This window comes from Caretta caretta, chromosome 1, assembly GCF_965140235.1.
Source record: "Caretta caretta isolate rCarCar2 chromosome 1, rCarCar1.hap1, whole genome shotgun sequence".
NCBI lineage: Eukaryota > Metazoa > Chordata > Testudines > Cheloniidae > Caretta > Caretta caretta.
In genome coordinates this window covers 288,826,465-288,959,059 of record NC_134206.1, presented here as the reverse complement: position 1 = coordinate 288,959,059, position 132,595 = coordinate 288,826,465, and the positions used below count along the sequence as shown (strand labels likewise).

The 132,595-nt window shown below is 42.7% G+C and overlaps 2 protein-coding genes across 9 annotated transcripts; both read left to right on the top strand.

The window, feature by feature from the left end:
- The first annotated feature begins 1,319 nt into the window (after window positions 1-1,319).
- Window positions 1,320-46,120, top strand: NUP107 (nucleoporin 107). 3 transcript variants are annotated; one of them, XM_048835838.2, is made up of 28 exons: window positions 1,320-1,603; window positions 6,183-6,268; window positions 8,019-8,108; window positions 8,521-8,636; window positions 10,695-10,830; window positions 11,517-11,620; window positions 15,239-15,366; window positions 15,683-15,731; window positions 17,959-18,030; window positions 18,581-18,669; window positions 19,860-19,938; window positions 23,309-23,422; window positions 27,087-27,177; window positions 29,124-29,200; window positions 29,770-29,829; window positions 32,818-32,963; window positions 33,072-33,120; window positions 34,366-34,435; window positions 34,948-35,066; window positions 38,813-38,851; window positions 39,549-39,699; window positions 40,996-41,102; window positions 42,072-42,174; window positions 42,433-42,593; window positions 42,920-43,045; window positions 43,870-43,983; window positions 44,720-44,887; window positions 45,778-46,120. In XM_048835838.2, exons 1-28 carry the CDS (start codon window positions 1,335-1,337, stop codon window positions 45,883-45,885), a joined length of 3,021 nt encoding a protein of 1,006 aa, XP_048691795.2. In that variant the 5' UTR covers window positions 1,320-1,334; the 3' UTR covers window positions 45,886-46,120. The 3 variants fall into 3 exon arrangements, with proteins under 3 accessions (XP_048691795.2, XP_048691796.2, XP_048691798.1); XM_048835839.2 differs by lacking the exon at window positions 43,870-43,983; XM_048835841.2 differs by lacking the exons at window positions 1,320-1,603; window positions 6,183-6,268; window positions 8,019-8,108 and having other exon boundaries at window positions 8,598-8,696.
- Window positions 46,121-51,268: 5,148 nt separating this feature from the next.
- LOC125630218 (solute carrier family 35 member E3) lies at window positions 51,269-130,212 on the top strand. Of its 6 annotated transcripts, XM_075124368.1 has the most exons (14): window positions 51,270-51,822; window positions 52,658-52,768; window positions 54,901-55,059; window positions 86,295-86,470; window positions 103,228-103,312; window positions 108,695-108,769; window positions 109,216-109,349; window positions 110,528-110,577; window positions 111,976-112,043; window positions 112,201-112,294; window positions 114,923-115,080; window positions 115,844-115,999; window positions 117,418-117,495; window positions 120,597-130,212. In XM_075124368.1, exons 1-14 carry the CDS (start codon window positions 51,427-51,429, stop codon window positions 121,167-121,169), a joined length of 2,313 nt encoding a protein of 770 aa, XP_074980469.1. In that variant the 5' UTR covers window positions 51,270-51,426; the 3' UTR covers window positions 121,170-130,212. The 6 variants fall into 6 exon arrangements, with proteins under 6 accessions (XP_074980470.1, XP_074980469.1, XP_048691819.1 ...); XM_075124369.1 differs by lacking the exon at window positions 54,901-55,059 and having other exon boundaries at window positions 51,269-51,822; XM_048835850.2 differs by lacking the exons at window positions 51,270-51,822; window positions 52,658-52,768; window positions 54,901-55,059; window positions 86,295-86,470 and adding an exon at window positions 102,301-102,322.
- Window positions 130,213-132,595: the final 2,383 nt, after the last annotated feature.

Genomic DNA, 132,595 nt, shown 5'->3' with positions numbered 1-132,595 from the left:
AATGGCCTTGAGGAGTAAAAAGAAAAGGGGTTTTAATCTGGACAAGATTTATAACTGGACCGAAGGGTGAACTGTCTCCAATTGTTTTTTAACTGGTGTTGATAATTGGCAATGACATCACTTGTTTGTTAAAAGGCGTTTAAAAGTAAACTCTTAAAGGATTCGTTGCCGATACCTGCCTGACCAAGCTGGAGCTGACCAATAAGTGTCTAAGAATCACTGGTCAGCCCATTTTTAAGTATCTTGATCAAATGCTTATAACTGTTTTGTTACTGTTTGGATGTAGTAAATTGGTTATTATTAAAGCATGTTTAGCACATTTGGCCTCTGGGTTTAATAAAGGAATTTATGGTTAAATTAGTGTCATAGTAAGACCCCTATATACATTATAATTCCAGCACTAGTTCATGGTTTTTCCACTTCTTTGTCCTAGCTGTGGGCAGAACCTGTCAGCCAGAATTACAGGAGGTATTGTTTCATATTCTCTGTGTATATATAAAGTCTGCTGCAGTTTCCACGGTATGCATCCGATGAAGTGAGCTGTAGCTCACGAAAGCTCATGCTCAAATAAATTGGTTAGTCTCTAAGGTGCCACAAGTACTCCTTTTCTTTTTGCGAATACAGACTAACACGGCTGTTACTCTGAAACCAATTAATTTCTGTTCAGCAGGGGAGTATTTTCCTTGAAGCAGCATTAATCTTCCATAAAGTAATCGAGGGCAAAGGCTGCTAACTCCCACTTGTGGGTGATGAGTAAGAGACTTTCCCTAACATAGGCTGGTGATAATTTTCTGAAACTTTTCTTTTTAATAGACGAAGTATTCCATGCCTTTAGGGTTGGAAAGAACCTTCCACCTGTGGAAAGGTAACGCCCTGCCGTCCTCGGCACGGCTCCAGCGCCTCTGCTCGTGCTCCCCCCAGGGTCAGGAAGCAGCAGCTGGGTGACATTAACGAGCCTCCGGTGGCTTTGGCGCCTGAAGCCGCCACTGCTGTCAGTCGCGCTCCGCAGGGAAGCGCCTAGCGGAGGCAGGCGCCGGACAGCCTGGCGAGCGAGCAGCTTGGATGCTGCGATGAGCGAAATGCCGGCAGGACGGAGAAGGCGGGCACACGCTTGTGCGCCAGCGGGCGAGCGGAGCTAACACCTCCCCGGGCAGGGGCTGGGCCGGGCGAGCAGGGGGCACCAGGGGGCGCGCAGGCGGCACCAGGGGGCGCGCAGGCTGCTCCGAGGGGCGGAATCCCGCGGCAGAGCCCGGCGCTGGGCGGCGCCGGCCCCAGCATCGGCCGCGCGCACCCGGGAGGGTCTGTGTGCAGCCCCCCCGACCGCGACGCGGGCGATGGAGGGGGAGGGGCGGACCCCCCCTCCCTCCGTCAGCGTGAGCGCGCAAGGCCGGGACGCTCGCGCCGCCTTCCTTGCTTCAGCGCAAAAGCGAGCGCACAGCCCCGCGCAGCCGCTACGCGCGTGCGCAATGCAGGCGCGACCTTTCCCTGACAAACCCGGTCTGGTTCAACTTCCGGCTCAAAGAACCCACGCGCTTCCGGAAAGCGCCCGGGCCGGCTGGAGACTCCGGAGCGAAGCGGCGGCCGGGGCCCCCGCCATGGAGAGGTGAGCGCGGCAGCCGAGCGGGGCCCGGGGCAAGGGAAGGCCCCAACCGGGCCGCGCTGCGCCCGCTGTCACGGGGGGCTCCGCGCCCTGGCGCTCCCCCCTCCCGCCTCCCCTGTGGGGTTGCAGCCCGTGAGAGCTGGCGAGCGGCAGGGAGCCCGGGGCGGGCGCGGCCCTTCCCCCTCGGCTGTTGGCTGGGAGCCGTCTGGGGAGCGGGGGGGGGGGGTCTGTCCCTCGAAACGTTGCGGGAACCGGCTCTCGGGGCCTCTTCACAGTCCCGCCCCCTGCAACGCAGGTTTCCCAGGGAGGCTCTCTGGCGTGATGGCAAACGCTGGGGGAGCAGCAAATAACGGTGGGGGGCAGATCAGTTAAATTGACCCCGGGGTGTCATGTGAACAGAACAGATTATACAGCCGGGAAGGGCTGTTGTGCTCTCTGGTCTGACCTCCTGCGTCACCTGGGCCGGGCCACAGGACTTCTCCCAAATAAAACTTGCTGCCTCAAGTCCAGTGGCTCCGGTTGAACTAGAGCATATCTTTTTGGGAAAATATCCAGTCTTCATTTTTAAATCTTCCAGTGGCGCAGATTCCACTGTAACCCTTGGGAAATTGTTCTAATGGTCAGTTACTGCGCACGTTTTTAACAATGGGGATATTTTTAGTCTGAATTTGTCTAGTTTCAACTTCAAGCCATTGGATCCCGTTTTATGCAACACCATACATTTAGGACCAAGAATTGAGGTCTGTATTGTGCAAATCAGGGACTCTGAAAGGAGCTACTAGAATAATTTGAGGCCTGGAAAATCTGCCTTGCAGTGAGATGCTAAAGAAGTTAAATCTAGTTTATCTAGGAGAGGGTAAAGAGGTGACTTGATCATGGCCTACAAATATCTATATAGGAAAGAATCATCTGATGATAGATGGGTCTTTAATCTGTCAGAAAAAGGTACAATATATCCAGGGGTTGGAAGTCTGAGTTTGTCTAGCTTCTGCAAAAAATAAGATAACTAATCAAAAGAACAATGTATCCATGGACATGCTGGATTCTGTATCTCTTGAAGTCTTTACATCAGAACTGGATATTTTTCTAAAATATGTACCGTAGCTCAAATAGAAGTTACGGGATGAGGTTCTTGGGCCTATGTTGTACGAGACCTCAGACTAAATGAGAGGTGGGCAAACTATGGCCCGTGGGCCACATCCGGTCCACAAGACTGTCCTGCCTGGCCCTTGAGCTCCTGGCTGGGGAGGCTAGCTCCCACCCCCTGCCCTGCTGTCTCCCCTCCCCCCACTCTCAGCTCACTACGCCGGCAGCGCTCTGGGTGGCGTGGCCGGCTCTGGCTGGGCCACGCGGCTGTGAGCTCCTGCCACTCTGAGTGGCATGGTAAGAGGGTGGGGAGTGAGGGGGTTGAATATGGGGCAGGAGGTTCCAGGGGGCAGTTGGTTGGGGAGGAGGTTCTGGGGTGGGCGATCAGGGGATGGGGATCGGGGGGGTTGGATAGATGTGGGAATCCCGGGGGGCCTGTCAGGGGGCGGGGCTGTGGATAGGGTTTGGGGCAGTCAGAGGACAGGGAACAGAGGGGTCAGATAGCGGGTGGGGTCCTGGGGGGGTGGTTAGGGGCATGGGGTCTTGGGGGGGGCAGTCAGGGGACAAGGAACGGGGGGTTGGATGGGTTGGGGGGTTTTGAGGGGGCAATTAGGGGGCGGGAAGTGCGATGGGGCAGATTGGGGAGGCACAACCTTCCCTACCTGGTCCTCCATACAGTTTCACAATCCTGATGTGGCTCTCGGGCCAAAAAGTTTGCCCTCCCCTGGACTAGATGGTAGTCTGTTCTGGATGTAAAATCTGTTAAACTCCATGCTACACAGTATATGTAAATTGACTTCTGGGGCTCTGTAGCCTTGGCAGATTTCCACATAGATTAGGAACCCCATGGACATGAGATATTTTGGAGCCTATGTACAGTTAAAAAGAAAACTTGGATTTAAACTTGGAGGGTGGTCAGTTTGGATGAGCTATTGCCAGCAGGAGAGTGAGTTTGTGTGTGTGTGTCCCCGGGGCGGGGGGGGGGGGGGGAGAGCCTGGATTTGTGCTGGACATGGCCCACCTTGATTACCATGCACATTGTAGGGAGAGTGGTCATTTTGGATGAGCTATTACCAGCAGGAGAGTGAGTTTGTGTGTGTGGTTTTTGGAGGGGGGTGAGGGGGTGAGAGAACCTGGATTTGTGCAGGAAATGGCCCACCTTGATTATCATGCACATTGTGAAGAGAGTTGTCACTTTGGATGGACTATTACCAGCAGGAGAGTGAGTTTGTGTGTAGGGGGGTGGAGGGTGAGAAAACCTGGATTTGTGCTGGAAATGGCCCAACTTGATCACTTTAGATAAGCTATTACCAGCAGGACAGTGGGGTGGGAGGAGGTATTGTTTCATGATCTCTGTGTGTATATAATATCTACTGCAGTTTCCACGGTATGCATCCGATGAAGTGAGCTGTAGCTCACGAAAGCTCATGCTCAAATAAATTGGTTAGTCTCTAAGGTGCCACAAGTACTCCTTTTCTTTTTGCGAATACAGACTAACACGGCTGTTACTCTGAAACATGTAGAGTTAAGCACTGTACAAGATTTCTACTGAAAGTGGAATCTAAATCATTCTCTCCCCAAAACACTGGTCAACTTCTTGGACGTATGCTGAACCAAAATATCTAGGAAAACATACCAGAAGTCAGATCACTTCACTATTTTTTTATTGTAAACTTCCTAGTTCTTGAACACATCTGATTTGCTTAAACTGACCCAGAAAAAACTGCTGTACTGTAAGATCAGCAAGATTTGTAAGCTCAGGCAAATTTGTTCAGTTTTGCTGAGGATAGCCAGTCTAATTTTGACTATAAAAGAGACTAACATCTGCCTATATTAGTATTAGAGAGAGGGTTCAGTGCAGCTTAGGGCAGGTCTACACTACAAATTTATAGCGACATGGCTGCTGCTCTCCCTTGGCTTAATAATTCCACCTCTTCGAGAGGTGGTAGTTATGTTGTTGTGAGAAGCTGTCCTGCTGACATAGTGCTGTGTACACCGGCCCTTAGGTTGATATAACTATGTTGCACAGCGGTGTAAATAATCCACACAAATAATTTCATAGTGCAGACCAGGTCTTAGTTTCAATTTCTGACTTGTAGAGTTTAAGAAAAAATTATATATTCATTTGAAGAGGAAACAGTCTAAAACAATTAAAGTTACTTTAGTATTCAATCTGTAGCTTCTCTATTATATAGAACATTTGCATAAGAAATAGATTTTAAAAATTCTTTGCATAAATGTGCCATGTTAAAGCTTTTTGCACAACTTTCTCAAAGTACTCTGGCTAATGGCTTAAACCAGGAGTGGCCAAACTGTGGCTCGCAAGCCCTATGCTGATCTTTTACAGTTAAAGTGTGACTTGTGGAACGCCCCCATTCTCTGCTTGCCCGACTGTGGGAGGGAGCTTGGGGCTTTTGTCCTACAGTGAAGTGGCAGGGCTAGGTGCTTGCCAGAGACGACTGGTGCCTGCTGAGAGTGGGGTATTGGCGGATTAAATACTGGGCCAATGGGGCCTGTGCTCAGGGGCCCTGGCTAATTGGGGGCCCTGTTTCCTGACCCGCTCCGCCCACCTGCGCGGTGCTCCTGCCAGGGAACGGGGTCGGGGCCCAGGGGAGCTTGACCTGCTCTGCCCGCCTGCCTGGTGCTGTTGTTGGGGCATGGGGGCTTCCCCTGTTCCCCAGCAGGAATGCTGGGTGGGGCAAACCCCTGTGCCTTGACCCTATTTCCCTGACAGGAGTACTGGAGGGGAGAGGCGGGTGGACTGTAGGTGGAAGGGGTGGGGAAGGGCCCCCACTTGCTCTGGCCCAGAGCCCCGTGAAAACTTAATCTGCCTCTGAAGTGGAGGGGCACAATTTAAAGGGTCAGCCCTCCCTACAGCTCCAGTCATGTCCCCCCCCAGGCATGCCCACTTCTTATCCTCATTGGCCCCTCCCTTTAGCTCCCAGGTGTTAGCTGTGTATAGAGAGCTCCGGCAGGCACCTCCCAGAGCTCAAGCCCTGAGACCTCCGTCCCCACAGGGCGGAAGCCCCACCACCCCACCGTGTGGCTGAAATGTTGTGCCCAAACAGGCGCCTCCCATCTGGCTGAAACCCCAAACCCTGACAAGCACCTCCTATGGGGCTGAAGCCCTGAGATCCCCTTGCCTGCAAGGCTGAACCCCTGAGCCCCAGCAGGTGTGCCTTGGCTCTCAGACTTATGAAGATTGTCCGAGCCGCATATGCCAGTCAGTAAGTTTGACCACCCTGGCTTTAACGCTGCAGCCTCCACAGCATTATGAGAACCAAGTGCTCCACTAGAATTTTTTAAGTAAAGTCTGTTGCTGGATAGATATCAGTATTTGGAGTTCCAGTTTTTAAGTTTCTTTTTTTGATATTAGTTTTTCTTTTTAATTGGATTTTTGAGTTAGTGCCATACAGTTACTGGCTACTCTTCTCAACCTTTTGGGAAATGTAATCTGAATGTGTTTGTTTATAGCAACTATATTCCTGTTTTGTAGGAATGAATTTGGAGAGATGTCATCCCCACAAGATGTAGATGTGATCAGGCCTACTCGGAAACAGAGCTCTAAAAAAAGAGTTTCTAGTATCCTTTTCCTGTCAAGGTTTTTTTCTGCCTGTTTTAAAGGGTATAAAAATTGTGATTGCTGAATGCAGCAGTTAACTTTTCATGGTTCTGAGTATAGTAAATGAAGGCTTTCCAAAAATTGAATTCTTGTCAGTTGAAGAGTGTTGTAAAACATATTCCTTTAATTTTATACACATTTGAAGTCACAAGTTACATTGAAGTGTACATTAAAAATCTAATTTCTGAGATCTTTATACCTACTGTTTTAAAAGTAACTTCTGTCTATAACTGAAAGAGTTTGGGGAAAACTTTTTTACTCTTTCAGTTAATTTGCTTGTGCACCTAACAGCAATTTGTGTTTCACTGTTTCCCCTTCAGTTTTTCCTATTTTTCGCCGGAGGTTTTCATAGAGGAAAAAGGAGATATTTTAAAAAATATAAAAATGTGATTGTTTTACAAGCACCAAGATTGGTTGGGTGGCTTGGGGTGTTTGAAGCTCCTGGAACATCTTGACTCCACGTTTTGTTTTATTTTTAATTTGACTTGGTTCTCAGTTAAGTCTCCCTTTTAAGAATTCTTAGTGAAACTAGAAAATCCAGGTTAGTTGCATTTGGAAAATGAATATTATTGTGTATTTAGCAGCATACTACACCACCTTGCCTGTTTAGCAGAACTTTTCCAAGTGATTCTTTAGGACTAAATTGAAAGACAATTGTATATTTATCGGAGTACAGTTTTGCAATAAGTTGTGTTTTGTCTTGTAGAGTTCCCCTAGCTCCTCTGTTAAGTTTGTTTTAAACTACAAAATATATTCTAGGTTATTTTCATAATATACTTAGATCAGTGATTGAATAATTAATTTATACATGATAGATGGGAAGCTTATGCAAGAGTGTATATGGGCATAAGATATCCTTTTCTGAAGAATGTAAGGGTTTGCTTTCAAAAATAGTTTTTATGGTTGAGAGAACAATTTTCTGTATGTGAATTAATGCAGTAATATTTTCCTGAAACTGAGAGCAAAGGAGTCCAGCATGTCTGCTGTTGCTGGTAGCTCTCCTAAGCAACTACAGAATAAAACTAACAAGATGCTGGCCCTTCTCAGAATTTTGAAGAACAACAGGGAAACCAGTAGGGAAATTGACAGGAATCATGTGAGTTTCATGCTGCTTGGCAAATCTAGAAGGAATCACACACTGGAGTTATGTATTGAGTAGGAGGAACCACAAAACAAATTGAGGAAAGGGTAGAGGAGTAGAGAATTCTTCTTCCCCACCTTCTCCAAAGCAACTAGCAGGCTTAGGTGACTAGAGAGCAGATGTAGAAAGCTCCTTTTTTTCTTTCTGTGGGGGGTGGAACTTCAGATTAAGCAGATACGTTCTAGCCAAAGGCTGATGTAATACTAATACCCTCCTTGATTCCAGCAGCAGTGGTTCTGGAATACTTCACAGAGGGTTTCTCCTAGACCCCTCACCATGAGTCTCCCTCCATCCGCACACTCATCTTCAGTATCTACCTCAGGTTAGTAGGCTTAACCGTAGTCCTCTAGTTATTAAGTCTGTGGTAAATATTTCAAGCTTATCTAACAGGGACTATCTCTTAGCCTTGTTAATTGTACTGGACTAGATGTACATTCCTTATGGTATCTTAAGGATTTCTAAAGATGCTATTAGCAGAGATGGTTCATTTATAATATAAATCACTCTCAGTAATTTTGTAGTGGACCTGAGATGAAGTTTAGGGCACATTTTCTTAACGTGTCCACCAGTTCTTGCATCCCTGGATGACAGTCTTGGTAATGGAATATCAAGAGGCCAGATAGTTCCCCGAACTCCAGGGTCATTGCTTCGCCAGTTTTGTAAGTTGTTTTTTGTTTTGTTTCTCCCCCCTCCCTGCTTTCCTTCTCCACTTCCATGTATAATAAATTGTAGTTCGTGATTACACAAACACTAAATGTTTTGTTTTCTATATTTTTATTTCTCACTATTCTATTTTACCTCAAACACTTTATTCTGTAATTGTCTTAAAGTTTGTTAGGGCTGAGACAATGTTTCTTTTTGTGTAGCAGCAGGCATGCTGATAAAGCCCAAATAATAATAGTAAAGATAATGTTACCTAAACTTTGAGAGAGAAACAGTTTAGCTCCTTCCTTAGTTAACTGAATGTAGGACTTCATAAGTATATTTACAATCTCGGTTACTGATTTTTTTGGTAACAGAGCTCCATAGCCTTAAACTTTCTTTGTAGAAAAATATTGTTTTGCTTTTCAGTTACTCCACAAACACGAGGTTCCACAAAGCAGCTAGATATGTCGACCATCCTGGGAACAGGAGGGAAATCGCCTCAATTTACGCATACTCCTGGATTCTTTGGCCATCTGTCTACGGTATGAAGATTATAGGGCATGTTGTTCTCCCTTCTTCGCTCATATGAATCTTATGAAAAGGTAGAAGTGCTTACTGTGTTCACATACGTTTTGAAGTAAGCAGGGTGGTTTGCTTTTAACCAGAGCTATTTAAATCACCAAGTTGAAAACCTCAATTTAAATCCTCAATTTTAATCAACTTTTCTATTTGTATTTGTTATATTCTAAAGAAAGGTGCTTTCTCAAAATGGTTAATGTAACCATTAAAACTTGTTGCTTTATAACTAAATAGAGCCTTTACACTGGAGTTGGTACATCTTTCTGCTATGTAGGAGCAAAATACCAATATACTGTACACATTTATTAAGCAATTATATTGCTTAATATTTTCAGATTCCTATTAATTGTACATTTTTAATGTTAGAAAATGGTAATATTGCTTATTTATTATTATCTTTTTGCTCATGATTTGTATCAAGCTGCATTAGGATGATTAGAATTTAATTAAACACACAACATATAAAGTTTTTTTTAAACAAAACAACCCTAAATGTTTTGGATACATAAACTTCTCTTGTCAAAACATGTTTCATATTTACAACTAAACTATTAAAGGAAGAGCGGGATTGCTGTAGTCAGTGAATTAAACTGATTATATCAGATCAGTCTGGGAAAACTTTCAGTACGCCCAACTGAAAGTGACTGAAGCATAAGTTCCCACTTGCCAAAGTCTCTTAAAAATGAGACAACAGTCTTCTAAATTATTTAGTCTGTCCTTCAAACTTAAAACTAGTAAGTCTCATCCTTCCCTCCGCATATGGCTAGAAGGCAAAAAGGCAAAGATAGAAGAGAAGCAGGAGGAATAATGTGGGAGTGGAATTTGAAAAACAGGTTGGAGAATAGCAAGGACCTATATTCACATTTCAGGAGGTGCTTAACATACTGCCATGAAGATGATGATGTCCGATTCCCTGTCCTCACTGGTTCAGTGAGAATATCCCTCAGGGTCAGGGAAAAAACCAAATGGCAAATCACTGGGACCTAGCATGTAGTGTTGGTGATGGTAGTCATGGTGATGATTATTAGGATGCTTGTCATTGTGGTGAGGTGGTGATAGCTCCAGTCTCTGTCACTCTCAGCCGGCTTGCTGCTGTGCTCATCTGGGTAAGTTACCACATGTTCCCCCAGAAATAACCAAAAGTCCCATCAAACTTAAGTATTTTCCTTAGTCCATGTTTGTACTGGGGCTGTCAAGCGATTAAAAAGATTAATCGTGATTAATTGCAGCCACTGTTGCAAAATATTATTTAAAAAACTATTTTTGTTTAACATTTTTACAGTGCAAATATTTGTAATAAAAATAATATAAAGTGAGCAATGTACACTTTGTATTCTGTTATAACTGAAATCAATATATTTGAAAATGTAGAAAAACATCCAACAATATGTAATAAATTTAAATTGGTATTCTATTTAAGTGTGATTAAAATGCAATTAATCATGATTAATTTTTTAATCGCAATTAATATTTTTTTAGTTAGTTGCGTGAATTAACTGATTAATCGGCACCCCTAGTTTGTACACTTTCTTTCATTTTGTTGCTGTTCTATCTTGTAACCTTACCTGAAGCTTTGAAAACTCCAATGAACAGTTTTAATTCAAACTGTTTTTTATGACACTTTTTGGCTCTGTTCTGTGACACACACCCACCCACCCACACAGCTGTCTTAAGTTGCTTGTAGGTTAAAATTATTCTGCTGCTTTTCACCCACTTCGGACAACTTAAAACTTCAGTCCAAGTTAGGGTTTGACATAATAAGGTTTAGGGAGAGAGTAGGATACGTATTTTAAGAGTGAGTGAAATTTTGCATCCTTCTCATTAGATTAGAAAATCATGTACATCCAGACTTCTACCTTTTTAGAGGCAAATCTGTCATATCTAAAAGCTGAGTCGTTTTTAATTTCTAGAGCTACTCTGTTTGTATCCATAAGAAATAATCATAGAATGAAGAAGCTTTAAAGCTCCTGACTGTAAAATTGCTTTTATTTTTCCCTGTGTTGTTCTGTGTTGTGTTTTAGTTGGATGACAGCAATTGGACAGCTGCACTCACACCTCAGCATACAGGAATGTTCACAAACCTAGACCTGTGCAGTGTGACAGAGGATGTCACCATGAGCGCTGTTCTGTTGCGTGAGGATGATCCTGGAGAAGCTGGTGAGATGACTTTGAGCTTTCAAAACAAAATTAAAATGAAACAATAATTATTTTGTGCAATTCTTAGATGTATGTTCCACTTCCCTATTGTAATGTTTTTCCAGAATATCCTTGCCTGACCTCCCCCTCCTCGCCCCCTTCATTCTACTTGCTGGCTGGAGACAATACTTTGTGAACTTTCTTGTGATTGAAGTTACCTTCAGGAAACCTGTTAATCATTACTGAGGGAAAGGAGTTCCTTAGAACATGGAGTCACAAATAGTCTGTCAGTTCTAGAGATGTAAGGTGTAAAATAGCTGCATCTTACGGCGCTAGGCTCTTTTGGTGTATCTTTAAAGCTTTCTCGTACGACCAGATCTATAGCAAAAGTTGTGGTATAATTGCTGTGTGACTTAAGATCTGTAACACTGAGAATCTATCTTTTATGTAGTTCACTTCCTTAGTTGCGATGGTAAATTTGCATGACATTCTGCAGGGTGCACATAGTTCATGTAAGTGTCCGCATTTTATTTTCATCATGACTGTACCAAAGAAGAGCTGCAAGTGAGATTTTATTGAAAAATAGAGCTTTGTGTAGTCCTTGAAAATGTCAAATACACATTTGTCATCAGGAGAATTTCTTTCTGTTTTCAGTTTTTCACAAAGTATGGCATGCTATCATGACATTCTTCTTTAATATGTTCTAGCTACTATGAGTATGTACTCAGATTTTCTGCATTCGTTTTTGAAGCACTCTTCAACTACTGTCTTTGAACTTGTAGAAGAGTATGAGAATACCTGTAATAACCAGGTAAATTATTGTAAGAATTTCAAGTTGTATTTCCTTTCGTAAGAGATTGTGTTGCTGAAACTATGTTTGTTTCTCGTTTCCGACCAGAACTGCTAATCAAATTTTGGGGCCCGTTGGATGTTACAGTTGGAAGGCGTTGGGCATTTTATTTATTTACAAGTAATGTACAAAGTCCTGCTAAATGAGGGTCAACAGTGTAACACTTACCTCCCCTCCCCCCACACCCCAAAAAAAAAAAGCAAACATTCTGGGATGTATCAGCAGGAGTATTGTGAGCAAGACACAAGAAGTAATTCTTTAGCTCTGCTCCACACTGATTAGGCCTCAACTGGAGTACTGTGTCCAGTTCTGGGCACCATATTTCAGGAAAGATGTGGACAAATTGGAGAAAGTCCAGAGAAGAGCATTCAATATGCCCTTCCAGCTTGACTGTGCATCACTCATAACTTCTCTGGGAATGGTTTTCCAACCAGTTATGTATCCACCTCATAGTAGGTCCATCTAGGTTGTGTTTCCCTGCGTCAGTGTTCATGGCTAGTGCTTGGCTTCCTTGCTTTTTTTGCCTTTGCGCCTCTCTGTTCTTGTCTGTTCTCACTTTCTGTGTTCTCACACACCTGTTCACAACACCTAGTGGAGTGCCCCCACTATCCACCTGGTGCTAGTTTCTGGGCGAATTCTATTCGGCCTTATTTTAGGTATGTCCCCATAAATGTTTCTGAGAGCTAGCTTAAGGGAAGGGTGCGTTAACACATCAGTTTGAATGAGGTTTTAACTCCATCTGTAACCAGGTTTCACCCAACTCCACTCCACCTCCCCCTACTTGCTGAGAGGGGGTTGTCACCGACAGTTTGGGAACCGCTGATACAGCTGTTAAAATGATTTTTACCCCCTAGAGGCAGGACAATTCAGTCACTGCAAAACAATTGCCTTACAAGCCTCTTGTCTGACCTGGGCCATATCGTGAAAGGGAATTTGTAAGACACCTTTCCTGGCATGATGACACAGTTACTGTTACTTGCCCTAATGAAATCCAAGCCAATTATTAGCTCATCCACTGTTTCTGCCACCAAGACTTCTTGTTCAAGTTCCAAAGTCCAGTTTTTGGATGGGTGCCCTTGCCCCCATCACTGTCTCCATTAAGACCAGTTAGGTGGTTCAGTGTTGGATCCCTGATTCCCTAGCCTTTTAAAAACGTCTGGTTTAATAACTTTGTTTTAGCCAGCATCAGTCACCGCTGTGCTTGATTTATGGATCCCATTATGCATGCTAGCCGGACTCCAGTTATTGTTTGTGTAACTGCCCATATCTAACCAAAAACTTGCCCTCCATGAAGGTTTATTCCCGTCAGCTTGGTGTTGACTCCTATTTCCTGAACAATGAGAGGCTTTCACTGGAAACTTCAACAGTCTGTCTTGCCCTGTGTTTAAATTTATAGCAAACCTTTTTTTTTTTTTTTTTTTTTGTGGCCAGTTTTAACACATTACCAGCATTTAACTGAACTGTTTCCTTTAATTTTTTTGTCATTGCCAGTTTACCTTCTTTTACAAATCAAATTTATCAGTGTTTGTAGTTGTTCACTAAGATCATGAACCAGATTAGAATCCCCTCTTTCACAGAACCATGATTACAAGACACATGGTGATCAGCTTCTATCTTCCTTGCTAGTGGTTGTTTCCTCTTATCATGCACTGCTGCAAGGAAAGATTCAAGTTCTGTGGCAATTTCACTTGATCCGCAAGTCCAAGTCCAGCTGCATCTATCAACTGGTCCATCCATCAACTTGTCCTGGAAGGCCTCATTGGTGTCTTGGTATGCCAAGATCACAAGTCCCTGCTGGTCCTCTTCTAGGTCAGGTGGGGTTTCTTCTTTCCCTGTCCTAGCTCTTATCTGTGCCCTGGCCTGCTCAGCTTGATGGCGAACTCCAAACTGCATGTCAAGGGCTTGTACCAGTTCTGGATAACTGTTTTCTGGGATTAAGTTCTGCACAATCAGAGCTTGAGCACTCAAGTTGGCTGCTAGTAATTCTCCTTTCTTTCCCTCTTACCAGCTATTCTTTTGATATATAATGTTGAAGTGAGCCACATAAGCCTCCCATGGAGTCATTCCCTCATGCTCCATCTTGGTTCAACAGGAAGACCAGCTCACAATTTCTTTTTGGAAACTGGTAGAACCCTGCATGGATACAAAATTCATATCTACGGATGTAAATCAGTATCTGTGAAGCTGCAGGGCTCTACCAGGAACTGCAGCAGTGAAAGCAGAAGCATGTCGGGACGCCACTCCGAGGAGCCAGCACCCTGCGCTGGCAGTTCCTCTGGCATTGCTGTACTGCCCCCACCCCACCCACTGGAGCAGGCACCAGGCTCTCCAGCATCTGTCCCTGGTCATTATAATGTGTGTGAGCGGCTCGTAAGCCCCAGACACAAGTCCCTTCCACGCAGTGGCCAGCGTCTCCTGTCCGGGGGCGTATGAGCTGCTCTCACACACTAGCATGACCAGGGACAGCTGCTAATGGGCAGAGCTGAGAGTGGTACAGCCATGCCAGAGTTGCTACCAGCATGGGGCACTAGCTCCTGGGAGCAGCGGCCTGACATGCTGCTGCTTTCACTGTTGCATTCCCAGTAGAGCCCTGAAGCTTTGAGGATACTGATTTTTATATCCTCATCCACGGATATAAATTTTGTATCCATGCAGGGCTTTAGAAACTGGATCCTGCTTTTGACACCAGTATTGCCCCTTTTCTACCCAAATGTGTAGTCAAATGTCAGGGCCCAGGGGTGGTCCAGGTGGAGGTAAAAATTGATGGAATCTGATATTCTCCATGATGCAGTTTTGTTTATTTACAAGGAGTATACAAAGTCTTGCTCCTATAAATACAGGATGAACCAAAAGCAAAAGAAGCAGTTTTTTAGCTTACAGCCCCAAACCTCTTTCTAGCGACCATGAGACCCAAAAATGCTCTTTAGCTTTTCCCGCAGTCACACTGTGCTCACGGGTTAGCACTTGGCTTCCTTGCTTTTTTTTTTTTTTTTGCCTCTGTTCTTGTCTACACGCACACGTTTCTAGGCAGATTCTATTAGGTCTTATTTTACGTGTGTCCCCATAAGTGTTTTACGCAGCTCATAAGAGGGACTTAATACGTTTCCCTTCAGTTAATGAGTTCTGATGCTTAGAACTGACAATTTTCAATTGTTCAGGCAGTTGGGGGTAGGCTTAGGCCATGTACACCCTACATCTTATCCCGACCCAAGATATGTTGCTCGGGTGTGACTAAGCCCTGTGATGTAAGTGATGTAAATTACACCGACCTTATCTCCAGTGTGGACAGTGCTATGTTGGTGGGAGAGCTTCTCCTGCCGATAATAACTGCCGCTGCTCACGGCGGGAGAGCTCTCTGCTGTCAGCCTAGAGCGTCTGCCCTACTAGTGCTACAGCAGCAAGCTCTACAGTGTAGCCGTAGCCTTAGTGTTTCTGCGCCCAACTAAAGAACTGAAAAGATCCTAGAACAAGCACCTGTCTTAGGTAACAGAGAGTACTCGGGGTAATGCAAACATTACCTTAATGGCTTGAAACGCAATAGAAAATGGATAATGTATTGTATATAATTACTTACATCAGGTGAATATACTGGGAAAAATAGTTTACCGAGCGACTCCTGGACAGCAGAAGTTTTCAAAGACTGCCAGTGTTCTGTGGCTTCTCAAGCAAGAGATGGTAACCTGGAGACTACTGTCCTCACTTTACAGGTAATTTTTTTGAAAAGTATGTCGGTTTTACTTTTGCAGTGAGTTAGTAACTTGGATGTATAGACTACCGGATTTATATTCTGCATGGAAAAATAGTTAAGCAGCTTTGTTTAGTGTAAACATGCTGCATAAATGTTCATAAGAGTCAAAATTGACTTGTCATTGCATAGGTATTAAACATGAATGCTAGACAGATCAGTGAGTGGCTTCTTCATTTCATTTGTATTTGTAGGGAAGACTTACAGTGGGAGACGCATAAAATTTCAATATTTTTTTCATATTAACTATTAATAAAACTTTGTACTTTTGTCTCTAGAGATAGAATACAGTCTGCCCTAGAAGATGAAACAATGTTTGAAATTGCGGTAAGCTTCATGCTATAGTGAGCCCTTTTATTTTGTTTAAGGGACAACTTTTAAATCTAAATACACTTGTCTTCATTGTTTGCAACCCAAATATTGTACCACTCAGAACTTGAAAGTAAAAATGAATGTAAACAAAAATTAAACTGATTCGATTTACATTGTCTAAGATGAGATAAATAAGACCTAACTGCATAAATTATTAAATTAATCAGATTAAATGTTCATTTCTGAATATTAGTAACACAGGAATTGGTTTAAAATATGATTAAATTGCATCTCTATAACCACTCCATATAAAGATGGGAAGTTTGTTCTAAGTGGTTATCTGTCCATTTCTCTTAAGCTCCAGGGTGTTTGCAGATAATGGTGTTTCTATTGGATAGTCAAGAGTTGAGAATTTTGTTCCATCTTCAAATAATTGAATGATATAGGAGGCCTTGGGATGTTTAGCATCTTGTCATCTTGATTTCTCTTATGAAGGCAGACTGAAGAGTTTTGAAAAGCTTTCTTGGTCTATGTCTCTCTTTGCTCTTTTTATTACAAAACAATGTTTGCAGCCTGTGCTGGTAAAGACTAAGGGGAGTAACTTTTCTTTTGTAAAATTCAAACTACATAATCTTTGTCATAAAATATCTTCAACTAATACTGCTTTAGTTAAGGAGGAGAGGCCTATCAATATTTCTAAATTTAACTTTACCAAAAATCAACCCCCTTCACCCTGCTCCACCCTCCCCCTTAAAAGTCCTCCAGGTTTTAGCAAGAGCCTCTTCTCCTGCTTTTGGTGAGGGTTTAATGGGAATTAGATCTGTCTGGGAAAGGGGAAATGTTGAGTTGTGCTGACCATTTTTTCATTTTGTAACTTGTGGCAAGGGCACTTAAAACCTTGAGTTAGTACCCATTTTTATTTTTGTATAAATCTAAAATAAATACTCGAATAACCTGACTGGGATCCAAAGTATACCAGTATCTTCTACTGTTATCTAATTTGTAACATGTCACCTATGGACTGATTCTGCAATCTCATGTTTAGGTGCAGTGGTGAGCTGGAGCCGGTTGGCACCAGTTCTCGTGAAAGGGTGGTTAAATTTTGAAGCAGTTTTAGAACTGGTTGTTAGCCCGCTTCCCTGCAGGGAGCGCTGAGGATTTGATGGGCTCTGGCCGGGAAGTGATGTAATTCCTCCTCTGGCCACTGGGGGCGCTGTGCTGCGGGAGCCACGTGAACTGCTGCCTGGCCCTGGGCACAAGCCCTGGTGCTGCTGCTGCTCCCCCGACCCCTGCCCCTGGGGCTCCCGCTGCTCCCTGATGGGTCCCTGGCTGCTCTGCTGGGCCTGGGCTGCCTTCTGCTGCTCGGACTGCTCCAAGCCGCTCTCCCCATGAGCACCCACCCTCCAGCCACCCCTGCACCTTCTGCCCGCGCCAGCCCCTGTCGCACCCCCTGCCCTGCCCGCAGCCAGCCCCACGCCCCTGTCTGCAGCTGGCCCCACATCCACTGGTGCCCTGCAGTTCCCAGGGCAGTAACCCTGCATGCCTGCTTCAATGAGGGGGGCATGAAGCAGCTGGGACCCACACATGTGCACACCCTAGGGTGACCAGACAGCAAGTGTGAAAAATCAGGACAGGGGGTGGGGGGGTAATAGGAGCCTATATAAGAAAAAGACCCCAAAATTGGGACTGTCCCTATAAAATCGGAACATCTGGTCACCCTAGCACACCCCCAGGGAGTGGCGGGGACCCACACATGTGAAACGGAGCTCATTTCTAGTTCAGGCCCATCTTTTTAAAAAAGAACTTTAGGAAGAGTTAACACACACCCGTATTTTCTCGGACAGGTCAGGCTTTTTGGTTCTTAAATCGCCGTCCGGGAGGAATTTTTAAATTTTAAAAATTCGTCCCGGGAAAATATGGATGTATGGTAACCCTGTTGGTACAAAAAGTACATACTGGGGCACATCCCTTAAATCAGAACTTTTTTATAGGGAACCGGTTGTTAAGATTTTGGCAGCTCATCGGTGGTTTAGATGTAATTTTATTTTACAGTATATGAAAGTATATCTTTTGTATCTTGATATAATGCATTATTTTTTTCTAAGCTACCAGTATAAAACTTGTAGAAGGTCAGTGGATATGATATTAATTTGTCTTCCCTGAATTCTCTTGTTTTTGCCATTTACATTCTGACACCTAAGTTTATTTTTTAATAAAAAAATAAAAGCTCTTTCTTAAATAGGTTCTAAATGCTAGCGAAAAGACGGCTGTAGGCATCTTGTTTCAGAAAGACTCATTGGTTCGACAAAGCCAGGTATGATTTAAAAATGGAGAAAGATTTGGGAGTAGATAAGCTAACAAGCTTTAAATATTTGTTTATACTCCATTATAAACTATAACAAATGCTATGTAGAGTATTAAACTGCTTCTAGCACTATATATTTCTCTAAAATGGGTTTCCTTGGTTATATAACCTCATTAGGGATTGTATGTATGGGTCTTTTTGTGACGGCAAAAGTTGCTTAGTTTCTGCACTGATGGAGGCCAGATACTTGAAGTTAATATGAAAAGGGCAGAGGATTAGGAATCTTGAGAGCTATCCTCATCTGGCATATCCTTTACTAGCCAACATATGGAGCAGAATAAGCTGCTAATCAGTACTGTAACAGGAATGGCTAACAAAAGCTGGGATTGAACATGCAGTCAGTCATGCTTGGTTACTTAGGAAATGAGGGTGCAGTGATCTGGACATATATGTACATCTTAGGATACACAGATAATGAATAGGCCAGAATTGGGCTGGGAGGCTGCTATTATATTTGTAACAGGCGTGTTTTAAAAAACAGCTTAATTTTATATTCCAGCTGGTGGTAGATTGGTTAGAGAGCATTGCCAAGGATGAAATTGGAGATTTCTCTGACAACATTGAGTTCTATGCAAAATCTGTATATTGGTGAGTAATTGAATCATCATTAAGGGTCATGCAGACGTTTTCTCTTGTATTATGTACACTGCATGCTTCCTACAAGTATTAAAGCAAACTGGTTGATAGAGCTGTTTTAAAAACTTAATGTTAGCTTTTAAAAAGCTGGCAACGCCTTTCATTCTTTTTTAATTCTTAGAGTTTTTTGGTCAACTGTTGACATGGTGACTTTCCAAAAGAAGAGAATTCAGTGCGTTTCTTTAGGGAAAACAAAAGTGGTATAATGTGAGTGGTTTTAATTTAACCTAGAGGCAAATCATTAACTTCACTTTTACTTATTTTTGTGAGTAATATATGTAACGGACCAGAATTGATTTGTCTACAGTGGCTAGGTTACTGACACCACTGTGCTTGCTAATTTATGCAAACACACCTGCCTTTATTGCTGCCTTGTTCTACCCCTTTTGTCTATTTATTCAATTGCCAAAATCCTAGATTGTAATTTTTCTCTGCCAAGGGACTGTTTGTGTAGTTTATTCAATGCCTAGAGTAATAGTACTGTAATCACTGTTTGAGGTCATTAGGTACCACCACAATAGAAATAATTAATAGTTAGCCACCTGGTAGTCATTTTATTATTTAAGATGGATGAATTAGATCACATTTGTGTGTGTTAATACAATGATCTGTCCCTTCACTTGCACCTTATTATTTCTTTGCTCAAGTCCTTGTCACTGTTACTGAGTCTGTAACACCTTGGCAACAATAGTTTTTGTCATATTCATTCTCAGCAATGGGTTCAGGTCAGAAAATACCAAATCCCACCATGGATTTTAAATCAGACTTGAAAGGCTAATGATAAGTTTGGGAATGCTGAAGTGAACTGAGTGTGCAAGCCTGACTTTAGAATTTAGAATTTTAAAATACAATCTAGTTTACCACACTGAAACGATTCCCTTATTTGAATGAATGAAACAACTCTCGGTGAATTTGATCATATATCAGTTGGTGGTCTACTTTCATGTTTTTAGCTGAATTGTATTTACACAACAGTATTATAGCTGGCAGGCCTCAGGGTAAACTGTAGAAATTGATACACTGAGATCCCATCTTGTGAAGAATCAAAGTACCCATCAGTTTGTTTTGATGTGCCATTTTGGAAAAAAAACATTTGATATCTTAAATGTCTCTTTAAAAAGAACATTTCTCATTGCTTTTAGGGAGAACACTCTACATATTTTGAAGCAGCGACAGTTCAGCACATACATTGGAAGTACTCGTCCCCTGGTAACTGAACTAGTAAGTATAATTTAAAATGAGGTTTGGCTTCATAGTAGGTGTAAATTGGATTTTTGGGGTAATTAGTATTTTTTTCCTACCCAGCACAACTTCCCCAAAAGTTCAGGAGTTCTGTCTTAAAAATGGAAAAACTCCTGTAGTAGATTTTTTTTCATTTTCATGATAGCAGCCCTGAACGTCTGGGGAAATTATGTACACTATCTTTATTGTTCTGGGCATCTGACTTTAGTCCATCATGGATTTTGTTTTTCTTTCCACCTTCCCCTTTTTTCAGCAGAAATACTTCTTAGCTATTCATTGAGGTGAGTGTCTTTATTGGTACTTTTTTTTTAAAGTGCCCAAAATGTTAGGTGCTTCAGAACAAACACTATCCCTATCTAGAAGAGCAAATAATCTTGATTTAACTTGACCCTACATGTGAAAATCATAAATCAATAAGGGTAAAAGAGGATGGGGTGGATTAAGGACAAGTGGCAATAAAATAACATGGTTACTCAAACTATCGTGTTGTGCAAGTGCCTTTCTCGTTCACTTTTTAAAATTCATTTTTTTATTTTAGTTACCTTTGCCCCTTCGCTTAAAACCTCACTTCCAAAAACCTTACAAGAATAATTTGTGTGACAAAGGTTAGCTTGATTAAACAGATTTGGGGAGGGCATGCCAAATGTAAGGGACAGATGCTCATGGAGCAAGGTAATAAACAGGGTACAGTAACTCCTCACTTAAAGTCGTCCTGGTTAACGTTGTTTCGTTGCTGATCAATTAGAGAACATGCTCGTATAAAGTTGTGCAAAGCTCCTGCTTTGTCCACTGCTTGCAGGAAGAGCAGCCCGTTGGAGCTAGCTGGTGGGGGCTTGGAACCAGAGTGGACTGGCAGCCCCCCTATCAGCTCCCCGCTCCCAAAAGTTCCCTGTTCGGCAGCCGTCCAGTAGGCTATCAAGTGCCAGCAGTTCAGCTGTCTCTCCCCCCGCTGCCATGTGCTGCTCCTGCCCTCTGCCTTGGAGCTGCTCCTAGGAGCCTCCCGCTTGCTATGCGTGGGGGGGAGAGAGGGGAGCCTAATGTCAGGGTGTCCCCCCTCCCCCCGCTCCTGCTCCCCGCTTATCACTTCTCCATAGAGTGGGGGTGGGACACGACAGGGCTCAGGACGGAGGGAGCTTGCTTGCCGCAGCTGCTGTCTGAACTTCCTGATCTAAACCTGCAGTGTACTTAAAGCTTCTCTCACCGCGTGTGTGTGTCTGTCTCTACCATTCCAGTCATGCTGCCTTGTAGAGTGTGAGGCTACATTAACAACAGTATGTTTTAACCCTTGAGGGCTCAGCCGAATGCTAGTTCATTTAGCAGTAGGGTGTTCCCTGGGAAATATCCTACTGTCTTCCACCCTCTAACTTCACCACCTCAGCCAAGCTTCACAATCATCATTGCTGTGTACAGTATTAAATTTTGTTTAAAACTTATACTTTGTGTGTGTGTGTGTATATGTATGTATATATAAAAATATATATAATAGTTTTTTGTCTGGTGAAAATTTTTTTCCTGGAACCTAACCCCCCCCATTTACATTAATTCTTATGGGGAAATTGGATTCGCTTAACATCATTTCGCTTAAAGTCGCATTTTTCAGGAACATAACTACAATGTTAAGGGAGGAGTCACTGTATCAAGGATGATGTGATTGGAAGTGTCATAAATATAAAGGGAAGGGTAAACACCTTTAAAATCCCTCCTGGCCAGAGGAAAAATCCTTTCACCTGTAAAGGGTTAAGAAGCTAGGATAATCTCGCTGGCACCTGACCAAAATGACCAATGAGGAGACAAGATACTTTCAAAAGCTGGGGGGAGGTAGAAAACAAATCTCTCTGTCTGTCTGTGTGATGCTTTTGCCGGGGACAGAACAGGAATGGAGTCGTAGAACTTAGTAAGTAATCTAGCTAGATATGCGTTAGATTATGATTTCTTTAAATGGCTGAGAAAATAAGCTGTGCTGAATAGACTGGATATTCCTGTCTGTGTGTCTTTTTGTAACTTAAGGTTTTGCCTAGAGGGAGTCTCTCTGTTTTGAATCTAATTACCCTGTAAAGTGTTTACCATCCTGATTTTACAGAGGTGATTCTTCTTATTGTTACTTCTATTAAAATTCTTCTTTTCAAGAACTGAATGTTTTTTTTCATTGTTCTTAAGATCCAAGAGTTTGGGTCTGTGGTCACGTATGCAAATTGGTGAGGATTTTTATCAAACCTTCCCCAGGAAGTGGGATGCAAGGGTTGGGAGGCTTTTGGGGGGGAAAGACGTTTCCAAACGGGCTCTTTCCTCATAAAATAAACCCGGTCAGATGTTTGGTGGTGGCAGTGGAAGTCCAAGGGCAAAGGGTAAAATAGTTTGTACCTTGGGGAAGTTTTCACCTAAGCTGGTAAAAGTAAGCTTAGGAGGTATTCATGCAGGTCCCCACATCTGTACCCTAGAGTTCAGAGTGGGGAAGGAATCTTGACAGGAAGAGTGGAGAAAAACAGTGGGGAATATGAAAGAAGGCCATGTCAGATTTAAATTTGGGCTGTGTGATGTAGAGACCTAAAAGTAAGGACAAAATGTTTGTTTGAATTGGATGTGCAGCACTATTTGTAAGCTCTCTAGGCCAGGGCACACTTTCACAAAAGCTTATGCTCAAATAAATTTGTTAGTCTCTCTAAGGTGCCACAAGTACTCCTTCACTTAGCACAATGAAACCCCAATTCTGTTTGGAGCTCTGGGTTCTACCATCCTCGTCTGGTTTCCTCCTATTATTATTTCTTGTATATTGAAAACCAAGGGAGGACTGTCCAGGAAGGAGGAGTAATCAGCTGTATCAAATGCAGAGGAAATCTCAAGAAAGATGAGCATAGGCTTTGAGAATTGGTCAGGAGGAGGTGGTTAGTGGCATTAAGAGCAGTTTAAATGTTTTGAAGAAAGCCGAAAATAGGCTGGAGTGGATCCACAAGAAAGTGAGAAGAGAGGAAGTCAATGTAACAGTTGTAAACGGCCTTCTCAAAGAACTCACAGGTAAAGGAAGGAAAGGAAAAAGTCTGCTGTCCGGAGAGGTAGATTACAAGGGGGAAATGTTTGTGGGGAAAGGAGCGAGAAGACAGGGCTTTTGGGAAGGCGAAAGGATTGAAATTGATGAACAGTAATCTCTCGGGCTCAGTGACTGGGGAGGTGAAGAGGAATGTAATGCCAGTTTTTAGGCAGACTAGTCAGACTGTTGTCAACATGAGAAAGTGAGTACAGATGGATTTACTATCATTGAGAACCTTTGAGACATGCATACAGAGGGAAATGTCTGCAGTGTAGGGGATGGAGGATTCATCGTCCCTTTTTTCTTTTTCTTTTTTTCTTGTAGGACCCAGATGCCCCCGTAAGACAGAAAATGCCACTCGATGATTTGGATCGAGAAGATGATGCCAGGTTACTCAAATACCTTTTTACTCTTATCAGAGCTGGGATGACGGATGAGGTAAGCCACAGAAACCTGTAGTGTCCTTCCCTTTCCTTCAGACTTGTTCAAACATTTTAAAAACTGATTTAGTTCAACCAGTACAAACTTCTGTATGGACACGCTTATATCAGTTTAGTTTTCATCTGATTACAAGTGCTGATGTCACATGTTAGCTAAACTGCTATAAAGCAGGTTTTAACTGATATGAGTGTCCACACACTGAATTTAAAATCATGCCTTTAGTTAAACTAGTGCAACTTTGAGTTGAGAGCAGGCATTATGGTAGATAAATTGGACTTAGGGTTGTCAGGCCAGCACATTAGTAGCACTGCTTGGTGCTAAAATGACTTAGTACTGACTGCTCAGTGCTGTATGATACAGTTAGAACATCTGAAAGAGTTTGTAAACTGGGCCTTTCAAAACCATTAAATTATCACGTGTACCTCCTTTTTCACGTATTAGTGCTGTACAAATTTGAAAAATAGCATAATTGATTCTTTCAGGTTTCTGTCTAGTAGTGAATTGCAAGGGTGCTTTTTCTCTTTGCTGATATAATCCTTTAAGAAAGGAAGCCATTCTTAATGTCTACCACAGCCAAAACCATCATTAATGATGACTCTGATTTGAAGCTATGAAAATAGCACCTGGATTTCAGGTTTACTAGGAAAAAGATGACTCTACTTCATTTCCTTTTTTCTTCTTTTTCTGTTGTCCCTGGCAAGCCATAAATGCTTCAATAGTCGAATCTCTCTGAAGAACTCATGGATGGGCATGAATAGGATATTAGGAGTTTGTGCTTTTGACCAGCACAAAAGAGGTTACTCTTCTCTTCCATTAATCCTTTGGCTGAATGTAGCTCTGCCTTTTTTTTTTTTTTTTTTTTTTTTTAATAATACCTTACGTAATTTGTGGTGTAAATTTACTATTGCCCACAAATTTGAGGGGAATTACAACACTGTCACTGTGAGGTCAGCCTGCCATGGGTATGTGCTATGCGCTCAATTCAACAGCATCCTTGCAGTTCCTATCCTGGGTCTCTCTTGGGGAGAGGCTCCCCATTGTGCCAGTGGTTTTCATGATCAATAATTAAATTAAATATTTGTATTAGGCAGCATATGAAGGCTTCCGTGGTGGGCTAGGGGCTGCCAGGATGCTAGGCACTGTACCCATGCATAATGAGGGGGGAAGAAGTTGCTGCTCCAAAGATCTTACAATCTTAGGAATGTAGGAATAGTCACTTGTTATAGATGAAAGTAATATCCCACTATCCCTAGCTATCAATTTTTTCAGTTTTCTTCTCTCTTCATCAACATTCCCAAAAGTGATCAGTTACTGCAGACTCTGCAGCTTGAAAACATGACCATTTAACAGTCTGCCTCACTATTCTGACAATTCTGTCAGTCATGGAATTGATACATCTGTTAGATAAGTAATTGGGTGTGAGATGAGTAACCTTCAACAGTGTGTGCTTACTTACAGTCCACAGAAGCCTATTTTTTTTCCTCCCTATTGCTTTTACTTCTGCTGTATATTCATATAGCTAGAGTAGGTCCCAAAATTGGCTTTGGGGGAAGCAGACTTCTGGAGTAAGACTATTCATGGCATTATGTAGCCTGATTTATGTTGTCAGCACAAAGGATTGAATTTTCCAAAGTACCTGAGAGTTGGGTACCCTCAATCACCTTGGAAAATTGCACCCAAAAAGATGGATTTTAGGCCTTTGCACCAAGGGGCATATTTTCATAAGCTATAAAAGACTTCATCTAAAGCAACTAGAGCTGTCAAGCGATTAAAAAGATAATAAAATACCATTTATTTAAATATTTTTGGATATTTTCTACATTTTCAAATATATTGATTTCAATTACAACACTGAATACAAAGTGTACAGTGCTCACTTTATATTTTTGATTACAAGTATTTGCATTGTAAAAAAAAATAGTATTTTTCAATTCACCTAGTACAAGTACTGTAGTGAAATCTCTATCATGAAAGTTGAATTTACAAATGTAGAATTATGTACAAAAAACAGCATTAAAAATAAAAAATGTAAAATTTTAGCACCTTGAAGTCCACTCAGTCCTACATCTTGTTCAGTCAATTCCTCAGACAAACAAGTTTGTTTACATTTGCAGGAGATAATGCTGCCCGCTTCTTGTTTACAATGTCACAAGAAAGTGAGAACAGACATTCCCATGGCACTGTTGTAGCTGGCATCGCAAGATATTTACATGCCAAATGCGCTAAAGATTCATATGTCCCTTCATGCTTCAACCACCATTCCAGGGGACATGCATCCATGTTGATGACTGGTTCTGCTCGATAACAGTCCAAAGCAATCCAGTCCAACGCATGTTCATTTTCATTATCTGAGTCAGATGCCGCCAGCAGATGGTTGGTTTTCTTTTTGTCATTCGGGTTCTGTAGTTTCCGTGTCGGAGTGTTGCTCTTCTAGGACTTTTCAAAGCATGCTCCACACCTCATCCCTCTAAGATTTTGGAAGGCACTTCAGATTCTTAAACCTTGGGTTGAATGCTGTAGCTCTCTTTAGAAATCTCACATTGGTACCTTCTTTGTGTTTTGTCAAATCTGCAGTGAAAGTGTTCTTAAAATGAACAACATATATGCTGGGTCATCATCCAAGACTGCTATAACATGAAATATATAGCAGAATGCAGGTAAAACAGAGCAGGGGACATACAGTTTTCTTGCAAGGAGCTCAGTCACAAATTTAATTAACATATTTATTTAACAAGCGTCATCAGCATGGAAATATGTCCTCTGGAATGGTGGCCGAAGCATGATGGGGCATACGAATGTTTTGTATATCTGGCACATAACTACCTTGCAATGTCTGTGACTTTGTAAATAAGAAGCGGGCAGCATTATCTCCTGTAAATTAAACAAACTTGTTTATCTTAGCAATTGGCTGAACAGGAAGGAGGACTGAGTGGACTTGTAGGCTCTGAAGTTTTACATTGTTTTGTTTTTGAGTGCAGTTATGTAGCAAAACAAATCTACGTTTGTAAGTTGCACTTTCACGACAGAGATTGCACTACGGTACTTCTATGAGATGAATTGAAAAAATACTATGTTTTGTTTATCATTTTTAAGGTGCAAATATTTGTAATAAAAATATTATACACTTTGATTTCAGTTACAACACAGACTATAGTATATATGAAAATGTAGAAAAACATCCAAAATATTTAATAAATTTCAATTGGTATTTTATTGTTTAACGGTGCGATTAAAACTGAGATGAATCGCGATTAATTTTTTTGAGTTAATCGCATGAGTTAACTGCGATTAATCGACAGCCCTAAAAACAAGTAGTTAGAAGTGAAGAATATACGACAATGGGTTAAGCCAGCAAAGCTCTTGATGAAAAAAATAGGTGGTTGTACTATGGTACTTCTCTTATGCTGTTGAAAATACCTACTGAAAAGTCCTATATACATTCCCTGGAAAATAAAACCAATGAAAAAAAATAACCTGGAATTTTTATTTTAAGATCCTTTTAGTTTGAGTTTAGACTTGCCAAAACATAAGCACATTAGTTTGTGCAAAGAAACACTTTTGTTGATTAACCATGTTCTAACATCTGTGCATCACTAGAGGAGAATATGTGCTTTTGCTGCCTTGAAAACTGTTGCTCAGAATGTCCTTTGTTGTTTTACAGGCACAACGCTTGTGCAAACGATGTGGTCAGGCCTGGAGAGCTGCAACTCTTGAAGGGTGGAAACTATATCATGATCCGAATGTAAATGGAGGTACCTAGATCAAAATTTATCTGAAGCAGACCCAGAAAGAAGGCATAGGATTTTCTTGTTGTCTGGATCTGTCTAAAGGAAGCACAGCTCTTTGCTGTCATTTTAAGGCCCTTTTGTGTTTTGAAAACACTTTCACAGGTGTATGGTGAGGAGGAACCTTTTTTGTCTTTATACCTGACACCTTATGAATACTTTAACATTGAAATTTCTTTAATAATGATTAAAGTTGAAAGTGTTTCAACCAAATCCTGCTAACGCACCAAAAATTACTTTATTGAGACACTCGCACACTCTCGCTCATTTCTTTAAATCTTCAAATCTTAATGACTGGGAAACAAATATTTAAGGTTTCCAGACAGCCCCTCACCACTGCCTTTTAATCTTTCATCACACACTTCTGTGCTATCTAACTTATCCCAGCAATCCAAGCATTGTGCTCTCCTGAGCTCACCAAAGCAGGACTCCATTCCTGCAGCTGTTAACAAGTCAATAAAAGGTTTTGATAGTCAGAATTTCCCCTTTTTGGTATAATGAGGATGGTGTACAACAGAGGGGAATGGAGGAAAGGGGATGTCTTTGAGCCACATGGAAAGCTTTAAGTTCCCTGCCTCCTCTTCTGTATGCTCAGTACCTTGCAGAATCGAGCCCTGTCTGGACCCAGTCCAGTTTAAAAAAAAAAAAAAAAGCATATGCTATAGGTGCTTTGCTGAATCAGAGCTAGAGTGCCCAATATCTCACAGGATCAAGTCCTCTGTATCTGGATTGCCTATACCTCCTTATTTCTCCTCCATGTCCCTCCAGTGTACTGCCTCTATCTATCTATTTCTTACCCCAGAGTCTCCCTCTCCTCTATCACCTTTCCAAGATGAATGAGCACAGATCCATATGCCAGTTGGCGCCTTGCCATATTTCCTTTTAGTTGGGTATCCCTCTGTTCATGTCCCTACCTCTGGGTCAGTCCAGCAGTGGGAGTGTAAAGGTCTGTTTATTGTTAATTAAGTTTTTGTTTAAGGACAAAACTGCAGCTAAACTTTTGAAGTACTGTCATTTTAAAACATGCTTACCACGCTTTGCAGAAAAACAACCTGGACTGAGAAGTAGTATGCAGAATTTCATGAGGATCTGAATTTTGGGGGAAGTTCCAAAGGGGTTGAAAATTGGGTTTATAAGGTGGAGTGGTCTTCAGCCTCAGTTAGTGATTACAACCACATATTTATGAGTGCAACTGGATCATGAGGTTGCTTGTGATGGTAGGGGGAAGGGCTCAACAGCCCCGGGGCTCACTTGTGGTTGATGTCATATGTTCCTAAAAGCTTACGCTTCTGGGTTTCAGCTGGCCACCTGCAGAGGTCAGGAAGGGATTTCACCCCAAATGTATTCTGGGAGGGTTTTTTAATCTCCTTCCGGATCATCAGGGATGGCCACAGCTGGAGATGGGGCATATGGGCCAGGGCTTTGAGATGGCACCAAGCATTCTCTCAGTCAGGTGCTTGTCTAGCTGGCCCTGGCTCACATGCTTAGGGTCTAACTGATTATCATAAATGGGATTGGGAAGGAATCCACCCCTCCCCTCCCCCCCCTGCCCCCATCAGATTGGCAGCAATCTTGGGCAGGAGGATTTCACCTTCCTCTGCTGCATGGAGTGAGAGTCACTTGCCAGGATTATCTGGGTATATCTCACTTAATAATTTCCTTGCCACTGCAGGGACCTTGGACATTGGTGCACCTCAGTCCCTCCTATTCGGCCTGTGGCACATAGTAGTCTAGTCCCCTGTGGGCTGGTCCAATTTCAGTTGTGTTTTAGTGTATGGCAACTGAGTGGTGTTTATGGCCTGTGATGTATACTGGAAGTCAGACTAATGATCTGGTAGTCCCTTCTGGTGTTGAACTCTGATTCTATGAAACTGCAAATACCCACTGCTTTTTGAATTATCCTTTACATATAGGAACAGAGCTGGAACCAGTGGAAGGGAATCCATATAGATGCATTTGGAAAATCAGTTGTTGGCGAATGGCAGAAGATGTAAGATAAATATTAAGTTGCTTGATATTGTTAATGGGTAAACTTTTTTCCCTGTAATCGAGGCTGACACTTACTCCCACACAGTTGAATCTACCCTTTGTGCTTACATCTCAGGGGGATTTGTTTTTCAATGTTTCTAAGAGGATTCCTCAAGTGTGTAGTATATTTGTGTATCCTAATTAATCTGTGAAACTGGCATCACGACTGAGGCAAATGGCTTAGGAAATGTCTAAAAAGGATTAGTTTTTTTTAGGCATAAGAGTGAAACTGTAGATATTAGCTAAGATATAATTACAGGGACTGCTGATCTTCATTCTTCTTGGCATAAGATGATGCACCGGGGTCAGGAAAAATCTCACCTTTCTCCCAACTCAATATAGTATTGTCTAATAAGGTATCTTGGGGGTTGGAGGTATATTTAGCCCTTCATTGAAACGGCAGTCATTAACTATTCTTGAAAGCTGCTGAATTGATCCTGTTATAATGGATTGGTGTCTGGTAAAATTTCAAGTGATTATGAGGTTAAACAAGAACTCTAATAGAGATTTTTTTTTAAATATATGTTTTAGGAGCAGTTTAATAGATATGAGAGAGCAATCTACGCAGCACTCAGTGGGAACCTCAAACAGGTATGTGATGCTTCATGTAAGATAAGTACTACTTCTGTGGTAAAAATGCATTTCTCTTTCTCATAGCTGAGAGCAGAATTTTAGATAGCTAGCACAGTCACTTGTGTAATGTTTGTAAAACCTTGTAAACAAGAAGATAGTAAACATGATAGACACCTTTACGTCATTATCATATCTGAATTAAGCTAGCACAATCAAACTTTATAGGCTGTTTTGTTTTTTTTGCTGGCTATCAATAGAACCAATTCAGATTTTCCTGTTTTGGTCAGTCCAGATTTCTAGTATTTTTTGATGGCTACATTAAACTAGCTTTCTTATGAGCTGGAAGAGGACCTAATGTGTTATTTAGACCACCTCCCTGCCGATGCAAGAGTATTTCCCATTTATCTTCAGTGTTTTGTGTGGTCTAGTTTTAAGTCTTAAGCAATAAACCCCTCACCGCCTGATGAGATTATTCTACAATCTAATCTTGCTGTCAGGCTTTTCCTGTATTCAGCCAAATTGTGTCTTTTTCAGTTGTTTCCCATTACTCCTTTTAACACCTTAAATTATCCTCCTTTTTTAACCTTGGTTTTAGACCTTTCACATATTTTTGGTGTGTCTTTCCCACTCCCATCTTTTTCATTTCCTCAGAATGTAATTCTTCCAATTCCTTAAGGAGGGCACTAAGTATGTTGGCTGAGTCACCTGGACCTGGGAAAAGACAGCTTTGTTCTAAATTTAACTGTAGAAACTCAAAGACCTGAGCATCATTGTTGACACATCAGCGAAAATCTCTGCTCAATGTGTAGCTGTAATAAAAACAAACAAGATGTTAGGATCCTCAAGGAAACAAATGGACAGTAGTACCGATAATATTTCTATTTATTCACATAATGGAATTATATGACCGTATCTGGGATATCATGTTCAGTTCTGGTCACTGTCTCAAAAAGATGTAGTAGAATACTTTTTCTGATCCTGCATGTGGGATTAGACTGGGCACATTCACCATCTGGGAGGGGAATGAGTGCTTGTTTTGAGGATTTTTGCATGTGCTATAACAGTTGAGATTGCAAGGGCATTTTGGAAGGGTGATTGAACTCCAGTTCAGCAACTGGGAAGGAAGAGCTGGGTCTGTGCACTTCTCAGTGGGGTTGTGGGCAGGCTCAGCAGCTGGGAAAGGGTGGATATCTTGTCGAGGGCTTGCTAGTAATATTGGTGCACCCATGACGACTGTTGTTCACATTTTTCTCATCAGCAATTTAAATAAAAATCCATGACTTAAATAGCAGCATGTCCATGATTGCTGCATGTCCCACGCACTCTTCCCTTTGATTCCTACAGTCCATCCTTTCCTTGGAGCCCAGAGGAAGCAAATGGGAGGCCGCCTTGGAGGTGGCTGAGCCCCTTTCCATGTAGGCATGAGATCCATGCAGGGAGTGCCCCCTGTGGCAGCCATGAGCACAGTCAAGCCCCAAGTCCAGGCCCCATTAACTAGTCTTGATTGTCCACTTCTGAATAATCTTTAGGTTGTTCTTTGCATCTGTTCCTACCTTTTGCTCTGAAACTTCGTAAGCTTTTGGTGGTTGAATATCAGGGATTCATTCTCTACTCAAGGGAGAGGAGTTAAGGGCCAATGTTGGCACAAGAACAAATGGATATAAACTGGCCATCAGTAAGTTTAGCCTTGAAATTAGATGAAGGTTTCTAACCATCAAAGGAGTTAAGTTCTGAAACAGCCTTCCACGGGGAATAGTGCAGGCAAAAAACCCAAAGTTTTAAGACTGAGCTTGCTAAGTTTATGAAGTTGATGCTATTGCAGGCAATCTCATAGGGCCTACCTGTGACTACTATTAGCACATATCTCCAGTGGCTGGTGATAGGCCACTGGATGGAGGCAGAAGGGAGCCCTCTGAGTTACTACAGAGGAATTTTTTCCCAGGTGTCTAGCTCAGGGGGTCTTCCCCACATTCTCAGGGTCTAGCTGATCGCCATATTTGGGGTCAGGAAGAAATTTCCCCCAGCTCAGATTGGCAGAGACCCTCAGGAGGGGTTTCACCTTCCTCTGCAGCATGGGGTATGAATCACTTGCTGGTCTAAACTAGAGTAAGTGGTGGATTCTCTATAACTTGAAGTCTTTAAATTAATATGTGAGGACTTCAGTAACTCTATTAGAGATTATGGCCCTGTTGCAGGAGTGGGTTGGTGAGGTTCTGTGGCCTGCAATGTGCAGGAGGTCAGACTAGATCATGATGGTCCCTTCCGGCCTTATAGTCTGAGTCTAAATAGAGGACATTCAGAAAGTGGAAAAGAATGAATAGAGGTATGGACTGGCAGTTGTTTATGTTAGAGAGGAGATGAAGAAAAGGGGATGTGATAAAAGTATTCAAAATAATGATGGCATAGAGGAGGTAGACTGGGCCCTGGTCTTCACTCTTTGTATAATAGAACAGGGGGATGTTCAATAAAATTGAAAAGCATCAAATTTAAAACTGATAAAAGGCGAAGCTTTTTAACACAATGTAGTAGTTGCTTGTGGAACTCATTGCCACAACATGTTGCTGATGCCAAGAGCTTAGCATGATTCAGGAAAGGATTAGGCATAAAGGCTGGAATTTTCAAATGAGCCTAAGGAATTTAGTGTACAAATCCCATTGACTCTGATTTGGATACCTTGCTCCTTTAGGTCCTTTTGAAAATCTGTGTAATATAGGTAGGAAGAACTTCCAGAAGTACAATACTAAGGATTAAAAATCTAAAAGAAACTAAGTGTTTTGGAAGATACAGAAACCCTCATGATTCTGGGCATAATAAAACCAGCATCTAACTAATGGGGTTGGGTTACAGCAGGATTTCTTGTGCCTTTCTTTGAAGCATCAGAGGCCATTATTTGAGAAAGGATACTGGACTATATGGACCTTAGATGGGATCCCATATGGCCATTACATCTTCTGACATTTCTCTAGATCTGTTAATGCAGACTTTTTATTTTATTTTAACATGAAGCTTCTTCCAGTTTGTGATACCTGGGAAGATACAGTCTGGGCATATTTCCGGGTCATGGTGGATTCGCTGGTGGAGCAGGAAATCCGTACATCAGTAATGACCACAGAGGAACTGGAAGAGCTCCCTAGAGAGTATTTAGAAACAAAGTAAGTCTTTAGTACTATTGTGCCCTTTAACTTCAATAAAGGTCATATGTGATCTGTAGTCATTCGAGTTAACTGTTGCTGTACCTTCATTTTTCTCTTCTTTTGAAGCTGGACTTTAGAAAAGGTTTTTGAAGAACTCCAGGCTACAGACAAAAAGGTAAATACTTAATACAGAACTTCCAGTCAACATTTTTGTGTGTTTATATTGTCCCAGGGAACTGCTTTTAATCCAGTATTTAACAGAACGATCTCAAATATGCACTGGACTGAAGAAATCAATGGCAAGCTCTTTTTTAAAAAAAGAAAGTCATTTGGTTTTAATCTCCTTCTGAAAGGGTCTATTATAGATTTCCAAGCATTTTCTTGCCTCCACAGTAGATATTTTTTTGAATGCAAATGAATTAAGTTGCAAAATTATTTCCTCCCCATCCCACCCCCCAGCCAGCCCCTTTGACAATGAAAGGAATACAGGCAACTTAAAAACCTGACCAATTCAAAAAATGAGGTACACTTGACCCCAACTTCCTCTGGCAAACTGGCTGACTATACTGAAGAAACAGTGAAGCTGACTATCAAGTGCTCTCAAATGTACGAAGTAGGAAACATGAAAAAAGAGAATTTTTTCCCAGATCTTGTTTCTTGTACCAATGTTAGATACAATTTTCATGTGTGATTTGGTTCAGTGTCCCTTTAAGAGGTTTCAGCTTTTGCATACTATTCATAGTATGAATCTGAACAATGTAAGTTTTTATTCACTTAAGTAGGTCACACATCCATAGTACCTTTAACATTCAGGGTATTAATTACCTTTTTTGCACAAGATTGGACTGAAGACCTATTTATTTATCCTCTGTTAAATATTCACTTGATAGCATGCATAGAAATATGATTTAACAAGCATACGCGTATATACACCCCTGCCTAGTTATCCCCACAATGTCACATTTGTGTTTTAAGACCTTTACAGTTGCTTCTCTAGTATGTTCCATGCATTAGTTCCTCAAGGCACACAGGCTTTTGTTTGTGTGTATATATGTCTGGGCTTCATTTTCTTGTCTGTCACTCTAGTAGTTTTGTGGAATCCGTTTTCTCTTACCTTTAGAATTGTATACATCTCCATCATGCTCTTTTATTCTCATTAAGAACACAAACATAGATTTTTTTTTCGAACAGCATTAATTTCTTAAACATCCTTTTCTTTCCCTTCCCCAATTCTTCCATTCTTTTCTTATGTGGCACCCATAGTATCTGACCGTACTCCAGGTGTATACTCTCCTGCACTTTACACAGTACGCTATTCTCAGCATAGTTCTTTGATTCAGGTTAGCCTTCACCCTATTCATTTATGGGTAATATTGTATGGTGTATATGATTTTCACAGGAAATGTGAACTGTTTTTCAGAGAGTTTTAGAGGAAAACCAAGAACACTATCATGTGATTCAAAAGTTCATTATTTTGGGAGATGTGGATGGTAAGCTTTGTTTTGTGACTTTTTTTCAAAGGTCAATTCCTTTTATTATTTATAGTTACTTCTATGGGAACTTACAAGTGAAAATGTTTCCTAACTTCTAACCATGCGAACTCAGTTTGAAAGTCAAGCTGATTTCTAATCTGGCTTACATGATGCGAACAATAAAGATTCTACAATCAGAACTTTAGCTCTGCCTCCTCGACTAGTATTGACCTCAGCCAGTCCAAGCAGTAAAAAGTAGTAAAATATAATTTAGTCAGAAAAGTATGTAGATTCATATGAATACATCTGGGAAGAAGACTGGTGGAATAAAAATGTTGTCATTGTTCAGACTAGAACAGCATGTTGAGAGCTATGCTTTAATAAGACTGATATAGTCCTGTTGGAACATTCTAGCTCTCACGCTTTTTTTATTTGCTATATTTTACAAATACATTGTTTTGAAATATTTCTCAGCTGTTGTCTTCTCCCCCACTGTAAAGCTAATGTAGACATGAACTTTGTGGCTACAGGTTTGATGGATGAATTTAACAAATGGCTTTCCAAAGACAGAAGTGTGCTCCCAGGGCACCTCCTTCGGTTCATGACGCATCTTATTCTGTTTTTCCGCACTCTGGGACTGCAGACAAAGGTACATTCCATTTGTTTTATTTAATTATATCCTGCCTCTTGTCATGGAACCTAGGCTCACTGAATTTAAAATCTATCTCTCACACACACTGTACACAAATTATGGCAAATTGCTAATAAACTGCCCTGAACAGACCAGTTGTTAATCCTAGAATCCCAAAGTAACAATCAAAATCAGACAAAAAGTAAAGCAGTACAAAAAGACAGCCAAATACTAAATAAAATTAAATCTTACAGTGCTTGCCAAATTTTTGTCCAAGGAGAACAAATGCCGATCATAGGAGCCATTTACTGATCAAGACCCTACTGCCAAACTCCCTGTTTAGGCATTGGCATTAAGAGCATCTCTGCTACTATGACTATGAGGCAAGAAGAGGTCTCTCGGATAACTGGGTATAAGACCATTCAGGGTTTTGAAGACAGTGAGTAACAGCTGGAATTGCACCTGGTGCTATGGGTTCATAAGCGCCTCTACTTAAATAGAAAGCTGCTTCATTCTGCACCAGCTGAAGCTTTCAGGTATTCTTCAAGCGTAGTCCTAAGTATAGCACATTTGTCACCTAGCCTCTAGTTGACAGATATGGACTGACTAAGAAAGGAGTCATTGTAGCCTCATAGAATCATAGAAATAAGGGCTGGGAGGGATTCAAAAGTCATCAAGTCCAACCCCCTGTTTTGAAGAAGGGCCAAGTAAACCTAGACCATTCCTGACGGGTGTTGGGCCATCCTGTTCTTAAAATCCTCTAATAATGGGGATTCCACAATGTCCCTTAGAAGCCTATTCCACAATTGAACTACCCTTCTAGTTAGAAAGTTTTTCCTAATACGTAACCTAAATCTCCCTTGCTGCAGATTAAGCCCATGACTTCTTGTCCTAACTTCAGTGAACACAGACATCTGTCGTTCTCTGACAGCCATATGCAGTCATAGATAATAAAAAGCACTGTGAACTGCTGCCTGCAAATTTAGAAACCCCACACTACAAACCATTTTGGCAAAAGACAGTCATGTATCCTTATTAACTGACGTTGATGCCATTTCATCCCATTCTTCTAGATGTTTTCTCATAACTACAATCATCCCTTTAATCTTGTCAGGATTTCAGTCAAAGCCAGTTTGCATTCAGCTAAGTCTTTCTCAGCCAGACACTGGGAAAGTAGTAAAAACAGATCTAAAGCTGCACTGAACTAGGTATCAACCTACTATAGTTACTGCAGGGGCAACTTCACAGTAGTAAGTTAGGAGGAAAAATGAGTAGTTGAATACTACACTCTGAGGGGAAAGAGTGAACTTGATTAAGGGCCACTCCAGCAACCCTCACTGAATCCCACAAAGAAGATGCAGTTTTGCAAACTCTTGTGATTTTTTTTTTTAAAGCTGCAGCTCCTGGAGGCATGTTTTTAGCACGAGATTCTCATTTTATGGTTTAGAGACAAGTTTGCAAATGTGATTTGAGTGTGTATCCCAAAAGGTCAAAATCCATAAAAACTCAATTTTTTAAATTTTTTAAAAAAAATCTTAAGACGTGGGGGGGGCATGACTCATAACTAGGCCCTACCAAATTCATGGTCCATTTTGGTCAATTTCTCAGTTGTGGGATTTTAAAAATCGTAAATTTCATGATTCTAGCCATTTGAATCTGAAATGTCAGGGTGTTGTGCTGTAGGGGTCCTGACCCAAAAAGGAGTTGAGGGGGTCGCAAGGTTATTGTATGGTAAGGTTGCAGTGCCACTACCCTTACTTCTGCGCTGCTGTTGGTGGTGGTGCTGCCTTCAGAGCTGGGCAGCTGGAGAGCGGTCGCTGCTGGCCGGGAGCCCAGCTCTGAAGGCAGAGCCGCCGCCAGCAGCAGAGCAGAAGTAAGGATGGCCTGGTACGGTATTGCCACCCTTACTTCTGTGCCGCTTTCAGAGCAGGGCACCCGGCCAACAGCCGCCGCTCTCCAGCTGCCCAGCTCTGAAGGCAGTGCAGAAGTAAGGGTGGCAATACCATGACACCCCACCCCCCAAGTAACCTTGCAACCCCCTCCCCCCTTGCAACTTTCTTATGGGTCAGGACCCCCAATTTGAGAAATGCTGATCTCCCCTGTGGTATCTCTCTAGTATAGGTTAAAGCACACACAAGACCAGATTTCATGGTCTGTGACGTGTTTTCATGGCTGTGAATTTGGCAGGGCCCTTCTGAACTTTTTTGGGTTGGGAATACTGGAGATGTCAAAACCTCAATCAGCAGTATCCAAAGCTACTGATATTGAATAAAATCCACATGTACAGCTTTAGCTTTAGTCTTTAAGGTGCCACCGGACTCCTCGTTGTTTTTCTGGATACAGACTAACACAGCTACCGCTCCGAGCTTTAGCCTAGTCAGTCAGCAGGATGAGATCGCCATCATCAATAGCAGTACAGTCAATCCAAGGTCAGAAACCAGACTGGTATCAAGTATCCAGGGGTAGCTGTGTTAGTCTGTATCCACAAAAACAACAAGGAGTCCCGTGGCACCTTAAAGACTAACAGATTTATTTGAGTATAAGCTTTTGTGGGTAAAAACCCCACGTCTTCAGATGCATGGAGTGAAAGTTACAGATGCAGCCATAAATATACTGACACATGAAGAGAAGGGAGTTACCTCACAAGTGGAGAACCAGTGTTGACAGGGCCAATTCAATCAGGGTGGATGTAGCCCACTCCCAACAATAGATGAGGACGTGTCAATTCCAGGAGAGGCAAGGCTGCTTTTGTAATGAGCCAGCCACTCCCAGTCCCTATTCAAGCCCAAATGAATGGTGTTAAATTTGCTAATGAATTTTAGTTCTGCTGTTTCTCTTTGAAGTCTGTTTCTGAAGGTTTTTTTGTTGTTGTTCAAGTATAGCTACTTTCAAATCTATTATAGACTATACAGGAAGATTGAAGTATTCTGCCACTAGCTTTTGTGTGTTACCATTCCTGATGTCCAATTTGTATCCATTTATTCTTTTATGTAGGGACTGTCTGGTTTGGCCAATGTACATGGCAGAGGGGCATGCTGGCACAGGATGGCATATATCACATTAGTAGACATGCAGGTGAATGAGCCTCTGATGGTGTGGCTGATGTGGTTGGGTCCTATGATGGTGTCACTAGAGTAGATAAGGGGACAGAGAAGGCAACGAGGTTTGCTACAGGGATTGGTTCCTGGGTTAGTGTTTCTGTGGTGTGGTGTGTAGTTGCTGGTGAGTATTTGCTTCAGGTTTGGGGGCTGTCTGGCCTGTCTCCCAAGGTCTGTGAGAGGTGAGGGATCATTTTCCAGGATAGGTTGTACATTGCTGATGATGTGCTGGAGAGGTTTTAGCTGGGGGCTGTACGTGATGGCCAGTGGTATTCTGTTGTTTTCCTTGTGGGGCCTGTCCTGTAGGAGGTAAATGGACATAAATCACACATCAGGAATGGGAACACACTCAAGCCAGTGGGAGAACACTTCAATCTTCCTGGACTGTGTGTGTCTAATGGCTGAGCACTAAAATCCCCAGAGCATTTTCAAAACCTCATTGGGACCAGGGGACCACCAGCCTCCAAGAGCAGACCATAGAAATGGGTCCACCACCAGAGCTTGCTTGCAGTGAGTAAATTACTGAAGCAGTGATATTCAGCTAGCTCTGTGTCTGCATCTAACTGTGGCAATCTTATGAGTGCAATGGGAAAAATGGCAAAAAGAGATGCATAGTTGCTTTTGCTGCTATTTTACTTAAAATTAAAATCTCTTTTTCCCATTAAGGAGGAAGTCTCTGTTGAAATCTTAAAGACCTACATTCAGGTAAGCTTTCAAAAGGATAGGGGCTTTTTCTGCCCTGTTCAGCTATGGTTAGGGGTGAGGGAATAAAAAGAAACTTTAAAGTTACTGTAGCATATTTTAATGCAACAAATGAAAATGCTTAAGGAAGAGCTAAGAAAAGTATTTGATGCATCCTACTAGATGCACAGGAACTCACTTGCACATACCAGAGCTTGTGTTAGCAATGCGTAGGGGCATGTCTATGCTTACCAGTGATTGATGCTGCGGCAATTGAGCCACCTGCTAAATCGACTGCAGATCATTCTCCTGTCGACTCCGGTATTCCACCGGAACGAGAAGCGTAAGATAAGTGAACAGGAGAGTGTCTCCTGTCAACCCAATGCAGTGCAGACACTGCAGTAAGTCAACCTAAGCTACGTCGACTCCAGCTACCTTATTCACATAGCTGGAGTTGCGTAACTTAGGTTGACTTACCCCTATAGTGTAGACAAGGCCTAAGTGAGAACCAGTTTGACAGACCCCTGCTTGTAAATGAAGATCCAATGGAATCTTTTTGTCAAATCTTGTTTTTTAGAAATTTGGTGTTCAGCATTCTGATACTCATCATGATGGGGGGGCGGGGTATATATGTAAAAAATATAAACAGGGAATATAGAATGTGTTCTGTACAGAAGCATATTCATTACCATTATATTTAATACTTATTTTTATTCTGCAGCGGTTGATAAGTGAGAAGCACACAGATCTAATAGCATTTTATGTCAGCCACTTACCTCAGGAGCTAGCTGTTGCTCAATATGCTGTATTTTTGGAAGATGTCACTGAAACTGAGCAACGGCACCACTGCCTTGAACTAGCAAAGGAAGCAGGTAAGAAATGCTGATGTTAGCCTTATAAGCTTTTTCTGCCTGACGATGTTACCTTTCAGAAACATTAGTTCCATTATTACTGATCCCAGTTACACAAATGTTGGTCAGTTTTTACTATTTTCAATTACACAAAATTTACATCATTTTTGTGAACAGTTACATTTTTCGGACTGGCCTGTGTTTCAGGAGGATCAGTCTATCTTTATAGCTGTTTCCTGGAATTGAATATTTCTTTCTAAATTAACTTGTTACATTTTTTTAATATGCAGTCACTTCCGAACCAGACAGGAAACAAAAATGCCAAGTTAACTGCCTGACTGATCCATGATATCCTTATTTTTGCAATGAGTTGGCCAAGGCTTTTGTGATTCCTACACAGGCCTGAATTAAGGAGCACGCAGCGAAGGCTCTTGTCAGACCCATATAATGACTCAAGGCTTTGGCAGAGCTGTGAAGCTCGCTGTCCCTCTCTCATCCTGCTTACAGTGCGGCTTTCTGATCATCCATTGTGGTTGTAAAATTAACATACAACCTTTCCTTTCCTCTCCTCCCTACTGAACAAAGAACTCCAGCTAAGTGGCCAGCTTTGCTTCTTGCCTGGGAGGGGCCCTACTGTCACGTTCTAACTGGAATCTCTTGCGCAGAAGTATCTTTACTGTGGTGCTGTCTAATGTGTTGGTCAATGCAGCTTTTATGTATGTCCTCTGCTCATAAATACCCTTTCATCCAGGAAATATTCTGCCTCCTTTTTGTTTTTTTTTTCTGAAACAGTGCATCTTATTTAGAAAACAAGACAATATAGCAATATAAGTATACTTCCTTTTATATTCATAATTGGAAGGGTGTCTGTTTTTTTCTTTAGCATTTTTATTCCAGAGACAACTTAGCGAAGATAACCTCTCTTCCCAAACAAGTTACTAATACGAAAGCACTGCTGTGAGGTTCCCTTAGTCTAGACTATTATAGCAGTTGTGTTGCCTCGTTTAGTTCAGGGTTCTGGGAACAGTTGGGTCTTAAAAAATGTGCCTATATATCAGTCCTACTACACAGACTGAGAAGCATACTTAAACTTTAATTGTTTTACTGTCCCTTCCCACTGTTCTTGATTTTTTTTCTTTAAAAACTCAATTGTCATTCTCTTTAATGCTGATGGTCAGTTTTGCATTTCAAGATCATACAGGTCAGCCTTGCAGTGAGCACAGTCATATAAGAATGACAATCACTAAAATAAAATGATCAATACACTTCCTATAAAAATTGATTAAATATTGGTATATAATTTTATCTTAAACTTAGGTCTGGATGTTGCAACCATAACAAAAACTGTTGTTGAAAACATTCGCAAGAAAGATACTGGCGAGTTCACTCACCATGACCTTGCACTAGATGCTGGAACAACAGAGGTAAATATCTATGTACAGATTTCAGCCAGCAATACAAAAATTCCAGTGTGCAGTATTCATGAACAAGACTCTCTTTACCTACAGTGTGCATATTTTTGTTTTCAAGCAAATGCAGAAAGCATGTGCAAGAGAGAGTGACACTTACTTTGCGGGGGGGGAGGTAGGCAAAGAGTTGAAACAAGTGAATTCATATTGTGGGTTTGGTTTTTGCATATCTTGCTCTTTCATGGCTGCAGTATGTGTTGAGTATATCCACTCTTCAGAGAGTAAATAGTAAATGGAGATTAAGTCAATAACACGCCTCTGGGAAAGATGTGAAAGTGGTGAAGAGCTTTTTATAAATTTGGAAAACTAAATCTTCACCCTGATGTAAGAGTGTGCATTTGTTCAGTCTGTCTTCTCCATCTCAAGAACAAGTCTTTGATCTGACCTTCACTTTAGCACATGACTGACTGGCATATCTAAATTAAAGTGGAAAATGAAAACTTGCCTCCTGCCTTAGGTTCCTTGTCAACACCACTCAACAGCAGCTATGCAGTACTTTGGTGATCGATTCTGTAATTAGCCATGAACTCACTTTCCCACAGTATGGTATGCGAGCAACTGGCCAAGTGGAGCTAGAGGAACCATTTGGCAAATATGTACTATTTCGGTCTGTCCAAGAAACTGTTAACTTTTAAAGAAAGAGAGAGCAAGATTTTGAAGTGCAAATCAGCAGCTTGTCCGGTGGATAGTAATTAACTGAAACTTTGACTGGAATAGATTTTGGGTGGAATTAGGATACCAGAGAGAGTTTTTCCAAATTTTTTTGGTAGTAAAACTGTGGTTAAACCAGTCTACCATAAGCGTCCCGTAATGCTGTCTGGAGACTTCTTCGTAGGACGCTATTTAATATCCAGAACCAAGTGTATTTAACAATTTGCTTTATCCTTGAAAAAGATCTTAAGTCTAATAAGTGTGCTTTTACAGGAAGATCGCTTGAAGATTGATGTGATTGACTGGCTGGTATTTGATCCTGGACAGAGGGCTGAAGCACTTAAGCAAAGCAATGCTATAATGAGGAAGTTCTTGGGTATTATCACTTTACAGATTTTATTTGGGTAGTAGATTTTAACATAGTCTCATTGACGGTTCGTCTCAGCAATCTAAGAACGTTAGATTTGGGCTAAAATCATATAGCTCATTAAAGAGCATGACTAGGACAGTGAAGAGGGCAAGTATCCTCCATCTTGAAATTATAGCAAAATTGTATCATAAGTTTGTCACCAGCATTAACCAATTTTGTAACAACATTATAAAAGTACTGAAATTCTAAATCGCATTGTCACAGCATCCAAGAAACATGAAGCAGCAAAAGATGTGTTTGTGAAGATTCCACAAGATTCCATAGCAGAAATATACAATCAGTGGGAGGAACAAGGAATGGATAGTCCGCTGCCAGCTGAAGATGACAATGCTATAAGAGAGCATTTATGTATCAGAGCATACCTGGTAAGAATCAAATACACTAAATGTTGGGTACTTGAAATCACTTACGGGTAACTATAATTTTCGCCTCTTATTTTAGGATTGGAAATGGCTCTAGAGAAGCATGTACATATTTGAGCAAATGTGCACTGTAGTTGAAATGTTACAAAGTGGTGCTGTTTTTCTGCACTGTTGACAAATGTTGACTCTTGAGTAACTTGGGAGAAACAAGATGTGCTAAATTCTTCTATTGTAAAAACTTAACAAGGCGATCAGTGTAACTTGAGCAATTCACAGATCAAAATCTGAGTAGCAATCTTCAGCAAATGTTTTTTTCCAATGCAATTTAGGAAGCCCATGAAACGTTCAATGAGTGGTTTAAACACATGAACTCAGCTCCACAGAAGCCTACTTTGCTGACACAAGCAAGCTTCACTGAGAGAGTGGCCCACGAACATAAAGAGAAGAAGTATGAGGTATACAGAATGCGTAGATGTTAGTCTCAAAGTTTGTCGACAAAGTATTTTGAAATGTAAAAATAATCACATAAATACTCTACATTCCAGTAGTCCCTGTTTCGGAGGGACAGTCCACTTTTAATACAGTAGAAATGTACTAATTCACATTGATTGGGAGATCCATTTTGTGAATTACTGAATTTTGAATACTGAAAAGGAATTAAAAAAATCAAACCTAGTAAAGCACTCCTATATTTATATAAAGCGTGCCTATATTTTACAACTGTATTTAATCTTTCTTATAGTACATCATAATATACTAGAAAATATTCTATTGTATAATTTTGTAAAAATATTCAGTCTTAGTAATACGAGACCTCACTACTACATTCTGCTAATAAATCTTCACTGGAAAGTGAGGGAGAATGCTGTTTTGTGTGATGATCTATTGTATTTTACTACCCTCTTATAAAAGATGTTGCAGGTTTTTCTCACCAAAAGACCCTCTTTATAGACTTCACCTGTTGACAAGTACAAAATATACTGTAGGTAGTTTAATTGAAACCTGCAGTCTTGTTCTGGAGATATGGTAAAATAAGTTGTCAAAATATCAGCATCTTCCTCTTATGGCTGTGCCTGCTTCAAAACTCTGTTTAACTCTCTTTATGTAGGTAATTAAGCATGCATGATAATGTCTATTAGCAGCTGGCATTTCAGCCAACAGCTAAAATTTAAGATTTGTATTTAGAATTAGATCTGTCAATGTCTATACGTCAGATTAAAATATCTGTTCTGTTAAAATAGGCCTTGGATATTCTGTTTACTCTGTTTTTCTCCTTCAGATGGATTATGGTATTTGGAAAGGTCTCTTGGATGCTGTAACAGCTGATGTGAAAGAGAAAATGTACAATGTCTTGCTATTTGTTGATGGAGGATGGATGGTTGATGTCAGAGAGGTAAAATGCACTCTTGTACCCCAGAACAGGCCTCCAAAAAGCTGTTTCTACCCAACAATAGGAGACATTAGTGCTTCCCAGTCTCACTTGCTGTTGCTGCTCAGTTACAGTTCACTCTGGTGACTTGACTATCACCATGAATGGATTTTTTTCCCCATGGTTGGGAATATGAGAATTGCCCCCACCAAGTCCAGATTCCTGTCTCTGACAGTGTTTAGTACCAGATTCATCAGAGGAGGTATAAGAAACCGTGTAGTGAACATCTAAAGAATAGCATGCTCACAGGAGTAGTTTCTTCCAAACTCCTTCAACTAGAAGCTGGCTTCCGCATTGCTTGCGATCAGAATGTGAATTTGCAGGACAAATCTACCTGAAAGAAGTTTACACAATACATTAAATATGGTTGGAAAACATGGACTGCTTTAACTGGACACAGGCAAAATGTGGAGATGGCAACCAGTCTACACTTAGGGAAATACCCTATTATGAAACTTAATTTTCTTTTTTGTGTTAAATTTTTAGGGAAAATCATTTTCTTTGCAATACAATATCCATTTGTAAACTGATTTTAAGTCTTCAAAACTTGTAAATATGTGTTATTTCCACTATATTTTGCTGCATTACTTTTCCCCCCTGACAGTTAGAATTGGGCAGAAGTACTGTTGCTTTGAGGACAATATAATAAAACCTAGTAAAGGAATGTACTTGAAACTAACACATGCTTTTCTATGGTAAGGATGCTGAAGATGACCCTGAACGAACACATCAGATGATCTTGCTGCGAAAACTGTGCCTGCCTATGATTTGCTTTCTACTTCATACAGTTTTACACAGCACCAGACAGTACCAGGAATGCCTGAGACTAGCTGATGTGGTCGCTTCAGAGCGACACAAGCTCTATGTGGTGAGACAAAGCTCAAAATCACTTATTTGCATTTTAAATCTATTTTAAAGAAATCCACAATTGTTTAGTAAATTTAAAACTACAGAATGTGTGTTTGTAAATGAAGTCATGAAGCTACAGTTAGAAAAACAAACACTAGGTCATACTGTTTAATCCTGTTACTTGCAGCAGTAAAGGATTTCCTGACAGTTAACATTTTATGTGAGTTTTTTGCTATGCTTTCTTTCAGAGTTGATAAGGGCCATGAGAATTACACAGAAAATATTAAGATAACCAATATATCATTCTTCTGCATGGTGCCATTTGTATGGTTTTGGTGTGTTTTTTTTTTTTTTAATTGTAATCAAGATTTATTACCCTGCCATTACATTTCATCGGTGGTAGAGATCTTATTGACCCAGTACTCACTGATACAGTGTGTCAGGGCTTTTGTAAATTTAATGCCTTTATGTTTCTAGTCCTTATGGCTGTGAAAAAATCTTTTTCCATTGTGAATCAGTAACGGATTGTCTTGCAGAGTTTGCAGGTAAACCATCAGCTGTAAGAGCTATGACCTGCTCAATTCAGTTGGTATGGACTCTGAAGCCTAATGACAACAAACATATATGTTAATATTGCCTATTTCCCTGCTGATCTTTCTAGTGGAAACATCAAGCTGTTCTGAGTTAGTGAGTGGGTTTTGAGGTTGGTTGTTTGACTTTGCATACTCTGTCACTCTCTTCCAATCCTGACACCTGATCATGGAGTTCTTTTTTCTAACCTATTTGTCAGACCAAGTGTTGAGAGTGCCTAGACATAAGTTAAGCAGCATACTTAAACCACTGTTTACTTGCAGATCTGTCTCCTCTGTAAAGAAGATATGATCTCATGTATATATCTTTTATTTGTAGGTGTTTTCTAAGGAAGAACTCAGAAAGCTGCTACAGAAGCTGAGGGAGTCTTCTCTAATGCTTTTGGACCAGGGTCTTGATCCTCTGGGATATGAAATACAATCATAGTTCTACCATTCTAGTTATTGACAGGAACTTTTGAATGGCACTATAAATGGGAAGTCTGGACATCCTGTTCTGTTTGAAAAATACATACATTTTTGGGGTAGTAGTGTCTTTTGTAAAATTAAACTCAGATTTGAATATCTGTGTTTGGAAAAATGCCGACTAAATACTTGATGCAAGTTGATATACAGTCTTTTTCTTAAATGTTTGTCCAATAAAATTGCTTCATAAGCAGAAACCCTATTGTTTGTTGATTCTAACATAAAAATGTACATTAGGGCCCCAATGCTGCAAGTGACTCCAAATATGTGAACAGACTCCTTCACTTAATCAGGCAATTCCAAAGGAGCCACTTGTGGACTGGAACTGTCAGCCACCAGCAGAAGAATGTCCAGAAGCCACGATCCCTCAATTGAGGAAGAAGACTGTGCTGGTTAACAAACTGACCTGGTTTAGAAACTAAGTGAAGGCAGCTATAAACATAATATATATTAAAATAAATGGAATAATGGAGAAGTTGATAGTAAGAAATCAGAAGTTAGGAATTCTAGAAAACTGATAGAGAAGCAAAGGAACACAAGGAGAAATCTATGGCCAGCAGAGGACAATAAAAAGGAGTTTCTTAAATATATTGGGAACAAAAATAATCCTGACAATTGGTATTGTACCATTACTAGACAGAAATGGTAGAATTATCGTAATGATGCAGAAAAGGCAGAAGTGTTCAATAAATATTTCTGTTCTGTTTTTTGGGGGGAAAAAAATCTCATCATATGGTCCTAACTCTTTCCATTCCGCTATCCTCTTGAGAGGATGTTAAACAGAAGCTGTGAAGTTAGACATTTTTAAATCAGATCCAGATAACTTGCCTCCAAGAGTTTGCAGCACTGCTCATGTTGATTTTCAGTAAGTCCTGGAGCACTGGGGAAGCTCCCAAAGACTGGAAGAAAGCTAATGACGTGCCATTTTTTTAAAAAGGGGGAAATGGGATGACCCAGGTAACTATAGGCATGTCAGCCTGACATCAATTCTGGGCAAGATAGTGGAGTGGCTGATACAAAGCTCAACAAAGGATATAAGAAGGGTCATGTAATTAATGCATATTAACATGGGTTTATGGAAAATAGATCCTGCCAACTAACTTGATATCTTTGAAGAGATTACAAGTTTGGATGATAAAGGTAATACCACTGATGTAATATACTTTGGCCTGGTCTACACTGGGGTGGGGGGATCGATCTAAGTTACGCAATGACGTGAATAACTGTAGCTGAAGTTGATGGACTTAGACCTACTCACTGTGATGTCTTCACTGTGGTGAGTCGACTGCTGCCGCTTCCCCGTCAACTCTGCCTGCGCCTCTCGTGGTGCTGGAGTATAAGAGTCAAGGGGAGAGTGCTCGGGAGTTGATTTATTGCATCTAGATTAGACACAATAAATCGACCCCCGCTGGATCGATTGCTGCCCGCCGCTCCGGCGGGTAGTATAGACATACCCTTAGACTTCTGTAAGGCATTTGACTTGGTACCACATGAGATTTTCATTTAAAAAAACAGCAACCTAGAACAATATAAAATTAACATGGCACACATTTAAATGGATTAAAAACTGATTGTAATGTAATTGTAAATGGGGAATAGTCATCAAGCAGATGTATTTCCAGTTGGATCCCTCCAGGATTTGTCCTCGGCCCTATGCTATTTAATGTTTTCAATGAATGACCTAGAAGAAAACAAAATCATCAATGAAAATTTGCAAGTGACACACACAGTGGGGGAGTGGTAAATAATGATCACTTAATAAACTGGGCACAAGCAAACAATATGCATTTTAATATGGCTAAATGAATACATCTAGGAACAAAGAACTCAGGTCATACTTACAGGATGGGGGACTCTATGCTGGGAAGCAGTGACTGAAAAAATATTTGGGGGTCGAGGTGGATAATCAGCAGACTGAGCTATATGTGATACTGTGACTAAAACAGCTAATGCAATCCTTGGATGCATAAATGGGAATCTTGTGTGAGTAGAGAGATTATTTTACCTCTCTTTGTCAATGGTGCAATCACAGCTGGACTACTGCATCAATTCTGGTGCCCACAGTTCAAGAAGAATGTTGATAAATTGGAGAGGGTTCAGAGAAGAGCTGTGACAATGATTAAAGGATTAGATCATATACCTTATAGAAACAGGCTCAAATTGCTCAATCTATTGAGCATAACAAAGAGAAGGGTAAGGAGTAACTTGATCATAGTCTATAAGTATCTCCATGGGGAGCAAATATTTAATAACGGGCTCTTCAATCTAATAGAACGGTATAACATAACCCAATGGCTGAAAGTTGAAGCTAGACATTCAGATTCGAAATAAGGCACACATTTTTAACACTGAGGGTAATTAACCAATGGAACAACTTAGCAAGGGTGGTGATGGATTCTCCACTGCCAATTTTTACATCAAGACTGGATGTCTTTCTAAAAGATATGCTATGCATATGGAATTATTTTGGGAAAGTCCTATGGCCTGTATTATACAGGATGTCAGATTACATGATCACAGTGGTCTATTCTGGCCTTGGAATCTGAAGGGAATGAGGCAGCAGGGAAATGTGTGTAGGGAAGTGGGGAAAGAAGACAACAGTTGGGAGGAAGGGACGTTAAATTAAGAACACACAAAGATGGAGTTACTAAGCCTTTTAAAAAAAGACTACCTATTGCTTTAAAGGCAGTTAAAATATCTGCATGTGTTCTTGATATTACTATTTCATTTCATGTAAGCAATCAGTGTAGTTGCTTCAGGGATGGTGTGATCTCAAATGGGGAAAAGTGGTCCATGTTTTGAAAAAGTTTGAAAATTCTTGTGCCAGAATCATCATTTCCTTTAGAAACCCCACTTTCATGATGTTTATAGCCATCATTTTAATTACACATTTAACTAAAACCTGGAGCTGTATTTTTTTTTTTTCATAGCTGGAGAAGAGCGGCTAGAGCTAGCTATTGCACACGTGTTTTGATTTAGTAACCCAAGCATTGTCGATCCTGATCTAGCAGCAGCTTAGAGTTTGAAAGGGGAGCCTCTTGTCAGTATCCATGCCACAGACCCTTTCTGGTTGTATCAAGAAGCTGTTCTAATGGGCTGGGCAAGATAGAACTCTCTTTGAAATTCTTTGCTACTCCTAACAGTGAATCCAGAGCAACAAGATACTCTCTCTTTCCAAGGGCTGGGAATACTGTAGACAGAGACGGCTGAAACAGAAAGGTGGGTGAGAAACTGAACCTAAGCATTTCAGCTCTGAGTACTAATCACGGTACCATCAGGCCAATCCTATACTTCTGCTTTTTTATTAAGATCAACTGATTTCCCTACTTAACCAGGAGTTTCACTGCAACCACAAAAACAGAATTTCTAAAAGATGTACTGCTTCTGGGTGCTTGTGTACGAGTCCATTTCTGCATTGGCTATATTCAGTTCACAAGCAAAAAGATGTCAGACCAGCATAGTCATATGTTGCCACTAGTAATAAAAATTCTGCAGGCTAAATTAGGCCCTTAGTGACACACCTGTACCTTGAATGAGTTTGTACAGGCGTAACTGACGGGAACTTATTAAACATTTTCTTAATGCACTGGTTTTTGAAGCACAAATGCCTACCAAAAGATTTAATGGGGAGGGACGGACCTGAAACTACTTAATGTCTCAAGGGAGGAACTGTGTTAAGTATCACCCCTCACAATGTTTGAAGGTTTCAGAGTAGCAGCCGTGTTAGTCTGTATTCGCAAAAAGAAAAGGAGTACTTGTGGCACCTTAGAGACTAACACATTTATTTGAGCATAAGCTTTCGTGAGCTACAGCTCACTTCATCGGATGCTCATGTAGCTCACGAAAGCTCATGCTCAAATAAATTTGTTAGTCTCTAAGGTGCCACAAGTACTCTTTTTCTTTTTGCGAATGTTTGAAGCTGTTTCCCATTTTGATTGGCTAGGTATTGGATGGTTCCATTCAAAATGCTGCTCATTTGGCACCTTAAGAAGCTGTACTTGAATGGCCAAAACAATAATTTAACTGTCTTCTATGGACAAGGAAACCAGTCTTTGTCAGTGAGATTGTACAATGTTTAGGGCAGGGGCTCTCAAACTTCATAGCACCGCAACCCCCTTCTGACAACAAAAATTACTACACGATCCCACAAGGGGGGACCGAAGCCTGAGCCCATCCAAGCCCCATTGCCCGGTTGGGGGGGGAAGAAGGGCCCAAGCCCAAGCCCCACCTCCCCAGAAGGGCAGGGGGACAAAGCACAAGGACTTCAGTCCCGGGCAGGCAGCCTGTAACCTGATCCGTACCAGCCAGGGTTGAGGCAACCAGGCTTCAACTTTGCCCCCGGGCAATAGGGCTTGGGCTTCAGCCCCTAGCCCCAGCAAGTCTAATGCCAGGCCTGGCAACCCTATTAAAATGGGGTTGCCACCCACTTTGGGGTCCTGACCCATAGTTTGAGAACTGATGGTTTAGGGCAGTGGTTCTCAAACTTTTGTACTGGTGACCCCTTTCAAATAGCAAGCCTATGAGTGTGACGCCCCATATAAATTAAAAACACTTTTTAATATATTTAACACCATTATAAATGCTGGATGCAAAGCGGGGTTTGGGGTGGAGGCTGACAGCTTGTGACCCCCTACGTAATAACCTCACAACCCCCTGAGGGGTCCCAACCCCCAGTTTGAGAACACCTGGTTTAGGGTAATGAAACCCAGCCTCAGCTCTCCAACACTGGGCTATTTACAGATCTGCTTCTGCTCAGTCTCCCTCAGGAAGATTTTATTTTCCAGCTGTTTCCCCACCAGGAAAGGATTTTGCTGTAGGGGTTAGTGGCTACTACCTCTTCTCTGCAGGTCAGGTAGTCTGGGGGCATTTTTGCTGTGTTACAATCTCACCCTGGGGACACAGATTCGGGATGTGGGGGGGGGGGGAATTTTGCTGTGGGTTCATTTCTTTGAATGTGGTGACAGGATTAGAAGGGACCTTTCGGGTCATGAAGTCCAGGCCCCGCTCGCAACACTGTGGTGTGGTCCTGTTCATTAACCGAGCAAACTACCGGTAATTATTATGACTAAAGGCAGGCAAACGCACGACTGGGAGGCAGCTTGGGGCCCTCGCTCCTCTGACGGCCAGAAACCTCGTTCCCAGCGGGGTCCATTCATCCGCGGCCAGTTCCTAGCGATCCGTGCCTAGGCCGGCCCAGCACCCCCGCTCCTAGGGCTCGTCTCCCGCCAGGGGGCGAGCGGATTGCGCGCGAGCGACCTCCCCGGGCTGGGCGGGTTTGGGCCGGGGCTGTCTCCGCCGGCCCTGCCCGCCCCCTGGCTCCGCAAGCGGAAGCTCCCGCGCCCCGCCCCCGGTGTGGCGTGGTGGTGGGCGGGGGAAGGCGGCGACCCCTGCCCGCCCGGGTGCGCTGGCTGCGGGCGGGCTGCCTGCTCCGTACTCGTTGGCCGGGCAGCCGGCCCGGCTGCGCGCGGAGGAACCGGGGGCGCCGGCTGGGCTGCCGGGCGCCATGGGCTCGGGCTCGGGGCCGGGGCCGGGCTGGCTGGCGGCCGGGCTGCTGGTGAACCTGGTCGCCTCCATCTGCATCGTGTTCCTGAACAAGTGGCTCTACGTGCGGCTCGGCTTCCCCAACCTGAGCCTCACGCTGGTGCACTTCGCCGCCACCTGGCTCGGCCTCGGCCTGTGCCAGGCGCTGCGCGTCTTCGCCCCCAAGAGCCTGCGGCCCCGCCAGGTGCTGCCCCTGGCGCTCAGCTTCTGCGGCTTCGTGGTGTTCACCAACCTGTCCCTGCAGAGCAACACCATCGGCACCTACCAGCTGGCCAAGGCCATGACCACGCCGGCCATCGTGGCCATCCAGAGCCTCTTCTACGGCAAGAGCTTCCCCCTGCGCATCAAGCTGACCCTGGTGAGCGCCGGGCCCGTCCCCGCTGCCAGCCTCTCTGCCTTGGCCGGATCGGGGAGCCCCCAGGGGGAGACTGGGGGGGGCGGATCGGGGAGCCCCCGGCGCGGGGGGAGGCAGCTTCCTCTGTCTTTCCCCTCTTGCCCCTTGCCAAAGGGTTGTTTCCCCCTTTCCAGCCACGTTACCGCCTGTCCCTTTGGCGCTCGCTGTCTGAGTAAATCTGTTAGTTGAGTCACCAGGATGTCGCTGGTTCTGTGGCTCCTTGGGCAGAAGCGCTGGGTTAATGGGCATGTACCTTCTCTCTTGTGCTGGTGAGTGGGGTCGAGGTGCTGTTGCTTGTGTGGACTGCGGGGAAACCTCTGAAATAGGTAGTCATGAGCAAAACCGCAGCCCCATCATCAAATGCCGCCAGCCCATCTCTGGCTACTAGGGGCCTCCATGGAATCTCACCTCTTGTGGGTCAGTGTGATGGCCTTCACGTTACTTTGATACTTTTTCATACCATCAAGGGATTGTAGCAGTGTTATATGGGGCTTCTGTCCTGTTTGCCAGCGCCTGAGAGGCAGCATGGGAGACAGTGCAAGTCAATCTTTGTAAAATTCTCTAAAGATGAAATACGTGAAGTGTTATTACTTTAAAATACAATTTGTGTATAGCTCATGCCATGTCTTAATCACGGAATATAGCTTTACAATCTCTAGTTATAAAGCTTGAGTAACTCCAGATAAAAGGGTGACGTGTGTGCAGACCTTTCCAAAACATTGGGGGAGAACAAGTTTTGATCCATTGAGTTCCATCTGCAGCAAATGTAAATAATAGCCAACATTTTCTTTCCTTACAGATTCCCATAACTTTAGGTGTATTCCTAAATTCCTATTATGATGTGAAGTTTAACTTCCTTGGAATGGTGTTTGCTACACTTGGTGTTCTAGTTACATCCCTTTATCAAGTGGTTAGTAACTTGTTCTTTTCTATATGCATGTTTCATGACAAAAATAACGTTTTGACACCTTGTTTCAAATTTCAGAAAGTAATAGAGGCAGGCTAAGTGGTCTGGAAATAGTATGTCTTAAGTTAGTCATGGTCTGTAGTAGTAGGGAAGAGATTTCTGGTACTACACAGCTCTTTAGCAGAAAAGGGCATAACAAGATACAGTGGTTGGAAGCCGAAGCTCAGCTAATTCAGACTAGAATTTTAAGGCACACATTTGTAACAGTGAGTGTAATAACCATTGGCACAACTTACTTAGTAACATGGTAGAGTCTCTGTCACTTGAAGTCTTTAAATCAAAACTGGATAGCTTTCTAAAAGATATGCTATCGCTCAAAGAGAACTTATGGGCTTGAGGCAGGAATCACTAGGTGAGGTTCTATTGACTGTCATGCTAGGTGATGGTGATGCGCTTTTTTGGCATTAAAAATCTATGAAAAGAGGAGGAGAAACCAGCAAAGTTACTGTCATGGTGCAACATTACATGTGAGGCAGAACTGCTAGTTGGCCTATGGGTGAAATTCTGTCCTGTGCTTTCTTAGAAAGCCCTTAAATAGAATTTAGCATAATTACAGTTATATTTTAATTTAGAACAGAGATTATTTCAGTATAGTAAATTCTCTTATATAATGAATGCTGCATTACTGACAGTAAATGCTCTTTATTAAATGTTAGCTTTATTATAGTTAAGCGCAATAAAATATAAAATCAATGCCTTGAAAATAATTTGTCTAAGGATTTTCATTTATAACATTCATTTTACTAATCATAGATGCAAAGATAACAGTAGTTGTATTAAATTATACATGCTGAAAATCTCAGTTGTAATCAGTATCAAAATGAAGTTTAGTATATGTATAATTAAAGGAAGGAAAACCCTGGAATTATAAAAATGTTAATCATGCTTGTTAGCATATATATCAAAATGTCAACTAAGGTGGGGGCATAGGGAAAGTAACAGCAGTTAGAAGTAGATTTTATTTAAACATACTTTAAAGTTTTACTAGAATTTATTTCTTGTGAATGTCTGTCATAAGAATATATTACAGGGCTGTTGCATATTAAGGTACATTATGAACTTTTCAGTGGTTCTCAACCAGGGGTACGCAGAAGTCTTCCGGGGGTTCATCAACTCATTTAGATATTTGTCTAGTTTTACAACAGACTATATAAAAAACACTGACAAAGTCAGTACAAACTAAAATTTCACACAGACAATGACTTTATACTGCTCTATATACTGTACACTGAAATGTAAGTATAATATTTATATTCCAATTGATTTATAATTTTATGGTAAAAATGAGCAAGTAAGCATTTTTTCAGTAATAATGTGCTGTGACACTTCGGTATTTTATGCTTGATTTTGTAAGCAAGCACTTTTTAAGTGAGGTGAAACGTGGGGTATTGAAGACAAATCAGACTCCTGGACAGGTTGAGAGCCACTGGTTTAAAGAGTTGCCTAAAATATGCTGCTCAAATGTTGCATGCTTTCACACACATTTGTGGTAACTGCATGCAAGTAACTTGATGCAGTCAGCTATGACTTTAATAATTGTGCTCAGGCATCCCATAATAGTAGAAAGTTGAAAAGATAGGTAGTTTCTGTAATACTGCTTGCTCTTACTGGAAGAAGATACTGAGCCCTAGCAAGGCTACATCTAGAATTGGTGTGAGAATGAAAGGAGCCAGCTTTTTCCAAACCCCCCTATTTATCTCTCCTTCCTCAAGTGGCAGATCCTCTCATAGAGTATGTGAGGAGACAAAGAATAGAGAGAAGATGAAGGGAGGAAGATTCAAGCATTAGCCATCAGACATTGTGATGAAAAAGCTCTTTCAGCCAATTCTCTTCCTTCCTCATATGCCTGCATCCAGTGGCTTACCACTGTCTACTCAAAATGGGGGGGAAGACTAACACACATGCATCTGGTTAAAATATTTGGTGTTCAGTAAATGGAAGTGGAAAACGTAACAATCATGCTATTTATTATGTAGTGCCGGCCATGTGAGAGTCCCCCCTTGTTAGTAATCAAGTTGCTTTTATATGAGGACTTGATTTTCCTCATGTTTAACAACTTTATCTCTTGGTTTTAGTGGGTAGGAGCCAAGCAGCATGAGTTGCAGGTTAACTCTATGCAGTTGCTGTACTATCAGGCACCAATGTCCTCTGCCATGTTGTTGTGTATCGTACCCTTCTTTGAGCCAGTATTTGGAGAAGGGGGGATATTTGGACCCTGGACACTTTCTGCTGTGGTAAGATTTTATATTTTATTTTTTTAATTTAACACCAGTGATCTTATCACTTAATATAACAGCTTCACATACAGTCATTGACAGCGAATGTGATGGGGGCTGTGAGGAAAGAGAATCACTCCCTGCTCCCCTTAATTGTTTAAGCCCCACTATGTGAGAGAGGAGTATCTCTGTCAACATGTTTGTCTGTGGCCTGGTCTACGCTTAAGTCAAAATAGCTACAGCACTCAGGGGTGTGAAAATCCACACCCCAAGAGCTGTAGCTACACCATCCTAAACCCAGCATAAATGTAGCTAGATTGATGGGTGGCTGTTTCTCTCAACCTAGCTCTCAGGGAGGTGGAGTGACAGAAAAACCCCATTTGTAGGATGTGTCTATGCTACCGGGTTATGTCACTATAGTCCCTGTGGTGTAGAAGTGGCCTAAGAGTGTTCTCGCCTTATTCTTGTTTCTGGTTAGAGGTCATTTTAGTAACGGGGAAAAAAGTAGATATTGGCTCCCTCTAAAGTTCAGGAATAAGTAACTTTTTAAACAGTTTATTTAGGAAGCTTTAGTTGCCATGTGAATATTAGAAACACAACAATCATTACAACAGTGAGCTTTTGTTTAGAGACATGATACAGTAATATAGTCATCAGATTTCTCTCTTCTACAGGGTGTTACTTTCATAGTGAGCATCATTACAACATGTCATTTTTAATGATTTTATTAAATTAAGTAAAATCTCTGATTACACATATTTAACAAACCAGACCTCTATCAAATGTTAATATTTAAAAAAATTGACAGTTTCGCCCGTTATTTGCAGGTGAATGTGCTTTTTCTGAGTATTCAGTAAATGGTAACCAAATATCTAAGTGTCTATTTGTCCTCTGTGTGTTTTGCTGGGTACAAAACTGGTGCGTTAATATTTCCATGACAGCCTTCCATATTTTGTGAACCATTCCTCTAGAGTTGGACCATTTTTCTTTTCCCAACGAGAAGCTTGTCCTAGTTTTTTAAAGTACAATTATGTAAATGACCCTTGAGCCAGCAGTCACTCTCCACTGTGGGAAAGATACAAATGCTTTCACTGCTCTTGGACTTCACTTCTGGAGGAGGAGTGCTGGTAGTGGTTACCTTCTGCAGTCAGTAGCTGCTTCGTCCTGGGAGGGCTCTAATCTCCTTCTTCATCCTCATCTTCTTGATGTCCCTCAAGAGGATCAGGGCTCAAATATATATTCATTACATACTATTGTCTAAGGCGGGAGGTATCTTTAATTTAGAAAGTGCCAGTTACCCAGTTAGTGATATGTCACGTAATGATTGGTGCAAGATCTCCCTCTTAATGGTACTGATTAGTCACAACAAATGGGACAGATATCTCATAATTATTTCTGTAACCTTAACTAAGTTTTGCATCTAAAAGCTGTGATCTCTTAAATATGGTTATGGAACATCATTTTTGTGAGAGAGCAGTTGAGTATGGCTATTTCTCAGACTTAGCAAGTAAAGAGAAAGAAGATACGCATTTTGACGCACAATTCACCGTTTGAGACCATGTTCTGAACTTCTTAAATCATCAGTGTCTACGTTAAATTAGAACTCATGTTTGCCTTTTGTTTGCTCTCTTCTCTTGTGTGATACCTTATTGATTTGCATTTGACAGTAAAGAAACCTCATTAAACAATTTGGGGTATAACTAGAGATGGTCAGAAATATATGTTAGATTACTGACTGTGTCCATTAATCCACAGTTAATGGTGCTGCTGTCTGGTATAATAGCCTTTATGGTAAACTTGTCCATTTACTGGATCATTGGAAACACATCACCTGTCACGTATCCTTTTATTATTGGCCACTCCCATTGTTTTCAGATGAATGGCAGTATCCAGCCAAGTATATTTCACAATGAAAAAAGCCCATTGGACAAATAGGCTGGTAAATTTACCTGCTTTATTGTGAATGTTAAAACTGGAAAAGCACAATTGAGTTTCTCAGTGTTCTTTCTCTCAATATGTACAGACAGTTCTGGTTAATTTGGTAGTAAGAACTTTATGTCCATAAGAACAATATTAAAACATTTACACATGTTCTGGTGACTATATAGTAAATGCGTAGAGTGATTCCTGTTTGTATATCAAATATCAGTTAATTTGTAAAGCACTTTGTGTGAAAGGTGTTACATAAATGCAAGTTGTTAATTATAATTGCACAGATAAAATTGAAAAGTTGTGTGAATACAAATTGATGTCCATTTTGGGGATAGATAGTGAATCTATTAAGCATTCATATGTTTATTTTTAATATTTTGACTATTTGTTATGATCCTTAACAGAGATGTGTAGATATAATATGTTTGGACACTTCAAGTTCTGCATCACTTTGTTGGGAGGGTACCTGTTGTTTAAAGATCCACTGTCACTTAATCAAGTCCTTGGGATTTTGTGTACTTTGTTAGGCATTTTAGCTTATACCCATTTCAAACTCAGTGAGCAGGAAGGGAGTAAGAGTAAACTGGTTCAGCGTCCATGAATCAAGATATTCTGGAGATAATAATAAATAAACCTTCAAAGGGAAGGAAAACCGGTATTAGATATGCACTGATTGTAAAACGGGCAAAATAGCTGAAATAAAATTTGTATTAGTATTACCACCAGGATCATCATGCTGGAAAAAAAAATAAAATGAATCATTACATAAAACATATTTGCCATCTTAGTCCAGCCTATATTTAAATAGCAAAAAGAAAAGGAGTACTTGTGGCACCTCAGAGAAGTACTCCTTTTCTTTTTGCGGATACAGATTAACACGGCTGCTACTCTGAAACCTATTTAAATAGTAACATTTTAAAAAATGATCAAGTGGTCCAAATCAAATTAGAATGGAAATTCTATAGAAGTAATTACGACTTTCACACTGAAATAAAATGAGCTCATCTTGGTTAATGTTACAGTAAATGCTGAAGGAATTAATTTTGCCCTTTGTGATATCATGCCAGTGTTACTATTGTAAAAAATCTTGTTCGAAACACTTATATGCAAATATTCTGGTACATGACAGCACATGCTTCCTGTTTGGTAGATTAAAAGGCAACTTGCTTTTTTTGTTTTTTTTTTGTTGTTTTTTTTGGTGTTTTGTTTTTTTAAACTGTCAAACATAATTCTGATTCTGACATCTTGCTTACGTGTTTGGCATAACTACCTGAATAACTTTCAGTAGAAGGGCTCAGATAAAATTATTAGTGGAGTGGAGACTCGGGCAACTGATCTAACTAGTTATCAATTTGAACCAAAACCGAACACCCCAAACTTTGGGAAAGTTGGAAACTGGCTCTGAACTTTGCAGCTCAAGTTCATCTGTAGATCTACCAGGATATTTAGTAAGTCACTAGTGTTTTGGAAAACATTCTGTTTCTGCTTCATGATTTTCTTGTGTCAAAAATGGACTTTCACAAGACTTTTTGAACCTTTGTGGGCTTAGTAAAGCTACATAGCTTGCTTTAATTGCCAAATGAAAATGGTTTTGCAAATAAGAACGCAAACACCCACCTGTTTTGGGCAGCAGATAAACTATGCCAAGACTCGGTCCAAAGAAATCTTTAAGTTAAAAAATCTAAGTAGGTAGGATGTGGGAGTTGAACCTCCTGTTCTAATCCTTTCCCTAATGTGCGCCTGTAGTTCCCTCAAAAGGGCAAGGTGCATCCTATATTTGCATCCTATATCCTACCATTGTTACTGTTTGTATAGGGAAAGGCCAATGGGTTGCTGAAAAATTTAATTTCTGTCATGCCGCCCATAATATACTGGAAAGACAATCTCTTCAGGGGAATCTGCAGCAGGTGATGACCTTGGGATGGTCATAGGTTCCACTGTAAATTGCGGGTGCTTTGAAGATTACCTTGGGCCAGAGCTGTGCATAGTTTTTGGGCTATTTGGAAAGGCAGGTTTATGGGCCATATTGTAGAAAATTGAAAGTTACATCAATTTTCCTGCCTTCAGTAAACATGGTAGAAACATACGTTTGCCAGATTGGCAAGTGATTAGAATTTATTTGCATTACTGCACTGGCATTTTGTTGTTTTATCTTCATTTATTTATAGTTGCTTTAAAGAGGAAAATCATATGAACAGAAACGTGTTTAGGTTTTACAGCCACCAACATAAATGGTTGGGTGGGTAGTTCTTCTAAACTTTTTTTACAGATTAAATTATCAGAAACCTTAATGGTATGATAATGTGCAAGAAGCAATCTCAATCAAGTTATTTTTACAATGAGGCCTGTTTTCAGGCTTGTACGTTGTTCAGTTTTTGGAGTTTGGTTTTTAAAAACAATTTCTCTTGTGTAGCTTAAATTTACATCAGATTACTCTGTGTTGTTTCAGTATTCTAAACAGTTGACATCTTTACCAATGGTATCTGAGGCATTGTACAGGTTCAAGGAAAATTTCTTTTGTATACATTTTTATAAATCTATAATTTGTTAGAATTTAAAGACAAATATGGACTGCTGAGAAATATGTGCAGAACAGTGCAGTCTTTAGGTGCATATTCTTCAGTTCATGCACTGAGAAAAGAGTTTGCAATGATTTGTGCTGTGCACAAGCTCTTCTAAAATGTAAATACACCACGAGGACATTCTTAGGGTTAGAAATAAGATGCCTGAAAAGCCTGTGTGATGACAAAATCTGAGATGGGATTGATGTATATAATGAGAAAAGAACTGAATGAAAATGTTTGGTGGTGCAAATGATTTTCACCACAGCATCTGATCTTCAAAATGGCAAAAGAAAATTAAGTAAGTAATTCAAAAGCATTGGTGACTGAAAAGGCTACATCATAAATACTGTTGCTGGAAAATGTACAAGTTCTGTAGGTCACTGAAGTGACTGGATTTTTTTCATATAGTTAACAGTTCTACTTTGGGTTTTACCTAGTATGACTGATGAATAAAACAATTCTTGAACTTCTCTCTTGTCTGTCTTTGTCAAATGTTTCAAAATATTAAACAGGGAAGACTTGCGTAATCATGGGCTAAATAGATTCCTTGATACATAGTTAATTTAATTACATGACCTGTACTGTATGTACCTCTAGTTATTATTCTGTTTTTGAGAAGAGGTGTAGCTGGATTTTTTCTCATTGAATTGACTGCATTTTTAATGAAATGTCTGGGGCATCTATAATATAAGACAAGTACCACTTGTGGTTTTATAAACATATTATACATGCTCGAGGTCACACACTTCACTGCTTCTGTGGAGCAATCTCACTGCATTCAGAGGCTCCTTGAATCCATTCCCCTACCAAGACTTCGTGTGCCATTTTACCATCCCTCTGTATTTCAGGGACTCACTGCAACCCCACTCTTACATTAAGGGTTCTCTGTACTTTCTCCCCCTGTCCCCCTCACCATTAGCCTCTTCTCCCTCCATTCCCCTTTCTCCACATAAATGTCCCTTATTCTCCACTGCATGTCAGGGCTCTGGGCTCCCATGTCCCTCTCCTATCATTTCATTGTCCCACGTTCGTCCCACCCATGCTGGGGACTCTGTGTGCCCCTCATCCTCCCTGCCACCCTTCTATTATTTCTTTTCTCTCTTTCTCTCTGGGAGATAAATAATTCTGGGTGTCCACCTTTTGAACTGGAGTGGGAAGGTAGGCAGAGTTGAGATGGTGGACTTAATATACTGGAAGATGTTAATAGCAGCCATCAACAGATTCTTTGCTCTCTTGACAGTTGAAGGCCAACAAGCTGTAAGGAGCTCCATGTGTCCCCCACTTTTCCACCTTCTGGTTTTCACCAAAACCAGAAGAGTTCTGCCCACTGATGCCTAGATACAGCATTCCCTGAAATTTTGGAATTGACCGGCCACAGTGTTTAAAAGTTCTTGTGTTAGATCCAAACAAAGAACAATTGTTATGTCAAATGTGGGGCCTCATTTCATTCAGCCAATTATGGTTCTGACTTTGGATGAGTTACAGGAGGGAAGTGCCTCATTTTCCCCATCTGTAAAATGGAGATAATAAAGACCTGCTTTGTAAAACACTTTAAGATCTACTAATGAAAATTGTTGTGTAAGAGGTGGATATTAAGCACTTCTGTATCCAAATCAGATCAGGAAATACTACACTATTTTAGGATCCAGTCCTATTACCCTCACTCTCACAATCTCCTCTGAAGTCACTGGGCTACTCATAACTAAAACAAACAGGATTAGCTTTTAAATTGTAATTACAGGAGAGGGAAAGGCAGATACCAAAAAAAAAAAAAAAATCCCCAGAAAACACAGGTCTTTGTTCCTTTTTCTAAACTATTTGGATTTGGTGGATCTGGCATGTTTCCTCATTTGTGTGTGTGTGTGTATATATATGTGTGTGTGTGTATATATATTTATGAATGTTCTCTGTGCTCACAGAGAGCACACTTACAAATTAATGATCTTTCTGCCAAATACTTGTTCATTAGGAAAGTAACTGGTTCTAATGCATTAAAATGTTGTTTTAATACTTTATTCCGGCTAATTGCCTGTATTTAAGATTCAAAGTCATCTTGCTTTTCATTAACAGTAAACCAGAGAATTAGAATTTTTTTAAATACAAATGGTTCCTGTTGTGTGTGTTAATTTGTCAGCTTCAGTCTTTGGTGTTCCCTTGTGACAAAATTAAGCACCACAGCAAGCCTTGCTGTTGAGCTTGCTTATTGGCCCTCTGCCCATGACCTCAGCCCTCCATCTAGGTTGGTGGTAGTCCTTTTCCCTTTCAGAGTGCTGCAAAGACCAATGTCTCAATTGCTCTATCTTGAGGGCATGAAGACCCTGGCCTCCTTGAGTGTGGCCCATTTGCTCAGTCCCTTAAGAATGCCTGTTGGTAGAGGAACCCAAGCCCACCCACTCTGTGTGTTCCAGGCTAGGACCTTATATAAAATGGCTGTCATCAATCTCTCACCCTTTACTGTTGCCCTGGCTTGCTTCTTACTGTGCTTCACCTTTATACACAGATTATACAGACATTTTTTGTAGCAAATGGGAAACACCGAAATGACTTCGATAAAACCTCTGCGTGTTTGGCAGCATTTGTACTTGCTGATCTTGTAGGATTTGACAAACTATGGCAAGGGTTGGGAGCACTGTGTCGGAGGAGCTTTTCCTGCTGATGATAAACAGTTCCTTGTCAGCCTGCAGGCTGAAGGGATGTACTTTGCTGCTGTTCAGTGTATGAAAAGGGGGTTTGTTTTTGGAAGTCTACCTTCAAGACAGAGCTTCCATTCAGCAGGAATTTATCCTGCCTCTGTCTGCTCACGCTAAATGAATGCACAATGGTAGCACAAGGCCAAAGGAACACTGAGGCCTTATTCAGTCTGCCTGTAGTTTTATTAAATTTCTCTGAAATAGTTGTGGACAGGTAGATCACCCTTGATAAAAGGGTTTACTCTATAGGAAGGACAGGAAAAAAACATTTCTGTTTAACTAGGAAATATTTGTAAAACTCTAACGATAAAAATCACTGAGTGCATAGTAACTTACGGACAGCAGGAGCTGCAGAAATATTTAAAGCATACTGAAGTACAACTTAGTTCTAACCAAGAACTTGTTGAGCACATTTGTTCTCATAAAACCTACTGGCAATAAACCCTCTCCACCCAACATCTGTCTTTTAACTGTGCTGTGTCTGTTTATGCGCTTGGGTTGTAAATGATCAGGGATTTTGTTCGTGATGAATATGTTCTAAAGTACTGTGTACAGCTATGGTACTGTCCAATTAGTAGTAGTAATTTTTGACAACGGTATAGACAGGTGCTAGTGAAGTTTGTCAGCATGTTTGGGAGGACAGAAAGGAGGCAAGCTAAGGCTCTCATTTTAAGCACTGAAAGGAGGGGGCCTTTTAATTCTGTGTTGTTCAAGTCAAATTTAGGATTGCATTACTGACGTTAAAACAGAACCTAACTAGGCAGGAGGCTGAAATTCATTTCTGGTTTTGAGGGTCAACTTAATTGTTCTTCAGCAGATTGACTGCCTATGTTGGCAAAAACTAGGATAATGCAGAGTTAAGGAAGATGAATACGGCTGAATCAGTACCTCTGAGAGCTGTGAATGTTTGTCTCTGTGTGTTCCTATCCCCCCTTCGCAGTGTGGGAGAGTTTCTAGTATGTCAAAAAGAAAAGGACGACTTATGGCACCTTAGAGACTAACCAATTTATTTGAGCATAAGCTTTCGTGAGGTACAACTCACTTCATCGGATGCATTCAGTGGAAAATACAGTGGGGAGATTTATATACACAGAGAACATGAAACAATGGGTGTTACCATACACACTGAAACGAGAGTGATCAGGTAAGGGTGAGCTATTACCAGCAGGAGGGGGGGGGGCACCTTTTGTAGTGATAATCAAGGTGGGCCATTTCCAGCAGTTGACAAGAACATCTGAGGAGCAGTGGGGGGTGGAGGGGGGGGAATAAACATGGGAAAATAGTTCTACCCTGTGCAATGACCCATCCACTCCCAGTCTCCATCCAAGCCTGCTACTCTGAAATCTGATATCAGACATGCCTGTTCTCCACTTCTCACCCCAGTATCAGCAGTGTGTTCTCTGCTCCAAGCATGCCTGTTCTAAGATCCCTACTCAGAGGGGCAGGGCTCAGATGCGATAGGCTTAGACACCCCCGCCCGCCCGCCATAGAGGGACAAGGCACCCCAGATCCATAAGGAGGTAGAGGCTGAGACTCAGAGCTCATGGTTTGGCAAGCCCCGCCCCCCAAACCTGACTCTCATATGGATGCGGGGAGTGAGGCTAAGACATTCCTGGGGGGCAAGACAAGATCCCAACTTACATACTGGGTAAGAAGAGGGCACCCAGACCCCCCCAAGGCAAGCGCCCCCAAAACCTGGCTCACATGAAGGGCCCATGGAAGTGGGTCAGGCCCCACTGATGGGCAGGGGCCCCCAGATCCTAGAAAAGAGACACAGAGGAATAGGGAGTGGGGTTCAGAGACCCTCCAGAGAGGCAGCTCACATGAGGGTTAGGAAAGGGGCCCAGACTTTCCCAGATCCTGGCACACATGCAGAAAGGGAGAATATGGGGCTGATAGGTGCCCCTGCCCTTGTGCTTCCCTAGTCCCCCAGCCCTTCACCCACATGTCCCGTTCCCAGTCCCCATTTAGCCCCCTATCTTGATGCAGCCCCAAATCTCTTTGCCCCCTCAAATGCCCATCCCCTGCCAGGAAACATTTGCATATCTATCTTTTTAATAAAAATACTTTACTTTGCACCCTCCTCCTGCCCCCGTCAAAAAAGCACCACCCTTGACAGAGAGATTTTAGCCATATGCCTTCCAACCTTTTCCAAATTTCTGTGCAACAAGGGCCTTGGACTGAAATTGGATGGATGGGTCAGGTTCAAAGGACCACTGCTTATCCCCTCTGCTTCCTGGGGCTAGGGTCAGGGTCGGGCTCTGTCTGGCAAGGGAAATGGATGGGGCTCTGTGTGGGTTCTTGGTTGCCAAGACCCCGCTCTCTGCCCATCTTGCTCTCCAAGGAATAGAGTCCTGTCTTCTTCCCCTGCCAGACAATGCCCCTCTTGATCCTAGTCTTTCCCCTCTGTCTGACAGGGAGCCAGTACTCATGGGGTGCAGCCTACAGCTCCCCACTTCTTGCAGCATGCCCACTGGCCTCAGTGAGCCTGCATAGAGGAGGAGAACGGCCAGGTGGTGGCTGCTGCAGCTGCACAGTCAAAGAGCGAGACAGGCAAAGAACCTAGTCCCAGCAGCCGCACAGAGCCCTGTTGTACCAATAAAATAAAATCAACAGCATCTTATTAAAGGGGAAAAGGCAAAATGCCACATTTATTGTTAATACAGAAAGAATCATAGTAAGCAGTTAGTTATAGCTATAATATTCCATTCAATTTCATATTTATTCACACATTCATTCATACACACACACACACACACACACACACACAGAGGTTCTGCAAGGTTGTTATCATAGTTACCAGCCTTAGAGTTGCTCATGCCAAGCCACTGGCCAGGTGGCCTGGACATGAGGAGGGAGCAGGGCCTTGTCAGATGCACATCTGATGCTCCTGGAAGTTGGTTTGCAGAATCAGACCCCAAAGTTCTCACTTTCTAGAGTCCATTTTTATAGGAATTTATTCCTATGCCAGTCTATGGGAATTGCTTCATCATGCTGTTGCTGAATCAATCAGCAGATGGCACATTCCTGACAGCTCCATGCTGCCAGATGTTATCTTGTTCTTTGATTCTCCCATCCTTGAGGCTGTTGGGTGGATTCCAGTCTGCCCTCCGGGGTTCCTCTGGTTATTTCCACTTGATGCCTTCTTCAGCCAATGGACACTGGATTCTTAGGCTAGCACCTCCCTGATCATTCAGTTATTATCCACACCAAGCATCCATCCACATACATCCTCTATCTCTATTTTAATCACAGTTGTTAACAAAGCGAGATGAATACAACAAAAGGGCGGGGAGTCTCTGGATGCTGTTTCTGTTGTTACAGAGTATTGCTTTCAGAGTAGCAGCTGTGTTAGTCTGTATTCGCAAAAAGAAAAGGAGTACTTGTGGCACCTTAGAGACTAACAAATTTATTTGAGCATAAGCTTTCGTGAGCTACAGCTCACTTCATCGGATGCATTCCGTGGAAAATACAGGGGGGAGATTTATATACATAGAGAATATGAAACAATGGTGTTACCACACACACTGTAACGAGAGTGATCACTTAAGGTGAGCTATTACCAGCTGGAGAGCCGGGGGGGGGGGGGGGGGGAGGGGGGACGACCTTTTGTAGTGATAACCAGTTGGAGAACACTTCAATCTCTCTGGTCACTCGATTACAAACCTAAAAGCGGCAATACTTCAACAAAAAAACTTCAAAAACAGACTCCAAGGAGAGACTGCTGAATTGGAATTAATTTGCAAATTGGATACAATTAACTTAGACTTCAATAGGGACTGGGAGTGGATGGGTCATTACACAAAGTAAAACTATTTCTCCATGTTTATCCACCCCTCACTGTTCATCAGAAGTTCTTGTCAACTGCTGGAAATGGCCCACCTTGATTATCACTACAAAAGGTTCCCCCAACCCACTCTCCTGCTGGTAATAGCTCACCTTAAGTGATCACTCTGGTTACAGTGTGTATGGTAACACCCATTGTTTCATGTTCTCTATGCATATAAATCTCCCCACTGTATTTTCCACTGAATGCATCCGATGAAGTGAGCTGTAACTCACGAAAGCTTATGCTCAAATAAATTTGTTAGTCTTTAAGGTGCCACAAATACTCCTTTTCTTTTAGAATATTGCTTTGAGTCTCTCTGTGTGAGTAGTTGTTGTTACAAAGTATTGCTCTTAGAATGTACTAACACAATTAGCAACTTGCAAGTTTCACACAGAGAGGGAGAGAAAGAGTACCAAAAACCAAGAGACCTCTTAATTAGTAATAGCCTGGAATTTAAACTATGGGGAGTCAAACTCATTTGTGATTTTAATACAGAACTTCTTTAATATGATCCAACAGCCCCGTCCGCTTTCCCTGCCAGACAGAACCCCCTCCTGATCCTGTCCCTTCAACCTGGCCCTGGGTCTACTTCCTCTACAAAAATTGCTGGGTCCCAAAAAAGCCAAAATTCAGGTGATAATCAGTGAAACTCAACTACTGGCTTTTTCAAAACCCGGCAATATTTTTGGAGAAAAACAATAAATATGGAAAATGAAGGGCCTTAGTCAGTGATGAGCTGCCAAAATCTTAACAACCGGTTCCCTATAAAAAGTTCTGATTTAAGGGATGTGCCCTAGTATGTATTTTTTGTACCAACAGGGTTACCATACATCCATATTTTCCCAGACAGGTCAGGCTTTTTGGTTCTTAAATCACCGTCCGGGAGGAATTTTTAAAATTTAAAAAATCCTCCCGGACGGCGATTTAAAAACCAAAAAGCCTGACCTGTCCGGGAAAATACGGATGTATGTTAACTCTGCCTAAAGTTCTTTTTAAAAAAGGTGGGCCTGAACTAGAAATGAGCTCCGTTTCACATGTGTGGGTCCCTGCCACTCCCTGGGGGTGCACTAGGGTGACCAGATGTCCCGATTTTATAGGGACAGTCCCGATTTTGGGGTCTTTTTCTTATATAGGCTCCTATTACCCCCCCACCCCCTGTCCTGATTTTTCACACTTGCTGTCTGGTCACCCTAGGGTGTACACATGTGTGGGTTCCAGCTGCTCCATGCCCCCCTCATTGAAGCAGGTGTGCAGGGTTACTGCCCTGGGAACTGCAGGGCACCAGTGGATGTGGGGCCAGTTGCAGACAAGGGCGTGGGGCAGGGCTAGCTGGAGGCAGGGGGTGCAGGGCAGCGGGTGGGGAGCCAGCTGCGGGCAGGGCAGGGGGTGCGGAGCTGGCTGGAGACAGGAGGGTTGGCTGGAGACAGGAGGGTTGGCTGGAGGCAAGGGGGTGTGGGACTGGCTGGAGACAGGGCAGGGGCTGACTGGAGGTAGGGGCTGGCTGGAGACAGGGGCCGGCTGCGGGCAGGGCTGGCTGGAGACAGGGGCCGGCTGCGGGCAGGGCAGAGGGTGCGGGGGTGACTGGAGACGGGCTGGCTGTGGGCAGGGTAGGGGGTGTGTGCAGCAGGGGCTGGCTGGGGGCAGGGCAGGGGGTGCGGGGGTGGCTGGAGACAGGGGCTGGCTGCAGGCAGGCGGTGTGGCAGGGGCTTGTGCAGGTAGGGCAGGGGGTGCACCAGAGACTGGCTGCAGGCAGGGGGTGCGGCAGGGGCTGGCTGCGGGCAGTGGGTGCGGGGGTGGCTAGAGACGGGCTGGCTGCAGGCAGTGGGTGCGGGGGTGGCTAGAGACGGGCTGGCTGCAGGCAGTGGGTGCGGGGGTGGCTAGAGACGGGCTGGCTGCAGGCAGTGGGTGCGGGGGTGCAGCAGGGGCTGGATATGGGCTGGCTGCGGGCAGGGCAGGGGGTGCTGGGGTGGCTGGAGACAGGGGCTGGCTGCAGGCAGGCGGTGCGGCAGGGGCTCGTGTGGGCAGAGCAGGGGGTGTACCAGAGGCTGGCTGCAGGTAGGGGGTGTGGCAGGGGCTGGCTGCGGGCAGGGCAGGGGGTGCGGCAGGAGCTGGCTGCGGGCAGTGGGTGCGGGGGTGGCTAGAGACGGGCTGGCTGCAGGCAGTGGGTGCGGGGGTGGCTAGAGACGGGGGGCTGGCTGCAGGCAGTGGGTGCGGGGGTGCGGCAGGGGCTGGATATGGGCTGGCTGCGGGCAGGGCAGGGGGTGCTGGGGTGGCTGGAGACAGGGGCTGGCTGCAGGCAGGCGGTGCGGCAGGGGCTCGTGTGGGCAGAGCAGGGGGTGTACCAGAGGCTGGCTGCAGGTAGGGGGTGTGGCAGGGGCTGGCTGCAGGCAGGGCAGGGGGTGTGGGGGTGGCTGGAGACGGGCTGGCTGCAGGCAGGGGGTGTGGCAGGGGCTGGCTGCAGGCAGGGCAGGGGGTGCGGTAGGGCTGGCTGCGGGTAGGAGGTTCAGGGGGTGTGGCAGGGGCTGGCTGCGGGCAGGGCAGGGGGTGCGGGGGGTGGCTGGAGATGGGCTGGCTGCGGGCAGGGGGTTCAGGGGCTGGAGGCAGGGGCTGGCTGCGGGCAGGGCAGGGGGTGCAGGGGTGGCTAGAGACGGGCTGGCTGCAGGCAGGGCAGGGGGTGCAGCAGGGGCTGGCTGTGGGCAAGGCATGGGGTGCGGGGGTGGCTGGAGACAGGGACTGGCTGTGGGCAGGGGGTTCAGGGGGTGCGGCAGAGGCTGGCTGTGGGCAGGGGGCTCAGGGGGTGCGGCAGGGGCTGGCTGCTGGCAGGGCAGGGGGGGCGGGGGTGACTAGAGACGGGCTGGCTGCAGGCAAGGCAGGGCAGGGGGTGCAGCAGGGGCTGGCTGCGAGCAGGGGGGTGCGGGGCTGGCTGGAGGCAGGGCAGGGGGTGGCTGGAGATGGGGGCTGGCTGGAGGCAGGGGATGCGTCGGGGGGGGGGGCTGGAGGCAGGGGCTGGCTGCGGGCAGAGTGGTGAGTGCTCACGGGGAGAGCAGCAGGACGCAGCCCAGGCCCAGCAGAGCAGCCAGGGACCCACCAGGCAGCAGCGGGAGCCCCAGGGGCAGGGGCCAGGGGACCAGCAGCAGCAACAGGGCTCGTGCCCAGGGCCAGGCGGCAGCCCACATGGCTCCCACAGCGCAGCGCCTCCGTTGGCCGGAGGAGGAATTACATCACTTCCCCGCCGGAGCCCAGCAAAGCCTCAGCGGCCCCTGCAGGGAAGCAGGTTAACAACCGGTTCTAAAACTGCTTCAAAATTAAACAACCGGTTCGCGTGAACTGGTGCCAACCGGCTCCAGCTCACCACTGCCTTAATTATGCATTTGGTCAGACTAAACTATCACAATAGTCCCTTCTCGCATTGGAAATGAGGTTTTGGAAAATAAACTGGTACCTGAATGGATTAATATGGAAATCTGATAGTACTTTAGGAATAAAAGATGGATGCAGTCTCAGTTACTCAATCCATGTGGAAAAACTGTGTGGAGGATTTATCATTAGGGCTTGTAATTAGCTTATTCTACTAGCTGATGTAATTGCCACCAGGAATGCTACCTCCACTGACAGTAGATCAATTGGACAATTTGCTAGAGATTCAACAGGCGGGGTGGGGAGGGAAGTCCATAAGCAAAGAAAGCACTACATTTAAGTCCCATGTTGGAGTGATCTTTCTCACAGGAGGAAAAACATGGACAAGCCCTTTTCATAATTCACTGATTGATGAGAGAAAATTGTACCTCCCTTTACTGGAGGATGGAATGCAGATATCACTACCAAATGGACTTTGAAAAGATACAGTCCTCAGTGCTTTAAAGATCAAAGGTAATCTATTAGTATTAGAATAAAACACTGACATGAAGTGTAGTTTTTAGACTTTGCCCATACAGAAAAACGTTTTCATTAGGCAATATACGTAGCTTAATGGATAACTTTCTACTCTGAAGAAGAATGCTCTGTACCTCTGAAGAACACACTCTGTTGAGGATATCCAGGTATAATCCAGGCTGTAAAATGCAGAGAGGTTGGGGGTGGGTGAAGAATCAGACCATGATTCTGTGATAACATGTCTCCCTGAACTGGGAGTGGGATAAATTGATGAGTTGACAGGAGCATCAGATCTGAGACCCAAAACTGATGCGGCCAAGCAGCAGCCATCATATAAATCAAATCTTTTCTTATTTTCTGTAACACTTTTGGAATCAGTGGAAATGGAGGGAAAGCATACATCGAATGGTGGGACCATGCATGCATCTGCTAGAAATACTGGATTCCTTCCTGCTCGAGAGCGAAATATCAGACGTTTCCTGTTCTGAACTGATGCAAATAAGTCTATTTGGAAATTCCCCGCTCTTGAAAAAATCGGTTCAGTATTGAATTTTTAAAATTCCTTTTCGTGGGATGAGTACTTCTTCCTGCTTATTGAGTCTGTGAAACCATCTTTCTCACCTGGAAGATGAAGAGTTTTCAGATTGATGTGATTCTGAATGCACCATTTCCAAAGTTTTATGGCTTCTTGGCGAAAAGGCCTGATTGTGCGCCTCCCTGTCCATGTAAGTAATAGCTGTTGTGGAACTGTCCGTGAGAACATTGGTTGAAAAATTCTTTCTAGGTAGAAATGCTTTCCAAGCCATAGGCACCAACTCCGTGGGTACTCCAGGGCCGGAGCACCCATGGGGAAAAATTAGTGGGTGCTCTGCACCCACTGGCAGCCAAGCTCCCCTCAGCCCCCGCTCCACCTCCTCCTTCTCCCTTGAGTGTGCTGCATCCCTGCTCCTCTGCCTGTGTCCCAGCACTTCATGCCCGGCCACTGCCAAACAGCTGTTTGGCAGTGTTAGCATGCTCCAGGGTGCGGGGAGGAGCGGGAACGTGGCACACTCAGGGGAGGAGGCGGGGCCACGGTGGGGATTTGGGGAAGGAGTTGGAATAGGGGCACGGAGGGAGCGGAGTTGGGGCGGGGACTTTGGGGAAGGGGTTGGAATGGGGGCGGGGCAGGGGTGGGAAGAGGCAGGGGTGGGCGGGGCCTCATGGAAGGGGTGGAGTGGGGTTGCGGCCAGGGGCAGAGAGGGGAGTCAGGCACCCATGGGGAAGAAGGGAAGTTGGCACCTATGTTCCAAGCTAATCTCACTTCCATTAGTTCTAATACATTTATGTGAATCATGGATTCTGGATGGGATCAGAGGCCATGAGTGTGAATATGATCTCCCTAGCCCATATTAGATGCATCTGTTATCAAAGTTTTGGATGCAGTCGGAATTCCCACACATACGTTTCCCTCCCTCATCCACCATTCCACTGATAATAGAATTTGATCTGGAATCAGCACTTTCATTGATATATTGTGGATTGTTGGTCTCTAAAGAGACTTGATCCATGCTTTAAACAGTCTGAGAGGTAACCTGGCGAATGGCCTAAAAATAACCTGAGGTAACCTGAAGCCACATGGCCTATAAATTTGAAGCATATCCATGATGTCATTTGATGGTAAGTACTGATGTGGAGAATCAGATTTTTGTATTTGAAATCTGTCTGGTGGGATGAATGCTCTCACTCCTCGTGAGTCTAGGAGAGCTCTGCTGAATTCTGTGGATTGTGGTGGAATCAGATTCAAACTTTAAGTTGATCCTCAAAACCAGAGATGAAAACGAATTAATCATTTTCTTTGCTGCCCTATGACCTGCATTAGTGACCTCCCCTGCACAAGCCCTTTCTCTACATAAGGGTAAATATGCAACCCTTGTCTGCATGGATGGGCTGCAATTACTCATAAGCAGTCTGTAAAGACCCTTAGTACTGATGAAATTCTGGAGGTAGTACTGTGAATGAGTAATGACTCCCCAGGGCCATAAAACTTTATGTGCCAGTTGTACTGACATGTGAAAATAAGCATCCTGTAATTGAGGGTAATGAACCAATCTATGGGATCCACTGCAGGGATAACTGCAGGGAGAGTTACCACGTGGATGAAGCTTGGCATATCAAATGCATTTGTTGAGGTTCCTGAGATCAGACGCAAACCACCTTTCTTTTTCAGGTTTCAGAGTAGCAGCCGTGTTAGTCTGTATTCACAAAAAGAAAAGGAGGACTTGTGGCACCTTAGAGACTAACAAGATGCACTGAATGCATCCGATGAAGTGAGCTGTAGCTCACGAAAGCTTATCCTCAAATAAATTTGTTAGTCTCTAAGGTGCCACAAGTCCTCCTTTTCTTTCTTTTTCAGTGTTAGTAAATAGGGAGAATAGAAACCTTTTCTGATATACTCCTAAGGTACTAACTATTACTCCAAGCCTGATCTCCTGACGCCAGCAGTATAGTGAGAATGGTCCCTGAAATGGGACCGGTAAGAGGGGCAGGAAGGAGGCAGAGATTGAAATTGAATGGCATAACCATTTCTGATTGCTTGAAGGATCCATTGATATGTGGTGATTGCCATCCCAGACTCCAGGAAATATTATAGGAACAAAAGAATGGAGTTAAAGGATATATACGTCCTTGTGGATTAGTCAAAGATCCTCAATGGTCACATCAAATTTGATGTCTGTGTCTGACCTGACTGAGTAGTTACAGAAGAGGGAAGTGGGGCTGACTACTACTTCTGATAGCTAGATACCTTTCTTGTTTGTTCAGAAGGTGTCTGGTGTTGGGGATATAAAAAATAAGGATACTGAGTGTTCCTATGGCTGGAGAATGAAGATTGAGGACAAATGCTCCTTTCTGAAAGGAGTGTATAAACCCAGTGATCTGAATGTGGAACTTGAGTCTTTTAATGAATGCAGAGATTCATCAGTCTTGGCATTGAATAGTTTCTGACTATTGAATGGCAAATCTTCAATAGTCGCTTGCACATCTTTTGGTAAACCTGATGTAGATTACCATAGAATCATAGAACTGGAAGGGATCTCGAGAGGTGATCTAGTCCAGTCCCTTGCACTCATGGCAGGACAAGTATTATGTAGACAACTCCTGAGAGGTGTTTGTCTAACCTGCTCTTAAAAATCTCCAGTGATGGAGATTCCACAACCTCCCTAGGCAATTTATTCCAGTGCTTAACCACCCTGATAGTTAGGAATTTTTTTCTAATGTCCAACCTAAACCTCCCTTGTTGCAATTTAAGCCCATTGCTTCTTGTTCTATTCTCAGAGGCTAAGAAGAACAACAATTCTCCTTCCTCCTTGTAACAACCTTTTATGTATATGAAAACTGTTATCATGTCCCCTCAGTCTTTTCTTTTCCAGACTAAACAAACCCAATTTTTTCAATTTTCCCTCATAGGACATGTTTTATAGACCTCTAATCACTTTTGTTACTCTTCTCTGGACTTTCTCCAATTTATCCACATCTTTCCTGAAATGTGGTGCCCAGAACTGGACACAGTACTCCAGTTGAGGCCTAATCAGTGCGGAGTAGAGCGGAAGAATTACTTCTCGTGTCTTGCTTACAACGCTCCTGCTAATACATCCCAGAATGATGTTCACTTTTTTTGCAACAGTGTTACTGTTGACTCATATTTAGCTTGTGGTCCACTATGACCCCCCTAATCCCTTTCTGCAGTACTCCTTCCTAAGCAGTCATTTCCTATTTTGTGTGTGTGCAACTGATTGTTCCTTCTTTAGTGGAGAACTTTGCATTTGTCCTTATTGAATTTTATCCTGTTTACTTCAGACCATTTCTCCGGTTTGTCCAGATCATTTTTAATTTTAATCCTATCCTCCAAAGCACTTCCAACCCCTCAATGCTGACTGTTACTTATCACCTTATTATCTTCTAGATGTTTGCAAATTGATTGCTTAATTATTTGCTCCATTATCTTTCCAGATACAGAAATTAAGATGACTGGTCTGTAATTCTCCAGTTTGTCCTTATTTCCCTTTTTATAGATAGGCACTATATTTGCCCTTTCCCGGGCTTCTGGAATGTCTCCCATCTTCCATGACTCTTCAAAGATAATTCCTAATGGCTCAGATATCACCTCAGTCAGCTCCTTGAGTATTCTAGGATGCATTTCATCAGGCCCTGGTGACTTGAAGACATCTAATTTGTCTAAGTAATTTTTAATTAGTGTTATTCCTATTTTAGCCTCTGATCCTACCTCTTTTTCAATGGCATTCACTATGTTAGATGTCCAATCACCACCAACCTTCTTGGTGAAAACCGAAACAAAGAAGTCATTAAGCACCTCTGCCATTGTCACATTTTCTGTTGTTATTTTCCCCCCTCCCCATTGAGTAACGGGGCTACCCTGTCCTTGGTCTTCCTCTTTCTTCTAATGTATTAGTGGAATGTTTTCTTGTTACCCTTTATGTCTCTGACTAGTTTGATCTTGTTTTGTGTGTTGACCTTCCTAATTTTGTCACTAAATACTTGTTATTTTTTTATTTTAATCTTTTGTAATTTGACCTAGTTTCCACTTTTTGTAGGACTCTTTTTTTGATTTGTAGATCATTGAAGATCTCCTGGTTAAGCCAGGATGGTCTCTTGCCATACTTCCTAACTTTCCTATGCAGTGTGATAGTTTGCTTTTGTGCCCTTAATAAAGTCTCTTTCAAAAACTGCCAACTGTCTTCAATTATTTTTCCCCTTGACTTGCTTCCCAGGGAATCTTACATTGAAATCCAGTCTCATTATTTTGCTGTTCTCCCTCCTACCATTCGTTAGAATCATGAACTCTTATCATTTCATGATCACTTTCACCCAAGTTGCCTTCCATTTTCAAATTTTTAACCAGTTCCTCCCTATCTGTCAAAATCAAATCTAGAACAGCCTCTCCCCTAGTAGCTTTCTCCACCTTCTGAAATAAAAAATTGTCTCCAATACATTCCAAGAACTTGTTGGATAATCTGCGCCCTGCTGTGTTGTTTTCCCAACAGATGTCTGAGTAGTTGAAGTCCCCCATCACCACCAAGTCCTGTGCGTTGGGTGATTTTGCTGGTTATTTAAAAAAAGCCTCATCCACCTCTTCTTCCTGGTTAGGTGGTCTGTGGTAGACCCTATACCATGACATCACCCTTGTTTTTTACCCCTTTTGTCCTTACCTAGAGACTTTCAACAAGTCTGTCTCCTATTTCCATCTCAACCTCAGTCCAAGTGTATACACTTTTAATATATAAGGCAACACCTCCTCCCTTTTTTCCCTGCCTGCCCTTCCTGAACAAGCTGTACCCTTCTATACCAATATTCCAGCCATGCGTATTGTCCCACCAGGTCTCTATGATGCCAGCTATGTCAGAGTTGTGTTTATTTACTGGCATTTTGAGTTCTTCCTGTTTATTCCCCATACTTCTTGTATTAGTATACAGACATCTAAGAGACTGATTTGATTCCCTCCCCACAGTTCTGTCTTGTCTCTTCTTTATCCCTGTTATAACAGCCCATGCTCCCCCCAGGTCTCCATATTTTTGCCTTACCTACGGGTTTTGGTCACCTGCCTCCTTCGAACCTAGTTTAAAGCCCTCCTCACTAGGTTAGCCAGTCTGTATCCAAATATGCTCTTCCCCTTCCTCGATAGGTGGACCCCATGTCTGTTTAGCAGTCCTTTTTCCTGGAACAGCATCCCGTGGTCCAGGAAGCCGAAGCTCTCCTAGCGACACAATCTTTGCAGCCAGGCATTCACCTCCAGGATGCATCTCTCTCTGCCTGGGTCCCTACCATTGACTGGAAGGATCGAAGAGAACACCACCTGCACTCCCAGTTCCTTCACCCTTACTCCCAGAGCCCTGTAGTTACTTCTGATCTGCTGCGGGTCAGACCTCACAGTATCATTAGTGCCCAGATGGATGAGTGGCGTGGGGTAGTAGTCAGAGGGCCGGATGATCCTCGACAGTCACTCCATAACGTCTTGGATATGGGCCCCTGGCAGGCAGCATGCCTCCTGGAATGCCATGTCAGGGCGACAGATGGGTGCCTCCGTCCCCATCAGAAGAGAGTCACCAACTACTACTACCCTACATTTCCTCCTGGGAGTGGTTGCTGCGATCCTCCCAGCCTTAGGGGGGTACATGGCTTCTCCTTCTCCACCTTTTGGGGGTGATTCCTCATTGCTCGTTGCCAGGGCAGCATATTAGTTTTCTATCACTATGGTGGGTGGGGTGGGAGCAGAGGTAGAGCACTGCCTGCTGCCAGAAGTAACCTGCTGCCAGTGTCCTCCCTGTGACAGGGCCATATCCTCCTCCCCCGGTGGTCTGACAGCAGTCCTCTGTAGCTGGATAGATTCCTCAGCCTTGCACGTCTCCATATGAATACTCTAGAGGAATTCCTCATGGGCATGGATGCTCCTCAGCCTAGCCACCTCTTCCTGTAGCTCTCCCACCTGTTTCCTGAGAGATTCCACCAGCAGGCACCTTTCACACTGGATGGTTCCCTCAGCCGGGCTTTCTGTAAGTGGGAAATGCAGGCCACCATCTCTGCAAATCCACACCAGGATCTGGGTGGAGGCATCCATGGTTAGGTGGTCTGTCTGGGTGCAAATGCAGGTGGAGGAGACAGGAGCAGCATTGGCACTGGCGATGCAGCTCTTCCTAACCATAGCGATTATATTACGACTCCCTCCTACAAAATCCCGTGGGTCTCTCAGCCGCTGGCTTTTAAGGCCTTTTTTCCTAGGTCAACCTACCCCTTGTTAGTCACACAGGGGAGGCTGATCAAAGATGATCAAGGGTGATCCAGGGAACAAAGGCTCAAACAGTCCCCAGACGCACAATCCCAACTGACCCAGTAACTGAAACAACCTGAAAGAGAGAAACACAAACAGCCAAGCAAACTCGTTCACCCCAAGGTTAGTACTCGCACCTTGTTCATTCAGCAAGGGGATCTCCTTCTTCCAACCTCAAACTCCCCTGTTTGTGGGCCCCTGTTCACTAGCTCCCCTAGGTCACTTAGCCTCTGGACATCACATGACGATACCTGTAGTCTTGAACAAGCACTCAGGTAAGTAGAATCTAAGACAGCTTGAAGAGAAATTTTAGCAATAAGCTGCCCTGCTTCACAAGTGGCTTTAAACTCATTTCTACACTCTGAGATTAACTTGTCCTTAAACTCTGACAGTCTGTCATATTCCAGATAATCATATTTAGACAGCATGGCCTGATAATTTGCTATCCTGACCTGTAAGAATGCAGAAGAGTAAGTTTTCTTTCTCCTCACGGGTAGATTTTCCAGACTGTTTTGATCATTCGTTGGCTGTAGCAACAACCAGTAACAATAGAACCAGATGAATACCAAAATACTCAAATCCTTTAGATTGCACCTGATATCTGTGACCACTATGTTTTGCAGTAGCTCAAATGGATCGGGGTAGTAGCCCTGAGAGCTTTTGCTAGATCCAGTATTCATTCATTAATAGATAATGCCAACCCGCTTTGGGACGCTGGCTGTAGAATATCAAAAGTTCATAGTGTTGTAGCCATGTTGGTCCCAGGATATTAGAGAGACAAGGTGGATGAGCTAATACTTTCCTGCAGGTCTGGGATATCTAATAAAAGATATTCTCTCACCACAGCTTGTCTCTCTCAGAAGTTTAAATGTTTTTTCTGGAATTGCCTCCAAAGGAATTTCAAGTATTTTGCCATACACTTAAATAATTCCTGAAAGGTTTTTAAATCATCAGCTGAAAGAGGCATAGCCTGTGAAACAGTTTTATCAGGTAAGGAAGATGGTCCAGGTATAGGATTGGAAGGATCGTCCTGAAGAGTTGGCATTTAACCATCATTTAAAATTTGTTGTTCTTCTGCATCTTGAACTTGATGAGGAGAGTGATCAGAATTATCAGAGCTTGCAGCAGCAGGTGACTCATGAGTGGATGCTGCAGAATGTGGGATAATTTGTCCCTGAAATTGCAGATATTGAGGCCATGAGGGCCAATATGGCCATGGTTTTGGGGCCACATGGCAGAGAGAGATTTAGCCAGTTCAGAGGGAAACAAGGAGCACATAAGAATTAGCAATCTCAGGTCTATTAGGTGGCTCTTTTCCATATGCTTCCACGGACTTATTTTCTTTCCATCCATATGATTTCCTCTGTGGTGGAAGACGCCCATCAGAATCTGCAGAGGAGTCAGAGTTTTGGGATGTTAGAAACCTAATGAAGAAACTGGGACAGGAAATCGAAGGATTTTTTGTGGGATTCAAATCCTTAAATATGTTGACATGTGGGTTCAAGTAAACTTTCATTAGAGGTACCCTTGCTTCTTTTTGAGGGGGGGGGGGAAGGGTCTGTATGGTATTGAGATCAGGACATCTTCCAGGATTGATGACTCGGGTTTAGTAGTGACCCTCAGGTCAGGTGAAGACACAAAAGAAGCTTTTGGAACCACAAATTTAGTTGTAAAAATGTCTGTGCAGTGAGGATGCTACAGAAACCTCTCTGTGCTTTGCGGCTTCCTCCGCAGCTGAAACCACTGGTGCAGATCAGGCTTTGATCAAAGCTGTCGGCAAGGGAAGCACTGCAGAAGACTGTCCTGAACACTAATGCTGAGAGGGGCAGTGCCCCTGAAGCCTGTGCCAAATAGAAGGAAGGCAGACGACTCTTTGAATTCGTCGCTTGACATCCCTTAGCTGAAGAAGAGGAGGAAGGGCTTCTATAACAATTCTGTGCTGTAGCATGGCAGGTTCCAGTCCCATGCGCTGCCCCTCTCCCCCCAAGCAGTAACTGCTCCCTTGAAGAGCAACTCTGCACTCTCTGCATCGGCAGTTACAGCTCCTCTGCACTTAAGGCAGTGGAGACAGGGCCCGGTGCCAATAAACTGATGTGGCCTGGTTTACACAATGAAATTAGGTCATCATAAGTCACCATGCATCAACCTATCTATGCACGTCTCTGCACTCAAAAAGGGCTGCATTATGGTGATGGAGTAAAATCACCTCCCTGAATAGTGTAGAACCATAGTCAACCTGCTGAGGTTGATGCAGTGCAAGTGTAGGTACTTCATGACCTATGTCAACTCTAACTGTCCTCAAGCAGTTGTCACTGCAACAGTGACCACACTGGTCACAATTGTGAACTCCATCGCCCAGGGGCCTGGAGACCAGAAGTCGCCCCCACTTTACAAACACTCCACATATTTCTGAAATGTCTCTTTCCTGATTGCCCACCTTGTGTACAGCTGCCAACAGACCATGCAAGCTCCACGTGTTAGAAGTCCAGAGTAAACAGGAAGTATATGCATGTTTTGAGCCTGTGGGGAGAAGAGATTATGCAAGCACAGCTATGGACCAGCCATAGAAACATTGCAATCTTTTCATAGATGTCTCAGGGGATGCAGGCACAAGGATCTGACAGGCTTCAGCAGCAATGCTGCGTGAAAGTGAGGGAACTATGGCAGGCATACCACAAGTTCAGGGAGGCCAACAATCGATCTGGTGCTGAGCCACAGACCTGCAGCTTTTACGTGCTGCTTGACATAGCTGGCGAAGACCCTGTGGACCACTGTGGGCTGAGGAGTCCATGACAAAGAGAACCTGGCCGTGAACAGTGTGTGAGGAGGAGACAGCTGAGGGATCCAGCTATGCTGCGAGCCAGGACCTGTTTGAGACTCCACCAGTCTAGCCAGTTCCACCAGCCAAGCATGTATGAGCCCGATTTAAGAGGAAAGAAATGTGTGTATGCATTTTCCCATATAATGTTTAAAGATGGTGCCTGGCCCATCCCCAAGTTAGCAAAACATATATATCGACATTGCATTGTTTTACTCGTCTGAGAAGAGAGAGCCTTACAACAAACAGAGGCAGAGTTGGTATTTGCTTTTCATTACCCACTTGGGGCAGGGGGTGGGGGAATATGCAGTGCAGTTTGTATATGTACATAGTGAGGTCCCTTGTATCCACCTGAGAGGTCTTGATGTAACTTTCATGGAGGTCACTGCAATCCTCTCCTGAAGGTTTCTAGGGAAGGCAGTCTTATTTCTTCCTCTGCGGTAGGACGCTGTCCCGTGCCACTCCACAGTGAGTCAGGCTTGCCTCACTCTATTAAACAGGCTAGTGGCATACAGGCCTGGGCAGCTTCAGGACACCAGCAGTAGCTGTGCTCTGCGCCTTTGTAACCTGCAGGAATGAGAGATCGGCTAAAATCACCACCACCTGTGGGGAAAAGTGCCAAATATCAGTGCCATTTTCCTCTACTCGTGCCCATAGTTTCACATACACTGATCTTTGAGAACCACAGCTGGAGTATGTGTAGCCAAATGCACTATATTTGTGCACTGAAATGGACAGAAACTTTCCAATTTTAAAGTTTTGTTCTGTTAAGTCAGAAGTTTATATTGTATTGCCTTGCACATTTCTGCACGGTTTTTGCCACTCAAATGTCTATTTTTTGAAAATAAAATCTTTATTAGTTCACAACACGTATTGCAGAATGCATGGGTGGTACTTAAACCAGCCAGAACTGATAAGTGTACAGCACCACTGAACTCATAGGTTCAAGAAAACACCCAGTCATTTGGATAAATGTACAGCAAGCACCACGTAATTCATAGGTTCAGGAAAACACACAATGTAATATCTATAAATATGCAGCAAGCACTACACAATTCCTATCAACACCCAAAGCTTCAGGGCCAGAGAACAGTCCAGCACAGGTCACTATTGTGGCTGACCATTAAAGTGCTCTTTCAAAACCTCTCTCATATGCATAGCTCTGTGCTGAGCTCTTGTAATGGGCCTTGTGTCTAGCTGTTTCAAAAAGTCAGCAGACAGCTGCTCCACCTCCACCCTGGTGGCAGCTTTCCCCGCTTTGTTTCACAGATGTTATGCAGGACACAGTAGGCATCTATAACCATTGAGATATCTTTCTCACTGAGATCCAATCTTGAGAGTAAAATCCACCAGCGTCCTTCAGTCTAGGAGAAGCACATTCCATTGTCATTCTGCACCTGCTGAGCTGGGAGTTGAATCTTTCCTTGGTGCTGTCCAGTTGGCCAGTGTATGGCTTCATGAGCCAGAGGAGCAAAGGATATGCTGGGTCTCCGAGAATCCTCTGTTTGGGAAAGCATGTCCCTGCTTGCAGCCTTATGAACAGTCCTATGTTCATAAAGATGCAAGGGTCATGCATCTTCTTCAACCATCCGACACTGCTATTGGTGAAGTCTCTCTGGTGATCCATCAATGCTTGCATAACCATAGAAAAGTAGCCCTTTCTATTGATGTACTTTGTGAGAAGATGGGCTGGTGCCAAAATAGGAATGTGTGTGCTGTGTATCACTCCACTGCAGTTTGGGAATCCCATGTAACATTCTATACCTTGGGGGAACGCCCTGTAACCCCCATATTCCTCATTTATATATCACTGTAATAGTGCATATTAAAGCAGGCTGTGTGAGGTATCAGGAGAAAGGTTATAATATGCTGAAAGTCATTTTTCTACCTAAATATGCATATCATTAATGCAAATGAAGTTATGAGAATGTGTTGTATGGTTGTCTCTAAAATATGCTGTGAGTTGGGGAATCGCCCAGATATTAGCTCCCCAGAGACAACAGCAAAGAAAGTAACCAACGCCCGGGCGGGTTTCAAACAACTATCAACAGTCATTGTCCTGCAAGGGAGTTTCAATTCAATGACTCACTTGCACAACGCCACACCAGGGGAATTGCTCAGCCTTGCCTGGTAACTGATCAGTGTCCTCCAGACATGCCTGGACTTGTGTTTTCCAGCCACACGGACTCGGTATAAAACAGAACAGAGTGGCCCCATGCTTGGCTTTCTCTCCTTCCCCGCCCACCTATGCTGTAAGCAACAAGGACACTCAGAAGACTGAAAACTGCAACAGAGGAGACTGGCCCAGATTTCAAGGGTGAAACCTGTGTACTAGGAACTGCAATATCCAGTGGGGTTAGAAAAACTGCTTAACCTAGATGTTGCCCAGTCTAATAGGGTTGAGAGTTTACACTGTGTGCTTACATTTTATTTTATTTTAGTAACCACTCTGACTTTTTGTCTATCACTTAAAATCTATCTTTTGTAGTCAATCAACTTGTTTCACGGTTTATCTTTACCAGCGAGTTTGCCTGCAGTGTTTTGTAAATCTGCTCAGCTTTACAAAGGCTGGTGTGTATCCACTTTCCATTGATGAAGTGGTGAACCAATTAATAAACTTGCACCGCTCGCCTTGAGCAGTGCAAGACGGTATATTCCTGAGGTACAAGGCTGGGTGCTGAGGCGATTCGACTGGTGCCTTTCTCTGTGCGATTCGTGAGCGGCTCTGGGGGCATTCATGCAATCTAGCTGGGTGTGGGGCTCCACATGCGGTTGTGCTGAGTGATAACAGCGCCCGAAGGGGCTCGCTGCTTGTCACTAGCAAAGTGTTGTGAGAGACAGCTCAGGCTGGAGAGTTAGGGGGGCACAGAAGTCCCACAGTCCCAGGCTGCACTCTGGGGATCCTGTCACACCCCATTCCTGCAAGTCCATCCACTGTTTCCTGCACATTGCCGGGGGTCATGGTCCTGAATAGCAGAAGACGATTAATGGCCCTGTACGCTTGCATGACAATAGCCCCCCCCCCCCCCCTGGATTTTCCAACTCCATAATGATTTCCCACTGACCGGTAGGAATCCACCATTGCAAACTTCCACAGTATGACCATCTCTCACTTCTCAACTGTCAGTGCAGATCTCATTCTGGTGTACATACACTGGTGTGTTGCGGCAAGCTCAGCACACAGATCCGGGAACGTGGCCTTTCACAGTCAAAAGTTCTGCAGCCACAGCTCATCCTCCCAAACCTGCATTATGATGCAATGCCACCAGTCAGTGCTCATTTCTCAAGCCCAGAAGCACTGCTCCACTGTCTGCAGCTGCTCTTTGAATGCAACCAACAACCATGAATTCATTTAAGCTACATCCCTCAGCAATCCAAAGAAATCGTCATGCCCCATGCTGTTTCGGTTCTTCCTGCAGCTCTGCAAATACCAGATGATAGTTCGTCCTATGTTTGTAACATGGATTAACTACAGCAACAGAAAAACCCCTTCTATCATTGTACAAGGGTCTACACTATGGTGCTACAGTGGTGACAAGCCCTCAGTAACAAGATTACTACAACAGGACATTATGTTGTTCCAACTCACTGCCTCAGATGGTTAGAAAGAACTGAGTCACGGTTAGGGTTACGGTGCCCTTTATGCCCTTGGAGGAGAGGGGGCAGAGTGTGAGAGCATGAAGGGCTCATGCATGACCCCTATTGGACACGGCTAGTGAAAATGTTCCAAGCTCCTGTGCTGGGGCAGATGGGCATGGACACCGTAAGTGGGATCCACATTTGCAGTAGCCTGATGAAGAACTTTGGTTCTAACAGCTTTCAAATGTTTGGAAATGTAAATCCTGAACGAAAAGTAAATACTTGACTGCAGATGACATAAAATCTCTATCAGCCCGAGTTTCCTGGAGATCTGTGTCAAAGCTTCTAAATTTCTTGTGAAGAGAAGAAGGGAGCAATTGTTCTACTTCCAGCACACACCACAGAAAATCCTACCATTTTCTTTGGTCTAGCTTATTTGAAAAAAGCTCATATGCCACAATAACCACCAGCCTAAAGTCTTGGTTGGGTCCCAGGCAGCATGCCTGATTTGGCAGTAGGGTATGGGAGCAACAGAATACATTTACTAAAGTGATGTGTGTTAATGTCCCATCTACACCGGGATCTCCACTAAGAGGGAGTGCAGTTCCCTCTCTTCTGCTTTTAACAGTAGAGCAGCTCCCATTCCTTAACCTCTATAGCTGGTGTTACCAAGAAAACTTTGGCCAAAGAAGCTGCCATAGGAGAGAACAGGTTACACTTGAAATACCAGGTAAAGGAACTAAGGGACAGAACAGAGGCTGTCCTAAAGGAGGTGACTATAGGTATCTTGGCCTGACTGATGTAGAGAAAATAACTTTTAACCACCTTGCAATGCAAGAAAAGCTGGATAGGGAAAACTGAAGCAAATGGCAGTAGTAATATGTACTCTTTAATTCTTCTAGACAGCTTTTGATTAACTATCACCTGAGGAAAACTTTTGAGAGCTAGATCCAACTAGCTATAACACCTAAGTCTCTAGTGATACTGTATCGAAGCATATAAAACACAACACAAAACAGGCAGGCTGAGCAAAACCATAATGATAGGAGATGAGTCTGCTGCCTGAAAATCTGCTTCCTGAAAATCTGGGATTTTAATGCTTACAGAAACTTAATCCTCCTGGAGTCAAGCTAGGTTAAAAAATCTTCATTCATATTTCTGTGAATGCTAATCTACACCATTAAAACAGACAGCACTGTCCCATATCCACTCAATTAAAACAAAATGAGAGAACCTTTTTTCTGAGATACACATCCTGTGGATCTCTGGGTCCATTTGGGTTTGACTTGCTTTGTTTGTACCGGGAGCTGATTGTCTGTCTGAGTCCAAGAACATGCTGCCAGTGCTTAATAAACTATCATAACCCTCAGACTATACTATAAGTCCATAGTGCTGGTTTTGACACTGTCTCCACTTCAGCTCATGCTACCCTTGTGTTTATCTCAGAAGCCTGTACCACAGTTGCCTCCCACTGTAGGCTTTGGCTTAGCACGCCTTTATCCATAATGAGGAGAGTCGTCATTCCAGGTTGACCCAGCATGCTCCTTGATTTTCCATTCACCCCAGGTATCAACACCTTCAGACAGACCAGCACCTCCTTGTGGAGGGTCTCATTTATTTACAAAAGGCATTGCAGAACATAAACAAAACTTTCACCCCAACATCTCAGATTGGTGACTGGGTGATTTAGTCCATCTGTCCCGCGCCTGAGTCCAGCGTTCACCTCTACCCAGGTTCTTCCCCAGGAGTTTTCTTGGTTCCAGTCTCTGCCCCCTGGTAGTAGGCATCCTGCCCCTACTAGAATAAGATCCTTCTCTGGATTCAGGTGTTCGGGAAGGTCTGTCCACTGTGACTCTTCTCCAGAGACAATGGGTGATCCTTGCCAGACCAGGCCTTTTCGGGTGCCTGCTGACTGTGGCTCTCTGTCTAGGAGGCTCTCCTCCCTTGGAGCACCTCTTACAGGCGCCCCATTCTGGTGGGTTTCCCAGAGAGCTCACCCTATAGAACGTTCTGACTCACTCAGGCTTCTCCTGGGAGCTCCTCTTCCACATGAGCGTCCTGACTCCTGTTGGAGTTTTCCTCTAACTGATCTTGGATAACCTTTGTTAGGCCCAGTTCTTTACTACTTAGCCATCTGAGGCAGTCAACTAGAACACGTTGGGCCTTCATAAAGCAGACTGGACCCTAACCCCTGTAAAGGGCAGCTGCTCCATGACAAGGATAAAACCATGTTAGCTGGTCTGTGTTTAAAGATAGTTCAGGTGAGGCAGAAGCCTAGCTCAGATGATTGTACAAGAAGGGTATAAAGATGCAGAAAAGGCAGAAAAAACTGCCCAGAAATACCCACTGAACGAAAGCCAACAGACAAGAAAGAGGGCTTCCAGATGTAGCTATTGTGCATGTTGTGTCCTAAGTTCCTCTTCTCAGAGAGACCAGCTGCAATGGTAGCATGATCACACCTAGCATCTGTACATGTATTTTGTCTGATACAGAGATCAGGTTCCTTGGAAACTTGAAGACTGGATAATTCAGAGAGGCCATTTGGAATCTTTCTAGTCTGAGCCCTCAACATTCTCCAGGCAATGATGGTTTGAAGTTTTCCTCTCACCACCCTACTTTTTGGATAAGTCCAAATGCATAGGGTCCATGTTAGTGTCATTCTTCAGATGCAACTTGGGGTTGGGAATTTAGGCAGTGGATGGCATTTTGCCACCTCTGTGGACTTAGTGGCTTGGAACATGCTGCTTCTTTGATGAGGAAGCCTGGTGGCCAGTTTTATGGACACTTCCACTCACAACCTATAGTCAGTATTCCTACTGGTTTATTTGTTTCCTCCTGAAATTGTTCCAAAGAGTATGGGGGTCTTGGGGTTGGAAGTGGGACTCATCAGTTTAGAGCAGTGGTGCCCAAACTTTTCCCATCATGCCTCCTGTGACACTGTATGGAATATAGGTGACCATTTATAATATTATTGATACCAATATTACAAAATTGCAATGAAACTTACAAGATATGCCATATAAGGTATCAGTGGAAAAGTCATGATTTGCTTCATTTGGGTTTCAATGAAGTCACACAAAAGAGAGTCATTCTTGTCAGTTGCCAGCTTGTGCAGATCAAGGAGTGACTGGTTCACATTCTTTTCCAGGTGCAAGGCACACTCCATTGCTGTCAACCCATTCTCCCAATCATCATGATCTGGTTTCTTGATGTCCTGCAAAAATATGCGACCGCCCCTCTGGTTCTGCAGCTTCATGAGTTTTTCAGCATGCTCACGCTCCTCGTGGGACTGGTACAGGAAATACTTGGCAAAGTTCTTTATATGTATGTATCATCTTTATATTGTGGGTTATACATGTGTGTGATATATATGTATCTCAAACTTGTGCTGTTTCTGGGTGACACCACCTAGACAGATTAGCATCAGCACTATCTAGCTTGTTTGATGGCCCATCAAGGTCAATCAGCTGTACAATTAACCTACTGAGAGAAGCCAGGTTTCAGAGTAGCAGCTGTGTTAGTCTGTATTAGCAAAAAGAAAAGGAGTACTAGTGGCACTTTAGAGACTAACCCATTTATTTGAGCATAAGCTTTCATGAGCTACAGCTCACTTCATCGAAAGCTTATGCTCAAATAAATTGGTTAGTCTCTAAGGTGCCACTAGTATTCCTTTTCTTTTTGAGAGAAGCCAGGGGCTACACCTATGAGTCAGCAGGACATGCCTGGGGACAGGGGACTCCAAGAGCTTTTCCATGCCCATGCACTGTGAGACGTACAAACCACATGGCAAGGATATAAAAAGGCAGGTGCATCTTGTCCATTTTGTCTTCAATCCTGCTTCTCACCTCTGGAGTAACTTCTCTACAAACTGAAGCTTTGAACAAAGGACTGATAGAACCATGCAAGCTTTGCATGTGTTCCAGGGGGACTTTACAAGTCAGCAAACTCACCTATTCTGCTAAGAACCTGATATATGGACTCTGAAGTTATATATACGTATCTGAGTGCTTTTCCATTTAACAACTCTCTTGTTCTTTTCTAATAAACCTTTAGTTTTAGATACTAAAGGATTGAGGGCAGCATGGGTTTTTGGGTAAGATCCAAACTAGTATTGATCTGGTAATGTGGCTGGCCCTTTGGGGATCAGAAGAACATTTTCTATAGTGACTAAAGTTTTAAGTAGGTCCAGTAAAGTGAGAAGTTATTTGCTGATTGGGAGCCAGAGACTGGACTACAATAAAGGGGGCTGTGTGATTTCTTTTTCTTGGCTTCTTGATAACCAGTGTGGGGGATCAGGAGCACAGTTTGTGACTGGTCGGTGAATCTAACTACAGAGTTAACCACCAGTTCTGGGAGAATCTGCTCTCTTTTTTGCAGCCTGCCTTGACCGTGGCATTTTCTGTGTGGGCTACCCTAGGCACCTCGGGTCACATCTCCACTTACCAGTAATGGAATCTATCTGCTCTCCCCCTCCATGACTGCACAATTGGCTCAGCAGAGAAACTTGAGCTGGGGACGAGGGCGGAGAGGAGATGAGGGCAGAGCTGGCCTGGGGGGCAGAGCTGGGGCCAGGAGTGGGAGGGGAGCCGGGAGCGGCGCCACAGCCAGGAGCGAAGTCGCAGCTGGGAGCAAGGGGCGGGAGCCAGGCTGCAACCGTGAGCAGAGCCGGGAGTGGAGCCAGGGGGCATTCTCTCTCCATCCCCCTAGGGGCTGGCCTGGGCCCCACCATGCGCCCCCCTGCCCCTGAAACTTTCCTCTGGGCATGCCTGCAGTTTGGGGACCATTGGTTAAGAGAGATCTTCCTAGGTACTAACTATAGCAGCATTTTCCAAGGTTGCAATATTCTGGGACTCCTGGGTATGTGTGTGTTGCAATGGTGCCGCACCGGTTTGACAATAAAGCAGTGGCTTAACAACAAAACTCTCAATCTATATGGCCCCTCTCCCTCTATAACCTGAGAATAACTCAAGAAATATTGCAAGACAATGTTCGCAAAGCTCTCGGAGTCCCGGATGGAAGGGATGGTAGAAATAAAGTGTTGTGTTTACCTGGCTAAACAGTTCTGGCCCCCAGCAATACAAGTGCCAGTTCCTCCTCCCATATAATGTCAATTTTATAAGCTGCCACACCTTCCCACCTTTAGAAGGGGTATGCAAATGCGTCTTAGGCCTCTCATATCTTATTTTGTACAGGCCACAAAATCGAGAGCCGTCCCTACTTGCAGCATTTGCTTTATCCAGTTTTTCCTGCATCTGTGTGGTTGAGATTAGCCTTAGAGAAGATACTTATCTTCAGGGTTAGCTCTGGTTCCTTCATCCCAGGCTTTAAGCTTGACCCTGTTCTGTTCAATGGAGGTTACTTTGGCTGAAAAATTTCAGTTCCGAAACTGTTCCAGTACATCCATCTAGGGTTGAGGAGGAGAAAAGAAGCATAATGTACTGCATGTGGAGTTCCTTACGGGCAATCCTGTATGTGGAATTTCTCCTCTTCCCTTCTTACTTTCCTGGCTTTCAGTGGAGTTCTGCTGCTTGGGAAATGTTGTGGCAGATGGAAAGGGCCATATATGACTTGGGTGCTTTCAATTTGCTTCCGCCGCCTTGCTTCCAGGTTGGTGGAGTCATCATGATTAGGGCAGTAGTGAGGTCTTTCAATGGGACCTAGTCCTCTTGAGGCAGGAAAAGGGATTGCCAGCACAGCCCAGCAAAGGAAGAACTTTTTTTCCTTCACTGAAGTTGTTAACAAAGGAGAAGTGGGGCCAATGCAGGAGGGCAACCTAGTCCATGATTGCTCTCCCTCATTCAAAGACCTTTCACAGTGCATCAGGTTGCAGCCTCTCCTCTGGCTATGCCAGAACCTCTTACTGAGGTTGTGGCTACATTTCTGCCGATACGTCCTGATTTACGCAGACCCTGTCTGTTGCCCCTTATCAAATTCCTCCTGGTACTAGCCAAGACGGTCATTCATCACACCAGGAGGAGGATGCTGGATGGGGGGTGCTCTGCAACTGTGGGGCCTACTTCTGATTCCTTGTTAAGTCACATGTCTGAGCTGAGTTCCTCTGGGCAGAGGCAGGGGAGCCTTCCCAAAAGTGGGGGGGTAAGGTCCCCTGCCCCGAGGCCCCTTCTCGTCCCCCAAGATCCCACCCCCACCCCTGGCCAAGCCAGAGTGGGGCCAGGGAGTCCAGCCCCCCCCCTCCCAGGATGGGGCAGAAAGCTGCCCCCTGGGCTGCCCCCCGGCAGGGCAGGTGGAGGGACCCGGGCTCCCTACAGCTGCCCGTGTGGCTCTTACCCCGACCCGGCTCTGGCTAAGGGACGTGGCCTGGAGCCACAGCGCGGCCATGGTAAGAGCCACATGGGCAGCAGTGAGGAGCCAGCATGAACCCTCCACCAGCCCTGGGGATGGGGACACAGGCCTGGGGCTGCTCTTGGGGCCCCCCCGAACTGTGGTCAGGTGGAGGGTCTGCCACGGCTCCCCACAACTGCCCACATGGCTCTGACCATGGTCAGGCTGCGGCTCCAAGGCCTTAGACCCCTTGGCAGAGCCGGATCAGGGTAAGAGCCATGCAGGCAGCTGTGAGGAGCTGGCATGGACCACAACTACCCGGGCTCGCAGGCCAGGCTCAACCAGCTGCTGCCCTTTCCGAGGGTGGGGCCTCAGGGGAAGGAGGAAGGGAAGGGGGCGGGGTCCCTTGGCAAAAAGTGGACGGGCCATGGCCCCTGGCCTCCTCTGTTCCAGTGCCCCTGCCTCTGGGTGGTGTCCACTGACTCCTTAGTTCTCTTTCAGGAGCAGTGGGTGCAATTAGGGGGTTTTCCACTCAATGTCCCCTTTCGGTTATCTGAATTTCACACTATGACCTTATCCCTGGTTTTTCATTTGTCCCCCTCCGCCCGTACACAGTCCCTACCTATCCCCTGCCAGCACACAGCCCCTAGCTACCCCCTCCCTGCATCCTGAGCTACTCCCCTCACTTCACACAGCTCCTAGCTACCCTCTCCTTGCACCCTGAGTGGTTTTCAAACTTTTTGAACAGAGTCTCCCCCCCCCTTTGAGTTATATTTTTTGGTTGAATCCCCCCCACAGCCCAGAGAGGCTGGGTGGCCTCCTGAGTAAATCAGGGGGCAGAGGTGGCACTCCCTCCATGGACCCTGCTGTGGGGAACTGGCTTGAGCCCCGCCAGCCCTTGCCCCCCCAAAATAGAGGTAAAACTATGCCTATGCCTATGCCCAAGGGTCCCCCCCAGCCCGCCAGGCTGTGGCGTTTTTATAGCATACTGAGGGGGGCCTCAGCAAGAAAAAGGTTGAGAACCTCTGGACTAGATGATCCAAAAGACATGATATTTTTAACTTCTACGCTCCTATTTTGCATGGCCTTTAAAGCTTACTTTTTTGCCATGAGATGGCACTGTTGCCGGCAAACAAATTTCTCTGCTGATAGTCTGCTATAGAGCATGGATCTTAACTCTGATTCTACAACAAAGACCTCTTGAATGTTTTTTAAAATGTATTTTACCCTAAAGGAGTCACTTGGCAACAGCCACACAATGCTCTTTTCTAGTAACTATGAAGTCTCACAATTTGCAACCTCTTTCTCCCCTTCTCCTCACCTCTTTCCTTTAATGCTGTTCTTTTCCCCAGATGTCTTATTTCTTGCCTTTTCTTCAGTTGCTTCCCAGCCACCTCTATTTCGTAAGTCTCACACCAGTACTTCCAATCTGATGAAACCTGCTTAGAGCAAGATTTGGGCCTCACAGGCTACATGTGGGGGAATCCCCCTGTGATTTCTCTTTTCAGAGTAAGTGGAAAGAATTTATTCTTAGAACAAAAACAAGTCACCTGCAAAAACTACTCGGCTTGATCAAGTTTCTGTTCAGTAAAAAGAAAAGGAGTACTTGTGGCACCTTAGCGACTAACCAATTTATTTGAGCGTAAGCTTTCGTGAGCTACAGCTCACTTCATCGGATGCACTTCATCGGATGTTCAGTGTGGCCCAGCAAACCACTCCACTGACTACAACAGGACCATGCATTGCACTGAGCTGAACTTACAGAAAGTTAGCAGTTTCTCATTCTTGTGGGAGCCTGATATTTATTTTGGGCAGCCATGCTCCAAACCCCCAGGAGCATATTTGCTTCTCTCACTGAAGTAGTCTGGTGATATTCAGCATTATCTTGGGGAAGAAGGATGTGCAGTGTTGAGTCTAGAATCTTGCAGGTCTGCTTCACCTTCTATTAGTTGACTTTCAGGGGGAAGCTGGAGGGAAGGCGACCATGCTTTAGTTACAATTATGTTGGGTCACAACAGGAAAGGGAAGGAAGCAAAGGAATGAAATAGAAACAGATTAAATGTATCAAACACAAGTAAATATGTACTTGTTAAAATAAATCCCCTTCCTGTTATCTCCCTCCTGCCTCTGCTTTGCCTGTCAATGGTATGTTGTTTACTTAGACCCCAACCCTGCAAACAGTTCAATCAGCACACAGTCAACCTGTGGAACTCCTTGCCTGAGGAGGTTGTGAAGGCTAGGAGTATAACAGAGTTTAAAAGAGAACTGGATAAATTCAGGGAGATTAAGTCCATTAATGGCTATTAAGGAATGGTGTCCCTAGCCTCTGTTTGTCAGAGGGTGGAGAAGGATGGCAGGAGAGAGATCACTTGATTACCTGTTAGGTTCACTCCCTCTGGGACACCTGGCATTGGTCACTGTCGGTAGACAGGATACTAGGCTGGATGGACCTTTAGTCTGATCGAGTATGGCTGTTCTTATACCAATGAACCAATGCCTAACCCCACCATCAATAGGATCTCCATATAGGGAATCCACTTTTTATAGGTGGCTGTTCACAGTCATTCTAAAAAGAAAAGGAGTACTTGTGGCACCTTAGAGACTAACCAATTTATTTGAGCATGAGCTTTCGTGAGCCACAGCTCACTTTGAGCTGTGGCTCACGAAAGCTCATGCTCAAATAAATTGGTTAGTCTCTAAGGTGCCACAAGTACTCCTTTTCTTTTTGCGAATACAGACTAACACGGCTGTTCCTCTGAAACCAGTCATTCTAAGGGATATATTGCATTTCCCACTGGTTTTTAAATAGCTGTCTCATGGAAGGCTGGATTTTTATTTTATTTTATTTTTTTTGAGTTAGGCTCTTTTTTTAGATTGCTCATTGTCCCAAATCTCATACAATGTGTTGTTGCCACTTACATTAATCCTATTAGCTTGTTGATACTATTCCCTTCTAGGCCACTCCCTGCCATAGAAAGATGCTTTGTGCTAGTTTAAGTGGTGCATTAGAGTGAAAACAACAAAGCACTGAATAAAACAGTCCTGGTAGCAAATAGTATCATCCTACTTTGTTTAAATCAGACAAACCACCCATCATAAATTTGAGATGACCTAATGAGCAGTCGACTCTCCATGGCAGGCGAGATCACTGGAAAAAAATATTTTCACAGTTGCTGATTAGTAGAACTTGCTGCTACAGTTGCAGACTTTACCACTCTCTGTTAGCAATAAAAAAATTGGGGGGAGAGTTGGAGAGGAAGAAATATATTCTATTTCCCCACTCCCTGATGTCTTCGCCAAAGCTATAATGAATTTCATCAGAAAAATCTTTTCCTGGGATTTTCTGCTGCAGCAGCATAAAAACAGTCGTTGGCCCTGTCTTGAGACAGCCATTTTAATAAATATATGCCCTGGTCACTCCACATCAGATGGAATAATTGTGTTTCCAAAAGGCATTTATATTTAACTTCTCGGTTTAAAAATAATTTCCTAACATGGGGGAATCTGGTATAGATGGTATAGATGTATCACCTCAGCTGCATGCTAGATGCTGGTGACCTCAACACAAATTCGAGGGATTAGTTTTATTTATTTAATCTTTCTTTGCCAGTTGGAGTCTTAATGGCAGATTCACAATTAGTTTGTTAACTCTGGGCTTGTGGTTGATTCAGCTGTTTCCAAGAGCCAGAATGAATCAGAATTGGGCAGGCAGGGACCGAATTAAAAACTGCTCCCAAATGTATGATGGGAAATCAATTAAAAAACAAGCACAGGAAGTTTGTGTACTGACCTAGGATAGTTCCAACTTCAAGAGTGTTTTTGAGACAGCTTGTGCTTAATTATATAATAATGCTCTAACCAGTAAGGCCCCAGTTGAACTGAGTGCCTTTTAAGAGTCAAGAACACATGACTAGTGTTTGTTAGAAAAACATTTTTTTAGGACTATGCAAGCCTTGTGTTTACAAAGCCATGGTACTTCAGGTTGTGGTTTTGTCAGATCTTACAAATTAAACAGGGTTGGATCTGGTCATGACTTGTACAGACGAGGAAAACATAAGAAGCTGTGTGTGCTGAAGATTCAGTAAGCAACACTCTTCCCTCTGAGGCCCTATCCCCTAAAAAAATATTCAAGTTACCTGAACCTAGACTGCACTAATTGAAAATCACAGCATGCATTTCTGCAAGAGGGCTGAATTCCTGTGCAAACAACTGCCCTATTGTGCTTCCCACAATGCCTTATGGAAGGCCATCATGTAATTGTGCTGCCAGCTAGCCTGAGCCAGACCCAAAGACCCTCATTCTTATTGGGATCCAGGTAGAACTAATTAATTCCTTATCAGCCTCTGGCTCATTCTGGCATTGAATAGAATGCCAGACAGTGCTGTGACAAAATTAAGGGCCTGAAGAAGCAGTATGAGGTTGCAGAGAGTGAGGGTATGTCTGTACAACAAGCCCTACTGCAGCCATAGGTGCCAACTCTGTGGGTGCTCCAGGGCTGGAGCACCCATGGGGGAAAATGGTGGGTGCTAACCACCCATTGGCAGCCCCCCATGAGTTCCCCTCTACCCCACCAGCACCTCCTTCTCAGTGGTGGGCCCTGCCAATCAGCGCCTCCCACTCCCTCCCTGCCCATTGCAATCAGCTGTTTTGCGGTGTGCAGGAGGCTGTAGGGGAGGTGGGAACGAGGATGTGGTGTGCTCAGGGGAGGGGGTGGAACAGGATGGGAAGAGCGGGGGTGGGAGGTGTGGCATTGAGGGAAGGGGTGGAGTAGGGTTGGGGCCTCGGGCAGAGTAGGGGCTCAAGCACCCCACACACAATGAAAAGTCGGCACCTATGACTGCAGCTATGCCACTGTAGCGTAGAATGCTTGCTACAGCGATGGAAGGGGTTTTTCTGTCGCTGTAGTTACTCCACCTCTTCAGAGGCAGCCGCTAGGTCAATGGAAGAATTATTCCATTGGCCTAGCAGTTTCTATACCAAGGCTTAGGTCAGCTTAACTATGTCTCTCAGTGAGCTCAAGTGACTTGCTAGGGCCATGTCCGTCTGAATTACAAATTTTGGTTGATGCAAACGTTTATATCACTTGGGTGCATGCATACTTGGCTGCTTGTGTTGGTGGTATGCATATTCATGTCAATGCCAAGTGTGGAGAGCTGCTAGGTGTGCTCATCAAGGTGGGAAATCAAGAAAAGGCATTTCAGAAGTGCACAGGAGGTATTAAAGGGGGAGGTGGCTTCTGGTCTCCAGGATCCCTTGGGCAGTGGAATTTACAATTGTGATCAAAACAGTCATGTCTCAGGGAACAGGGCATTGTGGAACACCTACTGGAGGAATGTTAGGGTCAACACACGTCCTATAGCATCTATACTTGTGCTGCACTGACCTCAATAGCTCGACTGTAGCTCTACACCATTTGGGGAGGTGATTTTACTGAGTTGCTGTAACAGGATGCTTACATAAACAAGTTTAAGTGTAGACATACGCACAAATAGGTGATGCACGGCAACGTACATCATCCTAACTTTGTAGCATAGACCAGACTTAGGTCAACTTTTATTTTAAGTGTAGACAAGGCTTAACTGGACCTCTGCAGTTCAAAGGCATTTCTGCCCCTTCTGAAATGAGCTCGATGGGATTCTTAGGCCCAAAGTATCCACCAAGCCTCCTGTGGACTTGCACAGCAGCCAAGTACAAGTTTGGGAGCCAGAATAGTAAGTTTGTCATCCCAGACCTGCTGTCAGAACCCCAGCTAATGGTAACAAAACGGAGAACATGGCAGGCAAGATATAGTCCAGTATTCCAGTTCTTTTGTAACTGTTACCATTTGTGCTTTCTGGACTAGGAAGAGGAGAGATCTTGGTTCAGATCACTGCCATGACTTTTATGAGAGCTAATAAGAACGGCCATACTGGGTCAGACTAAGGTCCATCTAGCCCAGTATCCTGTCTTCCAACAGCGGCCAATGCCCGGTGCCCCAGAGGGAATGAACAGAACAGGTAATCACCAAGTGATCCATTCCCTGTTGCCCATTCCCAGCCCCTGGCAAACAGAGGCTATGGATACCCTCCGTGTCCATCCTGGCTAATAGCCATTGATGGACCTATCCTCCTTGAATTTATCTAGTTCTTTTTTGAACCCTGTTATAGTCTTGGCCTTCACAACATCCTCTGGCAAAGAGTTCCACAGGTTGACTGTGCATTGTGTGAAGAAATATTTCCTTTTGTTTGCTTAAAACCTGCTGCCTATTAATTTCATTTGGTGACTCCTAGTTTGTGTGTTATGAGAAGGAGTAAATAACACTTCCCTATTTACTTTCTCCTCACCAGTCATGATTTTATAGACCATTATTATATCCCCCCTTAGTCGTCCCTTTTCCAAGCTGAAAAGTCCCAGTCTTATTAATCTCTGCTCACTGGCAGCCGTTCCGCAGTATTAAGGATCTACAACCTATCCTAAAGGATGACCCAACACTCTCACAAATCTTGGGAGACAGGCCAGTCCTTGCCTACAGACAGCCCCCCAACCTGAAGCAAATACTCACCAGCAACCACATACCAAACAACAGAACCACTAACCCAGGAACCTATTCTTGCAACAAAGGTTGTTGCCAACTGTGCCCACATCTATTCAGGGGACACCATCACAGGGCCTAATAACATCAGCCACACTATCAGAGGCTCGTTCACCTGCACATCCACCAATGTGATATATGCCATCATGTGCCAGCAATGCCCCTCTGCCATGTACATTGGTCAAACTGGACAGTCTCTACGTAAAAGAATAAATGGACACAAATCAGATGTCAAGAATTATAACATTCATAAACCAGTCAGAGAACACTTCAATCTCTCTGGTCACGCGATTACAGACATGAAAGTTGCTATATTACAACAAAAAAACTTCAAATCCAGACTCCAGCGAGAAACTGTTGAATTGGAATTCATTTGCAAATTGGATACAATTAACTTAGGCTTGAATAGAGACTGGGAGTGGCTAAGCCATTATGCAAGGTAACCTATTTCCCCTTGTTTTTTCCAAAACGCCCCCCCCCCCCCGACTTTCTTGCTAAACCCTGGATTTGTGCTGAAAATGGCCCACCTTGATTATCATACACATTGTAAGGAGAGGTTTCAGAGGAACAGCCGTGTTAGTCTGTATTCGCAAAAAGAAAAGGAGTACTTGTGGCACCTTAGAGACTAACCAATTTATTTGAGCATGAGCTTTCGTGAGCCACAGTGGTCACTTTAGATAAGCTATTACCAGCAGGAGAGTGGGTTTGTGTGTGTGTGTGTGGGGGGGGTGAGAAAACCCTGGATTTGTGCTGGAAATGGCCTAACTTGATTATCATACACATTGTAAGGAGAGTGATCACTTTAGATAAGCTATTACCAGCAGGAGAGTGGGGTGGGAGGAGGTATTTTTTCATGCTTTGTGTGTATATAAAAAGATCTTCTACACTTTCCGATGAATCCGATGAAGTGAGCTGTAGCTCACGAAAGCTTATGCTCAAATAAATTGGTTAGTCTCTAAGGTGCCACAAGTACTCCCTTTCTTTTTGCTAATCATTTTTGTTGCCCTTTTCTGAACCTTTTCCAATTACATCTTTTTTGAGATGGGGCAACCACGTCTGCATGCAGTATTCAAGTTGTGGGCATACCATGAATTTATATGGAGGCAATATGATAGGAATCAGCAACCTTTGAGAAGTGGCGTGCCAAGTCTTCATTAATTTAAGATTTCGCGTGCCAGTAATAAATTTTACATTTACAGTGCCCCTCCCCCCAGACAAAACCCCAGACTGGCAGTGGCCTCAGCAGTGTCGGCGGCCAGGACCCCGGCTGGCAGGGGCCGGTGGACGGAACCCCAGACAGGCAGCGGGCTGAACAGCTCAGCACGCTGCTGGTCTGGGGTTCCATCTGCCACCCGTGCTGCCAGTCGGGGTCCCGGCCGCTGGCCCCGCTCAGCCTGCTGCCGGCCTGGATGGATGGAACCCTGGGCCAGCAGCGGGCTGAGGGGGGCCGGTGGCTGGGACCCCAGCTGGCAGGGGCTGGTGGACAGAACCCCAGACCAGCAGTGCAGGCGGCAGACGGAACCCCAGATCGGCAGCGGACTGAGCTGCTCAACCCCCTGCCAGTCTGGGGTTCTATCTGCTGGCCCCTGCCAGCAGCTGGCCCCCGCTGGTGGGCAGGCAGTTGGTGAGAAGGGATTCAGCCAGCAACAGGACCCACCAGAACTGATGGGGAGAGAAGGCAGAAAATATGGGACAACTTGCCCATTTTAAAGAAGAAGTCAGGACACCTACAGGAGGGCTTAAATATGGGACTGTCCTGTTAAAAGCAGGAAGTCTGGTCACCCCCATACCCTTAACTGATACAACTACATCGGCAAAACTTTTAAGTGAAGGCCAGGCCTTAGTGGTACTAAAATGGTGCCTAAACTTTCTGGAATGTTTTATGCAGCAGGAGCTGACTCTAACTACAACAGCTGGAAAAGTTTCTACACTCCTTGAAAGTGGCATCCTTTGTCAGAAATAATTCCTTTGAGTCCTTTTTCTAGTGTAGCTGCAGCTTTAGAGCTCATTCATATGGTATAGCAACCTGGCTTTCCCATAGGGGAAGTGTCTGTTGTAGTACAGACCCATATTCCATAGAAGTATGGGGAAAACCTATTTCTAGCAAATGAAGCAATTATGAATCATGTCATTAGGCAGAGTGTAAATTTGTATTAGAATGGTTTCAATTATCCTGGTCCTTAATGAGCAACCACAGACATGTTAGCTATGGCTCCAATTGTGTCACTGGGCAGGGCTTCAAAGTGGTGGTGGCCTCCTTTTGTTTCTGGGCCATTGGAACAGTGAGAATATTTGCTGTCTTAAGGGCACAAGCTGCCATTCAACCTAAAAATATCACACTGTGGTTTTGTCTATGCTAGAAAAAATAGTCTTACAATAAAAACAGCCTTGTATTACAGCAACTGCCAACAATGGTGCAACTGCACCAGTGGTAGCAAGCAACAGTGTAAACATTGAAAGGAGGGGGAGAGAGAGAAGCACGCTCATTTGCTTTACCATCATGTCATAAAGAACTATTTATACCTGAGACTTAGTATTGATACAGCTGCACCACTGCAGATTTGAAAACAGCAGCAGATTTTTAAACTAGACCAATCTCCCACTGACTCACTATAAATTCTGCCTGAGAAAAGAAGATTTGTGCCCAAAAGCTAATAAAAATCATGGTCAGAAACTTTTCCCCTATTGATAGGTCTTCTGGAATGGCAGTTGTCAGCTGAAGAACACTCTCACACTTGTTCACAGCAAGACACTCGCTGGCTGAGGAGTGGAAAAAGATAGACATAACTGCTTTTTTTTTTTGAAGAGCGTGGGCTATATTAATCACAGTAAAACTTACTGGTGATTTAAACAGGCATGTCACTTATATACAGCCTGAGCAAAACCGTACCACAAGCACAGCTACAAAGCCTGATTCTTTAACATACATTTGTAAAGACTTAGCAAACGATATCTTTCTGTTTTGAATGTAATAGCTGTTGTGTTGTTGATGTAAAAGGTGTTCTCTGTCTGTGCTTTTGTTTTGCCTCAGTTCACTAGTTGCATTCTGTACAGGAATAAAACAGTGTTATTTAAATCATTTCCTAGTGCAGAGTAAAAACTTTCACTGCTGTTTTATGTTAAGTCCAACTGTAAAACTTCTAGCAATTCAGCTCTGCACACTTTAGTACTTTTTGTATACAATATGAGTATTGTTCTTGTAATGATCAGATTAGGTTCTGGCTACATTTGGTTAGGGAGGGATGGTCTGAGAGGATTCCTGCTCTGTCAGCTGTAGGCTAGGACATTCCGTCCTCATGAAAACAATCTTTCTGCCCTTTGAAATTCTGGAGATAATGGAATGTAAACACATCTCAAAAATTCTGACAATTGTTTAAATGCCACTCATTGTGTAACTTCTTGGACCTTGAGCTTTGTGTTTTAGAAGGATAACAGGACTGTCTTGAAAATCTAAGTACTTACACAAATAGTATTTTTTACAATTCACTGGAATTTTTTACAAGGTCCTGTTGAAAAACTGTATTTGTCCAGTGGACAAGCCCAGCCATTTGTAGGGCCCTGCCTGGATACAAATGTATATCCACGGATGCGGATATCCGTGGATATAAATCGGTATCCGTGGAACCACAGGGCTCTCCCGGGAACCGCAGTGGCAAAAGGAACAGAACGTGGGGCGGGGCCGCCACTCCCAAAAGCCAGCGTTCCGCGCCAGCAGCTCCTCCAGCACGGCTGTACCGCCCCCAGCCCCACCCACTGGGGCGGGCACCAGGCTCACCAGCAGCTGTCCCTGGTTGCGCTCTTGTGTTAAAGCGGCATGCACGCTCCCAGACAGGAGACACAGACAGCTATGTGGAAGGGACGGGGCAGGGCTGGGGATGGGGCTGCGGTGGTACAGCCGTGCCAGAGGAGCTGCCAGAGTGGGGCGCTGGCTCCTGGGAGCAGCAGCCCCATGTTCTGCTCCTTTCACCGCTGTGGTTCCGTGGATACTGATTGGCATCCGTGGATATAAGTTTGTATCTGTGCAGGCCTCTAGACATTTGTCTATCTCTTCTGCAGACAAGGGCATAGCTACATTGTAATGGCTAGAGCTGTGCCACTGTAGTGTCATAGCATTGATGCTTCGTACATCGACGGAAAAGGTTTTTCTGTCTCTGTAATTAATTCACCTCTCTGAGAGGTAGCTGGTAGCTAGGTTGATGGAAGAATTCTTCCGTTGACTTAGCTGTGTCTACAGTGGGCATTAGGTCAACCTAATTATATCAAACAGGGAGCAAAATTTTTCATAGTCCTGAGCAATATACCTAGCTCAATCTAATTTTTAGGTATAGACCAGGCCTACGTTAGTTCTTACCTTTATTCTCTTTCCACTCTCAAATAATTCAGGTCTGTTCTTTCCATTCCTAGATTTCAATTTAAAAAATCTGCAGGTTTCAGCAGAAAAATGGAAAATGTTAAAAACCAAATGCTTTGGTTTTAAAAAAAGATCTAATTTTGTGTTTTAAAAAAAAAGATTTTGAATGAAAAATTTTGACCAGCTCTACTGACTTATACAATTAACAGTATAATTAGTAAATACTATTGCTAGAAACAAATAATTCTATTACTAAAATTAATTTACATTTTATCTTTTTAATGTGAAGACCCTATACTTATTAGAATATTTGAATCAGGGACTAAAGGAGGGGAAAAAATGCACAGGGTAGCTTCCCCACCTCTCCTTGGACTGAGTAAACAGCTCTTTTCTGCACATTCCCCTCCTGTTTCAATCTACTTTAACCACTGATTTGCATACATTAGTAAAAATTAGTAATAAGTATGGCTATTATGGGGAAGTTTGGAAACCAAACTAGCAAGGAAGGGTATCTTCATCTAGTACCAAACTGAATAAAATGTACTTTAATCTGGCATTGAATTAGTTATGTGGATGATATGAAAGGCTCTCTGCTTTTATTCATCTGGATGAAATGCCAAAGGTCACAGTCAACTGTTCTACAAATAATATGTTAAAAGAAAAGGAGTACTTGTGGCACCTTAGAGACTAACCAATTTATTTGAGCATAAGCTTTCGTGAGCTACAGCTCACTTCATCGGATGCATACTGTGGAAAGTGTAGAAGATCTTTTTATACACACAAAGCATGAAAAACCACTCTCCTGCTGTGACTCTGAAACGAATAATATGTTGTAGCTGGATTTATTAGAAAACTTTAACATCAATAGTAGTAATTTCTACTAAAATAAATGTAATTGAATCTTATACTTCAGAGTTTAAGATAATTGACACAGAAGTCAGAAAGATTCCTTTTCTCCCAGCCCACCTCTGTGGCATTACACAACTGGCAGGGCGCATGGAGGAAGCAAGCAGCTATACAGGAAACACTGGATGGCCTAATATAATAGACAGGTTTCAGAGTAGCAGCCGTGTTAGTCTGTACTCGCAAAAAGAAAAGGAGTACTAGTGGCACTTTAGAGACTAACCGATTTATTTGAGCATAAGCATACGCTCAAATAAATTGGTTAGTCTCTAAGGTGCCACTAGTACTCCTTTTCTTTTTTTAAAATAATAGAGAATTTTATGTTCTTAAAAAGATAAGGTAAAATAAAGATTTGCAGGGAAAAACCAGGCTTACACAGTAGACTTGCTATTATTGATGAGCCCTAATTTTCTCCTCTGACTGCCCAGGACTCTTCACCTCTACACCCAGTAGGTTTTTAATGAAATACTAGTCGTTTTTACAGAGTTTTACTGAAAAAGTGGACTTTGTGAGACAAGAGGGAGAACATGAGCTGGAAAGGAAATGACTAGAAATACCTATCACTACATGCAACTTTTCCCTTTCCTGTGCCACTGTTTTTCACTTTACAGTGGAAACTGCTAAAATTGGTTCAAACAGTTGTTCAAGTAAGTGTTCTTCCTGACCTCAGGCCAGGCCGGGATTTTTGTCAGATGACCAGGGCCTCGATCCTGCGATATGTTCTTTATGGGTGTAGTCCTGCTGTTCGCAGAAATCCAGGCCTGTGTCACAGATGCATGGTTAAAACCTGATCTATAGAATAACTGGATGATGGCTGGGCCATGCCCCAGTTACAAACCAGTTCAACAAGCGGGGTCACTGTGGCTCATGCGCCACAGCGCTCCAGGCTGGGCCCCACGGGAGTGGAGCCAACAGCCGCGCCGTTTGGCACCCTGCTCCTGGTTTGCTGGCCGGTGTGGACGCCTGGCTTGGGCGTGGCGGCCAGGGAGACAACTGCCCCGCTGCGCGGCCAGGGAACGGGGCAGGGGGGCCGGGGCCGTGTGGACGGTGGAGAAATGCAGCTCCCGGGGTGCGTGAAAAGGGTCGGGTCAGGCCGGCAGCTCGGGGGAGGTGGTGGCGGGTCCCCTCGGCCGGTCTGTCAGTCTGGGCGGGCGGAGGCCGCGCCTTGGCGGGGGTTGGGGATAGGCCCGGGCTAAGCGGCGGCCCCTCCCCCCCCGGGCAGCTTTGCGTGCGACGCGCCGCGAGGCGCAGGCCCGAGACCCGGATGCAGCTCGGCCGGGCAGGCTCTGTTGGCCGCGAGGGGGCGCCGGGCCGGGGGCGCCGTGTCGCGGAGCGTCGGGGAAATGGCGGAGCTCGCAGCGGGCCTGGCCGCGGCCGCTCGTGGGGGGTAGCGGCACCTCCCCCTCCCCAGCGGCTGGCGGTGCGTGGGAACGGGGTGCTGGGCCTGGCTGGCGGAGGGAGGGGCTCGGGCGGGGTAGGCCGGGCGCCTCGCTTCGCCTCCTCCTGGTGGGCAGGCTCCGCAAGGCGGCCGCGCGGGGCCTGCCCGGGAACGAAGAACGGGCGGCCGCGGGGCTGGGGCGAGAGGCGGGGGCTGGGGCGAGGGGCTGGACCAAGGCGGCTGCCCCAGCCGTTGGGTGAGTCAGCAGCGGCGCGCGGCCGGCCCCCCGTGACTCAGCAGCGTCAGCCCCGGGTTATGCTCAGACATGCCGGGCCGCGGCCAGCGGAGGAGCTAAGCCCCGACTTGCCTTCGTCTGGCGACGCTATTTAAAGGCGGCCCGGCCCCGCCGCTTCATGCCAGTGCAGCGCTTCAGCTTCAGCTCAGCCGCGTGTGCGGCCGCCAGGAGCGCCCAGGTGAGGCCGGCTCGTGTCGCCGCTTGGCGTTATCCTTGCGGGGCATGGCTGCGCTCCTCCGTGCGGACTCCCCGCTTCGCCCGCTGCCGGGCAAGCTGCTAACACCGGCTGTCTTCATTTCAGGCAAATGTGCAACACCAAGATGTCAGCGGGGTCGGACGACCGCCTCGGCGCCTCTTCCATTCCCCACGCCGAGCAAGAGGCGCTGGTGAGTAGCCCTGGCCCCTGGCTCTCAGACACGGAGGTTTTCCTGCTGGCTGCGGGGCTTGGTGCCAATGGACCTGTTGGTAGACAGGTGTTGAGGGTGTGGATGCTGACTGCTCCTACATCAATGCTAGGAAATAGATGTTAATATTGGATTAAAGCCAGGGAAGTGAAGGTGGGTTCTCTTTAATCGCCCAGTTGTGGAGTAAATCAGCTTTCACGGTTGGAGTGAAGGATGATACAGCTACCTAAACTTCATGTTTCAGGGATTTTGTTGTATTTAAATGTGTTCTAAAAGAAATGTTTTTAACAGGTGTTTGATTTTAATGCCAAGTTTGAGCCCCAAACAGGTTACTAGGTCCGTTCAGAATATAAAACCCATAAAAATAGCATTTACAATGGAAATCTTGACAGAATCCAATTAGAGCGTTGGGAAAGGTGTATCTTCTAGCACTACATGGTGTTTGTATTGTTTCTGAGAGTCTGAATTTTACTGATTCCATTTAACTGTATGGTGACAGGTTTCAGATATTGTTTACCCATTGTTTCATGTTCTCTATGTATATAAATCTTCTCACTGTATTTTCCACTGAATGCATCCAATGAAGTGAGCTGTAGCTCACGACAGGTTATGCTTAAATAAATTTGTTAGTCTGTAAGGTGCCACAAGTACTACTTTTCTTTTTGTGAATACAGACTAAGACTGCTACTCTGAAAGCTGTGTTAATGTGTATCGGCAAAAATAACGAGGAGTCCTTGTCGCACCTCAGAGACTAACAAATTTATTTGGCCAAATACAAATAAACTTGAAGTGCCACAAGGACTCCTCTTTGTTTTCATTTAACTGTGGGTTTTCAATATGTCACAATACCATCTTGTGCTGCATCAGAACTTAAAAGCAAAACTTAAAAGCAAAATAGACCTTATAATGAAAAGCCATGGGGTATGGTGATTCATTAAGTGTGTCACGCTTCTGTCTGAGTACTGTACCAGAGCTGCAGCAATGGCGTTAGTCACTATCCTATGGTTTCTTTCACATCAGGTGTGACTTAAGTTATTTAAAAAGTTATGGCATGCTATTCCAAGTGAATTTACTTTGTTAGAAAAGTTAAGTAGTTACTAATAGTTTAAAAGGCTAGAAAGGTAGGAAAACATGAAAAAAGACAGATGTTCATGAAAGAATACCATGCAGCTTAGGATGGAAAAATACACTGATTTATTTAAAATCAAAATACCTTAAAAGTTGGAGGGTTTTGTCATGGAAATCAAGGGAGTGATTGTAAGGCCTTGATCTGCAATCCATCTACAATGCCTGGGTGGGCCCTTGTGTTTGTATAGAGTCAGCAGTGCTCCTTGTGGGCACAAGCTTCCTCCCACACCTATCCAGTTGCAGGATCAGATCTTAAATAATTAAGAGCTTAAGTAATACACTGGCAATTTACAACGCTGCAACTTTCTTTTTCCGGGGTGTGAAAAAACACCCTCCTGAGCGTAGCAAGTTTCAGCATTGAGAAGCTCCAGTATAGACAGTGCACCAGTGCTGGGAGCTACACCCCTCATGAGGTGGGGTGTGGTTTTTTTTTTTTTTTTTAAGAGCGTTGTGAGAGCTCTTTCCCAGCCCTCTGCTGCAAGTACATAAGTCATGTTAAAGCACTGCCAGTGTAGACTAGCTCTAAGTTCTGTCTGCTTATGGTACATTCTCTCTATTTCAGTGAGATGTTCATTCCCTTTATGAATCTGTCGTAAAATCATACGAATAGCTATAATGGGTCAGACCAATGGTCCGCCTAGCCCAGAATCCTGTCTTCTGACAATAGCTGATGCCGGATGCTTCAGAGGGAATGAATGATACAGGGCAATTAGAGTGATCCATCCGTCCCCTGTTGTCCAGTCCCAGCTTCTGGCAGTCAAAGTTTAGGGACACCTGCAGCATGGGGTTGCATCCCTGACCATCTTGGCTAATAGCCATTAATGAACTTATCTAATACTTTTTTGAACCCACTTATACATTGGGCTTTCTTAACATCTTCTGGCACTGAGTTCCACAGGTTGACTGTGCATTGTGTGAAGAAGTACATCCTTGTGTTTTGTTTTAAACCTGCTGCCTACTAATTTCATTGGGTGATCCCTAGTTTTGTTATGTGAAGGGGTAAATAATACTTCCTTATTCACTTTCTCCACACCATTCTGATTTTATAGTCCTCTGTCATATTCTCTTGAAGTCATCTCTTTTCTAAGATGAACAGTCTGTCTATTTAATCTCTCCTCATACGGAAGCTGTTTTATGCCGTCTTATTATTTACCCCTTTCCTAATGGTTCCCAACATACTGCTAGCTTTTTTGACTGCTGCTGCACTTTGAATGGATATTTTCAGAGAACTATCTGCAATGACTCCAAGATCTTTCTTGAGTGGTAACAACTAATTTAGACTCCATCATTTTGTATGTATGGTTGGAATTATTTTTTCTAGTGTGCATTACTTTGCATTTATCAATGTTATATTTATCACAAGCTAAATATGAGTCAATAGTGTAACACTATGGCAAAAAAAAGCAAACATTCTGGGATGTATTAGCCAGAAGTGTTGTAAGGAAGACACGAGAAGTAATTCTTCTGCTCTCCTCTGTGGCCTCAGCTGGAGTGTTATGTCTAGTTCTGGATTCCGCATTTCAGAAAAGATGTAGACAAATTGGAGAAAGTCTAGCGAAGAGCAGCAAAAATGATTAAAGGTCTAAAAAACATGACCTCTGAGTGTTTAGTCTGGAGCAGAGAAGACTGAGAAGGGGACATAAGTTTTCAAGTACATAAACGGTTGTTACAAGAGGGAAGGAGAAAAATTATTCTCTTTACTCTCTGAGGATAGAACAAGAAGCAGTGGGCTTAAATTGCAGCAAGGGTGGGTTAGGTTGGACATTAGGAAAAACTTTGTCAGGATAGTTAAGCATTGGAATAAAATTAGTAGGGAGGTTGTGCAATCTCCATCACTGGAGATCTCTAAGAGCAGGTTAGACAAACAACTATCGGGAATGGTCTAGATAATAATTATTCCTACCAGAAGTGCAGGGGACTAGACTAGAAGGCCTCTTGAGGTCCCTTCCAGTCCTACAATTCTGTGATTGGATTTCATCTGCCATTTTGTTGCCCAGTCACCCAGTTTTGAGATCCATTTCTAACTCTTCACAGTCAGCTTTGGACTTAACAATCTTGAGTATTTTTATATTGTCTACAGACTTTGCCACTCACTGTTTATGCCTTTTTCTAGATCATTTATGAATATATTGAACAGCACTGCTCCCAGTACAGATCCTTGAGGGACCCTGCTATTTACCTCTTTCCATTTTGAAAACTGATCACTTATTTCTACCCTTTGTTTCCTGTATTTTAATACTGATCTATGAGAGGACCTTCCCTTTTATCCCATGACTGCTTAGTTTGCTTAAGAGCCTTTTGGTGAGAGACCTTGTTAAAGCCTTCTGAAAGTCCAGGCATATCTACTGGATAACCCTTGTCCACATATTTGTTGACACCTTCAAATAATTTTACTAGATTGGATTCTGCATGATTTCCCTTTACAAAAGTCATGTTGACTATTTCCCAACGCATCGTGTTCATAGATAGCAGGGGTAGTCAATAGGCGGACCATGGGCCAAATCCGGACTGCCAGACGCTTTTGAATGGACCCCAAAATCTTATTTACTTAGAATTATTGTTACTGTACTGTATTTTATTATTTTCTCTGGAGTCTGGACTTTGCCTATACCTGACCAAGATATTTGGACCTTGACAAAAAATAGACTACCCTTGATCTATAGTAAAGAACACAATTATCAGGCACACAGTTTTAGCCAGTTTTCCTGGTACTGATGTTAGGCTTACCAGCCTGTAATTTTCAGCAATGCCTCAAGGCTTTTTTTTTTTTTTTTTTTTTTAAAGGTGGTTCCAAAACCATCTTTACTGACACATCAATCTGGGATGGTTCCTCAGATTTGTTACCTAAAAAGAATGGCTAAGGGATGAGAATCTCCCCCATATCCTCTGCAGTGAAGACCAGTGCAGTGGCCTTGTTTTCATTGAGTGCTCCTTTAGCACATCAATCTCTAGTGGCCCCACTGATTCTTTGGCAGACTTCCTGCTTCTGATGTGCTTTAAAAAATTTGCTGTTAGTTTTTGTCTTTTACTAGTTGCTCTTCAAATTCTTCTTTGGCCTCCCTCATTATACTCGATTTGATGGAGTTTGTTCCTTTTTTGTTATATATCCATCTGTTGAATTTCAGTGATATGTTTGTATTGTTGGGTTGAGCCAGTAATTAGGTTGCCTAACCCTTTCCATATAAAAAATTCTTGTGGCCCTTTTGTTTTTAGAAAGCTCTAACTGCTTCATAGTTTGCATCAAACCTTTGAAATATGGCAGAAGGAAAGTCCTTTGGCCAAAGAGCTGTCTGTTTTGTCCCATGGCATTCCGGTCAGGTTTTGCTGAGAGATACGTTTTTGAAAAAAGCCATTTCCCTTATCTCACTTGTTCTTCAGAAATATTTTGTCTCGATGCTGAAATAACTAAACATGAACATGTTAGGACCAGGTTCATGCTGCTGCTGAACCAGCAACAGCAGCATTGCACTCTATATTTGGAACATTTAAGAACTGTTAGAGCTGCTGTAGCACAAGATGATGTGGGGAGAGAGACACAGGGGCTTACGCCCAAACCCAGCAAATAGCTCTAATGAGCCATATAATTAACTTTGAGAGCACCATATGGGGTAGGAGCTGCCACACCTCCTAGTGGTGCGAGAGAGCTAGGTTGGGTTCCCCCTTCAGATACCAACCTTCTACTTACCAGCTAATGTAGTAAGTCTTGTAGTTCAAGAGAGAGCAGTCTGTGCTACACTGCTGAAAGTTCAGGGTTCACATCCAAGTGGTGGTGTATGATTTGGGGGAGGGAGGGTTATTATAGTTGCGTGTAATAGGGTTTGTTTTCTTTTTCTGAAAAAGAAAAACCTAGGCAATTACGTAAGTATGTAAATGAATCTTATTTAGGTTGCAAAGACTGTTGTTGCCTGTGCAACCTTACTTTAGCCTCCATGTACATATGTATTTTGGCACAGTCTTTAATTATGTGATGACACACAGATTTTCACAGAACCCCTGTTTCATTTGATGTGAACAGTAAATGCACTGGGGGGAAATGACAAAATTAAGGTTGCACAGGGAACCAAAAATCTGCCATGTCCTAACTTTGAGGTGCTTGACTTTTCAATGTAAATAACACTCTTTTAACATAGTTTTTGTGGGAGTAATACAAAAGTAATCTATGGAGCTTTGGACTCTTTGGGGAGGACATGCACTATAAAAATTAAATATGTTGTTTGCTTTTTTTTCCCCTTTCAGGTTAAACCGAAGCCACTATTGTTGAAGTTGTTAAACTGTGCTGGTGCCCAAAAAGACACTTTTACAATGAAGGAGGTAAATTATCAGAACTTCTCATTAACAATGATGGATAGCAATAAATAGAAGTGTCACACTTACAATTTTACCATACTTATTAGTGATCCCATAATGAAAGAAAAATAATGTGGTTTACTGGATAGGGCATCAATTTGGAAGCTGGGAGATGGTTCTGTTCCTGGCTCTGCCACAGTCCTGCTTTATGACCTCGATCGAGTCACTTAACATCTATACCACAGTTTCTCTTGTCTGTAAAATGGAGTATATAGCTTTGAGAACTGCAGATGAAAACTGCTATGTAAAGTAGTATTTATTTATAACTGTTAATATTAATATGGAGTTGCAGGTGGTAATTGAAAGGAGAATAGACTCTTTAGGGGGTTTGAAATAGGTTATTTTATATTGGTTTTATACTTCAAAGTTATAAATATATTTAGTATAGCTATATTTGTCTTGCATTGTAGGTAATATTCTATCTTGGCCAATATATTATGTCTAAACAATTATATGATGAAAAACAGCAGCATATTGTCCACTGTGCAGATGATCTTCTTGGAGATCTATTTGGGGTACCAAGCTTTTCTGTAAAAGAACACAGGTAACATTTCATATTCTTTGAGAGAGAGATCAGTATGAAATGTATGTAACACACCTAAAGTGTGTGTTGGTTTGCAATTTGTTGCATATTTTATTTGCATAAGTCTTGACAGATGGAATTGTCATAATTGTATTCCCACTGGCCAAGTATCTAGTTTTTTAGAGGGAGGCCCGATTCAGCCTGCATTTATATCTATAACTGCCAGACCTCAGAAGCAACACAAACTTCTGAGGTTCAGTGACCTTATGGGCTTTTGTCTGCTTTAAAGAGAGATTCTTCTCTTTACCCCTTGAGGTAACAGCAACATAATTTCGACATTACACAAGCACTTAAGTCTGTCCCCTTCCCATTATGAACTCCTTGTGCATGGGAGACCAAGCCCAGTAAAGGGGGTTGCAGAGAAGAGGCATACTCTTTTGTTTTTCTCGAGGCAGCTATGCCACTCATCAGTGCAGAGTGACAGTGGTTGAAGATTTCCCTTTGCAGCAGGCTAGACTTTCTTCTGAAATAGGTTATATTGCTGCAAAGCCAGGATGTATGGCCTGGGTCTTCCTACTGCCCTAAAAGTTTAAGATATTTTATACTATTATACTCTGGATTAAACCCTGAAATAATACTGTACAAATTCCATTAAAAATGCTTTGAATCATGACTAGAGATGGTCCAACTGCTCATTAAGTGAGAAATGGCTTTTTGACAAAATTGAAACTTTAAGAGGAAAATTCCTGATCTTGTTGAAATTTTTCATTTTTTGAGAAAATTTCAAAATGGAATTTTTTCCAACTTTTTAGAAAAAAGCATTTAAAGTTTGTTTTGGTGGGGGAAAACACTTTCACTTTTTATACTATTCCCTTTTTACAATGGGGTGGTGAAAGAGGAGTGGAAAGCTTAAAAAAGCAAAATCAAAGTGGTGGTGGTGTTTTCCCCACCAAAATAAAATGAAAACATCCAAAAATGCTGTGAAAAGTTTTGAACAAAACAGAAGCATTTTCATTTTTTGAATTTTTCATAAAATGCACTTACCTCTTTTTTCAACCATCTCTAATCATGACACTACAAAATAATCAGTGTTTTCAGCTTGGTCTTTCTTCTATTTTGGCTAAATTTACCACAGTAAATAGGAACTTCCAATTTATAATTTTTAAATGTATGAAATGTCTGTTTTGTCTCCCTTCAAGGAAAGTATACTCAATGATTTCCAGAAACTTGATAGCAGTTAGTCAACAAGGTAAGTTAGTGTTGAAAGGCCTTTTTTGTGGGGGAGAAAATGATCTTTATTAATGCAAAAGTCCTGAACCTGTATTAACTTACTTTGTTGGTGATATTCAGTTAACTGCATTCATTGATAGATGACGTAATTATTATCACTTTTTTGTAGCACTGTTGGAGGTGAATTGCATCTTTTACAAATAAATTGTTTAAGGTTATGGGTCTAGCACAGAAAATGGGCTTGAACTTGCTCATAGTGAAGTCAGTGGCAAAACTTTCATTGGCTTCAATGGAAACGGGATAAGGCATTATGTGCAGACTTTGATTCTGCTTTCTTTACATACTCAACTCACACTAAGAAATGTATTTTTAAAACAAAATATTTGAATATTGGTTCATCCTTAACTACCCTGTCTAATTTGAGTTAACATTTCTCTTGTAATAGTTTACATGATAAACAATAAAAGTAGCAGGAAAAAAATCTATATACTTTGTTCTTATGAGTTTAATAAATCCATATATAATTTCATAAAATAGACTATGGTCTAATTAAATTTATTCACATCTGCAAGAGAAGGAAGGATAATGCATCTGTGATGTAACTTAAATTTAAGAAATGAGTGAAATGAAAGTTAAATATGGGGTGATTTTTTTTAAAGGCTCTTAAATCTACATTTATACATGTGTAATCTGCTTGATTTTCCAAAGTATGGAGCACCTGACATCTCCCATTGGCTTCAGTGGGTACAGTTGGGTACTCAACACTTGAAAATCAGGCACCTGCCTAAATCTGGACTTTGGGGCTTAACGTTAGGCTCCTATTTTTGAAAATCTTGGCCAGAACAGCAGAGTGGAAGGATAGAAGTAGAGAAGATCTCAAAGATAAAATCTGGTCAAATAAAGAGGGTACGTGCTTACTATACTTAACTTTGTTCTAAATGGATACCTTTTGTCGTGAAAATAACTAGTTGCATTGTGTAGTTCAGGGTCCATTCTGACAATGTAGTTAGAACAATTATTTCTATGTCTTAGTAGTATATTAGTGACTGTAAACATCTCTTGCAGAGCTTGATATCTTCTTTTGTAAACCAGTGGATCTTGTATGTGTCCCCTTGTAAATAGTGTAGAATCATTCTGTTGATATCTAGCTAAAAAGTGTATTTTTTTCTTCTGTGAGAAATCCCAAAACACAGTTACATTTCTTTTTTCTTATAATTGTGTATGTAATGTTACAAAGAAAACCTTGAACCTTTCTTAACATTTACAGAATCACTTCATACTTGTAAGTATACTCTGAATTAAGATTTAAAACATGTACAAAGTATTTGCAGTATATTTTTACAACTTTCACAGTAGTTCCTTGAGCCTGCAGATATTTCCTTTCTGATGCATTGCATTATGTTTTTTTCTTTTTCAGAGTCTATGGAAGCAGACGTATCTGAGAATGAGACCAGGTGCCAACTTGAAAAAGGCAATGTTCTAAAGGTGATCTAACTACTTGATACATTCTAACATATACACTCTTTCAAGTTTCACAACTTCAGTTGCTTTACCACTGAGATTTGGATGCAGTTGAAAGATTAAAATTAATTTCATCCTATCCACATTACTACTATGCTTACTTGGTATTTTTGTTAAACAGGAATCCATGCAAGAGTTAGTTGACGAAAAACAGACGTCCCCAAATTTGACTGCTAGACCAACTACCTCTTCTAGGAGGATGCTTAGTGAATCTGGTATGTGCACATTTATAATGCAGGATTTTCAATATTTTATACCTTTCAAGAGTATGTACACCTAGAGCAAACTTGTATGTCACTGGCTCATGTCATCTTTTGTGGGGGAGTCCACATTTTCATGTTTTTAGCCATTGTGAAAGGTACCAGATTGACAGCCCTGGAGAATGAGCTTCTCTGCTTATCCATAGAATAGATACAATGTGGGTAATGGCAATATAGGCTTCCCCACATGTTTGTACGTCTCCTGGCACAGTGGTTTCAATCTTTTTTTTTTTTTTCATTTATGGACCCCTAAAAAATTTCAACTGCAGTTACGGACCCCTTTGGGAATCTTTGACATAGTGAAAACCACTGTCCTAGCACAATGGGGCTCTGGTCCATGACTAGGTGCTATGATAATACATACAATAACCTCACCAGCATGGTGCAGTCCTGATCTGCAAGGACTACCGGTAGGGTGATAGGGTAACTCAGTCTCCATGACTTTTCAGTCCTCTGCCTTTATACTGATGTCACCAACAAGGTATCAGTGGTGTTTTCTTTGTGATGTGGACATCTTTTCACACACTGCACTGAGACTATCAAACTGATGTCAGGTAACTCTTCAGACAGCCACCAGATTGTAACTTTTGGTTGCTGTTTGTAACCTACTTGTATTGGATTTAAGCCAGTGACATGGGGTGAAAGGCTCTATTTTATCCAGTTATCTTGGTCCAGATTTTCAAAAGTATTTAGTCACCTAAATACCTCTGATTGGCCCTCTGATTCTCTTCTCTACCTCTCCCCTCTACATGGCAACTTAATATTTATTGGTTAATGCATTCTTTAACATCTGAGGTATTGATTCTGATATTTAGTAGCTGTAATTAGTGGGTGTTTTTGAGTGGGTGGGTTTTTTGAGTTATGTTTAAACTTTCAACCTCTTGGTAGTGACACTTCATAACTTTCAATTATATGTAATACACACTGGTAATTTCCACACCAACCTGCATTTTATCACTTATCTGGTGATTCTTCATAGTTGTGATAAATTGAGTAACAATAACCTTTCACATAAAATCATAGCATGCAATATTTATTTTGTTTTCCTATGTTCAGTAATATTTTGTTCAGTTGTTTGATCTATGTAAAGTATTTCTGATATGCTTGACTTTCTAGTATTTAGGCAGCAGTCATCCTAGCCTATCATAAAACTGTACTGCATTTATAAGCCATTCACGCTACATTAAAAGAACTCTTTAATGTTGTAACTCAAACTGGTGAAAGGATGAAAATTCACAGTTAAGGATTATAACTTGTAATACTTACACACAACCCAGAGTAATCGGGTGTTCTGTCGTGCCTGCTTATTGCAAGCTTAATCATTAACTCTGTTTTTGCATCCATTTGTCAGTTTATTACAGCCTTAAAATTCTTTTAATATAGTGTTTTTATGTACACTGTTTTTTTAATTTGTAGGAAATCTTCCCCTTAAACCACTATGCTCGTACATTGGGATGATAGCGGCTCCTTTGGAGCCGCTACTATTTCACTGTAAATGTTTAGAAACCGTGTGTTGGCATGTTATCAGTGCCTCATGGAGAGATGACAACTTAATGAGGACAACGATGGACAGGAGCAACGGTTGGGCCTGGGGGCATCTAAGTTTGAAGGTTGGGGCTCTCAGGGCGAAAAAAGAAAAGAGAGGGACTGAGCCAAGAAGCATCAAGGGAAAGTAAGAGGAGTCACAAAGTATGTACAAGTGTTTTGTTCTTGTTGTTTTTTTAAAACTAAAGATGCCAGGCTTAGAGGCCCTGGGGTGGATTTTTCAAACTTTTTTTACAGTGCAAAGAAAGTATTGGGCAGTAGAGTGAAAGGCACCTGTGGGTGGCAGCAGGCTCTGTTGAATGGTCATTGAACCGATTTGCCAATTCTGGTAGGGAATTTCACTCCACTGCATTTATTACATACTGACTTGGCAGCTGCTTATTAAGTCTTCGTCAAGTTCGTTTATAATGCCTTTTCTTAATATCAGTGGAGTTGAATTTTGATACATTCATCCCCAAAATGCTGTCTCCCTACTCCCTCCCTCCCTCATGCTACCAGAGTCCAAAACGTCAAGTGTTTTTTAGTTCTTCGGCTTAAAACAATGTTTCCACAGTTGATACCTTGAACATCATGTTTTAGCCTTGAAGGAATTTTTAGTGTGGACTTTTATACCCCCTGCAAATTGGGTTTATAATAGAAATTCTGATACTAATAAATATATTATTGCATGCTATGCTAAAATAAAATCCCCGATTTCCGGAGGTGGCCGGGAGTTCGTTCTTATGATTCCTTAATCATAGTATCTACTGCCTGGAGAAATGACCATTTATAGGGGCAGTCAGCGAAAAACAGCCTCTGAAATGTCAATCTTTTTGCCCATTTTACACCATTTTCTTTTAGGAATATGGCAAGAATGTGTTTCATTGTCTTTTTAAAATAGGTCAGGTGCCTTTATTTAATTTTCCATTGAAAAACACTGAATAATTTTAATATTAAAGTTCTGAATAAGTAAAATCCAGTTTAAACATCTACTAAAATGCATGTAACGTGGACTTCGTAGATGCTTTTGGATTAATAAGCTTTTTCTCTCTGACACAGAAGAAAATTCTTCAGATGAACAACCTAGTGAAAGAAGAAAACGGCATAAGTCAGACAGCATTTCGCTCACATTTGATGAAAGCCTTTCTTGGTGTGTTGTAAGTGGGCTGTGCTGCGAAGGAAGCAACAGCAGCGACTCAATAGACTCTGCAAGTCCTGTAAGCAAGATGTATTTTTATTTATGTTGAGTTCTCAAATTTCCCAGACATACATCTTGATTATCACCTTAATATTTGAAACAAATAATGCTTCTAGTTATGTCAGAGAATCTGAGTGTTGTATTTTATGTGGCTTGGATCACAAAACTTAAGAATAGAATTTTCTTAAATCTTCATTATGAAAAGTGGTGCCTCTGAATTGTGTATGAATATCTGTATTCCCAGTGAGAGTGTGTTTCGTGATTAGAGTAAGTTATTTACACTTCTCAGTTTCCTATCTGTAAAATGTGGGTTAATATTTACACACCTTTGTTAAAGCATTTTGAGATTTGATAAAAGATGCTGTAAGTATTATAAAATTTCAGTACACAGAAGTGAAATATTTGTTAAATTCACACACGCTATCACCTGCTTTTCTGTATATCTTAAATGTTAGCAAATGTAAGTTCAAACTTCGCTTGTGTTATATTTCAACATACTAGTTTTGGAGCCAGTTCCAATATTCTTTTCATTCATTTAAAAATAATTCTTAAAGATTTTATTAGTCCAATAATATATTTCTAAGTGGTGCAACTGCAGGATAAATCCCAACATTTTGAGTGGTATGAGGTATTTGGCTAAAACATGACTATTTTATCTCTGGCCCACAGCCATTTAAACAGTGTTTCTCTTTACTGTTATGTTTAAATACACATGTAGCAGTATGAGTCATAAGAATGGAATAATGAAGTTAAATATATTCACCCCTCCCCTTTTTATTCAGGATCTTCATGCCAGTTCATTAAGCGAAAACTCTGATTGGTTTGACCAGAGTTCTGTTTCAGACCAGTTCAGTGTTGAGTTTGAAGTTGAGTCCATTTATTCAGAAGATTATAGCCATAATGAAGAAGGACAAGAGCTCACAGATGAAGATGATGAGGCATGTATATTCCTCATCCCCCCACCTCCTCCACCCCTCCCCCCCCCAGCTAAATCTGAAATGTTATAGCAGAAGCATTTTGTTGGAATCCAATATGAAACATTTCCATAGTCTTCTTTCATGACTGTATGTGCTGTATGGCAAATATGTACTGCCATTCTTTATACTGAGTTTTCTTTGTACAAATTTAATCATGATTCTGCAAGAAGCTCCATGTAGGCAGAGCTCCATTGGGGTCATTTATAGGGCCTGAAGGGACCATTACAATGATTTAATCTGACTTCCTCCATAACATAGGCCATAGAATTTAATCCAGTAAAATTCACTGGCTGGCTGTTGAAGTCACTGAGGTTCAGTGCAGGGTCAGGAGTCCACTTATGCATGGTTTCTTGCAGGATAAAGGTCTTAGCTTGGAATATGTATATAGAACTTTATTGGAAGAAAACCTCATAATTTTTGAAAGGCAAAACATATTAAATAGGATATTTATCTGCATAAAGTTAAAAGTGAATAGAAGTATTTTTAGAATACATTTTTAGAAACTATTTAAGATCTTATATCAGGGGTTGCCAAACTTACTGACCCTCAGAGCTGCATACGACAATCTTCAGAACCAAGACACACCTGCTGGGGCTTGGAGCTTCAGTCCTGCGGGAGGTGCCTGCCGGGGCTTGGGGTTTCAACCCCGCTCCCGCTGAAGCCCCGAGCCCTGGCAAGCATGCCCTGTGGGACTGAAACTCAGAGCCCCCACACCCCACTGCTAGGCAGAAGCCCCTACCCCACCACCCTGCTACAAGTCAGAGGTCCCAGGCTCCCCTCCCCAAGTGTGATAGGTGGAGAATGGTGGGAGTGTGGGGGGCTCCATGAGCCACACTTCAACATTAAAAGAGCCACATGCGGCTCATGAGCCACAGTTTGGCCACTCCTATCTTATATTATTAAGAGGCCACATAGGTAGCCTTAAAAATTACAAACAGTGAGCTCTATGGTGCAGTGTATTAGAATTAGTGTCTTGCATTTATTGTGTTGACTAGTGAAATACTTGTGTTGCTAAAGCTTTTGTTCACAATTGACATTATCCATTTGAGGGAGGCCCACTGTTGTCTGTCTATATTGTAAATCTTCCAAGAGGTTGTTCCCAAATGAGAACAAAAGTTTTTAGAGCTGGTAATTGATTACAGTGTCTGTACCCGTAAGTAGTAGTGCTCCTCTCTTAATTCGGTACACCAAGAAAATGCATGTAGTATGTAGCCACATCATCTAGAACTTGAGCAAGTACTATTTTCTATCTGATAAAAAGTTTAAACAAAAATATTCTGTCAAGTGTGCTTTACTACTTGTTCAGGGTTGTTTTTTAATAAAACATTTAAAATTGAAAACCAAGTAAAAGGAAGTTAAAATATATTTTCTTCCATCAGGTATATCAGGTGACGATATATCAGACTGAAGAGAGTGATGCTGATTCATTCGATGAAGATCCTGAAATTTCACTCGCTGTGAGTAAATCCTTAGTTCATGCAAAATCACAAGTCTTGTGAAATGAAAGACCAGGACTGGGAACATATATGAATTCTGTGGATATTGCAGTGATTTTAAAAATAAAACCTGGCTTTTTCTTGCATTAAAAGGAAAATGATAGTTTGAGGTCTTTCAGTTACCGACCTATAAATCAGTCTTTCTCTCTGCCATTTTAAAGTTGTGGATACAGGAATTTCAAATTTTACTGGCTCACTCAGAGTAAGGGGCACACAATTTAGAGCCTAGATCTAACTTTTTGTTTAAAACACAAAGGAAGGATTTTTTTTAAAAAAAAGCTTTTTAATTTTTTTGGAAACCAAAAGCTAGCATTGTTTTTGTCTACAAGAAAACAAAATAAAACTGGCCACTTTTAATTTCAGTGTCCAATCTGAGTGAAATAAAGAAAATAGCAAAAAATTGTATATTGAAAATTCACTAAGGATAAAGGAACTGTTTTAAAATTGTCTAGAAGATTGAAAAGATCAGTTTCTGTATTTTTTTTTTGTGTATAGTAAAGTTTTTTAAATTTCAGCACATTGGCTTGTCAGAATATCTGAATTCAGAATTTGACATGTCTTTAAAGCTAAATACTAAAGCGTGGAACATTTCTTTAAATTGCCATTATGAACTCAGAGTTGCATAGGAGAATTAGTGATCCAGATCATGTCATTGGCTGAGCTGCCTTAATCATGCTCGTACTGTGGAGCCAGCTGTAATGATACCTCTGGGAATATAAGGAGGTTTTTTTTTTTGTTTTTTGTTTTTAAATGTCAAACAGAATATTTTTAAAGTTACTTTGTCTAGATTTAAATAGGTGATATACCTTTATTTCTTATTGCTCTTCATTCACAGTTCATGTCTGAGTAGAAAAAGGCATCTAAAACAAGCATTTAATTATGGTATTCCCAGTTGCAGCTCCATAGTTAAGGTTAAGTTTGCCACTCCCCAAAATTACAACACTCTGAGAATGGAATTTATATAAATTTGTTAAATACCTTTAGGAGTGAAAATGAATTTTAAAATGTCTTTTAAGGAGTTGAGCATCCAGTGTTAGTCAAATTGAGGTTTTTTGGGGAAGGCTCTTGAATAATGCACACATTTCAAACATTTCATATAGTTTAAACTCACTGAAATCTTGAGTAGACTACACTTGAAAAAAAATTTTAGGATTACTGATCGTTTTTTCACAGTATTCATAATTGGAAGTTTTTCCTTCAGCAGAGACTGGAGAATAGTGTTCTTCAGAGAATTTCAGAAAAAAGTGCTCTTTCAAAATAGCTGCCACCTTCAGTTGTTTTCAGTTGTACTGAAGCCACAGGTTTCCCCCAGTTGGTAATTTTTGAGAAGAGCTAATTGTTCTCAGTACAACCAAATATTACTCTCCGCCTTGTGATCTCATAGGGTCTACCTGCTAAAGGCAGGTTGTCATCTCCTTGGGAACAATGGGAGGCTATAGCCATTTGTAACGATGATATTGACCTGTGATCTCATTTACATTAAGAACAATGGGTAATGGCAGCCATTTTGAAACAGGGCAATTCTTTGAGTTTCTCCAAAGAAGATTGTATGCACCAGACTCTCTTACTTACAGGTGTAAACTTTCAGTTAAGAAAAATAATGGCAGAAAATTATCATTAATCCTAAATGTTTCCTAATACTATTGGGAGTGGGTAGGAAAATCAGGTTAATCTGACCTGGGACAACAAACACAAAAATGGCTTAATCACAAACAGGTTAGATTGGGGGAGGGGGGAACAGCAGTGATACTTCTCAAGTTCTGTACACAGAATAAATTCTGTCACATGATATGGCGCTCTCAGTAGATTGTGCAGATACTCAAAATAGGTTCACACATCCTCCTGGATCTCAGGCTCCATTCAGTGAGGCTCATGTGCTCCACTGGCTTTTTGGAGGAACCCAGATGCTCCTCTGCGGTCTGCTAGGTTTTTCCTTGACTGGAGACAGAAAACAATGGGATACTTGTCCCAAGGCCACTGACTGGTGGTACCAGAATAAGCTGTCACTCACAGTACATTACAGATCTTCACAGTATGATTTTCCTTCTCCTTTTGTATATGCTTTGAATAATGAGTTAAGTGTTGATGTTTGAAGTATTATTATTGGGTGATAGTTAGCACCCTCTAAGATAAATGAATCAGGTCACATACCCCTTGGAATTGTTTCAGGTTCTGCAAATGGAGACAGACGACATTGCATCAGTTACACTCTGTTCAAATTTTCAAGGCTCAGTAACCTAACGGCTAGAGACTTTTATTTAAAGAACCATAATGTTCTGGGATCATGAAGGCAGCGTAAGAGAGGTTCCAGTATAATGTACTGCTACGTACAACATAAAGTGGAATCTTGTTCTGTAAATGAGTTTAGTATATGGTGTTATTACAAGGCAGACCTAAAGGTATTTGAGTGCCCTAAAGGTGCATTTCTATACCTTAACATGTTTGGATTTCTTTTATGTTTAACCTTAACTCAGAATATCCTGGGTTTATAATGCTTGGTTTTAGGATAATTACAGCATCCCTGTAATGTGTTTTTTCCTAAATTACTGATAAGTAGTTGCAACCATAATATCACTTTAACATAGTTTTATTTTTCTGGAAATATATATGCAGATAGTCTGTGTAATGTGCAAACTTACATTAGAGAGGTAGAAGATCAGTTGCTAAAACAAATCATGGAATAGATTTGAGTCTAGCTCTAATGATAGTACTAACTGTATACAGTTTTGGTACACTGCCTGTGTAACATATTTTCCTTGGCATAGTTGTTTACTTGTTCAGTTTTGAGAGAGTTTTACACCCAAATTTTTAATTGCAAGGAGGGGAAAAAAAATCATATGTGCTATCATTACAAGATCGAGAAATTGTGGTGTAATTGATCTTAACTTTCCTCTTCCTAAAGCTCTTTCTGCCTTAAAATGTGATGATTGACCAATTTTGTTTACAAATATTGAGTAAATACTTTAGCAGTAACATAAAGAAACTATAATCTCCTTTAGTTTTTTTTCTATAATAGTAGGAATGCCAAATAGCTTAACTGTTTAACTTTTAATTCACTAAAGGATTATTGGAAGTGCACTAAATGCAATGAAATGAACCCTCCCCTTCCGCGGCATTGCCCCAGATGCTGGGCTCTTCGTGAGGACTGGCTTCCTGATGAAAAGAATGACGACAAATCTGAAAAGCGAAAATTGGAAAGTTCCACACAGCTAGAACGTGAAGAGGGTTTTGATGTTCCCGACTGTAAGAAAGTGAAAATGAATGAAGATAAAGAACTAAGTGTTGAAGAAAGTGAGGATACAACAGCACAAACTTCTGAATCCCAGGAAAGTGAGGAATACTCTCAGCCATCTACATCTAGCAATATGTTTTGTAGCAGCCAAGAGGATTGCAAAGAACCTGAGAAAAAAGAGTCAGAAGACAAAGAGGAAAGTATGGAATGCAGTCTACCCCTTTCTAGCATAGAGCCCTGTGTCATATGTCAGAGCAGACCTAAAAATGGCTGTATAGTTCATGGCAAGACAGGACATCTTATGTCATGTTTTACTTGTGCAAGGAAACTGAAAAAGCGGAATAAACCCTGTCCAGTCTGTAGACAGCCAATTCAGATGATTGTGCTAACTTATTTTAGTTAGAAGGAACTTCAGCATAACTGTGCAACAAAGTTTCAACAGACCTTCCATAGAAATTTCCATAGACTCTTACAATTAAGAGAGTAAGAAACTATTTTTGTATGTTTAACTAAAAACGTATTTTGGTTGATTTTTCTTTCTTTTGATTTTAATGAAAAGTTGATGTCTTCATAAGGCATTTGGGGAGATTTTAAAATACCCAAATTCCTGAAACTTATTTCCATGTTAGGGGATCTGTCACAACAAGAATTACACATCACAAGCAGATCAGTAATGACTCTTGTACAACTGTATAGAATATCCATTTTAAAATAATGAATTTAATGCTTTTGAGAAATGAGAGAGTTCTCAAGTTTCATTTCAATTTTCTTTTCCTCAGTAAGAATTAATAGATTTCATAATTTCAACCTTCCCATCTTTCTACAAATTCCAGTATTTGTTCCTTAGCCAAGTCATTGGGGAAAATCAGAACTTCTTAAGAAATCCCTAGGAAAATTCCTATTTTGAAAAATAAAATTTTGACTTGGTCATTGCTGAGAATTCAGTTTATTTATCGAAGTAGGTAAATTGGGGGAAATATTTCTGAGACCACTTCAGATCACCAGAAGATGTGAAAGTTAGTAAAGAATTAGAATAATTAATTTAGACCAAAAATTGGAATGAGGGAAGAATGAAATTTGGGTAGAGACTAGCCTTTTATTTCAGTAAAATGCAAGTGTACGTTTCAGGTGCTATACAAATGATTACTATTGATAAGTAATTGATTTGAATTCAGCTTTGATTGGTAGTAACCGAAGATGTTTGTCACATCACTCCTGTGAAATGATTTTGAGACCTGTTTCATATGATTTGGTAGTCTGTCCTGTTGCTAATAGATAAGTAACCACATCTGAGTTTGGCACATTTGACTGGCCCAGCAGAGGGGGCCAAGGACTCAATGGACATGGTGACTTTAAAAAAAACAAAAGAAAAAACCACGTTCGCTATGAAAACACATTAGTGGAGCAGTGTTGGGGAATTTTATACTTCTATTGTACCTGTGTCCAGTGTTGTCAGTGTACCACATTTCATGAGCATTACGTTCATTTAAATAAGACCAAATATACCAAACCCTTCAGAGAGAGCAAAAACAGCACGGTGATATTTTGCATAAGGGTGGTTTTTTAGTTCAGTAGGTTTTTTTAATTGAATCTGTGATTCTCTGTTTTTGTAAGGGTTTTTCTGAATATTGAAGAGTTGTGAGGTGGTAGATTGGCCGGTTATATACTGAAATCAGACTTTAATATAAAATGTTGATCAAAATTTTGATACTACCTTTTTGGACAAAAAATGAAAAATCTGTAAAATTAAATATCCTTAAAACTAGTGTGTCCAGTTCCTTGGTAACTCTTTTCAGTAATGAATTTTAAAAAATCTCACCATACTTGCCCTCTCCTCCACCACCCCCCCTCCCAAATTCTCTGTCTTGTGAAATTTCTCTGTACTTTTTATGTTGCTGAACATTTTGTGTTTGTGATGAATTCCAAGAAGGCAGTGAAAGTGTGTATTTACATAGAATTTTTTTAAAAATGCTGTTAAGTTACTCAGTTGAACTGGTATTTTGAGGATAAAAATATAAGGTTTTGGATCATTTTGACGAGACTATTGTGCAAAAATGTGGCTTTCTTCTCTTGCTTAATGAGGTCCTCTTGCAGAGTGTAATATTGAGAAGAGACATGCAGATTTTGGGGCTTTCTGATTTCAAGGGCAGCATTCCAAAGTAGTTTAACCAATAAAGAATGGTGAAAATGGGAGCACCGTTCATTTAGTGACTTCAGATACTGAGGCCCGGTGTAAACAAAAGTTATACGATTTTCAGTATATCAGTCGTCATTTTAACATATGTGGCAAGTGACCAGGATTCATCACCGAATTTGGTCTGCTGGTTGGATCATTAGCTTTCCCAGTTTGGGCTGGGTATTGACGGGGAATGCAACATGAATGCTAATCGTTGGTTAAGGGGTACATCTCCTCTAAGTTGGACACAGCTATACCAGTATGATTATACTTATAGCATTATAAATTATTTGTTATAAATTATTTCCTCATGGGAATGGGTATAACTGTGTCTGCAGTAGGGGCTGTACTGCTGTAGCTGTTCTGGTAAAAGATCACACCCCTAACTGTAATAGTTATACTGGTATGTGTAGACCACGCCTGAGAGACACTAGAGACAGGGATATAGAAAAGCAGATTACAGAGCAATTAACAGAACCAGAAATTATACAGTTAAATCTTACTAAACCGCACAATAAGTATTCTTCTATCCTCACTTCTGAAAAAAGATTGAATTGCCAAGGACTGCAGTGAGGTTTCATTTTACTAAGACTTACTTATTTTTACATTTTTCTAGTACTTTTTGAATTATGGACATAAATGACTCATATTGTACTATTGCAAATAAGTGAACAAAACAATTTTTTGTGGTGTTTTCCTTTTTAAATTTTGATCACTTACAGATTCTTAAATTTCAGCAGTTTGCTAGCTGGAAGGATAAAGTTAGTCTCCAATAAAACTGTCTGGGCATATAGTCTCTTCAGCTTTGTCCCTTCTCTTAGGCCTGGCCCACACGTGGGGAAGGGTGTGGGAGGGGGGAATTGATCTAAGTTACGCAACTTCAGCTACGCGAATAACGTTGCTGAAGTCAACGTACTTAGATCTCACTGCGGTGTCTTCGCTGCGGTGAGTCGATAGCTGATGCTCCCCCGTCAACTCCGCCTCCGCCTCTCGCTCCAGTGGATACCAGAGTCAACAGGACAGCGCTCGCTGGTTGATTTATTGTATCTAGAGTAGACACGATAAATCGACCCCTGCTGGATTGATCGCTGCCTGTCGATCCTGCTCCTGCGGGTAATGTAGACAAGCCCTTAGTCACTTGGGGAGCAACACCATGAATGCTCTTAAAGAGAGCAGCCTGCCTCCCTTCCTCCAAAAGGATTTGGTTGCCTCTCTCTCATGTACAGCCTTTTCTAATCAATGTGTATTGGAAAGAAGGGCCCAGACATTTCAATAGGGATGGAGTAACCTATAGAATTTTGGAATAGGCTATAGCGATGGTGGCAGGATTTCTGTGGTGCTGCTTCTGTCACAATACAGAAACACCATTCCGTCTTCAGGCAGATGCTTCTTTGTAGTTGAGGGTTATTCTTAAACCTACAAAACTTCTTTTTGTAAAGCATCTCCCTGCACAGCGGCCGCTTATTATTACGGTAAAAAGAAAGGAGTACTTGTGGCACCTTAGATCCGAAGAAGTGAGCTGTAGCTCACAAAAACTTATGCTCAAATAAATTTGTTAGTCTCTAATGTGCCACAAGTACTCCTTGTCGCGAATACAGACTAACATGGCTGCGACTCTGACCTGTTATTATGGTGTGTTACTTCATAAATATAACTATGATAAAACTTGCAGACAACTTCTGTGTTGGATGCAGGAGATCAGAACCAAACAGGAAAGTGATCTGGGGGCTGTTAAGAGGAGTGGGGGCTATAGAGAATAAGGAAATATCAGTGTAAAGTCATATGTTCAGAAGGAGGCAGTAAATACTGTTGCTACTAAGAGTTTTAACTCTCTCTCATACAGTTTGCATCATAACAAAATACTGCCGCCTCTTCCTAGAGAATTGCCCCTCTAGTTACCACAGTGGGTATTTATTTTTCATCATTCCCTGCTTTGGAGAAGTCGATTATATAATTTCCTTTTATAAAGAATATTTTTCCCCCCTTAGAGTAGGGTACCCTTTGCTTAGTTGTCAAGTTTAGCAAAGGAATAAACAAATAAGCAGTCCACAAAGTTGGATTCCTAGTGTAGGCTATTCTGTGTAACCCTTGGAATGCTAGGAACCTGCCCATAGCCAAATTGATTTTGTAATAGTTTGACTAGGAAATCTTCTGACAGTTAAAGGATAAAGAATTTTTTTTGTACAAATTGTGGAAATGGGCCAGTAAAATCTTTTCCCCTCCTCACAGCACTGTGGAACTGGATATGTCAGGGCTTCCATGTCCTTGGGCAGACTTCTGTGTCATGGAAAATCAATATATTTCTGTCTGAATTAGGTCTTCCAGGAGTACTATGTGCATTCTTGAGTGCTGCATATGAAGTACTTTATCACCAAAAAAAATTTATAAATTTTCCTCATATTGTAAAAAACCAAGCTTTACCCCAAAATATATGCTATTTACGTAAAAGCAAAGACACTCCTACGACGTGGCAGCTGTCCTAAGAAACCAAGTTATCAGGGTTTCCTATCATATCCTCTCAACATTCTAATCTTGTGAGGCTTTCTTTCAAGATTCAGAGATTGAAAAGAAAGTAGAGAAGATACCATGTACCTGAATGAAAATTTTCAAGTACTTTTCCAGTACTTTGCTAATAAGTCTGAGAATGGCATTCATAAACATGTCTTAAAAATAAATTGGAGCACCTCAGTAATCCTGTCAAATGCCAATTTTCTATATTGAAGTCCCAAGTTGAAGTCTGCACCCGACTCAGTTTTTCACATGTATCTGACCCATATGTTGCGGACCTAGAGTTCATCATGAATTATACTCCAGTTTTTCTAAAACTAGGCAAATTAAACCCAAAGCAGGGTTAATGGTGAGCAACCTTCAGAACATCTCCCTGTCTTATTTACCTTTATTACTTTATTTTGTGCAGTAATCAATGCAAAAGAAAGTTCACAGGCATATTACTTGTATGGTGAGCTCTCTGAAATTGTACTTATTTAATATCAGGTTACCTTTAACTCTTAATTTATCACTTGTAAATATTCTTGTATTTTCGGAGACTTAGCAATGTTTGCCAGTTTTAATTTATTGAGTGGGAGGGGGGTGGAGGTGGGGGGTGGACAGGAGGAGAGACAAGGTGGGTGAGGTAATATCTTTTATTGGACAAAACTTCTGTTGGGGTGAGACGAGCTTTCGAGTTTTTCTTCAGGTCAGAGACAGGTACTCGTAGCATCACAGCTAAATGCAAGGTGGAACAGATTGTTTAGTGTAAGTAGTTAGCACATATTCTAATCTAAGGGACCATTCAAGGTAGAGTGGTCTGTTTAACACCTCTGCAGTCATAAGTCAAAAAGAGGGAGTTAGTGGATTGCAGATGATTGTCATGAACCATAAATCCAGTGTCTGTTCAGGCCAGGAATTTTAGTGTCTACCAGAGTTGTGAATTTAAGCTTCCAAGCTCATCTCTTGAAAATGTTGTTCAGGTTTCCTTTGAGGAGGATGAGGAGTGATACGTCAGATATAATGTGATCACTTTGTGAAAAGTGTTCAGGCACAGGTGATTGGGTGTTTGTTTTTTTTATCATTTTTGTGTGTGAATTCATTTGAGAACCTAGTGGTTGTCTGGTTTCACCCACACAGTTGTTGGGGCATTTAGACACCTGTAAGGTAAGTTTTAACATTTAGATAAAAAGATAATATTTTTAAGTGTAGTTGCATTTTAAAAGAGCAGAGATCTTGTGATGATGGAGTGGGGCAGAAGCGCAGGAAGGTTTATAGGAAAGTCATAAGATTGGAGTTTTCTCTTTCCCCTCTCTTAATGAAATTTGCAAGCTAAAACTACAAAAAGTAGTAAACAAAAAAGTAGAGATAAGATAGCTGAGAGTTATCTGAAAATTCTAAAGGTGCCTGTGGTGGGGTGGTTACCATGCTGTGCCTTGAAGGGCTTAAAACAGCCCTAAGAGAGGGCTATAGCTGGAGGAAAGTTAGGCTGGTTGGGGGAAGTAGCCACAGGTGGGGCCATACCCCAATTAGGCCACAGCTGGCCCTATAAGAGGGCTGTTAGCCAGGAGCTGAGACAGACAGACTCTCTAGCTACATGGAGAGAGGAGGCTGGCTGCCTAGGAAGCTGAGGAGGGTACCTAGGGCAGAGCAGTGCCGGGGAAGGGCAGAGGGAGCTGGGGAGCTCCAGCCTAGCAGAGTCCCACGCTGCAGGCCGAGGTGAAGGCCCACGAAAGGGTACTAAGGCTGCAGAGGAGCAGCCCAGACCTAGACAGAGGCAGCTGGTCCAACCCCCCTTGCCGATGATGAGTGGTACAGACTACAGTCTGCCCCGGGAGCAGGGGCTAGATGATGATTGACAGTAGCCAGGGGGCAGAACCCTAATCTAAAAGGGCACCGGGGTCCGGGAGGGGCACAGGTCCAGCAGCAGGCGAGACACCGACTGGCAGAGGGCACTCCTGGCTGAAAAGAGCTAATTCCCTGGACAACCAGCAGGAGGCACTGCAGCGGTGAGTCGTTGCCCCCTGACAGTGCTGTAGTAGAAAAAGTCCTTCAGCAGCAACACTTTTCCCAGCTAGAGTGCTATTGAATCTCTGGCTGCAGCCAAGGGGTTCAGGATTAGTTCTTTGTGCTGGTCATATTGGAGTTTATTCAGTAGAGGGACTAGCTGCATGACCAGAGGCCCTAAGAGAAATCTGTATTTGGTTATGGATACAGTTTGGCTGTGAGTAAGGAACCCACAAAGGTGAATGACTGGATGGGTGACCTTGATCAGTGGTTCTCAATCAGGGGTCTTCAAGCAGGTTTCAGGGAGTCTGCCAAGCAGGGCAGGCATTAGACACGCTGGGGCCCAAGGCAGAAAGCTGAAGGCCTGAGCAATTTACTATACGGGGCCCTCTGTGGCTTCGGGCCTGGGCAGTTGCCATGCTTGCTACCTTCTAACGCCAGCTCTGGCTTTTATATGCAGAAAAACAGTTGTGGAACAGGTGGGTCATGGAGTTTTTATAGCACGTTGCAGGGAGCCTCAGAAAGGAAAAGGCTGAGAACCCCTGACCTAGACATGAATTAAATCTTTAAGACTACAGAGTTTTCAATAATGGTCTTATATTCCTTCATAGACTTGACTTCTGTGCATTCAAAGCATATAGGAATCAAGTACCATTGGTACAGTGATTTGAAATTATTCTTACAGTACAACAAACAAAAGAGGTCCTTGTGCCTCTTCCATACCAATTTCCATGTTTTATTTTGTGTTCTTGGGGTTTTAGGGCCTATGGTATCTGTGATAACGAGAACACTGATGGAATCGCAGAATTAAAACAATAACACAGAATCTAGGATCACAGAAGCAGGTGGGCAGGGTGGGCTGCATGGCTGAGCTATGTGCAGCTGCTGGAGGTAAGAGCAGTGAGGAGGAGGGCATGGGGGGCAAGGGATTTAATGGGGAGGAGGTGCAGGGGGCTAGGGACACAAGGGAGTGCAAGAGTTAGGGGAGAAGAGCCAGCATCTGGGATTTAAGGGCAACTTCTGGGAATTCAGTTCCTTGCTGTGTCAGTTTCATGTTGGGAGTTGCAGACTCCAGCCATGCAACAAAACATTGATCAGTATAGCGAGCTACCACCTCTCACCTCCCTTAACCAGAAGTGCATGAACAATAGTTGTTGTTTCTGCACAGTACTCAGAATGACCCTATCTTAAGTCCACTGGATCTTAGCACTTATTGGAAGATTATGACTGTGCCTAAAGTAGCAGAGGTTGCCCTACCTTACATCTTCCCTGTAAGCTCTGTAAAGACAGAGAGAAGCTTTAGGGAAATATAAAAATCTATTTACAGCCAAGAGGGGAATCACTTTCTGACAAAAATACTAAAAGGCTAGCCATATTGTACCACAATGCAGATGTCTGCCAGAGATGGCAAAAATAATATTTAAGCGTCAGTTTGTAATGCTACTCAGCAATAAACAGTTGATTTGATATTTTGAAATGATTTAATCAAATTTGAAATGAAGCATTCCTTCAGACTATAGGAAGCTTTAAAGTACTTACATTAATTTAAAATGGCAACAATGACTGCTGCAAGGATAAATTGTTTTGAGTGCATTTTTTTAATTATTCAAATCTGAATTCAGGTAAATTGACACGGTAAGAGGCTCTTTCTTCTGGTGACTTGTGTTATTGTTCAGCAAAGTAATTTTGGTCATATTACTGAGTGCTACTTTAAGAAGTGTTTTAAAATGTGTTACTTTTACTATGTACTGTGTATCTGCAGGATGTTTTGTTTAATTATAGGATTTTTTGGTAAAATCATTTTTTTCCCATTGCAATCCAATTCTGAACATTTTAATGAATTTATAGAAAGGCTATTTAATTGTCAATGTCCATCAAACAATTTTGATTAAAGACATAGATGGAATTTTTTTTTTTTTAATGAAATAAATAAATCCAAAGATCCACAATAATAAAACTGATTTCAGAGGGCCCTAGACGTTTTAGGTATTTCATTAGCATGGTTCCTGTGTCAGTTCTAAATTCATCTCTTTAGAACAGTGTGCCTGGTTCAAAATTAGTACTATCCAAGACATCAACAAAAATTGCTTTTATGTTTCAGATTTCAAGTCTTCATAACATACTTTAAGATAAGTATAGATACTACGATTTCCAAAATTTAAGTAAGTCTTAAGTTATTTGTGAATGGGTTAGAGAGAAGGGGAAATTTTCTTGTTTGTGAATATCTACTGGTGTTATCCTATAAAAGTCTCAGAGTCAAAACAAAGTTTAGCAGTAGCCAACTTACTGGTTAGATATTTAAGCACTATTGATACTGCAGGGCTTATTTCAATTAAGTGCTATCAACTAATGCATATTAGCACTTTTAAATAAAGATTTGAATTAAATTTGGAAAAACCATCATATGTATTCAAGAGGATCTGGATATCAGGTTTGATTATCTAGCTGATTTAGAAAGGGTAACAGCTACATAAAACTAAATCTATTTATCGAAGGTATTAAAATTGAATAGCAATGTTGTCTATAGATCATTGTATTATCATTATTTCATTTGCTAGAAAGTGGTGGTTAAATGTGATGATGTCTCCAAAGCGCTCTGTGATCACAAAGTTTAATGCAAAATTTAGTCATGACTCCTTTATATAAAAAAAAAAATCCTAAACAAAAACTATTAATTTCCCCACGCTTTTGCAAGTGTTCCCCTGTACTTTTGAACATCCGTGGAAACAGTTTTTAAACCAATAAAAACCCTTGCATTGTTTTCAACTGCTATAAACCAGCATGGTATGATTGTATCAGAACCGGAAAGTGAAATGATTAGAAGAAGTGGTGACTTGTCCAAGATGAGAGATGAACAAATGAAAAGTAAATTCGTTGTTTCCATTTTAGTAATCTAAGAGGCTGTTGGGTAAGAAAGGTACTCGTGGACGGTGGGTATAATAGTCCAAGGGAGGCTTAAGTTTCCTCAAACAGGCTGCGCCGCTGCTGAAAGGGTGCCTGGGCCATGCCCCGGCCCGCACTTCACCCTGAGGCCCTGCTCCTATGTCTCGCTCTTTCCCTGTGGTCCTGCCCATGCTGCCTCTTCACCTGAGGCCCCCGGCCTCTCATGCCTCTTAACCTCGTCCCCCATGGTTCCCACCGCTCGTGTCTCTTCGCTCCAAGAGGCATGAGCTGCGCAGGAAGGGGAGCCCTTGGGAGAACGGGGCAGAGAAGCACAGGCAGTGGGCGGGGGACCGAGTGGGGGGCAGGCTTTGGGATGGAGCAGGGGGCAGGGCTATGGTCCTGGCACCGGTGGCCCTCCCACCCTTCTAGGGAGCTTCCCGTGCTCGGGCCAAGCCTATGAGGTTACTTTAGAGTCGCGTCGCCCATGAGGTTACTTTAAAGTAATTTTTTTATGTGACAGTGGCTTTTAAACCAGTTTAAAAAACAGTTTAACAACTAATTAGCTTGAACCATGTGTGTATTGCTGAACAGCTGTGTCCCCTCAATTCCCCAGTCTGGAATGCCTTTTACACTGCTTTGCTGTGAGAACAACTACTCCTGCCCAGTTCACTCTCAGCCATTAGCATGCAAAATCCTGTTATCTCAAGTGGAGGTTCTCAAACACCTGAATCCAAACACACACGGGTTTAGATAAAACAAGTTTATTAACTACAGAAAGATAGATTTTAAGTGATTGCAAGTAATGAGGCATAAAAGTCAGAATTGGTTACAAAGAGAATAAAAGGCAAACTAATACCTAATTTAACAAGCTAAGTATACTTAAAAGCAAAATAGTCTCAGCATAAGCTTACAGCAGTCTGACTGGATTACTTCAGCCAGAACCCCCTCCAGTTCAATGATGCTTCCTTTCTATTTCAAATGTTCTTGATGTGAGTAGAGAGAGGTGGTCTAGCAGCCTCTGTTTCTCATTCTTATACCCTCCTTCCTATTCCAGAACACTCAGGAACTTTCTAGAACTAATTAAGGCAGACAGGCTAATTAAGACACCTGTAGCCAATGGGAAGCTGCTAGAATTAATTAAGGCTAATTAGGACACCTGGTTTAAAAAGGCTGTCACTCCAGTTAGTGAGGTGTGCGCGTAAGGAGCTGGGAGTGAGAGGACGTGTTGCTGGAGGACTGAGGAGTACAAGCGTTAACAGACATCAGGAAGAAGATCCTGTGGTGAGGACAAAGAAGATGTTGGGAGGAGGCCAAGGAGAAGTAGCCCAGGGAATTGTAGCTGTCGTGCAGCTGTTCCAGGAGGCACTCTAGACAGCTGCAGTCCATGGGGCCCTGGGCTGGAACCCGGGGTAGAGGGCGGGCCCGGGTTTCCCCCAAACCTCCCAACTCCTAATCCAACACAGGAGCTTCCACCAGAGGTGAAGGTCTCTGAGCTGGTCCCCGACCCACAGGGTGGATCAGCAGAAACTGCGGGGATTGTTCTTAACCTCATCATTGGCCAGCATGGGGAAAAAGAGTATCTGAGTGAATGGCAGATTTGAGCCACAAAAGTGGCCAAACTGAGGGCTCCTGTGAATCTCTGAGGCGAGCAAAATCCGCCAATAAGCACAGGACCCACCAAGGTAGAGGAGGAACTTTGTCACAATATGTATGTTTGAAAAAATACTGTCGTGAGTACACAGTCAAAGGTTTAGAACTGCATATGTGATATTTATTACACATTTTTGGGATCCTTCACCTCATCTGGTGCAGAATGATACAAGGTGTGTATATTTGGATGACCACATGGTGAATTTTAAGAACTGCAGGGATATTTGTGTATGTATATAAATAGAAACTACTGCATGTCTTTATGCAATAATTCCAAACCTTGTTCACTCCCTGGTTTGGAGAGAGACACTTTTCTCTTTGGTAGCCTTCTATTTGTGCTTAGAAGGATTGACTTAACACAGCTCCCCAGAAATAAAGCCCCCAGTCCACACCACACCTGAAGCTAAACTCTTGGGTGTTAAGAGTTCTGACATAGTTTAAAAATTGTGGTGTAGACGGGATATTAAATTAAAAAAAAAAAATGAAAGTCCCAGAGATGTTGCTGACCTCTTCACAGTTGAGTAACAAATATAGAGTTATGTAGAAAAATGGGGGGCAGGGGGAGAGAGGCAACCTATCTACTTAGTTACTACTTCTAAGTGACCTATATTGTTTTACTCAATAGC

Bases quoted from the DNA above. Each gene is read 5' to 3' on its own strand.
- NUP107 (XM_048835838.2), top strand. From the start codon at position 1,335: ATGGAGGGGGAGGGGCGGACCCCCCCTCCCTCCGTCAGCGTGAGCGCG. The intron at 1,604-6,182 runs GTGAGCGCGGCA...CCTGTTTTGTAG, and splicing joins GGGGCCCCCGCCATGGAGAG to GAATGAATTTGGAGAGATGT. The intron at 19,939-23,308 runs GTAAGTATAATT...TTTTTCTTGTAG, and splicing joins GTCCCCTGGTAACTGAACTA to GACCCAGATGCCCCCGTAAG.
- LOC125630218 (XM_075124368.1), top strand. From the start codon at position 51,427: ATGGGCTCGGGCTCGGGGCCGGGGCCGGGCTGGCTGGCGGCCGGGCTG. The intron at 109,350-110,527 runs GTAACATTTCAT...TCTCCCTTCAAG, and splicing joins TTTTCTGTAAAAGAACACAG to GAAAGTATACTCAATGATTT. The intron at 110,578-111,975 runs GTAAGTTAGTGT...TTTCTTTTTCAG, and splicing joins GATAGCAGTTAGTCAACAAG to AGTCTATGGAAGCAGACGTA.